Genomic DNA, 144179 nt, shown 5'->3' on the forward strand with positions numbered 1-144179 from the left:
CAGTTTGTGCCCCCAAATGCAACCAGTTTGTGCCCCCAAATGCAGCCAGTTTGTGCTCCCAAATGCAACCAGTTTGTGCCCCCAAATGCAGCCAGTTTGTGCTCCCAAATGCAACCAGTTAGTGCCCCCAAATGCAGCCAGTTTCCCCCCAGCACTTACCTTCCTCGGGTCAGCGCCGTCCTCTCCTCTTCACGCTCCCTCGATATAGCTTCACCTGCCCTTGATGTAGCTTCAGCCAATCAGGTGACCGGTAACCAGACCTGGTGCACCCGATTGGCTGAGAGGCGGGGAAGTGTTAGGGAAGCGATTCCCTACCACGGCACTGTTTAACCAGGGAACGCCCAGCCTGTGCGCCCTCTGGTTAACCGTTTGGAAGCCGATCAGAGCCCACCCACCGCTGTTATTCGGATGGCCGGCGCTCAACAGGGGGCCGGACATCTGAATAGTGGGTGGCAGCAGGAACAATACATAGCTTCATGCAATGCATGAAGCTATGTATTGCTGATTGATGGGCGCAGGAGGAGAGAGGGGGCGGCGCTCCTGCGCCCACTATGGACGCACCACCACTGCTCGATTTACAGACTAAACAGTCCAGAGGTCATGGTAAAAGACAGCATATGGTCTCCTTCTACATATTCTGCTTTAAAATATTTCTAGGGCTTTTTTTTTCAGCTGGAATTTGGTGTAACTGAGTTCTACCACCTCTGGCCTATGCCCACTGCTGTCTGCCTACCGCTATCACTGGTAAACACAGAAGTCCGACTTCTGTGTTTACAAGTGACAGCTTGTCTCCCAGTGGCTCCCACAGATCTGATCTCCTGAGCGGCTCCCACTGAGAGCAGGACGGGGACAAAGGAGATGCAGGTGCCCAGGATGCAGTTCAGATATCAACAAGACCCCCCTGGGACAACCTACAGTGTGCGGGGTGGTATTAGAGCCGGGCTGGGTGCTTCAGCTTAATACAGCAATAACAAAAAAGACATGAGAAAGGTGGTGGAGCTTATAAGGAGGGGTGGAAAAGATGGAGACAGCGGAGGGGAGGTTGCATGGGGAGGTCAGAGCGGAAGAGGGGTGGAAGTGAGATGTGGATGGAAGATGCAGAGATAAGCAGCTGTGGAAGAAATCTGAACTCTGCACTCTGTAGCGCACCCCTGAAATCTGCACTGTGTATATAGAGCACCCCCAAACTCTGCACTCTGTTTGTAGCGCACCCCTGAAATCTGCACTATGTATATAGAGCACCCCCAAACTCTGCACTCTGTTTGTAGCGCACCCCTGAAATCTGCACTATGTATATAGAGCACCCCCAAACTCTGCACTCTGTTTGTAGCGCACCCCTGAAATCTGCACTATGTATATAGAGCACCCCCAAACTCTGCACTCTGTTTGTAGCGCACCCCTGAAATCTGTACTATGTATATAGAGCACCCCCAAACTCTGCACTCTGTTTGTAGCGCACCCCTGAAATCTGCACTATGTATATAGAGCACCCCCAAACTCTGCACTCTGTTTGTAGCGCACCCCTGAAATCTGCACTATGTATATAGAGCACCCCCAAACTCTGCACTCGGTATATAATACACTCCTGGTATATTAAAGTTGTATGTCCGTGTAAAGGCAGGTGACCCAATACTTTTGGCAATATAGGGCCAGATTCAGATACATCATCGTATCTATTGGCGGGCGTAGCGTATCTCAGATACTCTACGCCGCCGTAACTTAGGGCGCAAGTTCCGTATTCAGAAAGAACTTGCGCCCTAAGTTACGGCGGCGTAGTGTAAATGTGTCGGCGTAAGCCCGCCTAATTCAAATTTGGCTGGTAGTGGGCGTGTTTTATGTTAAACTATCATGACCCCACGTAATTGACGCTGTTTTCGAACGGCGCATGCGCCATCTGTGGACGTATCCCAGTGCGCATGCTTCTAATTACGCCACAAATAGTCAATGCTATCGACGGGAACGTAACTTACGTACAGCCCTATTCGCGAACGACTTACGCAAACAACCTAAAATATGACGCTGTTCGTACATTTCCGACGTCCATACCTAACATGACTTACCCCTGCTTTATGAGGGGTAACTTTACGCTGGAAAAAGCCTTATGTAAACGACGTAAAAAAATGCGCCGGCATATGTACGTTTCTGAATCGGCGTATCTATCTAATTTGCATATTCAACGCGTAAATATACGGAAGTGCCACCTAGCGGTCAGCGTAAATTTGCACCCTATACGACGGTGTAAGAGACTTACGCCGGCCGTATCTTAGTAAAATTCTGGCGTATCTTGTTTTCTGAATACAGAAAAAAGATACGCCGGAGCATCCTAGAAGTTACGCAGCGTATCAATAGATACGCCAGCGTAACTTCTTTCTGAATCTGGGCCATAGTGTAGGTGCATCCTGTACACAAGGATGTGGTCATTTACAGCTTCAAGAATTAGAATCACCTTTGGCACAAGATCTTTGAAGGCAACATAAAGTACCCAACGCTATTTCTTCTAGAGCCATCGCTTTTTCCCCCAGGAGGGCAATTTTTGCTTTCTTTCAGGGGCAGCCAGACTAACAACTTATTAAAAGGATATGTTTGTATACACATTGCAAGTAAAGTGTCAGCAAGCCCTAAAAAATTATTAAAGTCTTCCTATTAAATTTTTTTAATTTCCGCATGCCCTTTGTTTATTTGAAAAACAGTTTCATTATTAAGAAAATACTTGTTGATCGCGTCAGTGACTATAACTTCTCGGTTTACTATGGCAATGATCTACTGGTTCATCTAGCCTCGGCAGCATTGCCCCCGCAGTTCGAGTGGTCTGTTGTAGTGCTAAAGCTGGAGAGGCTATATACTGTACAGTGCCTTGAAAAAGTATTCATACCCCTTGAAATTTTCCACATGTTGTCATGTTACAACCAAAAACGTAAATGGATTTTATGTCAGCCCTCAAAATTTCCACTGGCCTACTAGCATTTGGCGAGTGGATATAAGCTGGGGGCGAGTGATGACAGGGCTGCATGACCAATCTCCCTCCAATCTGTGCCTACACTTAGAGTCCCGATGAGATTGGCGGCCGAAGAGGAAAGGTGCATGCTCAGGAAAAGTAGTCTGGTGATCCGCGCACAGGCAGAGTAGTACACAGGTGCTCTCCTTACAATTCTCATTAAGCCATGGGACCTAACAGTATGACCTCTCTGAGCCTTCCCCCCTCCCCCGGGCCCCGACCAATGTAGCTGGAGAGCAGAAAGTAATGAGTGAGGTGGAGGATTGCAAAAATTACCACTCCAGTGCAGCGCTCACTGAAAGTTGCCCTGACATGAGAGCGGCAGCCTTCTAGTTTGTGCAGTTTTCTTCTCCTTGTGCTCTATGTAAGTGTCCAACAGTTTAGCCTGAGCACTGTGAACAGACTGGTCTCAATGTGTGCTGTGCGCTGTCAGTGTGCGCTGTGCTATGGTGTCAATGGCTGTGCAGTTGTGTGGATCTCAGCGCTGGATTGTACTCCCTCCCGCTGTGCTGCAGCTCCTCTCCTCTCTGCCAGCCTGAATAAAAGGGGGAAGTGGGGACATGCAAGCGTGAAGCCGCACACACAGGCTCCTGATGATGAGATGAATAGGAGAGAGAGAGGATGGATGGATGGGAGTTGCAGAGGAGACAGCAAGAGAATGGGGAAGAGACACAGTTCTAGTAGTTTTGTAACTTGATTCTGCATAAAACATTGTCATTCCATGAGATAATCTACAAGGGCGTGTTTACGGGTGCAATTAGACGCAGGGCAGTGTATGAATTAGGTGGGGTAACTGGTGGCGAGTAACTCTTGAGGCCTGGCTAGTAGCTCAGGACTTGAAATTTTGAGCCCTGTTTTATGTAATAGACCAACACAAAGTGGCACATAATTGTGAAGTGGAAGGAAAATGATAAATGGTTTTCAATTTTTTTTTACAAATAAATACGTGAAAAGTGTGGGGGGCATTTGTATGGCGCCCCCCGGAGTCAATACTTTGTAGAACCCCTTTCACTGCAACTACAGCTGCAAGTCTTTTTGGGGATGTCTCTACCAGCTTTGCACATCTAGAAAGGACATTTCTGCCCATTCTTCTTTGTAAAATATCTAAAATAAATATCTAAAGCTCTGTCAGATTGGATGGAGAGCGTCTGTGATCAGCAATTTTCAAGACTTGCCACAGATTCTCAATGTGATTTAGGTCTGGACTGTGACTGGACCATTCTAACACATGAATATGCTTTGATCTAAACCATTCCATTGTAGCTCTGGCTGTATGTTTAGGGTTATTGTCCTGCTGGAAGGTGAACCTCCCCCCAGTCTCAAGTCTTTTGCAGACCCTAACAGGTTTTCTTTTAAGATTGTCCTGTATTTGGCTCCATCCATCTTCCCATCAACTCTGACCAGCTTCCCTGCCCCGGCTGAAGAAAAGCATCCCCACACCATGATACTGCCACCACCATATTTTACGGTGGGGATGGTGTGTTCTAGGGTGATGTCTAACACATAAAATCCCAATAAAATACATTTACCGTATATACTCGAGTATAAGCCGAGTTTTTCAGCACATTTTTTTGTGCTGAAAATGCCCCCCTTGGCTTATATTCGAGTTACCTTTTTGCACCTGATCTCATGGAATTTGGGACCCGGTACCGGAACTTGGTACACATGTAGCCCCACTCTTCCTTTATAAGTGTGCAAAGTTTGTTATCCGGGGGACCTACGGCCGGGGAGCACCGATTATTTTTATTTTTTTTTCAAAGCCAGGCACCCCTTCCATAGACTCCCATGTTAAACGGTAATTTCTCTGGTGAATTTGGGGACCCGGTACCGGCCGGTTGTAGGTTCCCTAGACCACATACTTGGCACACATGTACCCCTATTTCTCCTCTACAAGTGTGCAAAGTTTGTTGTCTGGAGGACCTACGACCGGGGAGCACTGATTTTTCAAAATCGGTCACCCCTTTCATAGACTCCGATGTTAAACATCAGTCTAGTCATGGACAAAGTGAGGCATTTGCACCTTTTTGCGGATGGCTCTAGAGATACTGGGCCGGATTCAGAAAGAGATACGACGGCGTTTCTCCTGATACGCCGTCGTATCTCTGAGTCCGGCGGGTCGTATCTATGCGACTGATTCAGAGAATCAGTTACGCATAGATATCCCTAAGATCCGACAGGTGTAAGTGACTTACACCGTCGGATCTTAGGCTGCAATTTCAGGCTGGCCGATAGGTGGCGCTTCCGTATGTTTTACGCAAGGAATATGCAAATTAGGATTTCCGCCCGATTCAGAAACGAACGACCGCCTGGCGCTTTTTTTTTTTACGTCGTTTGCGTTCGGCTTTTTCCAGGGTATAGTTACCCCTGCTATATGAGGCGTAGCTAATGTTAAGTATGGCCGTCGTTCCCGCGCCGAGTTTTGAAATTTTACGTCGTTTGCGTAAGTCGTTCGCGAATGCGGCTGGACGTCATTTACGTTCACGTCGAAACCAATGACGTCCTTTAGAGCAATGCACACTGTTTTTTTTTACGGACGGCCCATGCGCCGTTCAAACAAAACGTCAAATACGCGGGGTCAACCCAAATTTAAATAAAACACGCCCCCTACATCCCCATTTGAATTACGCGGCCTTACGCCGCAACACATACGTTACGCCGCCGTAACTAAGGGCGCAAGTTTTTTCTGAATAAAGAACTCGCGCCCAAAGTTAGAGCGGCGTAACGTATCGGAGATACGTTACGCCGGCCGGACAGATACACTTAGGTATCTGAATCCGGCCCTTTTTCTTTAGTGGGGGAGACTAGATTTTTATTTTTGGCTGGGTGCTTGTTGCAGATTTTTCTTTACTTCTTGTAGTCTGTGGGATCCGAAGAGAGGATAAAACTGACAATAAGGTTTATAATATAGTCTTGTATTCATATGTACAGTATATTTATTTGTTCTTGGGGTAGTGCTGAAGGTTCCTTGTTCTGTTACAGGTCATTACAGCCTATCCATGAAGCTTCACCAGAAGACAAGAATCCTTTTCAGGCTGGGGACCTCACATGACTACAAAGCCAATGAGCGGAGTCTTACCTTAGGATCTTGTCTTGTGGCATAAAAGCCTATCAAGAGCCCAGTTTAGGTTCCTTTATCCTAAAATATGGTATTATGTGAGTTCCAGTTGTAGGACTCGCGGGCATTGTTTTGGCTTTTTTTCGTTGTTTTGTTTTTGGGTTTTTCCTCTATTGTTGTTTTTATTCTTCAGGACTACTTGCCGTCGTTTCGTTAGATTAGGCGACCCATCAGATTTTGTAATGGAAGTGACGTTCCGTCGCCGCCATCTTGCTGCACCCCACACTCCTCCACAGTAAGTATACATTGAGAAGGCAGCAAGCTGACATCTTGTTACACCCACCAGAGTCTTGCATTTCACACTTATTTTTAACAGTTAACTAGGGTTGTCCCGATACCACTTTTTTAGGACCGAGTACAAGTACCGATACCTTTTTTCAAGTACTCGCCGATACCGAATACCGATACTTTTTTTTAAATGTGTCCCCAAATGCAGCCATGTCCCCCCACATATGCAGCCATGTCCCCCCCCCATATGCAGCCATGTCCCCCCCCCCATATGCAGCCATGTCCCCCCCATATCCAGCCATGTCCCCCCCATATGCAGCCATGTCCCCCCATATGCAGCCATGTCCCCCCCATATGCAGCCATGTCCCCCCCATATGCAGCCATGTCCCCCCATATGCAGCCATGTCCCCCCCATATCCAGCCATGTCCCCCCCATATCCAGCCATGTCCCCCCATATGCAGCCATGTCCCCCCATATGCAGCCATGTCCCCCCCTATGCAGCCATGCCCCCCCCTATGCAGCCATGTCCCCCCCATATGCAGCCATGTCCCCCCCATATGCAGCCATGTCCCCCCCATATGCAGCCATGTCCCCCCCATATGCAGCCAAGTCCCCCCCATATCCGCAGCCATGTCCCCCCCATATGCAGCCATGTCCCCCCCATATCCAGCCAAGTCCCCCCATATCCAGCCATGTCCCCCCCATATAGGCATCCATGTCCCCCTTACCGACATGCTGCCTCATCCCCGCTGCCGCCGACGCTTGGGTAATACGGGCGGCGAACATTACAGCTCTCATTTGAATAGCTGTAGTCTTTCGTGCCGCGCTGCGTATAGACACTCCCCCTTGCTCGGGATTGGACAGTTCACCCGAGCAAGGGGGAGTGTCTATACGTGGCGTGGCGGGAAACACTACAGCTATTCAAATGAAAGCTGTAATGTTCCCCACCCGTATTAACCAAGTGGCGGCGGCAGCGGGGATGCGGCGTAGCGTTGGCGGCGGGGGGGGAGTATTCTATTTAGGTATCGGGGGCATTTGCGGGAGTACAAGTACTCCCGCAACTACTCGGAATCGGTCCCGATACTAGTATCGGGACAACCCTACAGTTAACAGTAAGTTTATATAGTGAAATTCAGTATTTTTTACGTCTCTGACAATTTGGATGTTGAATTTTAAAAGCAGCAGCCAGCCTGCTGATCTCACAGGTTTGCTAATATGACAGAACACCGCTGCTTTTAAAATTCAACATCTGAACAGTCAGACGGATTTTGAAATATTGAATTTCACTGTATAAGCTCCGTTTACTGTAAAAAAAATATGTGTAAAATGTAAGATGAGTGTGACAGACTCACCCGGGACAGAGGCTTTTGGAGGGGACTGAATGCTTGCCTCTTGCCTTGCGATCATGGGCCCTGGCATTTGGGAGAACGGTCCTCGTTGTGAGCTGTATGCCTGGGGAACCTGTATATGCCATATTAGAGTGACTGATTCATACTGTTGGGACATACAGTGTAAGGAGATGCTAATGCCCTCACCTCCAGCCATCTGTCTGTTATCTGTGCTAATTGACCCTGCTAGTGTGTGAAGATGTCCTGTGTTTACACTTATGATAACGTGTATTGTATAGCAGGTGAGCGAGGAGACGTGACGTCTACCCTGAAAGGTCACATCTATGAGTCACCTAGTCTGGGTAAATGATTAGTTAATTAGCTCATGTTAATTTATGTTCTGGTTACCTCCTCTTTCAACTGTATAAAAGGTTGTATTCTTGGTTCTATTAAACACTCCGGGCCGGATTCAGATACGAGATACGATGGAGTATCTCCGGATACGCCGTCGTATCTCTGAGTGCGGGCCATCGTATCTATGCGCCTGATTCAGAGAATCAGTTACGCATAGATTTCCCTAAGATCCGACCGGTGTAAGTGTCTTACACCGTCGTATCTTAGGCTGCATATTTACGCTGGCCGCTAGGTGGCGCTTCCGTATAGTTACCCGAGGAATATGCTAATTAGGTATTTACGCCGATTCAGAAACGTACGTCCGACCGGCGCATTTTTTTACGTCGTTTACGTTAGGCTTTTTCCGGCGTAAAGTTACCCCTGCTATATGAGGCGTAGCTAATGTTAAGTATGGACGTCGTTCCCGCGCCGAGTTTTGAAAATGTTACATCGTTTGCGTAAGTCGTTCGCAAATAGGGCTGTGCGTAAGTTACGTTCACGTCTAAAGCAATGACGACTTGCGGCGTAATTTCGAGCATGCGCACTGGGATTTTTTCACGATACGCGGGGTCATCTGAAATTTTAATAAAACACGCCCACAACATCCCCATTTGAATTAGGCGGGGCTTACGCCGGCCCACATACGTTACGCCGCCGTAACTTAGGGCGCAAGTTCTTTCTGAATACGGAACTTGCGCCCAAATTTATGGCGGCGTAACGTATCTGAGATACGTTACGCCCACAGAAAGATCCGCTCATCTTTCTGAATCCGGGCCTCCATGTTCAGTCTCGTTGTGTGCTTGAGAGCAGCTGGAATATCTGATATCTATATCCACACTGATAGGAAGCGGTATATGACGGAAGCACTTAAGCAGAGTGTGGGACGTTCCGTTACATTTGAGTATAACCAGATGTCCGCTTGCCGCCTTCTCACTGTATCCTTACTGTGGACGAGTCCGGGGTAGAAGGTAGATGGCGGCGATGGAAAGTCACTTCTGTTACAAAACCTGACGGGTCGCCGAATATGATGAAACACCGTAATTATGGTCTCGCAGTCCTGGCTCTCTATTTTGTATTGTGATGTTATTGAAATTGAATAAAGAGAATAATAAAAAAAAGAACCCAGTTTAGACAGTGTTTAACTCATCGTCCCAGTAGTAAAATCTGTGTCATTTACTATTCACCTTCATCATACTAAAATAAAAAAATATTTATTCATAGTGTATGTAAACTCAAAGGGCCAGATTCACAAAGAGATACGACGGTGTATCTCCAGATACGCCGTCGTATCTCTGACTTACACTGGTCCTATCTATGCGCCTGATTCATAGAATCAGATACGCATAGATAGGGCTAAGATCCGACAGGTGTAACTGTGTTACACTCTCGGATCTTATTTTCAATTTAAAAATGGCGCCGGGGGCGTTCCCGCTGATTTACGTCGAATAATATGTAAATCAGCGAGATACGCAAATTCACGAACGTACGCGGACCCGACGCAGTCTTCTTACCACGTTTCCGTAGCGGCGTATACTTACCCCTGCTTCTATGAGGCGCAGCCAATGTTAAGTATAGCCGTCGTTCCCGCGTCGAATTTGAATTTTTTTTTACGTCGTTTGCGTAAGTCGTTCTCGAATACGGATGTACGTCGTTTACGTAAGCGTCGAAACCACTGACGTCCTAGCGACGTCAGTGGGAGCAATGCACGCCGGGAAATTCCCCGGACGGCGCATGCGCATTTAAATCGGCGCGGGAACGCGCCTGATTTAAATAGTACACTCCCCCTAGCCGCGGAATTTGCATTCTGCCGGGGGAGTTACGATCCGCCGCCGCCGCAAGTTTGGAGGTAAGTGGTTTGTGAATTACCCACTTGCCTCCCAAACTTGCGGGAGCGGATCTTAAATCACGTAGATCGAGCGGATCTATAGATCCGCTGATCTACGTGAATCTGGCCCAAAATCTGCTTTTTAGTAGAGTTGGCATCATCCTTACAGACCACTTTTTTCTACAGGTAAACCTATAATAAGGCTTACCTTTAGCTATCCTGGATATCTCCTAAACCTCTACGGTCCGGGAGACATCCCCTGTATCTGCATGTGCTGACATCATCGGCACATGCGCAGTGAAGAAATGGACAGAGCGTGCCATTTCTTCAGCTGATGTGCCGTTAGCAGCGGCTCCCACGCGCATGCGTGGGAGTGACATCATTGCGGCTCCGGCCAATCACAGCCCCAGAGCACGCGATACCCGGAATTAACTCCGGGAGACATGTCGCCGGCTAGAACAGTGTGTCAGGATGGCTATGGGGGCTTCGTTCTTAGGTAAGTAAGCTATACAGCCAGCAACATCTGAACCCGTGGGAGCGGTTCCTACCCCCAGAGCTATTCCAGGTGTGTTGCAGGTAGGCAACTCCAGACGTTGACTTCCTGGCCTCCAGGTCAAACTGCAGACAAGGCAGTTATGTTTAACCACTTAAAGGAGTTGTAAAAGAAAAAACAATTGCCTAAAATGAATGGGCCGGATTCAGGTAGAATTGCCCATTATTTACGGAGGCGCAGGGCAACGTTTTTGCCCTGCGCCCCCGCAAATTTGCTCTGCTGCCCTTGATTCACGGAGCAGAAGCTCCGTGAATTGCGCGGGCGCGCAGGCAAAATGCCCAGCGCTAGAGCACGTAATTTAAAATGATCACGTAGGGGGCGGGAATCATTTAAATTAGGCGCGTTCCCGCGCCGATCGTAGCCCGCATGCTCCGTCGGGAAATCTTTCCCGACGTGCATTGCGGCAAATGACGTCGCAAGGACGTCATTTGCTTCAAAGTGAACGTGAATGGCGTCCAGCGGCATTCACGATTCACTTACGCAAAGTACGTAAAATTCGAATTTCGCGACGCGGGAACGACGGGTATACGTAACATGGGCTGCCCCTGCTAATAGCAGGGGCAGCCTTGCGCGAAAACCGCCGTACGTAAACGACGTAAATTGCGTACGCAGGGCTCGCACAACGTTGTGAATCGGTGTTAGTATGCAATTTGCGTAATATACACTGAGCACAACGGGAACGCCACCTAGCGTCCACCGCAAGAATGCAGCCTAAGATATGCGGGCATAAGAGCCTTATGCCGCGCAGATCTTAGGCTGCAGTCGGAGTAACGAGGTTCTTGAATCAGGAGCACTCGTTACGCCGGGGCAAGTAAGCAATTGCGCTGTGTAACCTATGGTTACACAGGCGCAATTGCTTCTTGAATCCGGCCCAATGTCTGCTAGGTAGACAGACAGAATAGTGTAATGATTCTGTTAAAAAACGAATAAATACCTATTAAATTCCTTCATCTATATCACCTCCGGCGTTCTAGTTTCTGTTCTCTCATTCACCTCCTGGTTTGCTGCGCTCGTTCATGCAAGAACTACATTTCCCAGTATGAATTGCGGCACGCCCAGTAATTCACACCTCCTTGAAGTCTCTAAGGCCGGGTACACACGGACAAACATGTATGGTGAAAGCGGTCCGTCGGACCGTTTTCACCATACATGTCTGCCAGAGGGCTTCTGTACGATGGTTGTACACACCATCGTACAGAAGTCCGCGCGTAAACAATACGCGGGGCGTGTCCGCGGTGTCGCCGCGTCGATGACGCGGTGTCGCCGCGACAATGACGCGGCGACGTGGGCGGCCCGCCTTTAAAATGCTTCCACGCATGCGTCGAAGTCATTCGACGCATGCGAGGCACGGCGGGCGGCTGGACATGTACGGTAGGTCTGTACTGACGACCGTACATGTCCGAGCGGGCTGAATTCCAGCGGGCTGTTTTAAAACAAGTCCAGGAATATTTGTCTGCTGGGAAAAGGCCCGGCGGGCAAATGTTTGCTGGAATTCGGCCCGCTCGCGCCCACACACGACCAAACATGTCTGCTGAAACTGGCCTGCGGGCCAGTTTCAGCAGACATGTTTGCTCGTGAGTATGGGGCCTAACACGTAGAGAGCGTCCTGCCACACAGATGTAGTTCCCAGGAGGGGGCGAGCACGTTACTGACCACTGCAGTAAAGCCTCCCTTCACGGTGGTCAGTAAAATCAGACAAGCAGGAAGTGAACAGAACAGAGAAGAAATAGAGCAAGTTCTGAGCAAAAACGAACAATGAGGAAGTGAAAAGAGGAATGTCTGCAGGTAAAGGATGCTTATTATGAAAAAAAAATGTTAAAGGATGTTAAAGAATGTTAAATGTAGGCAGCTAAAGGACCCGGACAGTTTTTGCGATTCTGCACTGCGTAGAATTAACCGACAATTGCGCGGTCGTGCGACGTGGCTCCCAAACAAAATTGGCGTCCTTTTTTTACCCACAAATAGAGCTTTCTTTTGGTGGTATTTGATCACCTCTGCGGTTTTTATTTTTTTCGATATAAAAAAAAGAGTAGAGCGACAATTTTGAAAAAAATGCAATATTTTTTACTTTTTGCTATAATAAATATCACCCAAAATATATAAAAAACATATTTTTTTCCTCAGTTTAGGCCGATACGTATTCTTCTACCTATTTTTGGTATAAAAAAAAAAATCGCAATAAGCGTTTATCGATTGGTTTGCACAAAATGTATAGCATTTACAAAATAGGGGATAGTTTTATTGCATTTTTATTATTATTATTTTTTTTTTACTACTAATGGCGGCGATCATCGATTTTTTTCGTGACTGCGACATTATGGCGGACACTTCGGACAATTTTGACACATTTTTGGGACCATTGTCATTTTCACAGCAAAAAATGCATTAAAAATGCATTGTTTACTGTTAAAATGACATTTTTGTCCGTGTATAATGCTCAGACGGCAGTCATCCAGTGTACAAAAGCCGCGCCTCCTCGTCTGTGATAGGGGAACTCAGGGCCAGATTCACAGAAGAGATACGACGGCGTATCTCTGGGAGTATCTATGCGACTGATTCATAGAATCAGTTACGCATAGATAGCCCTAAGATCCGACAGGTGTAATTGACTTACACCGTCGGATCTTAGGATGCAATTCTAGGCCGGCCGCTGGGTGGAGTTCGCGTCGTTTTCCAGCGTCGGGTATGCAAATTAGCTTTTACGGCGATCCACGACGGTTTTCGCGTTCGTTACGTCGTCGCTAGTAATTTTTTCCCATCGCAAAGTTAAGCCTGCGTTAACATGGCTTAACTTTAGATGAGCCATGTTAAAGTATGGCCGTCGTTCCCGGGTCGAATTTCGATTATTTATTTTTTTGGCGTAAGACGTCAGGGAATACGAAAGTACGTTACGCACGTCGCTGTTCAAAAAAATGACGTCACTTTGCGCAAAGCACGACGGGAATTTCAAAACGGAGCATGCGCAGTACGTCCGGTGCGGGAGCGCGCTTAATTTAAATGGTACACGCCCCATTTAAATTAGGCGGGCTTGCGCCAGACGCCTTTACGTTACACCGGCGTAAGTTTACACGCAAGTGCTTGGTGAATCAGGCACTTGCGCGGAAAACTTGCGGCGGTGTAACGAATAGATGATACGTTACGCCGCCGCAAGTATATGTGAATCTGGCCCTCAGTTTCCTTGCAGTGAGTTAGTGTTCCGCCTATCACAGACATCCTCTCATCCTCGTCCATGGGATGAGGATGAGAGGGTGTCCGTGATAGGCAGAACACTGACTCACTTGCTGGGAGTGTTCCCCTATCACAGACGAGGAGGAGGCGCAGCTTTTATACACTGGATGGCTGCCGTCTGAGCATTATACACTGACACAGGCATTACATGCTGCCTCTCTCCCCCAGGTATCGGATCAGGCATCGGGAGGATTTGCGCGAGTACAAGTACTCGCGCAAATGCTCTGTATCGGTCCTGGGACAACCGTAATTCGCGGGCCACATGGCAAGGTCTGGCGGGCCAGATTCGGCCCGCGGGCCTTGTGTTTGCCACCCCAGCTCTATAGCTATAGTCCTGTGGACGGAGCTACTTGCACACTGCTATGGATTGGCACCAGGAAAGGACAATCACAGCATTCATACAATTTTACTGAGGACTCTTGTAGATCAATTCACTTTGCTGTATGAGTTATGTTTATCAGAGCAGGAGCCGTGGGCTGGTTTGTGTAGGTATGAGGCCCAGTGTGAAAATTGCAGCTGGCCAGCATTTTATCTCCTACTTTAAAAATCAAAAACCTCCCCAACCCTTAACCACATTGTCATATGACGTCCACAAAGGATCTCTACCGTTCCGGGTGGACGTCATATGACGTCCTGGGCTTTGCGGGGGGATATCTGAATGATGCCTGCAGCTAGAGGCATCATTCAGATATCCTTCTCTTCTGCCGGCGATTCTGTGCAACATAAGAATGATCATAGCGGCGGTTCCGCCGCTAGATCGTTCTTACAGGCGGCGGGAGGGGACATCCCCCCCCCTCCCGCCGCCATCCGGTGCTTCTCCGGGCTCTCCCGTGCCATCGAGGGCCAGGAGAACGAATCGTCCGGCGCTGGCAGGAAGCATAGAGATGACTGGTGACCAGATGGTCACCAGTCATCTCTATGACTGTCGGAGGACCCGAGCGCGATGTGATGACGTCACGCCCGGGTCCCCGTAAGTAAACAAAGCCGCGATTGCGGCTGCTAAGCAACAGTAATCATGAGATCGGTGAATTTTTTTCACCGATTTCATGCTTTCCAGCCTGGAGGAGAGATATGGGGTCTTATTGACCCCGCATCTCTCCATAAAGAGGACCTGTCACACACTATTCCTATTACAAGGGATGTTTACATTCCTTGTAATAGGAATAAAAGTGATAATAAAAAAAAAAAAAAAAAAAAAAAAAAGTGTAACAAAAATAAATTAATATGTAAAAGAAAAAAAAGAAAGATTTTTTTTTTTTTTTAACGCCCCTGTCCCCAGTAGCTCGCGCGCAGAAGCGAACGCACACGCAAGTCCCGCCGACTATGTGAGGTATCGCCGCGTGCGTTAGAGTGCCAGCAACAATTCTAGCACTAGATCTCCTCTGTAAATCTAAACTGGTAACCTGTAAAAAATTTCAGTGTTGCCTATGGAGATTTTTAAGTACCGAAGTTTGGCGCCATTCCATGAGTGTTTTTTTTTTAAAGCGTGACATGTTAGGTATCTATTTACTCAGTGTAACATCATCTTTCATATTTTACAAAAAAATTGGGCTAACTTTACTGTTTTGTTATTTTTTTAATTCATGAAACAATTTTTTTCCCAAAAAAAAGGCGTTTGAAAAATTATTGCGCAAATACCGTGCAAGATAAAACGTTTCAATGACCGTCGTTTTATTCCCTAGGGTGTCTGCTAAAAAAACATATATAATGTATGGGGGTTCTGCGTAATTTTCTAGCAAAAAAATTATGATTTGTACATGTAGGAGAGAAGTGCCAGAATAGGCCTGGTATGGAGGTGGTATAAAAGCCTGGTATGGAAGCGGTTAAAGCAGTACTCCAGTCAAAAAATAAGATAAGAATGAGTAGTCCATAAAAGATAAAACCTCAAATCCAGCTTTTGCCTTTATATGTGGCTTTAAAAGCGGAGTTTCATTTTTTTTCTTGTGCCTGGAACATCCAAACCACCAACAGAACCTAAGATTGGGATAGCAGACTTCTGTCACCCCAGCGAAGATATGGATCTGGCATCAGAGTTCCCAGGGCTGCTGAAGATCGTCCTTTTAGCATACACCAGGACTGTCTGCAGATGAATACCTGGAGCTCAGGCAGCAGATTCGGTTAGGACTCTGGCTTAGAGCACTCTAGGTCGCTGGTGAACAACAGGGCAAGGGCTTTCCAACCCAGAGCATTGGGTCAGTGACCAATGGGAGTTGCAGATGGCATTCCCGGGAAAGCAGCCGCCGGGAGCAATGGGTGACTGAGTTGGACAAGCTGGCCCAGCAGGAGATAGAGCTGGAGTACAACAGGGCAAGGGCTTTCCAACCCCAGAGCAACAGGTAAGTGACCAACGGGAGTTGCAGATTGCATTCCTGGGTAAGCGGCCCCAGGAGCAATGGGTGACTGAGTTGGACAGGCTGTTTCTGCAAGAGATAGAGCTGGACAATCCTTATCCGCTCTGCAATGGCACATTGAGAAGGGATATTTAGGGGCGACAACAGAATGCTCTCCGAAGGGATATAACTTTGGCAGCCCTGGATTGCCGTGGAAGAGCCTTACAGATCATTTTGTGTTTGGCGATGAAGGGGAACCTACCCTTGAGGACCCTTCGAGATTTTTTAGAGAGGCTATGCTCAGTCTTGCAGGGGTCTCAGAGCTTTAACCGGACCTGGAATATTTGCTAAGAAAGGAACAGCATCTGGAAAGGGCATACAAGGAACTGCTAGAACATGTTCGGCAGAATGCCCTAGAATTAGCAGTGGAAACTCTGGAGATTGCCATCCCCAAAGCTAAAGTGCTGACAACAGGGCAGAACCCTGCTATCCTCTGCCCAGCACCAATAACATCTTCTGGGGTTCACGGACAGGAGACGGTGAACTTCTATCCCCAGACACCAGTTCCAGAGACTGGGGATTTAATAGCCTTGTCTGCTGAAGAACAACCTGGTGAGTCTATCAGTGACAAAAAAAAAAAAAAAGGATATCCAAATACAAAGGGGGTGAGGGTGCTGTATTGTTTAAAACCTTGTTGCTTATTAGCCTTGAATGCCGCTTTAATCCAAACATTTTCTCAGCACCCTTTAAAAAATCACAAAGTTAAAATACTTTGTTTTTGCTACATGATTAAAGTATGAGATGGTCACAGCAAAAATAGGATTTTTATAACAGCTTACCTGTAAAATCCTTTTCTTGAAGTACATCACGGGACACAGAGAAGCATAGTAATTTCTATGTGGGTTATAGAGAGTACCTTCAGGTGTGGACACTGGCACGCCCTTAAGGCAAGAAGTTCCCTCCCCTATATAACCCCTCCCATACCGGGAGTACCTCAGTTTTGTAGCAAGCAATAAGTGTCCCAAATACCCCAAAAAAGAGGGGCGGGTGCTCTGTGTCCCGTGATGTACTTCAAGAAAAGGATTTTACAGGTAAGCTGTTATAAAAATCCTATTTTCTTTATCGTACATCACGGGACACAGAGAAGCATAGTAATTACTATGTGGGACGTCCTAAAGCAATGCTATGAGGGGAGGGAGACCCCAAGAAATAAGCCGGGCGCCATCAGACATGAGGAATCAAACTGCAGCCTGCAGCACACTGCGCCCAAAGGCGCTCTCCTCATTCTTTCTTATGTCCAATTGATAAAATGTAGTGAAAGTATGGACAGACGACCATGTCGCGGCCTTGCAGACTTGAGCCATGGAGGCTTGATGATGCACTGCCCAGGAAGTACCCACCACTCTAGTGGAATGTGCTTTAACCTTAAAACGGGGGAACCTTTCCCCTCAAGCCATAGGCTTGAGTAATGACCTGCCGAATCCATTTGGAGATAGTGGACTTCGACGCTGCCTGCCCACATCTGGGACCTTCTGGCAGGATAAACAATGTATCAGTTTTCCGGACCTGAGCAGTAGCCTTAAGATAGATCTTAACTGCTCTTAATACGTCTAGCGTATGCAAAGACTTCTCCCTTGCAGAACTAGGTTCTGAGAAAAAAGAAGGGAGAACAAGATCCTGATTCAAATGAAATTTTGAAACAACTTTAGGTAGGAAAGCCGGGTGGGGCCGTAGGACCACTCTATCCTTATGGAATATAAGGTACGGTTCCTTACAAGATAAGGCCGCCAACTCCGAAACCCTCCCAGCGGAGGTTATGGCTACCAAAAATATCACCTTCCTGGTCAGAAGGACCAAAGGAATATGAGCCAAGGGCTCAAATGGTTGTTTCTGTAAGACAGAAAGGACCAGATTCAAATCCCATGGACACAAGGGAATCTTGACTGGTGGACTAAGCCGGATCACACCTTGCAAAAAGGTTTTGATCAGGGAATGTGTAGCTAGTGGCCTTTGGAAAAAAATCGATAAGGCCGAGATCTGGCCCTTAATGGTGCTTAGGGCCAACTTCATGTCTGCCCCTAACTGCAGAAACTCCAGAATTCTGCCAATGAGATACCTCCGGGGATGCCAACCCCTGGTCTCGCACCAGGCCACATAAGATTTCCAGACTCTGTAATAAATGAGTCTGGATGCCGGTTTTCTGGCATTAATCAAAGTAGATGCCACCGCATTAGAGAGACCCCTTTTCTTTAAGATATGGGACTCAATAGCCAAACCGTCAAATTGAGAGACGGTAAGGAAGGATGGAATATTGGCCCCTGGGACAATAGGTCCGGCCGAAGCGGAAGGGACCACGGTTGCCCCACGGACATCCTTACAATGTCCACGAACCAGGCCCTTCTGGGCCACGCTGGAGCCACCAGAATCACTGGTCTTCCTTCCGACTTTACCCTGCGAAGAATACGGGGTAATAATTGCAGCGGAGGAAACGCATACATTAGGGAGAACTGGTCCCATGGGAACACCAGTGCATCCGTGCCGTAAGCAAGTGGATCCCTTGTCCGGGACAGAAAGTTGCCCACCCTTGCATTGAACCTCGATGCAAAGAGATCGACATCTGGTGTTCCCCACCTCTGACAAATGCTCTGGAAGATGTCGGGGTGAAGAGTCCATTCCCCCGGAAGCACCTGTTGGCGGCTTAGGTAGTCTGCTCGCCAATTGTCTATTCCCGGAATGAACACTGCAGATATGCATGGGACATATTTCTCTGCCCAGGTCAGGATTCGATTCACCTCTCTTTGGGCTGCACGACTTCTTGTGTCCCCCTGGTGATTTATGTATGCCACGGCAGTGACATTGTCTGATTGAACCCTGACCGGAAGACCCTTCAACCTGTCTGACCAAGCTGACAGGGCTAGATAGACTGCTCGAATTTCCAGCAGATTTATGGGTAGAGACCTCTCGGAGGCTGACCATTTCCCCTGGAGAGACAAACCTCCCAGGACTGCACCCCAGCCTAGCAGACTGGCGTCCGTGGTCACAACCTGCCATGTTACGGGAACAAAGGACTTCCCCTTTAGCAGGTTCCGGGGAACCAGCCACCAACAAAGGCTCTGCCGGACTGACCGGGAGAGAGACATAGGGAGATCCAAGGCTTGAACCTTTTTGTTCCAAGCGGACAGAATGGCATGTTGAAGCTCCCTTGAGTGGAACTGCGCAAATGGAACGGCCTCGAACGAGGCTACCATCTTTCCCAGTAACCTCATACAGAGGCGAATGGGAGGCTGACGCTTTGCTTTGACTAGTTGAACTAGTTCTCTTAAAGCCTCGAACTTCCTTTGGGGCAGGAAGACCCTTTTTAGCTTTGTGTCTATGAGTAGACCCAAATATTCGAGCCTTTGCACAGGCATTAAGGCTGACTTGTCCAGGTTGAGAACCCAACCCATGGATTCCAGAAATTTTACGGTTCCGTGTACCGCTGAGTTTAGATCGGCCACTGACCGGTCTACCACCAATAGGTCGTCTAGATAGGCTACTATGGATATGCCTTGAGACCTTAGATAGGCTAACAGTGGAGCCAATACTTTCGTGAAAACACGAGGAGCGGTGGCCAGACCAAAAGGTAAGGCCACAAATTGGAAGTGGCGCTGATTTACCGCGAAGCGAAGCAGCTTCTGATGGTCGAGAAAGATAGGAACGTGCAAGTATGCGTCCTTTATATCGATGGACGCTAGTAGTTCCCCTCCTTGCAGGGAGGCCACCACTGACCTGATCGATTCCATCTGGAATGATTGGACCTTTAGGAACTTGTTTAAGGCCTTGAGGTCCAGGATGGGTCTTACATCCCCGTTTGGTTTGGGGACGGTGAAGAGATTGGAATAAAACCCCAAACCTTGTTCTTCCACTAGCAGTTCTCTGATTACCCCTTGGGATAACAGATGATCTAAGGCCAATACTAAGGACCTTCTTTTGCCGAGGTCCTTTGGGACGTTCGAGGTTAAGAAGCGCGGTGGAGGAAATTCGCTCAACTCCAGCTTGTAGCCCCCGGAGACCGTAGAGAGGACCCACCTGTCTTGGATCCTGTCTAGCCAAGCCTCCGCAAACAGCTGAAGCCTTCCCCCCACCCGGCTGAGTGGGGGAGAACCTTCATAATGCTGACTTAGATGCTGGCTTGGCCTGTGGCTTACGGTTCCAAGGCTTTTTGGAAGCCTGAGGCTGGCCCTGTGGCTTCCCACCTGCATTGAATCGTCCAGGAGGCCGTCGGAACTGCCTGGTACCGGAAGTACTAGGGATAGGAGAGGAGGATCTCTTAAAGGAGGGGGAACACCTAAACCTTTTCTTTACTGGCAACAGTGTACTTTTGCCACTGGAAATTTTCTGAATATAAGCATCCAGATCTTCCCCAAACAAACGCTCTCCATGAAAGGGAAACCCCGCCAGTAATTTTTTACACGGGGCTTCAGCAGACCAGTTCTTCAGCCAGAGTAACCTGCGCATATGAACTAGCGAGAGAGTGAGACGTGAGGACTGCTGAATGGAGTCCTTGATAGCATCTATGGCAAAACATAATGCTCTGGGAAACTCAGCCAAATTCTGGGCCTGTTATGCCGGCAATTCCTTTAAGACCCCCTTAAACTGGTCTTTCAAGGCCTGGCAAATCCCAATAGCCGCAATTGCAGGCTGGGTTATTCCTCTCGCCGAAGCAAAAGAGGTTTTTAATAAAGTCTCTAATCTCTTGTCTGTCGGATCTTTGAATACCAGAACGTTGTCTACTGGACAGGTCAAAGATTTGTTTACGCAGGACACAGCTGCGTCAACCTTGGGGATGCCCCATTTTTTAGTGAATTGTTCCTCCATGGGGTATAAAACCGAAAACTTCTTAGGAGGAAGAAAATATCTATCTGGATGTTCCCAATCCTTGTAGATAAGCCCTTCCAGCAGGGGGTGAACCGGGAAGGAATAATTAGCTTGAGGAGCTTTTAAGGAGCCTAAAGATGAGACTGCACTTGAAGCTGGCTCTGAAAGTGGCAACTTGAAGGCCGAACGGACCATCTCAGTGAGGGACTGGACCAACAATTTTTCGGATTGTGACGCCGAAAAGGGTTCTCCCAAAGTGGAATCCTCAGAGTCCACTACTTCCAACTGACCTTCTGCCAGATCTCCAGAGGGTAAATCAACCTCTTCTGAGGATGCATGCCCCAAATCGAGGGACTCCTTAGAGGGAGAGGGGGACCTTGTGCGTTTTTCCCTTGAGAGAGAGGATGCAATCAAGGTCGCTAATCTCTGCTCCAGACCCCCCATAGCTGAGACCAGAGCCTCCTGTGTCACAAAAACTGGAGCAGGTGGGACAAGGGCAGAACAGGCATCTGACAGCCCTGATGGTTCACCCTGGGCCTCCTTCAATTTATCAGGAGAGGAAGCAGCCGCAGGAGCATGCCCGAGATCCTCTGAGCCAGATGGCGATCCCTTTGCTTTTTTGCTTCTAGTCCCTGAGCCTTTAGCCATGATAAAGCTGAGGTACTCACAATAGTTGCAACTACTTGCGAACCTATAGACCAGCACCCACGCTGGTTGGCAAGGTGCAGAGCCCACTATGCGCCTTAAGCAGATGTCACTGTCCACCACCAGTACCAAATACTGAAAGTATGTGCACAAGATCTCTGTGTCCACCGTCAGCCAGAACCAGTTAGGTGGACTGGAGCATATAAGGACTAGGTGTAAATCACCTGACCTGCTCTGTCCTGTAATCTCAAGTCTCATAGAGAACAGCTGAGATAGACCCCCTGCGCGCATGCGCACGCCGCTGTTAGGCGTGCACCACGAGGCTACGCGCGCACATGTCGTCACACGCATCTCACGGATCACGCCGCGCACATTCGTGCGCACCGAACAAAAAAGTTCATTTGCGCGCGCCTAAGACACATCAATGTCGCGCGCGCATGACGCTACGCGCTCATGCATGAGGATGGAACACCGCAGCTCCATGTGAGGACCAGGTAAGCCAAGTGAAGCCAAACATTTTGGACAACTTTTTCTGCTTTTAACCTGCACAGGAGGGGCTAACTACCTGACTAGAGATACCCCTCCTCCCCACAACACACAGGACCATATAGGAGAAGCACAGACAGATAGCTTAGGCAAACATAATGGCTCAAATAAAGGAAGGTTACTCCTAGGACCAAGTCCTGAAGCACCTTCACTTACCTTATCCAACGCTGCAGGACTCTGCATAAACAGACAGTCCAATCTTCACCCATCACGGAGAGCAGCGTCTGTAGACCTTCAGGGACCGGGGTCCATGGACAGGAACACCACACCCCTGGACCCATATCGCACCCTGTCAGTAGACTTTTGGTATTAGGAAATTGACCAAAGTACTGAATAACCAGGATCCAGCTCTCAAAGAGAAGCATTACAGGCCAAACCCCGTTCTTCTTAACCGGGGCCCGGGTACCGTCCACTTTGGCTCAGAAGCACTTTGGACGGATCCGGATTTCATGGAGGCTTTTTACATCCAATATGGATCCCTCCAGTGGAGCTCCTTGGAGCACATGTTCACTCGTGACCAACACCTTAGACACTGGCAAAAAACTGAGGTACTCCCGGTATGGGAGGGGTTATATAGGGGAGGGAACTTCTTGCCTTAAGGGCGTGCCAGTGTCCACACCTGAAGGTACTCTCTATAACCCACATAGAAATTACTATGCTTCTCTGTGTCCCGTGATGTACGATAAAGAAATAAAGTTTTAAAAACACGTTAAATTAAGAGAGACCCTTTTTTTTAAATGCGTCTTTTGCTGCAGGTCTACCGATTTGGTTTGCGTAGAAGCGTCAGAAGCACAGGGCACATCAATGGGCAATGCTGTGGCCATCAACACATCAGCTGAGCTGGAACATTAGTTTGTATTGTACTGAGGGGGCGGTGCGTGTGCCCTAAAATGAGAACAACGCACCTGCATAGACTAATACGATGGTAGAAGTGACACCAAGGAAACCGAGGTTCCAGTGAAGCTTGGTATTGACTAGACATGTGCATTAGTTTTCGTCCGAATTTCAGGTATTTTCGTTTTAACAAACGATAACAAAAGCACAGAAAACCAAAAGATCCGACATAAACAAATGCTTTATTTTCGTTGCGGTCGAATGTGCCTAACCTTAACTCTATTAGTCCAATATTATTCTACATAAGGAGAAAAGATTCGACATTGAGAGAAAAGATTCAACATTATGGAGACATGAAGAAGAGTCGACATAAGAGAAAAGATTCGACATTATAGACATGAAGAAGAGTCGACATAGAAAAAAGATTTGACATTATAGAGAGAAAAGATTTGACGAAGTAGCTAAAAACATACGATCGCAGCGAGCGGACATTTATGGTGAAATGCTCAGCCCATAGGCTATAGAAGAATTCTAATGTTGGTTGACTAGTAATAATAATAAATATATATAATTATTACTAACTAGTCATATAACATTAGAATTCTTTTATAGCTTGTAGGATATATATATATATAAAAAAAAAAAAGTGCAGCGCTATTAACCACTTGCCGCCCGACAATGACAGATTGACGTTGGCAAAGTGGTTGCCTAATCCTGACTGGACGTCATATGACGTCCTCAGGATATTGAGCCGCTGCGCGCCCTGCGGCGATCGTTGTTGCGGGGTGTCAGTCTGACACCCCGCAACACCGATCTAGGTAAAGTTTCTCTCACGGAGACACTTTACCACGTGATCAGCCGTGTCCAATCACGGCTGATCACGAAGTAAACAGGAAGAGCCGTTGATGGCTCTTCCTCACTCGCGTCTGACAGACGCGAGTAGAAGAGAGCCGATCGGCGGCTCTCCTGACAGAGCCCCCCCTCGGATCGCCACACTGGACCACCAGGGAATTTAAAAAAAAAAAGGGCAAAAAAAAAAATATACAAATAAAAAAAGACAGAAAAAAAAAATGCCAGTGCCCGCAAATGGGCACTGATTGGCAACATGGATCCATCAGGGCCACCCCTCAGTGTCCATCAGTGCCACCCCACAGTGTCCATCAGTGCCACCCCACAGTGCCCATCCGTGCCCACCTATCAGTGCCCTTCTGTGCCACCTATCAGTGCCCATCTGTGCCACCCATAAGTACCCATCAGTGCCACCCATATGTGCCGCCCATGAGTGCCCATATGTGCCGCCTATGAGTGCCCTTCAGTGCCGCCTATGAGTGCCCATCAGTGCCGCATACCAGCGCCGCCCATCAGTGCCACCTCATTGGTGCCCATCAGTACTACCTTATAGGTGCCCATCAGTGCCACCTCATCGGTGCCCATCAGTGCCGCCATATCAGTGCCCGTAATTGAAAGAGAAAACTTACTTATTTACAAAAAAAATTACAGAAAAAAATAAAAACTTTATTTTTTTTCAAAATTTTCAGTCTTTTTTTAGTTGTTGCGAAAAAAAAAAAAAAAAAAAAAAATCGCAGAGGTGATCAAATACCACCAAAAGAAAGCTCTATTTGTGGGGGAAAAGGATGCCAATTTTGTTTGGGTACAGTGTAGCATGACCGCGCACTTGTCATTCAAAGTGCGACATGGCTGAAAGCTAAAAATTGGCTTGGGCGGGAAGGTGCGTAAGTGCCCCCCGGTATGGAAGTGGTTAATCTATCATATAAAATATCCAGTGATAGATCAAATTATATACAAACAAATAAATAAATCAATATAATAATCTGTTCAATTAAAGTTCACATGCTGAAACTTTTCTGCGTTGAATTATTGTGATTTCTCAATTCATAGATCATCCACCACTGTGCAGATTATGTGTACACCTTCACCAGCCGTTCTACAGTTCACTGCCCACAACATTCCACATTTTCTTCGGATCCTACATGAAAAATCGATTTTTTGTTCAGGCTTACTGGAAATTTCAAGACACTGTAGAAGTATAATGAAATAAAACCAACGATCACAGTTGATAACCTGATTTCTTTGTGGTCCAGGCTTATAAACCATCACAACCAAAACTATTTTTTGGTAAAGGCAGAATTATCCTTTTAGCCTAGGTTCACACTGCTGCGAATTCAAAATCGCGGTAAAATGCGCGATTTTACCGCAATTTCGCGCGCAATTTGTTGTAAATCGCGGCCCGAAATCGCAAAAAGTAGTACAGGAACTACTTTTTGAAATCGCAGATGCGGCGTCGCACTGATTAGGACAGTGCCATTGCCGACAATTGCCGCCGATTTGAGATGCGATTTGACATGTCAAATCGCATCTCAAATCGTTCCAAATCGTACCCAGTGTGAACCAGGGCTCAACATGTTTTGTCATCTGGGAAAAGATTTCTTGGTGCCCTGTTGTTTCTTGCTGAGTCACGTTTATTTCTTTTCTTTAATGAACTATTCATGGATTCCTAGAACAAAAAAAAAAAAAATTGAAATAAATAATTTGAATTAGAAATACACATTGGTGTCAGTGGATGCAATAATAACCCCTAGCACTAGTATCGGTACTACATTTTTTAAATAACAGACCCCCTAACCACTTAAGCCCCGGACCATTTTGTTGCTAAATGCCCAGGCCAGGTTTTGCGATTCTGCACTGCGTCGCTTTAACTGACAATTGCGCAGTCGTGCGACGTGGCTCCCGAACAAAATTGGCGTCCTTTTTTTCCCACAAATAGAGCTTTCTTTTGGTAGTATTTGATCACCTCTGCGGTTTTTATTTTTTGCGCTATAAACAAAAGTAGAGCGACAATTTTGAGAAAAATGCAATATTTTTTACTTTTTGCTGTAATAAATATCCCCCAAAAACATATATAAATTTTTTTTTTTTCCTCAGTTTAGGCCGATACGTATTCTTCTACCTATTTTTGGTAAAAAAATCGCAATAAGCGTTTATCGATTGGTTTGCGCAAAATTAATAGCGTTTACAAAATCGGGGATTATTTTATTTGCATTTTCATTAATTATTTTTTTTTACTACTAATGGCGGCGATCAGCAATTTTTTTCGTGACTGCGACATTATGGTGGACACTTCGGACAATTTTGACAAATTTTTGGGACCATTGTCATTTTCACAGCAAAAAATGCTATAAAAATGCATTGTTTATTGTGAAAATGACAGTTGCAGTTTGGGAGTTAACCACAGGGGGCGCTGTAGGAGTTAGGGTTCACCTAGTGTGTGTTTACAACTGTAGGGGGGTGTGGCTGTAGGTCTGACGTCATCGATCGAGTCTCCCTATAAAAGGGATCACTCGATTGATGCAGCCGCCACAGTGAAGCACGGGGAAGCCGTGTTTACATACGGCTCTCCCCGTTCTTCAGCTCCGGGGAGCGATCGCGACGGAGCGGCTATAAACGAATAGCCGCGCTGTCGTCCCGGATCGCACCCCGCGGGAATCCGATCGCCGCATGTAGCGGGGGGGGGGTCCCGATCGGACCCCCCACCCGCGGAAAGGCAAGGAACGTACGGGCACGTCCTTCTGCCTGTATGTGCCATTCTGTGGACGTACATATACATGCGGTGGTCGGCAAGTGGTTAATTGTGCAGTGTTAATAAAATATAGACATGTAAAATGATAAGGGGAAAATTATGCAAAAAAAAAATAAAAAATTTGCAAAAAAGTACTGCAGCAACATGTGTCCAAAAGCAAATGGCCACTGTGAGACGCAACAATCCATGTTGGCTGTGTCAGAGAACAAACTAAAAATTGGAGCATGTGCATGATTATGGGACATGTATAAATCCTTAAGTACAAATTGTATTGATGTCACTATAGGTCCTTAAAGGGGTTGTAAAAAGGTAAAAAAAAAAAATCCCTAAATATCTTCCTTTACCTTAGTGCAGTCCTCCTTCACTTACCTCATCCTTCCAATTTTGCTTTTAAATGTCCTTATTTCCTCTGAGAAATCCTCACTTCCTGTTCTTCAGTCTGTAACTCCACACATTATTGCAAGGCTTTTTCCATGGTGTGGAGAAAGCCTCTTGAGGGGGGAGGGGGCGAGCAGGAGTGTCAGGACACTCTCTACTTTGCAGATAGAGAAAGGAGCTGTGTGTTAGTGGGCGTCCTGACACTCCTGCTCGCCCCCTCAAGAGGCTTTCTCCACACCAGGGAGAAAGCCTTGCATTACGGTGTGGAGTTACAGACAGAAGAACAGGAAGTGAGGATTTCTCAGAAGAAATAAGGACATTCTAAAGCAAAATGGAAGGATGAGGTAAGTGAAGGAGGACTGCACTAAGGTAAAGGAAGCTATTTATGGAAGAAAAAAATAAATTGTACCTTTACAACTCCTTTAACCACTTAAGACCCGGACCTTTAGGCAGCTAAAGGACCCGGACAGTTTTTGCGATTCGGCACCGCGATGCTTTAACTGACAATTGCGCGGTCGTGCGACGTGGCTCCCAAACAAAATTGGCGTCCTTTTTTTCCCACAAATAGAGCTTTCCTTTGGTGGTATTTGATCACCTCTGCGGTTTTTATTTTTTGCGCTATAAACAAAAATAGAGCAATATTTTTTTACTTTTTACTATAATAAATATCCCCCAAAAATATATATAACATTTTTTTTCCCCTCAGTTTAGGCCGACACGTATTCTTCTACCTATTTTCGGTAAAAAAAAAATCGCAATAAGCGTTTATCGGTTAGTTTGCTCAAAATTTATAGCGTTTACAAAATAGGGGATAGTTTTATTGCATTTTTATAAATTTTTTTTTTTTTTTACTAATGGCGGCGATCAGCGTTTTTTTTCCGTGACTGCGACATTATGGGGGACACTTCGGACAATTTTGACACATTTTTGCCACCATTGTCATTTTCACAGCAAAAAATGCATTAAAAATGCACTGTTTACTGTGAAAATGACAATTGCAGTTTGAGGGGGCGCTGAAGGGGTTATGCGTGACCTCATATGTTTTTCTAGGTGTGACGTCATTGATTGGGGGTTCCCTATATTAGGGAACACACGATCAATGACGGCGCCACAGTGAAGAACGGGGAAGCCGTGTTTACACACAGCTCTCCCCGTTCTTGAGCTCCGGGGACCGATCGCGGGACTCCAGCGGCGATCGGGTCCGCGAGTCCCGCGGTCCCGGAGCTTCGGACTGGGTCGCGGGTGCACGCTGGGCACTAACAGAGGACGTACCTGTACATGCATGTGCCCAGCCGTGCCATTCTGCTGACGTAAATGTGCAGGTCCTTAAGCGGTTAATGTTGGTTGGTTTTGTAAGTTTATTATGCAAAAGTTGTGCACGAGTGAAAAAAATAAAAAATAAATAAAACACACACACACACACACACAAAAAAAAGATACGATTTAGAAAAAAAAAAAAAAAATTGGAGCATGTACCATATCAGATTAAAAAGTGAAAATAGTAAAAAAAAAAAAAAAAAAAATACACAGGGATTGCTGCAGGCCTGCAGACCAACATGTGCAAAGTATAGATTTTTTAGCAATTTTTTTTGTGCTGAAAATGCCCCCCCTCGGCTTATACTTGTCACCTTTTTGCGCCTGATCCTCCCCCCCCCCCATGGCACACATGTAGCTCCATTTCTCCTCTACGAGTGTGCAAAGTTTGTTGTCTGGGGGACCTACGGCCGGGGAGCGCCAATTTTTCAAAGTCAGGCACCCCTTCCATAGACTCCCATGTTAAACGCAAGTCTAGGCATGGGCACAGTGAGGCATGCAGATGGACACCCTAGGCTTATACGCGCGTCAATAAGTTTTCCCATTTTTTTGGGGTAAAATTAGGTGCCTCTGCTTATATTGGCACACATATAGCCCCACTCTTCCTTTACAAGTGTGCAAGGTTTGTTGTCCGGGGGACCTACGGCCGGGGAGCACCGATTTTTCAAAGTGGGGCACCCCCCTTCCATGTTAAACGTAAGTCTAGGCATGGGCACAGTGAGGCATGCACATGGGCACAGTGAGGCATGCAGATGGACACCCTAGGCTTATACTCAAGTCAATAAGTTTTCCCAGTTTTTTTTGTGGGTAAAATAAGGTGCCTCGGCTTATATTTGGGTATATACGGTATGTAGTAATGTACCCTGGTATTTCTCTTGTCGCTATCGGAAGGTGTTGCGTCATTCATACGTGATGCTGGTCCAGGTTCATACTCAGTTGACAGCTTTGGAGAATCCCGTCCATTGGCCCCCTCAAATAATTTCTTAACGCAGGACATTGGTGTTACTTGTCCATTTTCAACCTTCGCCAGTTTCTTTGGCGTTTTGGCTTCTGTCCTGTATTTATATAAAACCACATTTATATACAGTACTTTGAGTGATGGGGTCAAGCTATTGGTGGTCACACATATAAAACTTGAAGATAAAAGGTGTGCCCACCGGCATTTATTTTTATTTCACCTTCTAATTGCCTGGAATAAGACAGTTGAAAAGCTGGACTCTGATTGGTTGCTATGTGCAATACAAGTGTACGTGTGTCATATATACACATACCCCATGACCCCTGGACATCCCAGAATTTTGCTCTAAAAGCCAAAGGAGAGTCCCATCACGGATAATTTCTGTTAAAGCTATAGGACTTTCAAAACTTTTTTTTTGCTGGTAAATGGGAGATTGCTAACCTGTATGCTTCTATCGCCTTACTCCAGAATACTCAAATGGTTAAAGTGTTTGTTACCCTTAAAAAAATAAAAAATAAAAATCCTATTCCTTTACAGCATGTTATACAGACAAGTGTTTGTGCTGTGTAATTTGGCCCTCTGTAACACCTGAAATACCTGGTTGATCCTGCCTGGTTCTGCCCTCCCCCCTGAAAACTGACCACAGTGTATCCTGGCTGCTGAGCCCTGACATTGTAGTCAGTTTACATGCCTCTCATCTGCAGCTCTCCTCTGTTCTCCCTCCCCTACTACCTCCCTACCCGTCAGCTCCGTGTCTGTGCCCACCCCCTCTGCGCCTGCTGCTAAAATTACAGTTTGCGAGTCACACTATCCTCTGTTTAATAATGTAATCTGCCTTGTGTTTATGTTTTAAAACAATAATGCAGCTATATACCTCATTTCAGAGCGCCGCTCATATGACTGGCCGCCACTCTCTTGCTCCCGCCTAAAGTCAGCATGGGAATCAAGGCCCCGCTCCGCTGCAGCTGTCAGACGAGGAGAAGAGAGAGGCAGCGGGTCACGGGAGTGGCGCTCTGAAATTAGGTATAAAGCTGCATTTTATTTTATAACACACAGACACAGGGCAGATTTCATTATTAACCAACTTGCTGACTGGCTCAATTGTAAACACAGGCAGAGGAAGCTTTTTTTTTTTACTAGTAATGGCGGTGATTTGCGATTTTTAGCAGTACTGCGACATTATAGCGGACAGATCGGAAACTTTTGACACATTTTTGGGACCATTGACATTTATACAGCGATCAGTGCTATAAAAAATAGGATTTTTGTACAATCAATTTCTCTGAGTTCATGGACAGACACCACAGCAATTGACCTTAGGGTATTATGCTTCCTTTTAGGAGATTGACTAGGCAGAAATCAGCACTTTAAGTGTTAAAACACTTCACACAGCACAGTACCTCCCAGGGGGTGGATCCCCCGGGTACATCCCTCACTCTGCCTCATGCAGCCCCAGTTCGTAACAAGCAGTACAAACAAAGGAGGGGAGGGTGCTGTGTCCGTCCATGAACTCAGAGAAATGGATTTTACGGTGAGTGCAAAAATCCTATTTTCTCTTCCGTTCATGGACGGACACAGCAGCAATTGACCTTAGGGACGTCCCCAAGCAGTGTCAAAAAATTTCGAGGGGTGGGAAAAACACAGCAAACCAAACTTCACCCCAAACAAACCAGAGTTCCTCAACAGGGGAACTTCAACCTTAAACTGCCGCATGTAAAACCTTGCGGCCAAAGGAGGCATCCGAAGATGCACTCACATCCACCTTGTAAAACTTTGAGAAGGTGTGGACTGATGACCAGGTCGCTGCCTTACACACCTGTAAAACAGACGCTTGATGGCGGAAAGCCCAAGGGGCACCAATCGCCCTGGTCGAATGCGCCGTAAATTAAAGGGGGCGCCCGCCCCTTTAGGGCATAGGCCTGAAGCACGACCTGTCGGATCCACCTAGAAATGGTGGCCGACGAGACCGCCAGACCCTTCACCGACACGAACAGTGAATCTGACCTCCGAAACTGAGCCATAGCAGACAAGTACACCCGTAGGGCCCGAACCACGTCCAAGGAATGTAACGTGGCTTCCTTCGGGTTCTTCGGCCGAGGACATAAGGATGGAAGAACAAGGTCCTCATTAATGTGAAAATCTGAAACAACCTTTGGAAGGAATGACGGCTGCGGCCGCAGCACCACCTTATCCTTATGGATGACCAAGAAAGGAGCCATGCAAGACAAGGCCGCTAGTTCAGAGACTCGTCTTACCAAAGTAATTGCCACCAGAAAAACCACCTTCTGGGACAGAGTCAACAAAGGAATTTTCCGAATGTCCTCAAACGGAGACTCTTGAAGCACCGAGAATACTAAATTCAAGTCCCATGGAGGCAGTGAAGGATGCACAGGAGGGGCCACATGCCGAACCCCCTGCACAAATGTACGCACCAGAGAGTGCGCCGCCAAGGGTCGCTGAAAGTAAACAGCCAAGGCTGAAATCTGACCCCTAACCGTACTTAAGGCGAGAGCCTGATTCACTACACGCTGTAAGAACAGCAGAATCCGGGACATCACCTATGTACGGGGGGTGCCAATTCATCTCCTCACACATAGAGATGTAAGCCTTCCAAGTACGATGGTAAATCCTCCATGAAGTAGACTTCCGTGCTCGTAGCATGGTAGAAATCACCGAGTCCGGCAGGCCTCGGTCCTTCAGCACCTGGCTCTCAACAGCCATGCCGTTAAAGCCAGGGACTGTAAAGCAGGGTGAAAGATAGGACCCTGCGACAGAAGATCTTCTCTCAGGGGTAGACGCCAAGGGACGTCTGCCTCCAGAAGCACCAGGTTCTGCGTACCAGGGACGGCGCGGCCAATCCGGGGCGATCAGGATTGTTGGTATCCCCTTGGCTTCCACTCTGCGCAGCAGGCAAGGAAGAAGCTTCAGAGGAGGGAAGACGTAGATTAGGCGATAGTGACCCCATGGTGCCACCAACGCGTCTGACGCATCCGCCCACGGGTCTCTTGACCTGGCCACGAACCGTGACACCTTCCGATTGAGACGGGACGAAAGAAGATCCACGTCCGGAGTGCCCCATCTTTGGCACAGACCCTGAAACACTTCCGGGTGTAGCGACCATTCTCCTTGGTCTAGCATTTGGGGACTTAGGTAGTCGGCCTGCCAGTTCTGCACCCCCGGAATGAACACGGCCGACAGAGCTGGAACGTACCTTTCGGCCCACCGGAGGATGTACGCGACTTCCGACGCTGCAGCCGAGCTCCGCGTGCCCCCTTGATGATTGACATACGCCACGGCCGTGGCGTTGTCGGACTGGATCCTGACCGGACGGTCCTGCAGACCCAGAGACCATGTGGAGAGGCACAGCTTAATCGCCGGGAGCTCCAGGACATTGATCGGCACCCCTGGGCTGACTGGACACCCCAGACACCCCCCCAGCTGGAGAGGCTGGCATCCGTCGTGACCACTATCCAATGGCACGGCAGCAGCGATTTCCCGGTCTGAAGCACCGGAGATGTCAGCCACCACACTAGGGAGGACCTGACCAGACGGCTCACCCGGATCTGGTAATCCAGAGACGAAGGGAGCTTGTCCCAAGGCGACAGAATCTCTTTCTGTAACACTCGAGTGTGGAATTGAGCATACAGAACCGCTTCGAAAGACGCCACCATCAGACCCAGGAACCTCATGCAAAAGCGAAGCGTCGACCACTTCTGGGTCGCCAACCGCTGCACCGCAGATTGCAGTGTCTGTAGTTTTTCCGCTGGAAGGAAAACTCTCGCCTCCGAGGAACCCAGGACCAACCCCAGATATTCCAACCGTTGAGACGGTACCAACACTGACTTTTGGACATTCAGTAGCCAACCGAATTCCCGGAGGGTCTGGCAGGTGATAGACATGTCCTCTTCTAACTCTGAGCTTGAGGAAGCTTTTAGAAGAAGGACGTCCAGGTATCCTACAATAGCGATTCCGCGCTGCCTCAGCAGGGCCAGAATCGGAGCGAGCACCTTGGTGAAAACCCGTGGTGCCGAGGCCAGGCCGAAATGGAGGGCCACAAATTGAAAGTGGTCCTCCCCGACCGCAAAAATCTCTGGTGATTTGCGCACACAGGGATATGCAGGTACGCGTCCTTGATATCCAAGGATGCCAGAAAATCCCCCTGATGGAGTGCCGTCACTACCGAGCGAACCGACTCCATCTTGAACTTTGGCACCTTGACATAGCAGTTGAGGGCCTTGACATCCAGGATTGGACGGACTCCTTCCTTCTTGGGTACTACAAACGGATTGGAGTAAAACCCCTGAAACCGTTCCACTGAGGGAACCGGCACAATCACTCCCCTGACCAGCAACTCCTGAACAGCCCCTGACAGTGCCTCCCGGCGTCCTGGAGGAAGCTGGAGGTTGGAAGGAAAAAATCTGTTTGGTGGACAAGAGAGAAACTCTATCTTGTACCCCGAGGACACTACTTCGCAAACCCATCGGTCGGAAAGAAGAGACCTCCACCGAGCTACGAATTCGCGAAGTCGACCCCCCACCCGAGATACAGGCGGGGCAGACCTTCATGCGGAAGCAGGCTTGTGGTACCAGGGGCGCTTCTGCCCTTCAGCGGGCACCTTGGCACCCTGGAAACGTTTTCCTGCCGCACCGGGCGGGCGAAAAAACAAAACGATTGGGGGCGGTAAAGGAGGGCCCCTGCTTATGGCGAGGCTCCTTACCTTTACCTGACTGTGGAAGCAGAGTGCTCTTACCTCCCGTGGCATGTTTTATGATGTCATCCAGAGACGCCCCAAAAAGCCGTTCACCCTTAAAGGGTAAGTCCACCAAGGCCTTTTTAGAGGACTGGTCCGCAGACCAACACTTCAGCCACACAAGGCGGCGTAACACCACCGCGTAGACGGAGGCCCTGGAAAGTAGGGGAAGCGTGTCCAAGGCCGACTCGCAGACAAATTTGAGGCCCTGCACCAACTGGTCGGCCAGGTCCACACAGAGCTCAGAAGCATTCCGAGCCTCCAGCTCCTGCAGCAGCGACTTTGCCCGTTCGGTAAGTGTCTGCGACACAAGAGCCCCGGCCAAGACCGGTCTCATCGCCGACCCCACCACTGTGAACATGGAGCAGGCCTCAGCTCTCCTATCTGCAGGGTCCTTAAAGGCAGGAGCCCCTTCCACAGGCAACGTGGTAGCCTTGTTCAGTCTGGACACAGGGGGGTCCACTGACGGAGGAGAGACCCACTTTTTAGGAAATCCTCCTCAAAAGGGTAATCCTCCTCAAAAGTATTTTGGGACAGAGAAAACTTTCTGCGGCCGATCCCATTTTTTGTACAATATTTTGTCCAGATATGGAACACAAGGAAACACTTTCGCGTTGCGGGGCGGCTTGCGGAACCCAAAAGGGACCGGCATCTCTGATGTCTCTGCCGAATCCTCAAGTTTTTGAGTATCCCGCACCGCAGTGATAAGAGCTCCAATAAACGCCTTATCATGCGCTGACCCTGAAGCAGAGTCAGCCTCACTGTCCGTGTGGGCTAGGCCTGCATCTTCTGACATAACGGAACCAGGGCCGGACGCAGTAGCAGGGTCCGATTCCGTGTCAGAGACATCCTCAGAAGAAGGCGGAGGGAGGGAGGGGGCGCTTTTTACCCCCCTTCTGGCCACTCGCCGCTTCAATCCTGGCAACAAACGCCTCAAGGACTGCCGTCATAGCATCCATGGAGGCCGCAGGAACAGGGGCACCAAGGGTTAAATCCGGCATGTCTGGGGGAGAAGCCTCCGGTTCGGACGCCATGCTGAACCACTGCCACCCTTGTACTGCAAGGCAAGACCCACAGGCCACCCTCCCGGCCGCAACAGAGAGCAGGGAAACCCCCAGAGGACTCACCACCCGACCAGGCTGTACTGCCGCTTTGACTGCCCAGAGCGCTGTCCATGCTGTGCCGTCCCTAAGGAAGTGTGCTGCAGCCGTTCGCACCGTTATTCTGGCCGCTAGAGGCAAAACTCTCATCCAAAATGGGCTTCGACATGCAAAAATTAGCATGCGGGCTACAAGAAAATGGGCGCAGAACGTTGTTAAAGCAGCCGTCACCAGTAAAATGGTGGCCGAGCACATTGTAAAACACAAAAACGGCGCCAAACACACTGTAAACAACAGACAACATGCAAGACCCCTATAGGTCCCCCCCCCCAGACACACGACAGCAATAAAAAAAGCACACAGCACCCCCAACAGAGCCCCCCACCTCACGGCTGACCACCCAAAATATGGGGAAGGAGGGAGAGGAAGGGAGAGAGGAAAGTAGGGCGGACCCCCGATCGACCTCCCCAGGAATGCACCAGCATGCCACGGCAAGGGGAATGCTACTTACCCGTCCTGTGACCACCGGCTGGAGGTATTTCAGACAGAACCATCGTCCGCGCAGTTACGGCATGGCTGTCGGCCTGGCACACTGTGACACGGCCATAGAGACCGGTCATATGTGTGCCCTGGAGCATATAGCTCACCGGCCACCCCTGGAGCAACGGGGCATGTCGTGGACGGCCCAGCGCGTAGCTAAAGGCCGGCACACGCTCCATGGCCGAACACGGGGGGAATACAAGGATCGAGGATCCAGCCTGTCACCCAGTCGGCAGTTGATTGTAGATCCCAAGATCCAAAAATGCAGGACAAAATAAAATAAAAGCGAGAAAATCACAAAAAATCCTCTAGAGCACATGGGCCCAGAAGAGCCATGTCATCTCCTGTCACTAGGCAGAAAAAAAACTGGGGCTGCATGAGCAGAGTGAGGGATGTACCCGGGGGATCCGCCCCCTGGGAGGTACTGTGCTGTGTGAAGTGTTTTAACACTTAAAGTGCTGATTTCTGCCTAGTCAATCTCCTAAAAGGAATACAGAGATACAGATTGTCTGTTCCTATTAACTAGGAACAATGATATGGCTCCTCCTCTAGTCAGTGCCATCCCCCCACAGTTAGAAACACCACCCTGGCATGAAAGAATGATATCTGAATGATGCCTCTAGCTGCAGGCATCATTCAGATATCCCCCCACAAAGTCAAGGACGTCATATGACGCCCACCCAGGATGGGCGATCCCATCTGTGGACGTCATATGACTATGGCTGGGTAATGAAGTGGTTAAAAAGCGCAATGCAAATGACCTTAAAAGCGCCTGAAAAGTGCTGCAAAAGCACTCAGCGTTTTATGGACAGTTTAGAAGCGCCTCAGTTATATATTGTATGTATTATGTATTCAGTATATAATCAAACACTCCCACCCAATACAGTATGTTTATAACTTACTTTTTGCGTGCTTTGCAATAGAACAGGAACAAAATCAGTACCACCAGGAATACAACTCCTAAAGGGATCATCAGAGACCTAACCCATGGACTCTGCTGCTGTGCCTCATATATTTCTCTGTCATCTGCAAGAAAATGAACATATAGAAGGCGGCTATAATCATGAATCAAACCAGTCAGCCTACATGGACAGGATTATTCAAATGTTCTTAGGCAATAGTTCAGCACATGCTGCAGTTAGTAAAGGCCCGCTGTATGGCGCAATGAACTTAACAGTAAATCATACTGAGCGGTCCGAACTCTGAAGCGTGGGAGCTGCAGTCATTGAGTTGAGTTCCTATACAGCTAAAGCCAGTGTGGAGCTGAGCCAATGTCGGTTAAATACATTGAGCCATACAGCGGGCCTTCACTAACTGTGCATGAGCTGACCTACACTGCCGGAGCGGAACTGAGCAATGCCGGCTGCACCGTGGTACAGTATATGCTGAGACTTGCCGTTCCACGCTGCTGGGACCAGGGGAATTTTTTATTCCTGGCCGGAGGGCCCGGTCATTGTGTAACACAATGACCACTTCTTTCGCTCTCCTCTCCACTATCCCTTTCCCCCACTTTAATTAATTAGCCTATGTTTGTCACGTTTTTGTCTTTTTTTGTTTGTGCACGTTATTTGTTCACTGTGTGATTAGTAGGGTGCCGGTCCTCGGGCCAGCCCTAAATGTCTTGGGAGTGGGTGGACATTGCCTTCTGGCTTAGTTCACCTGCTCTCATGAGGTCTCCCTTCGGCGGAGCCCCACCTAGTACTGGGAGGGTTCTGTTTAGGCAGACCCTCCAAGGAAGTTGGGTCCGTGTCGGCTTCGGTTGCTCGAACCACAGTACCTCAGTCCCCGTCTGGAGCCTAACGCCCCGGGGGATCAGGGTTTGGGTCCTTTTTCACAGGAGGACCACTTGACGTTGCACCCGTCTGCACATTTTTGTGACCACTCTTGTGTGCACATTTTTTCAGCACCGGGTGAAGTTTTTGGGTGTGTTAGGCCCGGTACACACGAGCAAACATGTACGGTGAAAGCGGTCCGTCGGACCATTTTCACCGTACATGCCTGCCAGAGGGCTTCTGTACGATGGTTGTACTAACCATCGTACAGAAGTCCGCGCGTAAACACTACACGGGGCGTGTCCGCGTCGTCGCCGCGACGATGACGCGGCGACGTGGGCGGGCCTGCCATTTAAAGGCTTCCACGCATGCGTCGAAGTCATTCGACGCATGCGAGGGACGGCGGGCGCTCGGACATGTACGGTAGGTCTGTACTGACGACCGTACATGTCCGAGCGGGCAGGATTCCAGCGGACGGTTTTAAAACACGTCCAGGAATATTTGCCTGCTGGGAAAAGGCCCGGCGGGCAAATGTTTGCTGGAATTCGGCCCGCTCGCGCCTACACACGACCGAACATGTATGCTGAAACTGGCCCGCAGACCAGTTTCAGCATACATGTTTGGTCGTGTGTACGGGGCCTTACACACACCATAGGCTTAAAAAAAAAAAAAAAAAAAAAAAGCGGTCCCTGGGCAGAAGAAGGAAGTGGGACAGGAAGGCCAACTCCTACTGAAGCCCCCCCAAAATGACATGCCAAATGTGGCATGTAAGAGGGCAAGGAGGCGTTAAAGCGGAAGTTCCACTTTTGGGTGGAACTCCGCTTTAAGTATCGATTGTACTGTGCATAATTTTCAATTTTTGAAGTCTATAATAAAGAATATTTTACAACATTACCCATAAAGTACCTGCTTTCTGTGGGGATCCTTTCCTAATTTTTGTTTTATATTGCAGGTATGGGGAACGCTGACCTACACCAGATATGGTGTAATGGAAAAAATAAAATCTCCCCATTTGGGTGCCACTAATTGTTGTGATCCTCTTTCTGGTTAATGCCTACATATTACCTTGAAATTAAATACCTGCGTAGTCTAGGTTAGAGTTATTGTTAACCAGGGCTTTTTTTCCAGCAGGAACGCAGTTCTGGCACCTCCAGGACTGAATGTGTGCAAGGGGTGCGCCGAAGGGTCTGCTGATGCTGGCTGCTGGAGGATCTATTGTAGCTGGGGGGGTCTATTTTAGCATGGGGGGTGTCTATTGTTGCTGAGGAAGTCTGTTACTGGTGGGAGATCTACTGTTGGTGGGGGAGGGTTAGTTGTCGCTGGGAGAGATCTACTGTTGTCTATAGTTGCTGGCTGGCTACTGTTGTCTATAGTTGCCGGGGAGTCTATTGTTACTGGGGGTCCATTTTTGCTGGGGGATATAGTGCTGGCGGTGGTCCATTATTGTTGTAGGGATATCTATTGTTGCTGGAGGTTCTATTGGTGTTGCTGGCTGCAAGGGATCTGTAACGGAATGACCCGGGACACCCAGAGACTTTGTGAGGATGGGGGATACTCCTGTGTCAGCGTCACTGATAACTCTTGGGTCTGAGTCCACCCTGTGCCCTTTGGGCATGGGGTGGCAAGTGAATCATAATTCATGTATTACATGAGATGGGACATCACTGATAGTTCGTATTACAGGATTTTGAGATACTGCAAGATGTTGGCCCAACCAGTCAATAGTGACTCATTCTATGATTAGCCCTGACCAGTGACATGCTAATTGAGTCAGGGCCTGGAAGACATTTCATTGTCCTTGTGTAAAGGTGTTGTAACGGACAGGTGTTAATCCAGGTCTGCTCCCAGACCTCTAATTATATATGCTAAATACTGTTTATGTGTGGAATATACTTGTTGGAGACAGAGCGTCTGTCTGGGGATTGGAAAGAGAGCATTGTGTGATGGTGTTTTGTTTGTTATGCTGTTAATGAAGGAATGTTTAGTAATTAGCTCAAAGAATGTGATTGAAGCCCCAAGGTGTGATGTGTGGGTGGGGAGTTGATTGTTCCTTTCATGCCCTGTACTGTATATAAGACTGAGAAGAAACCATTAAAGTTGCATTACATTTGGAACAAATACAGAGCTGCGTGTCTCGTCTTGATTCTGGGAAAATGGGATGCCTGCTGATTTGTCTGTGTGTCAGATGAGCTGTCGTGGATGGGATGGAAGGTCGTAAACGGTGGTGACCGTTACAGGATCTGTTTTTCTTGTTATTATTAACAAATTCCATACAAATGACTTGGCACCAAAAAAAAGGGCAGTACCAGAAGGTGGGCAGGGGGTTGGAGCCAAGGGACGGTCCTCGGAGGTGGGTAGGGGAGGAGAAATGGGGTGACTCGGGGGGGGGGGGGGGGGTTCCTGCACCTATACTCTGAGAAAAAAAAAGCCCTGTTAACTATCAAGAGCCTAGTGGCGTTGGGGTAATGCACATTATGTGGTTTAGACTTCTGCAGTGCCATTCCTTTTGAATGGTACCCAAGCACATCTTTTCCAGTGCACAGGCATGGCAGCGCAACACAGTGCAATGTTGGGTAAAAAAAAAAAAAATAGTACATGCAACTCTTTTGGTGGATTTTGGCATTGTAATCAGCTCACTCAAATAAATGGGTTTCACACTCACCTTTATCAACATTCCCCAAGGTGGGCTCCTTCGCACTTAGTGCAGCTTTCTCAGGATCTGCCTCCACACCTACAAAGATTAAAAAACCTTCTATAAGACTACTGGGTCGAATCTTATATAAGAATTTTCATTCGTATTTCGCACCATTAGTGCGTGGGCTGCAGCAACAGCCGATTTTCGTGCGGCTGTTGAATTTTAATAATCGGACACGTTGGATTTTTTTTGAAAACCTAACGATTTTCTAATCAATGGGCTGGTTTCAGGTAGAATTGCGCTTTTTTTACGGAGGCGCAGGGCAACGATTTTGCCCTGCGTCCCCGCAAAATTACTGCGCTGCCCTTGATTCACGGAGCAGCAGCTCCGTAAATTGCGTGGGCGCGCCGGCAAAATGCCCGGCGTAAGCGCGCGCAATTTAAATGATCCTGTAGGGGGCGGGAATCATTTAAATTAGGCGCGTTCCCGCGCCGATCGTAGAGCACATGCTCCGTCGGGAAACTTTCCCAACGTGCATTGCGGCAAATGACGTCGCAAGGACGTCATTTGCTTCAAAGTGAACGTGAATGGCGTCCAGCGCCATTCACGAATCATATACGCAAAGTACATAAATTTAAAATTTCGCGACGCGGCAACGACGGGTATACGTAACATTGGCTGCCCCTAATAGCAGGGGCAGCCTTACGCGAAAGACGCCATACGGAGACGCCATACGGAAACGATGTAAACTGCGTACGCAGGGCTCGCGCAACGTTGTGAATCGGCGTTAGTATGCAATTTGCATACTATACGCTGAGCACAACGGGAACGCCACCTAGCGGCCATCGCAAGAATGCAGCCTAAGATATGCGGGCATAAGAGCCTTATGCCGCGCATATCTTAGGCTGCAGTCGGCGTAACGAGGTTCCTGAATCAGGAGCATTCGTTACGCCGGGGCAAGTAAGGAATTGCGCCTGTGTAACTATGGTTACACAGGCGCAATTGCTTCTTGAATCCAGTGAGAAATGTACAGTAAAACCTTGGATTGCGAGAATAATTTGTTCCAGAAACATGCTTGTAATCCAAAGCACTCGTCTATCAAAAGCATTTTTTTTTTTTTTTTTTACAGGGTATAAAAGAGAAGAGAGGAGCCTCTAAAGCCCTGTACACACGATCGGTTTGTCCGATGAAAATGGACTGTTTTCATCGGACAAACCGATCGTGCGTGGGCCCCATCGGTTTGTTTTCCATCGGTGAAAAAAAAGAACATTTTTTAAATTTTTCTTATGGATAAAAAAAAAAACGATAGAAAAAAAAAAAAAAACGATCGTCTGTGTGAAAGTCCATTGGTCAAAAATCCATGCATGCTCAGAATCAAGTCGATGCATGCTCGGAAGCATTGAACTTCATTTTCTAAGCACGTCGTAGTGTTTTACGCCACCGCGTTTTGGCACGGTCGGATTTTTGACTGATGGTGTGTAGGCAAGACTGATGAAAGTCAGCTTCATCGGATAGCTGACGAATACAATCCACCGGATTAGATTCCATCAGATATGGAATGTGTACGAGGCATCAGTGTAGCAATATGTGGCTAAATGTTGTACCTTCATTAAATGTAACCATATTGCTACACTTAGAGGCTCCTCTCTTCTCTTTTATACTCAGTTGTGACATGACGCTACTCTTATATCAAGACATCGCTTGTATATCAAGGCAAAATGTAATAAAACATTTTTCTTGTCTTGCAAAACGCTCTCAAACCAAGTTACTCTCAAACCAAGGTTTTACTGTAATTGAAAAAGAAATGCGCATGTGCAAGAAAAGAAAATTCCCGGAAAGAAAAGAAGATTCCCAGACACGAAAATAATTTTCTGTAGTAACAGGAGGTGAAATTGAAGGTTTGGTTGGTCGAATTTTTGAAATCAATGGCGGCGCCATTGGATTACAAAACGTATAAATTTTCTGAATTTCAAAAGAAAATTCTTTCGAAATACGACCCATGTATGGCCCTTAGGGCTCTTTCACACGTCCGTTTCGTTCGTCCGTTTTTTGGACGTCCGTTAACGGACCGCAATGATTCCATATGGGCTAGCGTCCGTTAGCGGATGAGCATCCGCTAACGTCCGTTAGCATCCGTCTGCATTAAGTTCCGTTTTTTTGGACGGAAGAAAACCCTATTTTTCTTCCGTCTAAAAAACGGAACGGACGAAAAACGGACGTTAACGGATGATCCGTTTATCATCCGTTCCGCTAACATCCGTTTTTCTATGTAAAAAGCCCCAAAAAAAAAAAAAAAAAAAAAGGATGAAAAAACGGATGGAAAAACTGACGAAAAACTGATGGAAAAACGGATCAACTGATGAAAAAAAAACTGATCTGAAAAACTGAACGGACGTGTGAAAGAGCCCTCAGTCATCTATATTAGTAGCTGCAACCTTCAAAGTCTTCCCCATCACCCGTATAAATAAAAGACTCGTTGTACGACCTGCAATTAGGCTGCATTCACACCTGAGCGTATCAATTTCAGGTGGAAATTTGCGCGGATTTTGATTTTTACAGGTCAAAAGGTCACCAATGTAAAAAGCAGAAAAACGCCTGTAATCTGCCCAAAAAGAAGCTCATGTACTTTTTTGAGCTTCCGGCAACAGAACACTCAGGCCTCGTACACACGGGCAAGAATCTCGTCAGGAAAAAAAAACATTTAGCTAGATTCAGGTAGAGTTAGGTCGGCGTATCAGTAGATACGCCGACCTAACTCAGAATCTGCGCCGACCTATGTTTAAGTGTATTCTCAAACAGAGATACACTTAAACATATCTAAGATACGACGGCTTGCGCCGTCGTATCTTAGGTTGCAATATTTTGGCTGGCCGCTAGGTGGAGCTTCCATTGCGGTCGGCGTAGAATATGTAAATCAGTAGATACGCCTATTCACGAAAGTACGCCCGGCCGCCGCAGTACATTTACGCCGTTTACCTAACGCATTAGCAGGCCTAAAGTTATTCCATCAAATAGTTGGAATAGTAATGTTAAAGTATGGCTGCCGTTCCCGCTTCGAAATTCGGAAATGTTACGTTGTTTGCGTAAGTCGTCCGTGAATAGGAATTTACGCCGTTTACATCCACGTCGAAATCAATAGGCCCGTGCGAATCTATGTGAATCTAGCCAATTTTTTTTCCCGTTGAGATTCTTGGCAAGAATCTCTTGCCGCCCGAGTGTACAGACAGACCTTTCAAAAGAACCGCGGTTCTCTTGAAAGGCAAGAACGCAATGACGTCATTGCGAATGGCGAGCGTGCGCTCGTCACATTCGATGCCGTCGCCGCCATCTTGCCATGGAAGCTACCGCACATGTGTCAAAGTCATTTCGAGCATGCGCGTTTCCACAGCGACGGGCAAGTATACACACTCTTGGGTTTCTCGTCGGGAAACAGGCCGACAAGAATCTCAACGAGAAAATAGAGTGCAGGATCTCTATTTTTCTCGTCGAGATTCTGTGCAGTTTTCTTGACGAGAAACCTGAAAGCTTCGTACACACGAACGGTTTACTCGGCAAGAAAGCTCTGCCAGAAAACCGAGCGTGTGTACGAGGCTATAGATGTGAACAAGGTCCATTTAAATGAATGGGATTTTGCTTGTTGGGCGTTTAATTTTTGAAATGAGCGTTTTACGAGCTGAGAAAACGCTCAGGTGTGAATCCAGCCTTATGTGGAATATGTGTTTCTTGGTGGGGTGGGAGGGTTTGAGCCCCATCCCATCCGAGATCATACCTGTCCTACACATTAGGGCTGCTATTCCAATGTGCAGATCCATTGTCATACTGATATCAGCATGTTGTCAAGAAATCACTTCTTAAAGGATAAGTTCACCTTTTGTAACAAGTTACACCCATATCAGATGTACCGGCCCCGGTGTTCCCAGATTCCCCATTTTGACTTGCTGTCACAAACTAAAGAAAATGCGGCCGTGTTGGGCTCCGCCCACTCAGTCACATCATTCATTCACAGTGTTCTGTGAATAAATGAACTACAACTACCAACAGCCTTTGTGGCTGTCGGCTTGTAGTTCTTAACCACTTCAGCCCCGGACCCCGTGGCTTAGCGTGTGACGTCACTGATCATCATTCCCTATGACAGGGAACAGACGATAAGTGTCAATCTCACTAAGAAGCACGGGGAGAGGTTTGTTTACACTTACCTCCCCCCGTTCTTCCTCTCTGTGACCCGATCGCGGGACACCGGTGGCGATCAGGTCCGTGGATCCCGCGGTTCCGGTCGCGGAGCAAAGGGCCAGGTCGCAAGAGTGACGCCGGCGGCGCGCTACACGATCCATGGCTGGGCTCTTAAAGGGGACGTACATGTCCGCCCTTGTGCCCTTCTGTCGACATATATCGTCGTGCGGCGGTCCTTAAGCGGTTTAAGAGCTACGAGAGCGCTGTTGAGTGCTCTCGTATGTCATTGAGTCTTCCTGTCAGTGTGTAACTGCCTGCCTGTATCAGAGGTACAGGCAGACAGCTACACAGACAGTCTGCAGGACTGTGGCATTACACCCCTGCATTTTACTTGAAAAAATGCGAGGCTTTCTTCCTGGTGTGGAGAAAGCCTCTTGAGGGGGGAGGGGACGCGCAGGAGAGTCAGGACACTCTCTAATTTGCAGATAGAGAAAATAGCTGTGTGTTAGTGGGTGTCCCGACACTCCTGCTCGCCCCCTCCCTCCTCAAGAGGCTTTCTCCACACCAGGGAGAAAGCCTCGCATTACTGTGTGGAGTTACAGACAGAAGAACAGGAAGTGAGGATTTCTCAGAAGAAATAAGGACATTTAAAAGCAAAATGGAAGGATGAGGTAAGTGAAGGAGGACTGCACTAAGGTAAAGGAAGCTATTTAGGGAATTTTTTTACCTTTACAACCCCTTCCCTCTCCTGGCACACCAGAGTGTTTCCCTGATGCCTGTGAAGTCTCCGATGCTGTGAGTGACATCAGGAAAGGCTGGGAGTTGCTCTGTCTGTGCGAATCATCAAACTCACTGCAGTCACTGATAATGTTCAAGCGCTCTCCCATGCACAGCTGCAGCTTTGGAAGCTTTACAGACAGCAGCCTTGGGCAAGTCAGGGACAGTACAGGACCCATTAGGGCAGCACAGTGGTGCAGTGAGTAGCACTTTCGCCTAGCAGCAAAAGGTTCGCTGGTTCGAATCCCAACCACGACGCCATCTGCCTGGAGTTTGCATGTTCTCCCTGTGTCTGCGTGGGTTTCCTCCGGGTACTCCGGTTTCCTCCTACACTCCAAAGACATGCTGGTAGGTAAATTGGATCTCGTCCAAATTGGCCCAGTATATATGTGTGTATGACTGTGTGTCCCTAGTGTGTCATGATCCTACGGGGTAAAAATGACGGCACCAGCCAAGCAGATACTGGCTGGAAAAAGCGCCCAGAGGCGATTCAGCTCGCATGCGTTGCGCTATACAAGTCATTCATTCATTCATTACAGAAACCCTCCGACACTCAAAGTGTGGAAAGGTGAAGAAAACGTCAGGGCTATTACTGAAAAAGCCACAATGAGTTGCTATAACAAGGACATCCTCAGCAAGTTATTCATTTAAATAATTGTATGTTATGTCAGCAGCCTGAAAAGTGCTACCTGGTGACAGGGTCTCTTAGCAGCTCTTACAAATCTAGGGGTCCTATCCCTGGCCACAAAGCAATTGCTTGTAGTGCCACCTATAGGGTTTATAGGTCTATAGGTGCATGGCTCCCAAGTGTCCCGGGTTTTTAAGGGACTGTCCCTGATTCAGAACAAATTCCCCCTGCCCTCATCCTGGTCTGATCTATATAGTTTTATATAAAATGCACTATTTATCTTTCAAAAAGTGTTTCCCAGTGGCAAACCTTTCACCCAATTCTACATTGCTGTATTTGTAAATTTCAATAGAATATAAAGGAATAGTAGTAGTAAAAAAAAAAAAATAAAAAAAAAAAGCACTTGTGGGTTTAACTAAAGTTTTTTTTGTTTAACCGCTTGTCAACCACCCACTGTAGTTTTACGGTGGCAGGTCGGCTCGGCTGCGCAAAATCACGTAATATAACGTGATTTTGCTTTGCGGCCACTAGGGGAGCACCCCCCCCTGCTCGCCCCTGGTGCTGATGCGAGTGCCCGGCGGGTTGCAATCACCGCCTGGCACCAGCAATTGCTCGTGACCGAGCGAGAACCGGGAGCGGTGTGTGTAAAGGGGGAGAAATGACTTATCGTCTGTTCATACAATGTATGTCATTTCCCCTAGTCAGTCCCACCCCCCCCCTTCAGTTAGAACACAATGAGGGATCATAATTAACCCCTTCCCCGCCCCCTAGTGTTAACCCCTTCCCTGCCAGTGACATTCTTACAGCAATCAATGCATTCTTATAGCAATGGTCACTATAAAAATGCCAATGGTCCCAAAAATGTGTCAAAAGTGTCCGATAAAAAAAAAAAAAAAAAATCGCAGATCGCCGCCATTACTAGTAAAAGAAAAATGATTAAATAAATGCCATTAAACTATCCCCTATTTTGTAGACACTATGGGCCAGATTCAGGTAGATCGGCGCATCTTTGTGCCGGCGTAGCGCATTTCATATGCGCTACGCTGACGTAACTGAGAAGTAAGAACAGTATTCACAAAGCACTCACTCCCTACGTTGCACCAGCGTAACGTAAATTGGCCGGCGTAAGCCCGCCTAATTCAAAGTAGGTGGAAGGTGGGCGTGATACATTTAAATTAACCATGACCCCATGCAAATGAAGGGCCGAACGAACGGCGCATGCGCCGTCCCGTGGACGCTTCCCAGTGCACATGCTCAGAATCACGTCAGATTGAACGCCTAATTTACGTCGAATCACTGAACGTAACCTACGCTCAGCCCTATTCACGTAGTCCTACGTAAATGATGTAAAATACGACGGCTGTTCCGTCGTCCATACCTTTGCATGGGATGCGCCTCCTATAGGAGGAATAACTTTACGCTGGACGTACGCCTTACGCAAACGGCGTATACTACTGCGACGGGTGCAAGTACGTTTGTGAATTGGCGTATCTCGGTCATTTGCATATTCGACGAGTAAATCAATGGAAGCACCCCTTGCGGCCAGCGTAAATATGTGCCCAGGCTCCGACGGCGTAGGAAACTTACATCGGTCGGATGAAGCCACATTTTTAGGTGTATCTTGCATTGAGACTCAGACGCATAGATACGACGGCGCATCTGTGCACTTACATGGCGTATCTACACATACGTCGGCGTAAGTGTTACCTGAATCTGGCCCTATAACTTTTGCGCAAACCAAAAAAATATGTAGAAGAATACGTATTGAGCTAAACTGAGGAAAAAAAAAACGTATTATATATTTTTGGGGGATATTTATTATAGCAAAAAGTAAAAAATATTATTTTTTTTCAAAAAATTGTCGTGGTTTATAGCGCAAAAAATAAAAACCGCAGAGGTGATCAAATACCACTAAAAGAAAAACACGGAAATTTTGTTTGGGAGCCACGTCGCACGACCGCGCAATTGTCAGTTAAAGCGACGTAGTGCAGAATCGCAAAAAGTGGCCCGGTCATTGATCAGCAAAATGGTCAGGGGCTGAAGTGGTTAATTCTCCTTTAACGGAGCGTGGCAAGGGTTGTGTCCTATACCTACATACTTTTGCTAATAGATGTCCCTCATTCCCATCTCAAAAAAATGGGAAGTATGCAGGTGTTGCATAGGAACTGGCAGACAAGGAGACAGGAACTATAATACCATCTGAATACTGAAAAAAATGATGATTCAAAGCGGGGGTTCACCCGTACATAACATTTTTTCCCCTGCATTTTTCCATGCTCGTTTTGTCTAGGGGAATCGACTAGTTGTTTTAAAATATGATCCGTACTTACCGTTTTAGAGATAGATCTTCTCCGCCGCTTCCGGGTATGGGCTGCGGGACTGGGCGTTCCTATTTTGATTGACAGTCTTCCGAGAGGCTTCCGACGGTCGCATCCATCGCGTCACAATTTTCCGAAAGAAGCCGAACGTCGGTGCGCAGGCGCAGTATAGAGCCGCACCGACGTTCGGCTTCTTTCGGCTACGAGTGATGCGATGGATGCGACCGTCGGAAGCCTCTCGGAAGACTGTCAATCAAGAAGGAACGCCCGCTCCCGCAGCCCATACCCGGAAGCGGCGGAGAAGATGCATCTCGAAAACGGTAAGTACAGCTCATATTTTAAAACAAATAGCCGATTCCCCTAGATAAAACGAGAATCCATCTAAGGGAAAAAGAGAAAAAAAAAACATCATTGGGTGAACTCCCTCTTTAAGGTTTGAAAACTGAGCAAGAAATTGGTAGTACACATAGTTTAAAGTGATACTAAAGGTTCCCGTTTTATTTTTTTAAATAACAAGCACATCATAATTACCTCCACTGTGCAGTTCGTTTTGCACAGAGTGGCCCCAAACATTCTCTTCTGGGGTCCCACGGCGGCTCCTCCCCGCATTAGATAACCCCCTCTGGGAAGCTCTCTCCCGAGGGGGTTACCTTGCGGGCGCACTCCTGTGTCATACAGTCGGCGTTTATAGGCCCTTCCCCATTGCATTTGATTGACAGCAGCGGGAGCCAATGACTGCACTGCTATAAATCTCTCCAATTAAAGCCGGGACTCCAAGGAGAGAAGGATGGCGGGACAAGCCCACAGAAATTCAGGGCTCAAGTAAGTAAAACGGGGGGGCGGGTTGGCCAGACACTGCAAGGTGTTTTTTACCTAATGCATTTAGGTGAAAAAACACGTAGGTTTACAACCCCTTTAAAGTGGATGTAAAGTCACTCTAATCCTTTCTAAACTACTGCCATAGTGCTGATCTATAAGGATATAGATGCCTCCTGCATGTATCCTTACCTGTCACATGTCTCCCCTCTGTCTGTTATACGAACTGAAAAACTGCAGATTCTATGGGTGGGTCTGTTGTCTGGAGCTCTGTGGGTGGAGTCGTGATGTCAGTAGACTCCCCGCCCTCCTCTACACTCCCCTTACACTAAATTCGGCTATGATCACCAACATCCAGTCAAAATCCAGAAAAGTAACCACATGACTTCAGAAAAGGAGTGAAAAGGAAAATTCAAATAATAATGGAAAGGAAAAGGAGTGGGGGGGTGGGAATTAAAAAAATAATGCCTGTCTCCAGGCTAGTGCGTGAGATATGTAAATAATCTCACTGAACAATAAAAGAGCTGGATGAACTCTGTGTGGCAAGACTGGGCACAGATGATAGGAAGTCTAAGGCCCCGTACACACGAGAGGATATCCGCTGGAAACGGTCCGGCGGACCGTTTCCAGCGGATAAATCCTCTGGCGGATTTGGATCTGATGGCTGTACACACCATCAGATCGAAATCCGCACGGAATACATCCGCAGTGACGTGTCGCCACTACGACGATGACGCGGCAACGTGTGCGACGCTGGAAGGTAAATACTTCCACGCATGCGTCGAATCATTACGACGCATGCGAGGGAGGGGAGCGGACGGACTGATCCCGTGAGTCTGTACAGACGAGTCCATAGGGGTTGCTTCACTAAAACTGGAAAGTGAAAAACCTGTTGCAGCTATGCATAGAAATCTGCTTCCAGGTTTTATTTTCAAAGCTTAATGGAACAAGCTGAAGTTAGAAGCTGATTGGCTCCCATGCACAGCTGCACCAGATTCTTCACTCTCCAGTTTTAGTAAATCAACCCCTATTTGTCACTAGTGGAACTATTCTACTGCATGTAGTAATTTGGCTGTGCTCTACAAACTTGGCAGTAAGATCTGAATAAAGAATGATGAGCGCAAACTGAAAATCTAAAAGTGAATATAAAGACTGTCCATAGGGCAGGGGTTGACAAATTTGCCTGGAATCTAGGAGCCAGGTAAAAAAGTTAGGAGCCAGAAAACGCGCCCCGTCCCGACGAGCTTGCACGCAGAAGCGAACACACACGTGAGCAGCGCCCGCATATGTAAACGGTGTTTAAACCACACGTGAGGTATCGCCGCGATCGTTAGAGCGAGAGCAATAATTCTAGCCCTAGACCTCCTCTGTATCTCAAAACATGCAACCTGTAGATTTTTTTTAAACGTCGCCTATGAAGATTTTAGAGGGTAAAAGTTTGTCGGCATTCCACGAGCGGACGCAATTTTGAAGCGTGACATGTTGGGTATGAATTTACTCGGCGTAACATTATCTTTCATAATATAAAAAAAAATGGGGATAACTTTACTGTTGTCTTATTTTTTAATTTAAAAAAGTGCGCTTGTAAGACCGCTGCGCAAATACGGCGTGACAGAAAGTATTGCAACGATCGCCATTTTATTCTCTAGGGTGTTAGGATAAAAAATATATATAATGTTTGGGGGTTCTAATTAGAGGGAAGAAGATGCCAGTGAAAATAGTGAAAAATGACATTAGAATTGCTGTTTAACTTGTAATGCTTAACTTGTAATACCAACGGCCACCACCAGATGGAGCCAGCTCACATCTGGTGGTAATAACTTGTAATACCAACGGCTCACCACTAGATGGCCCCAGCTCACAAAAAAAAAAAAAAAAAAAATGTTTTTTTTTTTTGCCCCCCCTTCCAATTCAAGTCGCCAGGACCCTATTTCTAGTCGCCATGGCGACCTGGCGCCCGGGATTTGTCGAGCCCTGCCATAGGGGACTGATAACAATCAATAAAGATATGCAGTGAATTCAAAATTAGTGAAATAACCCAAAACTGATAATAAATCCAAAAATAAAAGTCCAAATATATAAATCAAAGTTTGGATAAATCTCTGATGAAGTCACGTGTCGTGACGTAATGCATAAGGTTAGACGTGACCGGAAGTGAGGCGACACCCTGACCGTCCATCGGAAGTGCCGCTGTTTGGCGTTTTATTCGTTTTTTCAATGTAAGCACATTTTTACTTTTATTAAAATTTAAAGTGCTTGCATACTTCACAATGAGAGCTTTTTATTTCTACATTTGCTCCCGATACACCTTGTGGCTATCCTGTGGAGTCGACTTCGCTGCGCCTGGACCGATACTGGTATTGGATACAGAGAACGCCCCTCGACTCTATCTCAGCACTGGGAAGATTCCGTGCAACACGTGTTACCCACTGTTTGGATTCTGTTCCAGTTTTGGGAGGATTTCGTTGACACGCATGACCTAGTGTCTGGAGGTAAGCGCTCTGTGAGCCCAGGCTAAGCAAAGAGTTATCAAGATTGTCCACATTGATGCCCGAAGTGCAGAAGTTTTGTCTATCACTGGCACACTAGATTGATTTATCCAAACTTTGATTTATATATTTGGACTTTTATTTTTGGATTTATTATCAGTTTTGGGTTATTTCACTAATTTTGAATTCACTGCATATCTTTATTGATTGTTATCAGTCCCCTATGGACTGTCTTTATATTCACTTTTATATTTTCAGTTTGCCCTCATCATTCTTTATTCAGACCTTTATTTGTTGTTAGCACATTTTAGATTTGAGCAGCATTTTGTTTTTCACTGGTCACTTTTAATTTTCACTGTTGGCTAGCGCTTTAGTCACCCACTTGTTTATTCCACTAAACTTGGCAGTAAACTGCAGTGGTGGGTGTTGTCTTCTGTACTGATCTTTACCTTGAGGTGAAAATGCAGACATCACAACACCACGACGGCCATCTTGCTACACCCCGTGCTCGGCCACAGTAATGCCCCGTACACACGAACGGAATTTCCGCTGGCCTAAAATCCGATGGAATTTTTCGTCGGAATTCCGTTCAAGCTGTCTTGCATGCACACTGTCAGACCAAATTCCGACCGTCCAAAACACGGTGACGTCAAACACTACGGCGAGCCGAGAAAAATTAAGTTTAATGCTTCCAAGCATGCGTCGACTTGATTCTGAGCATGCGTGGATTTTTTCTCCGTCGGAGTTGAACACAGACCATGGGAATTTCCTATCGTTTCCACCCCCACCCCCCCCCCCCCCATCGAAAAAACAAAACAAAAAAAAACATGTTCTATTTCTAAACACAGATAGAAAAAAGTCCTTCTGACTTTTTTCATCGAAAATTCCGATCGCGTGTACAGGGCAGAAGTCTGCAATCAGAAGGCAGCAGCGGACATCTTTTTGCACCCAGCCAAGTCTTGCATTTCACACTTATTTTTACCAGGAAACTCGGCTTATATAGTGAAATACAGTATTTTCAAATCCGTTGCACGGTTTTGATGTTGAATTTAACCACTTCCAGACCGCCGCATGTATATGTACGTCAGCAGAATGGCACGTACAGGCACATTGGCGTACCTGAACATCCCTGCCTAGACGTGAGTCGGGGGTCCGATCGGGACCCCCCCCCCCCCGCTACATGCGGCGGTCGGATTCCCGCGGGGAGCGATCCGGGACGACGGCGCGGCTATTCGTTTATAGCCGCTCCGTCGCGATCGCTCCCCGGAGCTGAAGAATGGGGAGAGCCGAATGTAAACACGGCTTCCCCGTGCTTCACTGTGGCGGCGGCATCGATCGAGTGATCCCTTTTATAGGGAGACTCGATCGATGACATCAGTCCTACAGCCACACCCCCCTGCAGTTGTAAACACACACTAGGTGAATCCTAACTCCTACAGCGCCCCCTGTGGTTAACTCCCAAACTGCAACTGTCATTTTCACAATAAACAATGCAATTTAAATGCATTTTTGCTGTGAAAATGACAATGGTCCCAAAAATGTGTCAAAATTGTCCGAAGTTTCCGCCATAATGTCGCAGTCACGAAAAAAAAAACGCTGATCGCCGCCATTAGTAGTAAAAAAAAAAGAATTTATAAAAATGCAATAAAAATATCCCCTATTGTGTAAACGCTATACATTTTGCGCAAACCAAATCGATAAACGCTTATTGCGATTTTTTTTACCAAAAATATGTAGAAGAATACGTATCGGCCTAAACTGAGGAAAAAAAATGTTTTATATATATTTTTGGGGGATATTTATTATAGCAAAAAGTAAAAAATATTGAATTTTTTTCAAAATTGGCACTTTATTTTTGTTTATAGCGCAAAAAATAAAAACTGAGGTGATCAAATACCACCAAAAGAAAGCTCTATTTGTGGGGAAAAAAGGACGCCAATTTTGTTTGAGAGCCACGTCGCACGACCGCGCAATTGTCTGTTAAAGCGACGCAGTGCCGAATTGTAAAAACCCCTTGGGTCATTTAGCAGCATATTGGTCCGGTCCTTAAGTGGTTAAAAAGGAGCAGCAAGCCTGCCGATCACCCTAGTTTGCTAATCTGACAGAACACCGCTGCTTTTAAAATTTAACATCAAAATACTTTATTTCACTTTATAAGTGGATTTACCTAGTAAAAATAAGTGTCAAAGGCAAGACTTGGCTGGGTGCAAAAAGATGTCCGCTGCTGCCTTCTGACTGTAGCCTTACTGCGGCAAAGTGTACCAAGATGGCCGTTGAGGCGTACTAACAGAACATCCCTTTCGTTACCTAATACCGATTCTGACGGAGCACAGGCACGAACTCACCAAGTGCACGAATAAAAAGCTACAATGAAAATTTCTAACTTTCCTGTTATGTGCATAACTGACTAGGACAGTGATGGAGAACCTCGGCACCCCAGATGTTTTGGAACTATATTTCCCACAATGCTCAACTACACTGCAGAGTGCATGAGCATCATGAGGAATATAGTTCCAAAACATCTGGGATGCCAAGGTTCGCCATCACTGAACTAGGACATGGGGGAAAAAAAACAGCATTTTTACCCCTGGTAATCCCCTACCGAGTGTTACGGTGCAAATTATTCTGTGGTCAGCAGGTAATGAAGACACGGCGTGTTTCAATGTACTTGTCACCGTGATGAGGTTTCCAGTCGTGTTCTCTTTGTCTTCCTGACTTACAGGTTCTCCTTTATTCTTCCAGGTGATCACAAATTTCTTATTGCCAGAGGCACTGCATTGGGTGAAAACAAACTCATCTGTGTCTTCCGGCGGATTGTTTTGATCCCCTGATATGAAGATAATAAAAAAGAATACAAAATGTATCAAAAATGGAATAAATACATTGTACAAAGGATCAGTGGGCCATATTCTCAAATAATTTACGCCGGCGTATCAGCAGATACGCCAACGTAAATCCGATCCTATGTTTAAGTGTATTCTCAAACTGAGATACACTTAAACATGCCTAAGATACGACGGCCTGCGCCGTTGTATCTTAGGGTGCAATATTTACGCTGACCGCTAGGTGGCGGTCAGCGTAGAATATGCAAATGACTAGTCACGCCGATTCTCTAACGTACGCTTGCCCGCCGTAGTGTTTTAACGTAGTTTCCGTAAGCGATATGCGGCGTAAAGATAAACATGCCCCCTAGGTGGCGTACTCAATGTTAAGTATGGCCGTCGATCCCGCGTCGAAATTTTAAAATTTAACGTCGTTAGCGTAAGTCGTCCGTGAATGGTGCTGGACGCCATTTACGTTACAGTCAAAACAAATGACGTCCGTGAGACGTCATTTAGCGCAATGCACGTCGGTTAATTTACCCGACGGAGCATGCGCATTACGATCGGCGCGGGAGCGCGCCTAATTTAAATGATCCACGCCCCCTACCAGGATCATTTGAATTAGGAGGGCTTGCGCGGGTGGACTTTACGCGACGCCGCCGCAAGTTTACAGGTAAGTGGTTTGGGAATCAGGCACTTGCCACTTAAACTTGCGGCGGCGTAACGTAAAGGACATACGTTCCGCCGCCTCAGATCTTTAACCACTTCCATACCAGGTACTTACGCAGCTTCCCGCCCAAGCCAATTTTCAGCTTTCAGCACTGTCGCACTTTGAATGGCAATTGCGCGGTCATGCTACACTGTACCCAAACAAAATTGGCGTCCTTTTTTCCCCACAAATAGAGCTTTCTTTTGGTGGTATTCGATCACCTCTGCGATTTTTTTTTTTTTGCGCAACAACTAAAAAAAGGCTGAAAATTTGGAAAAAAAAATACGTTTTTATTTTTTTCTGTTAATTTTTTTGTAAATAAGTTTTCTCTTTCAATTACGGGCACTGATATGGCGGCACTAATGGGCACCGATGAGATGGCACTGATGGACATCGATGAGGTAGTACTGACGGGCACAGATGAGGTGGCACTGATTGGCGGCACTGGTATGCGACACTGATGGGCACACATAGGCGGCACTGATGGGCACACATAGGCGGCACTGATGGGCACACATAGGCGGCACTGATGGGCACACATAGGCACACATAGGCGGCACTGATGGGCACACATAGGCGGCACTGGGCACTCATGGGCGGCACTCATAAGCGGCACAGATGGGCGGCACTGATGGATACTTATGGGTGGCACAGATGGGCACTGATAGGTGGGCACTGGGCATGGATGGGCACTGTGGGGTGGCACTGATGGACACTGGGGTGGCGCTGATGGACACTGGGGTGGCGCTGATGGACACTGGGGTGGCAGCACTTATTTTTGCCAGGTTGCCAGTCAGTGCCCATTTGTGGGCACTGACTGGCATCTTTTTTCTTTATGCTTTTTTTTTTACTTTTTTTTTAGACTTTTTTTTTTTTTCCATTTTTTTTTTTTTTTTTTCCCACCCTGGTGCTCCAGGGTGGGCATCCCTGGTGCTCCAGGGTGGCGATCCGAGGGGGGGCTGCGCTGATAAACAATCAGCGCTAACCCCCCCTGTCAGGAGAGCCGCCGATCGGCTATCCTCTACTCGCGTCTGTCAGACGCGAGTGAGGAAGAGCCATCGACGGCTCTTCCTGTTTACATCGTGATCAGCCGTGGTTGGACACGGCTGATCACGTGGTAAAGAGTCTCCGCCGGAGGCTCTTTACCGAGATCGGAGATGCAGGGTGTCAGACTGACACCCCGCATCACCGATCGCCGCGATGTGCGCCCCCACGGGCGCGCGCGGCATGAAATCCTGCAGGACGTTCTAGAACGTCCTGTCAGGATTTCATAACCACTTCCCGGACGTAAATCGGCCATAGGCCGGGCGGGAAGTGGTTAAGAATATGCCCCAATATACATAAGCATCACTTTAAGAATAATGAAAAAAAAAAAACTGTGTTGTATAGTACATTAATCATGCAGCATTAAAGTGATAATAAAGGCACTGGCCCGGATTCAGAAAGGAGATACGCCGCCGTATCTCTGGATGTGCGTGGTCGTATCTATGCGACTAATTCATAGAATCAGTTACGCATAGATTTCCCTAAGATCCGACCGGCGTAAGTGTCTTAGGCTGCATATTTATGCTGGCCGCTAGGTGGCGCTTCCGTATATTTACGCGAGGAATATGCTAATTAGGTAGATACGCCGATTCAGAAACGTACGTCCGGCGCATTTTTTTTACGTCGTTTACGTTAGGCTTTTTCCGCCGTAAAGTTACCCCTGCTATATGAGGCGTATCCTATGTTAAGTATGGACGTCGTTCCCGCGTCGAGTTTTGGAAATTTCACGTCGTTTGCGTTAGTCGTTCGCGAATAGGGCTGTACGTAAGTTACGTTCACGTCTAAAGCAATGATGATCTGCGGCATAATTTCGAGCATGCGCACTGGGATTCTTTCACGAACGGCGCATGCAGCGTTCGTAAAAATCGTAAAATACGCGGGGTCACCATTCATTTAAATAAAACACGACCACATCATCCACATTTGAATTAGGCGGGCTTACGCTGACACACATACGTTACGCCGCCGTAACATAGGGCGCAAGTCCTTTCTGAATACGGAACTTGCGCCCTAATTTACGGTGGCCTAACGTATCTGAAATACGTTATGCCACCCGGAAAGATACACCAATGTATCTGAATCCGGCCCACTGTATTTATTTACTTAAATAACAAACATGTTATACTTACCTGCTCTAGGCAGCGGTTTTGCACAGAGCAGCCCCAATCTTCGTCTTCTTGGGTCCCGTGCCCCTGGAGCTCCTGACCCCTCCCTCCTTGCAAGTGCCCCCAGAGCAAGCAGCTTGCAATGGGGCACCCAAGCATGCACGCCCCCGAGCCACTGCTCTGCATGTCCATTCAGACATTGAGCCGTGGCTCAGCCCCGCGCCCCCCTCTCCTCGTCGGCTCACTGGCTGTGATTGAGCCAATGAGGAGGGAGAGTCCCAGGAGAGCCGATGCTCTCATGCACATCAAAATCTGTTTTTTTTATCTAATGAACTACCACGGTGTTGTGGGGCATCATGGTAGTTCATTCATGCTTCCTGTCAGATTGTACCTGCTTATCCGTTCGGGCACACAGATGCAGTTGCAGGCCTGCTGGAGACCTGCATGGCACCAGTGATCTCATGATCACCGGTGCAATGCTTTACAGGCTCCAAAATATAGGCACTTTTTCTTACCCCAGAAAAAAAAAAAAAAAAAAAAAAAAAAAAACGCTGATTGCCGCCATTACTATTAAAAAATATATATATTTTTTTTATATAAAAATGGCATAAAACTATCCTCTATTTTGTAAACGCTATAACTTTTGCGCAAACCAATCAAACGCTTATTGCGATTTTTTTTACCAAAAATATGTAAAAGAATACATATACCTGGGAGATATTTTATTATAGCAAAAAATATTGATTTTTTTTTTTTAAACTGTCGCTCTATTTTTGTTTATAGTGCAAAAAATAAAAACCAGAGGTGATCAAATACCACCAAAAGAAAGCTCTATTTTTGAAAAAAAAAAAAAAAAAAGGACGTCCACGTCGCACGACCGCGCAATTGTCAGTTAAAACGACGCAGTGCCGAATCGCAAAAAGGGGCCAGGTCCTTAACCTGCATATTGGTCCGGGGCTAAACTGGTTAAAAGGCAGCAGCTACAAAAACTGTAGCTGCTGATTTAATAAACACACACTTACCTGTCCCAGGATCCAGCAATGCACTCACCCCAGCAGTTTTCTTCCTCTCGCCTCCCTCGGCAGCACTGGCTTAATTACTATGGGCACTCGGCTGCGACAGCTTGCTGCTTCACAACTGGTTGCTCACTGCGCATGCGTGAGCGGCGCTGCACACGGTGATTGGTCCCCAAGTCTTCTGGGCCCTGTCCTGTCCCAGAAGACTTCAGGAGGGAGGGGGAAGGATGACTTCCACTTCTAATCACCTAAGGCGACCGGAACGGTAGTGGCTGTGGGTACCTGTTAAAATGGGGTACTCGTGCCCCCCCTTTCTCCCCAAAAAATCAGTTTCATCATCAGGAGCTGGGGAGGAGGCCTTAAAAGCGTAAGTTTCACTTTTGGATCTTGTTCCAATGCTGAAATAAAACCCTTCATATAAAAAAAAAAAAAAAAAAAAAAAAAAAAAAAGCCACCTTGGCTCAGTTCATTCACACTTTACCAATGTCCTTTGTACCTGATAACCGGATCTTCTAAAGCCAAGTAAACAAAAAGATACATTTAAAGCGGTGGTTCCCCCTTAAAAACAACTTTTTTTTATTCCACTGGCCCCCCACATTACAATCGAATTAAGGCTCTTATTTTTTTTTTGCTGCTGTACATACCTTAGTACAGCATCTTCACCCGTGCATCCGGGTTGCGAGTCCCGCGGGAGTGGGCGTTCCTCACAGGCTGTTGATTGACGTTTTCCCCAAAAACGAGCTCTCCCCCCGTCGCGTAAGCCGCGTCACGATTGGCGAAAGGAGCCGAACGGCGATGCGCATGCGCAGTATAGCGCCGACTCGCCGTTCGGCTCCTTTCGCCAACCGTGACGCGGCTTACGCGACGAGGGGGGAGCTCGTTTTTGGGAAAAATGTCAATCAAACACATGTGAGGAACGCCCACTCCCGCGGGACTCGCAACCCGGATGCACGGGTGAAGATGCTGTATCAAGGTATGTACAGCAGCAAAAAAAAAATAAGAGCCTTAATTCGATTGTAATGTGGGGGGGCAGTGGAATAAAAAAAAGTTGTTTTTAAGGGGGAACCACCGCTTTAAGTAGAATTCCATCTAAAGCTCAACTGGTCCTAAAAATGCTCCCCCTTCCTAACACCTCTAATAACTAACCTGTGTACAAAAGATTTATATACTTACCTATTTTCAGTCCCTGTGTCAGACAGCAGCAGCTGCAGGGGAGAGGAGGGACCGCCAAAAACAGCTGCACCATTGAATCTTATGAGCGAGGTCATGCTCCTGGGATCGGATGCCCTCTTCTCCCCCTGCAGCCACCTCTGGCTGACACAGGGATCAAGTGACTACACCGGAGCAGGCCAACTTTCAAGTAGAGATCTGTTTGGCTGGCTTCTTTACTAGCCAGGATCGGCTAGTAAACAAACAAACCGAAACGGGAAGTGCCAAAATCTTTGTTGCTTTTGGTTTCATACACCATAGAGATGAATAGGGAAAAGGATGTTCCTCCTCCTCCTCTATGATAAGCATGCCCAAAGTGGTCTCAGTGAAATTATAGGGCCAGATCCACAGCCAGCCGCCGTAACTTAAATATTCCCATTTAAGTTACACTGCCGCAAAATTTCTACCTAAGTGCCCGATCCACAAAGCACTTACCTAGAAATTTTCGGCTGTGTAACTTAAATCCGGCCGGCGCAAGGCGTTCCTATTCAAATGGGGCGAGTCCCATTTAAATTAGGCACGCTCCCGTGCCGGACGTACTGCGCATGCTCACGACGTCATTTTCCCGACGTGCTTTGCGCGGTTTTACGTTGCGCCGGGTTTTGAGAATCGCGACGGGCGTAAAAAAAAAAAAAATTGAAAAAAAAAAGACGGCGACGCGGGATAGAAGGGTCTACTTTTACAAGGCCTAAACAGTTTAGGCCTTGTAAAAGCAGCCCTAATTTTGCGTTTGCAAACTAATACTTACGGAGAAAAAACGAAGCGTAAAAGCTTTGTGGATCTCCGTAAGTGCTAATTTGCATACCCGAAGCGGCATTTCGACGAGAAATGCCCCCAGCGGCGGCTGCGGTACTGCATCCTAAGATCCGACAGTGTAAGTCCCTTACACATGTTGGATCTTCTGCCTATCTATGTGAAACTGATTCTGTGGATCAGTTCCATAGATAGAAACAGGGATACGCCGGCGTATCAGTAGATATGCCGTCGTATCCCTTTTGTGGATCTGGCCCATAGAGCCCAGAAAGGAAGGCGGAGGCGGAAGCACTGCTGCTCTGATCACTTTCATTTTAAAGGAAATCACTGGTACTAAAGAATGATACCAGGGTCATGGCAGCAACTATGAACCTGGTATCACTGCTTCCTGTCCAGAACATACATACACACACACACACACACATACAGAGGAACTTTGGATTGCAAGTAACGCGGTTAACGAGCGTTTCTCAATGCGAGAACTGTATTTTTAAAAATCATAACTCGGTTTGCAAGTGTTGTCTGGCAAAACAAGCATGATTCAGGCCAAAGCGGTGTGCAGTACTGCGTATGGCCCGAGGTGGTGGGGCGCCTGAGTCGAGCGTCACCGATCGCAGCCGATCAGCGCAGTTCGGAAATGCACGGAAAGGCCCGAGGACAGCTCGGCTGACCTCTGCAAATCTCGGGAACAAAGTCTTTCCGAGGTTTGCCAAGGACAGCCGAGGTGTCCTCGGGCCTTTTTGGCTGTTTCAGAGGCTCTCCGCCCCCCCCCTCCCGCCTCTGGCTGCATGCAGTATTGCATGCCATTGAAGTCAAAGCGGAATTATTTTCGTTTCCACCGACTTCAATGGGGAAACTCGCTTTGATTCTCCTGGAACTAATTATGCTCGTAATCCAAGGTTCTACTAAATATATAGATATAGAGAGAGAGAGAGTTCAGCAGAAAATGCCAGTTAAGTGAGTGGATTAAAGTGGAGGTTCACCCAAACAAAATCTATTTTTAACATTAGATTGAGGCTAATTGTGCGAAGCAGAATCGGGTGTTTTTTTTTAAATCAATGCAGTACTTACCTTTTTACAGATAGATGTTCTCCGCGGCTTCCGGGTATGGGCTGCGGGACTGGGCGTTCCTATTTGATTGACAGCCTTCCGACGGTCGCATACATCGCGTTACGAGTTCCCGAAAGTAGCCGAATGTCGGTGCGCAGGCGCCGTATAGAGCCGCACCGACGTTTGGCAACTCACACAGGACAGACTCTGCTAGGAGTCGGTGTGCTCTCAGCAGAAAATCTGTCTGCGGATCTCTGCTGAGCAGGTGGATGACTGGTCCATGTCCGCTCAACTTATGCAGAGGGGACACACACACAGCCCGTTCTTCTCTATGGGCAGTGAGATGTAAAACGGACCGCCTGTCTGTTTACACCCGACTGCCATCCAATTAGCTAGGCAGATGGGGAACAGATCCCTATTTGTTTGTTTCAAACGGATCGGATGCCAGTGGGTGTAAACGGACACATGTCTGTTTACATCTGCCGCTCCATAGAGGATAATGGAGGGTCCGACTGGATCAGCCTGAAAGGGGCCTAACACAAATAATATAGTTTGCAGAGGTACTGTAAAGTAGTAAAATATCTGAGACTGTAAATTTGTTATTAATCTACCCACTGGGATATTCGCAACACATAGGGATGAAATGTTGAAGCACTGAACTTATGGGTATGTCAGCATCCGGAGAAAGCAGAGCATTTCACATCTGGTAGGCATCCATTCGTTTTTTTTTATGTTTGCATGTGCTAACATATTTGATGATTAACCAACCACTTTTTGCCTGTGCTATAGCCAAAATACGGCTACTGCATGGGCTTCCAGTGCTGGGAGGGCATCCATAGACGTCCTCCAGTGATCGCGCTACTTGTGCGGGCGGCGCGCTCTGTGATTGTCGAGTCCTTCGGAGTCAGCTGATCGCAGATAGGGGCAAAGGGCCAATCACATCGGCCATTTACCACATGATCGGCTGTCAGCCAATGACAGCTGATCACTGAAGTAAACAGAAGCTGGTTATTGGCTTTTTTTTCCCCCTTACGCTGATAACAAAGAAAGAAAAAAAAAAAAGAAAGCCGGTAACTGTTACAGGGACATCGGTCCCAACATTGCCCACCAGTGCTGCTAATTAGTGCCGCCAATTAGTGCCACCCATCAGTACTGCTAATTAATGCCCACTAATGCCGCCAATCAGTCCCCACCAGTGCCACCTATTAGTACACATAAGTGCCGCCTTGTCAGTGCAGCATAAAAAAATATATATCTGTTTGCTAAATTTTATAACAAATTATGAAAATTGTATTTATTTATTTTTTTCAAAATGTTGTCTTTTTTGTTTCTTTAGCAAAAAAAAAAAAAAAACAGCAGCACTTTCTTACTGGGCACTTAAACCCCCTTCCTGCCCAGAGGACTTTTTGCGATTCGGCACTGCGTCGCTTTAACCGACAATTGCGCGGTCGTGCGACGTGACTCCCAAACAAAATTGATGTCCTTTTTTTCCCACAAATAGAGCTTTCTTTTGGTGGTATTTGATCACCTCTGCGGTTTTTATTTTTTGCGCTATAAACAAAAATAGAGCGACAATTTTGAAAAAAATGCAATATTTTTTACTTTTTGCTATAATAAATATCCCCCAAAAACATATATAAAACTATTTGTTTTCCTCAGTTTAGGCCGATACGTATTCTTCTACCTGCGCTATAAACAAAAATAGAGCGACAATTTAAAAAAAAAAAAAAAAAAAAAAGTTTACTTGTTGCTATAATAAATAGCTCAATTTTTTTTATCCTCAGTCTAGGCCGATACGTATTCTACATTTTTTTTTACTAGTAATGGCGGCGATTTGCGATTTTTATTGCGACAATATGGCGGACACATTGGACACTTTTGACACATTGTTGGCACCATTCACATTTATACTGCAATCAGTGCTATAAATATGCATCAATTACTGTATAAATGTGACTGGCAGGGAAGGGGTTAACACTAGGGGGTGAGGAAGGGGTTAAATGTATTCCCTATATAGTGTTCTAACTGTGGGGGGAGGGGGGTGACTGGGGGAGGTGACCGATCTGTGTCCCTATGTACAAGAGACACAGATCGGTCTACTCTCTCCCCTGACAGCACCGCTGTCTGTGAGAGCCGGCAATGAGAAATGATCTCATATGTAAACATATGAGATCATCTCTCATTGGCCGCACAGATCGCCTAGCAAACGGCCACTCCGATTGGCCGTTCACGGCGATCTGTGATTGGCTGTGTCCAAGGGACACGGCCAGCACAGAAGTTCCCCGCTGCGTGCTCGGGAGCGCGCGTGGGGAACGCGGAAAGGGGCGGACGTTAAATGACAGCGCCCCAGAGAAGTAGAACCACCCTGCGGCCGTATATAGTCGTACGGCCGTCGGGAAGTGGTTAAATACCACCAAAAGAAAGCTCTATTTGTGTGAAAAAAAAAATGATAAAAATTTTGTATGGATGTGACAGCGCTGAAAGTTGAAAATTTACCTGGGCAGGAAGGGGGTGAAAGTGCTCAGTAAGCAAGTGGTTAATAATTAAATTGCAACAAACATCTGTATTGATGGATTTAGAAAATCATGGAACGGATGATTTTTAATGTTTGAACTGTGTATTTTATTGGTAAATATGAAAGTTAGCAAATTAACCACAGACACAAAAGGCCCAGATTCTCAAAGGGCTTACGACGGCGCAACGCAATGTACGCAGTCGCAAGTCCTAATTTGGGCCGTCATATCTATGCGACTGATTCTTAGAATCAGTTACGCATAGATATCTATTAGATCCGACAGGCGTAAGGCTCTTACGCTGTCGGATCTTAAATGCAATTTTTTTTTTTAGCCGCTAGGTGTCGCCTTCGTCGTTTTCCCCGTCGAGTATGCAAATTAGCTAAATACGCGAATTCCCGAACGTACGCGCGGTCGACGCAGTGAAGTTACGACGTTTACATTAGTTTTGCGCAGCTTAAAGTTGCCCCTGCTATATGAGGGGCAACCAATGTTAAGTATGGCCGTCGTTCCCGCGTCGAAATTTTTAAATTTACGTAGTTTGCGTAAGTCGTCCGTGAATGGGGCTGGATGCCATTTACGTTCACGTCGAAACCAATGACGTCATTTGGAGCAATGCACCCTGGGATATTTTCCGGACGGCGCATTCGCAGTACGTTTGGCGCGGGAACGCGCCTAATTTAAATGCTACACGCCCCCTACCCGGCTAATTTGAATTAGGCGGGCTTGCGCCGGGTGATTTAAGCTACGCCGCCGCAACTTTACAGGCAAGTTCTTTGTGAATAAAGCACTTGCCTGTAAAACATGCGGCGGCTTAACGTAAATCAGATACGTTACGCCCGCACAGTTTTACGCCCATATACGAGAATCTGGGCCATAAAGATTAAAATATGCAGATCAACCTAGACTCATTTCATATAAATGCACACTTACTACCCACCTTGAACGCTCTCTTTCTCCAACCAGAATTCACATGTTGGGTGGATATTCGGGTCCAAGTATTGACCTTTCACAGTGAAAAAATTTGGCGCACCAATTTTCTTCTCGATAAGCTGGACAGACTGGCGCGTCCGTATTTCCAGAGGATTCAAGTCTATTCTGCGGTAATTTCCTTGGCCAATACAGAACACTTCATTTACTGACTCTGTAAAAAATGACATACAATATACAATATTTTAAAGGATCAATAAAACGTTCAGCCACTATAGAAATGTACCTGCATGCTCAAAAGTCACAAGTCTACATGTCCATAGCTGTTGCTTACTACGAAATGTTTAGAAACGTAAAATTGCTGGATGGCTTGCCTTGGCAGCTTACAATGTTCATCAGTGAAGCCTCATCAGCGCCCATCAGTGAAGAAAAATTAGTAATTACAAAATCGCATTAACCACTTAAGCCCCGAACCTTTAGGCAGCTAAATGCCCAGGCCAGGTTTTGCGATTCGGCACTGCGTCGCTTTAACAGACAATTGCGCGGTCGTGCGACGTGGCTCCCAAACAAAATTGGCGTCCTTTTTCCCCCACAAATAGAGATTTCTTTTGGTGGTATTTGATCACCTCTGCGGTTTTTATTTTTTTGCGCTATAAACAAAAATAGAGCGACAATTTTGAAAAAAATTCAATATTTTTTACTTTTTGCTATAATAAATATCCCCCAAAAACATACATAAAAATGTTTTTTCCCCTCAGTTTAGGCCGATACATATTCTTCTACCTATTTTTGGTAAAAAATCGCAATAAGCGTTTATCGATTGGTTTGCGCAAAATTTATAGCGTTTACAAAATAGGGGATAGTTTTATTGCATTTTTATTAATTATTTTTTTTTTTACTACTAATGGCGGCGATCAACGATTTTTTTCGTGACTGCGACATTATGGCGGACGCTTCGGACAATTTTGACACATTTTTGGGACCATTGTAATTTTCACCGCAAAAAAATGCATTTAAATTGCATTGTTTATTGTGAAAATGACAGTTGCAGTTTGGGAGTTAACCACAGGGGGCGCTGAAGGAGTTAGGGTTCACCTAATGTGTGTTTACAACTGTAGGGGGGTGTGGCTGTAGGACTGACGTCATCGATTGTGTCTCCCTATAAAAGGGATCACTCGATCGATGCAGCCGCCACAGTGAAGCACGGGGAAGACGTGTTTACATACGGCTCTCCCCGTTCTTCAGCTCCGGGGACCGATCGCGAGGGGACGGCTATAAACGAATAGCCGCGCCGTCGTCCTGGATCGCTCCCCGCGGGTATCCGACCGCCGCATGTAGCGGGGGGGGGGGGGGGGGGGGTCCCCGATCGGACCCCTGACCCGCGGAAAGGCGGGGACATACATGTACGCCCATATGCCTGTACGTGCCATTCTGCCGACGTATATCTACATGCGGCGGTCGGCAACCGGTTAACAAAAGTTAAACAATTTCAGGCTCTTTTAATTTATTTAGAAAAAAATAACCCCAGCGGGGATTAAATACCACCAAAAGAATGCCCTATTTGTGTGAAAAACAAAATGATAAAAATGGAATTTGGGTACAGTGTAGCATGACCGTGTAATTGTCATTCAAAGTGTGACAGCGCTGAAAGCTGAAAATTGGCCTGGGCAGGGAGGGGGTAAAAGTGCCCAGTGTTGAAGTGGATAATGTACTCAAGTTTTAGACACTAGGCTTCATGTTGAAGGAAAAGCCCTTCAAAGTCACATTGTCTTGAGAATTGCTTGTGCCACACAGAAAAGGCTTATGCCGCGTACACACGATCGGACATCCCGACGGAATGTTGGCTCAAACTGGTTTTGCATACACACGATCACATAAATGTCAGTAATTACGATCGCCAAGAACGCGGTGACGTACAACGAGCCGAGAAAAAATTAAGTTCAATGATTCCGAGCATGCGCTGAATTGTTTCCGAGCATGTGCAGGATTTTTGTGCGTCGGAATTGGATGCACATGAGAACTTTTGTTGTTGGAAAAATTGAGAACCAGCTCTCAATCATTTGTCGGAAATTCCGACAGCAAATGTCTGATGGAGCCTACACACGGTCGGAATATCTGACCAAAAGCTCACATCGAACATTTGTTGTCGGAAAATCCGATCGTGTGTATGCGGCATTAGGCTTCATGTACACTGGCCTACATTTACCATGACCAAAAAAAGAAAAAAAAAAAGGGGAAAAAAAAAAATGCTGCAAAATTGGGCTGCGATTTTCCTGCGATTTGTGTTTTACCTGCAGGCAGTGGTCAAAACGTTCCTATCCTAAACAGGAGGAGGGAGGGAGGGAGGGAGTTAAAATGCACAAAATAGAACTATACATTCACATCTATAAGTAATAACACCAGAGATTGTCAATTCAGGGAAAATCCAGTTGCCCATTGGGGAAGACTGAACCATGCGTTTTTTTTTGTCTTCCTCTAGATCAGTGGTCTCCAAACTGCGAGTCAGGGGCCAGATGCCTCTCGGGGGATCAGGAAGGAATTTTTTCCCCTGCTGTAGCAAATTTGATCATGCGCTGCTGTTTTTTTTTTGCCTTCCTCTGGATCAACTGTGGGTATATAATTGTGTATATGGGATTGTATGATATATATATATTTTTTTTAATGGTTGAACTTGATGGACTTGTGTCTTTTTTCAACCTGACTAAACATGTAAACTATGGGCCAGATTCAGGTACAATTGCGCCCGTGTAACGTAAGCCGTTTACGTTACACCGCCGCAAGTTTTCAGTTTTAGTGCCCGATCCACAAAGCACTTACCTGGAAACTTGCGGCGGTGTATCGTAAATACGTCCGGCGCAAGGCGGTCCAAATCGAATGGGCGGGTACAATTTAAATTAGGCGCGCTCCCGCGCCGGACCTACTGCGCATGCTCAGTTTCTAAATTCCCGCCGTGCTTTGCACGAACTGACGTCATTTTTTCGATCGGCGACGTGCGTATCGTACTTCCGTATTCCCGGACGTGTTACGCAAACGACGTGAAATTTTAAATTTCGACGCGGGAACGACGGCCATACTTTAGACAGCAATACGTTTGCTGTCTAAAGTGAAGGCACCCAAAACGACGACTAACTTTGCGACGGGAAACTAGACTAGCGGCGACGTAGCGAACGCGAAAAACTGTTGTGGATCGCCGTAACTCCTAATTTGCATACCCGACGCTGGTTTACGACGCGAACTCCCCACAGCGGCGGCCGCGGTACTGCATGCTAAGATCCGACAGTGTAAAACAATTACACCTGCCGGATCTTAGGGATATCTATGCGTAACTGATTCTATGAATCAGTCGCATAGATACTCTGAGAGACACGACGGAGTATCTCCTTTGTGAATCTGGGCCAATGTAAATAAATATTAGCCCATTCATCGAAATTGATGTTTTCATAATTATATATATGGAAAAAACATCTTATATTAAATCTAAGAATTTACAGAGACATATCTGTTTAAAAACATTGCCGAAACAGGAAAATATGTATGGTAAACCAATGTTTGTATGAGCCAGAAAATAATGGACATTCAGAATATGTCTTGGATTGCTTTAAAATGGGTCTGTAATTCACAATATCTCCCAGGATATATGCCATATTAGAATAGTGACTCATCCTAGTGTCGCTGCTCTGCATGTAATTGTGGCTTGTACTAATTGACCCTGTAATTGTGTGAAGGTGTATTGATGATAATATGTATTGTAAGTTAGCAGACAGCCAGACTAGGAAGCCTAAAGGTCATGTGTCTGAGTCATCAGCTGTAGTTAATTAGCTCATGTAAATTAGCTCAGGTCCCGGAGTCAGTGTGTCTGCTAAGAGATGTATTGAGGATGATGTGTATTGGGGGGCTCGTTATGTAACCATCGTGTGATGTTGTGGGTGGAGTTTGGTCATTGTTCATGTGAATACTGCAGTATTCTTTTGGTGTATATAAGAACCTGCTTTCTCAATAAAGATTGTCAGACCTGCTGGAAACCTACAAACAGAGCCGTGTCTCACTGTGGCGGCGTATCGATCGAGTGATCCCTTTTATAAGGGAGACTCGATCAATGACGTCAGTCCTACAGCCACACCCCCCCTACAGTTGTAAACACACACTAGGTGAACACTAACTCCTACAGCGCCCCCTGTGGTTAACTCCCAAACTGCAACTGTCATTTTCACAATAAACAATGCAATTTAAATGCATTTTTTGCTGTGAAAATGACAATGGTCCCCAAAATGTGTCAAAATTGTCCGAAGTGTCCGCCATAATGTCGCAGTCACGAAAAAAATCACTGATCGCCGCCATAAGTAGTAAAAAAAAAAAAAATTAATAAAAATGCAATAAAACTATCCCCTATTTTATAAACGCTATACATTTTGCGCAAACCAACCGATAAACGATTATTGCGATTTTTTTTTACCAAAAATAGGTAGAAGAATACGTATCGGCCTAAACTGAGGAAAACATTTCTTTTTATATATGTTTTTGGGGGATATTTATTATAGCAAAATGTAAAAAATATTGAATTTTTTTCAAAATTGTCGCTCTATTTTTGTTTATAGCGCAAAAAATAAAAACCGCAGAGGTGATCAAATACCACCAAAAGAAAGCTCTATTTGTGGGGAAAAAAAGACGCCAATTTTGTTTGGGAGCCACGTCGCACGACCGCGCAATTGTCTGTTAAAGCGACACAGTGCCGAATCGCAAAACCTGGCCTGGGCATTTAGCTGCAAAATGGTCCGGGGCTTAAGCGGTTAAAGAAAAAAATTCCCTTTAAGCCGTCCTAAGGCTGCATTCACACCTGAACGCGGCGTATTGTACTGCGATTTGTCGCATCAAATTGCAGCGTTTTGTCCCGCGATTTTCTGCGACAAAACGCGGCGTTTTTTAGCCTACAATGCGCCGGAGGGGTGATTTAACATTGTCGGCTATGCCGAACGCCGCCTGAAAAAAGGGTCCGGGACTTGTTTTGAGCTTCAGGCGTACAGCGTTTCGGCGTGGAGATGTGAACCATCTCCATAGCCGACAATGTTAAATCACCCCTCCAGCGTATTGCAGGCTGCAAAAGCGTGGGGCGTCGGGCGTAAAAACGCCTAGGTGTGAATGCAGCCTAATACAAACACATGTGTTCTTCATATCTGCATTCCCACACCACTTACAGCGGACCTCTGTTGTCTGTGATGGAGGTTTACTCAAACTAAATGGATTTTGGAGGCAGATCACAACAGCAAACGCAAAATGCAACTACACGCCAAATGTGACTTACTGAGATCCGTCAGGCAAACCTCTCCAGTGAAGGCACCATTGGGATATGCATTAAACAAGCAGTTGTAGCAACCTTCATCTTCCCTTTCCAGCTTTGTAATCAATATCGAGGATTCTGTTGAATTGGCATACAGAACGGTGATGTGTTTCTTGAACCGATCGGTGATGTGTGTGCCGTACTTCTCACTGCAGGTCACCATGTTCTGACTTTCCTTCCCCCTCTTCTTCTGCCAGGTGATTTGTAGAACCTCCAGATTAGCCTGGAACTCACAGGTCAGAGTGACATTTCCCGACAGCTCTGCAGAGTTTGAGCTTCTACATATCACCCGAGGTGGTGATGCTGGAAAGAAGAAAAAGTGGTTATAGAAACATAAAAGGCACATAAAAAAAAAAAAAACAACATAGCATGAAGGAAATACAATAAAAAAAGTTGGGACGCACCGAAATTTCGGCTGCCGAAACATAACGGCCGAAGATGGCGTTTTCGGCACATTGCCGAAAGGAAAAAAATGCCTATAATGGAGGGGGGCCTGCCCCTGGTGCCGCCCATTACGGGGGGGGGTCGTTCTGGAGTGCCCCAGTCCTCTCCTCCTCGCCGCAATCTCCATGTGTCAGGGAGCTTAACTGCACAGACCGCAGTAACAATGTCCCGCCTCCTGTGACAGACGGCCCACTGATCCAATGGTGGGACATTGAATCAGTGTGACGCGATTACAGGAGGCGGGACATTACTACAGCGACCCGGGCACATAAAATACAGCCACATGACACACGGAGATCGCTGCTGATCCAGGCACAGGCAGGCTGCATGACGGGCACTGGTAGGCTTCTGGGCACTGGTGAGGCACAGGCAGGCTGCAAATGATGGGCACTGGTGAGGCTGAATTGATCTCCTGCACCATGTTCACAGTCTCTGACCATCTCCTGCACCATGTCCCCAGTCTCTGACCATCTCCGGCACCGTGTCCCCAGTCTCTGACCATCTCCGGCACCGTGTCCCCAGTCTCTGACCATCTCCGGCACCGTGTCCCCAGTCTCTGACCATCTCCGGCACCGTGTCCCCAGTCTCTGACCATCTCCGGCACCGTGTCCCCAGTCTCTGACCATCTCCGGCACCGTGTCCCCAGTCTCTGACCATCTCCGGCACCGTGTCCCCAGTCTCTGACCATCTCCGGCACCGTGTCCCCAGTCCCTGACCATCTCCGGCACCGTGTCCCCAGTCCCTGACCATCTCCGGCACCGTGTCCCCAGTCTCTGACCATCTCCGGCACCGTGTCCCCAGTCTCTGACCATCTCCGGCACCGTGTCCCCAGTCTCTGACCATCTCCGGCACCGTGTCCCCAGTCTCTGACCATCTCCGGCACCGTGTCCCCAGTCTCTGACCATCTCCGGCACCGTGTCCCCAGTCTCTGACCATGTCCTGCACCATGTCCACAGTCTCTGACCATCTCCTGCACCATGTCCACAGTCTCTGACCATCTCCGGCACCGTGTCCACAGTCTCTGACCATCTCTGGCACCGTGTCCCCAGTCTCTGACCATCTCCGGCACCGTGTCCCCAGTCTCTGACCATCTCCGGCACCGTGTCCCCAGTCTCTGACCATCTCCGGCACCGTGTCCCCAGTCTCTGACCATCTCCGGCACCGTGTCCCCAGTCTCTGACCATCTCCGGCACCGTGTCCCCAGTCCCTGACCATCTCCGGCACCTTGTCCCCAGTCTCTGACCATCTCCGGCACTGTGTCCCCAGTCTCTGACCATCTCCGGCACCGTGTCCCCAGTCCCTGACCATCTCCGGCACCGTGTCCCCAGTCTCTGACCATCTCCGGCACCGTGTCCCCAGTCCCTGACCATCTCCGGCACCGTGTCCCCAGTCTCTGACCATCTCCTGCACCATGTCCCCTGTCTCTGACCATCTCCGGCACCATGTCCCCAGTCTCTGACCATCTCCTGCACCATGTCCCCAGTCTCTGACCATCTCCTGCACCGTGTCCCCAGTCTCTGACCATCTCCTGCACCATGCCCCCAGTCTCTGACCATCTCCTGCACCATGTCCCCAGTCTCTGACCATCTCCGGCACCGTGTCCCCAGTCTCTGACCATCTCCGTCACCATGTCCCCAGTCTCTGACCATCTCCTGCATCATATCTGCTAGAGGTGCACCACATGGAAATGTTGCTAATACTATTAGCAATGTGTTATATAAAAATATATAAATTGTATTTAAAATATAAATATGTTTTTTAAAACAGTCATTTTCGATATCGGTTTTCGGCGTAGTGTATTCTTCATTTTCGGTATCGGTTTCAGCACCAAAATTTCCATTCGGTGCACCCCTATAAAAAAAATATATGTCATTTCCAGCAAAACAGCAAAATTAACCACTTGCCGCCCGCCAATGACAGATTGACGGCGGCAAAGTGGTTGTAGAATCCTGACTGGACGTCAAATGACGTCCTCAGAATTCTGAGCCGCTGCGCGCCCCCGATCGTTGTTGCGGTGTGTCAGTCTGACACCCCGCAACACCGATCTCGGTAAAGAGTCTCTCACGGAGACTCTTTACCACGTGTCTTCAACCACGGCTGATCACGATGTAAACAGGAAGAGCCGTTGATGGCTCTTCCTCACTCGCGTCTGACAGACGTGAGTAGAGGAGAGCCGATCGGCGGCTCTCCTGACAGGGGGGGTTTGCGCTGATTATTTATCAGCGCAGCCCCCCTCGGATCGCCACACTGGACCACCAGGGATGGAAAAAAAAAAAAAGGGGGCCAAAAAAAGTAAAAAATAAATAAATAAAAAAGTCACAAAAATAAAAATAAAAGGCTGGAAAAAAAAAAAAGATGCCAATCAGTGCCCACAAATGGGCACTGACTGGCAACATAAGTAAATTAGTGCTGCCCCACAGTGTCCATCAGTGCCGCCCCACAATGTCCATCAGTGCCCATCTGTGCCACCCCACAGTGCCCATCTGTGCCACCCATAAGTGCCGCCCATGAGTGCCCATCTGTGCCGCCTATGAGTGCCCATCAGTGCCGCACATACCAGCGCCGCTAATCAGTGCCACCTCATCTGTGCCCGTCAGTACTACCTCATCGATGTCCATCAGTGCCATTTCATCTGTGCCCATCAGTGCCGCCATATCAGTGCCCGTAATTGAAAGAGAAAACTTACTTATTTACAAAAAAAATTACAGAAAAAAATAAAAACCTAATTTTTTTTTCAACATTTTCAGTCTTTTTTTAGTTGTTGCGCAAAAAAAAAAAAAAAAAAAAAAAAAAAATAAAAAGAAGAGGTGATCAAATACCACCAAAAGAAAGCTCTATTTGTGGGGGAAAAAGGACGCCAATTTTGTTTGGGTACAGTGTAGCACGACCGCGCAATTGCCATTCAAAGTGCCACAGCGCTGAAAGCTGAAAATTGGCTTGGGCGGGAAGGTGCGTAAGTGCCCTGTATGGAAGTGGTTAAGCTCTATTCCTTCACAAGCTTTTTATCAGGACAGGGGTGGCGAGATCTCCGTATCCAAGTACCAGATGTGGTCCAACCATTGCTGTTGCCCGTTTCATTTCTTTGATATTACAGAGAATGAAGTAAGAGGAGTGAGACATCATGCTCTCGCAAAGTTAGAACAACAATAACTGATGGTTGAAATGCCGAGGATAGTGAATTAGACTATACCCCATCCAACAACTTGGTCCCCTGCTGACTTGGCACCATCCACAGGCTGCTTAACGTGGTTGTATACCCTCTGCTAGTACTTGCACCTACAGATAAACCTACATTAAGGCTTACCTGTAGGTGCTTGCAATATCTCCCTAACCTACAAGGTGTGCCAGTAAAAAAAAATATTAAAAGCCAGCAGCTACAAATACTGCAGCTGCTGACTTTTAATATTAGGACACTTACCTGTCCTGGAGTCCAGCGCCGTCCGCAGCAGAGGATGAGCGATCGCTCGTCACCCTGCTGCTCCCCCCGCCATCCTCGGTGAGGGAACCAGGAAGTGAAGCGCTCCGGCTTCACTACCCGGTTCCCTACGGCGCATGCGCGAGTCGCGCTACGCCTGCCGATTGGCTCACACGCTGTGTGCTGGGAGCCGAGTGTTCCCAGCATACAACAGGCGACAGACGGGAAGCAAGGAAAAACCCGTCTTTTGCCCGTGACGTGTGGCCGGAAGTGGGTGCAAATACCTGTCTTTAGACAGGTATCTGCACCCCCCTCCCCCCTGAAAGGTGTCAAATGTGACACCGGAGGGGGGGAGGGTTCCGATCAGCGTGAGTTCCACTTTAGGGTGGAGCTCCGCTTTAAGGAGATATTTGTAGAAAAGCGGGCGCCGATGTCTACGGCACATGCGCCGTAGACAACGGCGCAGGCGCACTGAGCGCGGCAGGTCTTGAATGGGAGCCTGCCGGAAAGTTCCCCCGAAATGTGCACATGCGCGGGGATCGTGCGGTTCCGTGCGCATGCGCGGGAGTGACATCATCGCCGCTCCGGCCAGTCACAGCCCCGGAGCGGAGATACCCGCAAGTCACTCCGGGTATCATGGCGGCGACAGAGGACGTGTCCGAGAACCGCTGGGGGGGGCTTTGATCGAAGGTAAGTAATTGATAATGAGCTAGTATGCTAGTCACACTAGCTCATTATGCCTTTGCCTTACAGGTTTTTTTTTTTAATAATTGGGAGTAAACAACTGCTTTAAAGCGAAGTTCCACCCAAAAGTGGAACTTCCGCTTATCCGATTCCTCCCCCTCCCCCCTGGTACCACCCTTTGGGTGATCGCCTCTCCCTGTCGGCTTGACCACGTCAGAGGCTCCATACCACGATCGGAATTGCACAGCACCTCTGATCACTGCGCGCCCCCTCGCTAGCTTGTTATCTTGAACACGTCATATGATGTCCAATCAGGATAACTAAACCACTTTGCCGACGTTGTATTGCTATATGGCGGGCGGCAAGTGGTTATACAGCGGTAAAGCGCTGCTAAAACGAGCGGTGCTTTACTGCTATCGCAGCCCCAGTGTGAAAGGGCTCTTAAAGAGCACCTGTCATTTCAGATCCATCCTGGCAGCGCCTGTTAGCGGGCTTCCACTCACCTGCTGCCGCCACGTCCCTCACCTTTGTGTCACTGCTGCAATCCCCAGACGTCCCATTAAAGTGAATGGGACTGTCGGCGGTGAGCCAATAGCGGGTCGGAGGAGGAGTCGCTACGGGGGAGAGATGACAGTTGCTCTTCAAAAATTATAACGTTCGGCTTCTGTCGGAAAGTCGTGACGCGCAGTATACGCCGGTCGGGGGAACGTCAATCAACTAGGTCCAGCAAGACTCATACCCGGAAGCCGAGGGATGAAACGGCGATATCGAGGTATGTACGAAAAAAAAATAAAAAAGCCAGCCTACCCGCAGTGTAAGCAGTCTTCCGAATGTATTGTTAGAATTTTTTTTTAGGGGGAACCACCCCTTTAAGACCCGGACCATATTGCTGGTCAATGACCGGGCCACTTTTTGCGATTCGGCACTGCGTCGCTTTAACTGACAATTGCGCGGTCGTGTGACGTGGCTCCCAAACAAAATTGGCGTCCTTTTTTTTCCCACAAATAGAGCTTTCTTTTGGTGGTATTTGATCACCTCTGCGTTTTTTAGTTTTTGCGCTATAAACAAAAATAGAGCGACAAGTTTGAAAAAAATTAATATTTTTTACTTTTTGCTATAATAAATATCCCCAATAAAATACATAAAAAAAAAATAATTTCCTCAGTTTAGGGCGATACGTATTCTTCTACCTATTTTTCGTAAAAAAAAACGCAATAAACGTTTATTGATCGGTTTGCGCAAAAGTTATAGCTTTTACAAAATAGGGGATAGTTTTATGGCATTTTTATTAATATTTTTTTTACTAGTAATGGAGGCGATCAGCGATTTTTTTTCGGTACTGCGACATTATGGCGGGCACCTGACACATTTTTAGGACCATTGCCATTTTTATAGCGATCAGTGCTATAAAAATGAATTGATTACTATAAAAATGCCACTGGCAGTGATGGGGTTAACACTAGGGGGCGGGGAAGGGGTTAAGTATGTTACCTGGGTGTGTTCTAACTGTAGGGGGGGGGCCTCACTAGGGGGAATTACTGATTGCTGTTCATACATTGTATGAACAGACAGTCAGGCATTTCCCCCCTGACAGGACCGGGAGCTGTGTGTTTACATGCACACAGCTCCCGGTCCTCGCTCTGTAACGAGTGATCGCGGGTGCCCGGCGGCGATCGCGCTCGCCGGGCACACGCACAGGAGTCGGCCCCTATTGGCTGATGGGCGAGGTGACGTAGAGCTATGTGCTCTCGCCCAGCAGAGCTGACCTGCCGCCGTAAAACTGCGGCGGCTGGTCGGCAAGTGTGATGCATACTATCCCTTTATGCTTTACCTTTGCAGGGAAACAAAGAGGACCCATCAGTGTTTACTTCCTCTTTAACCGCTTGCGGACCAGCGCACAATGAAATACGTCGGCACAATGGCAAGGCTGCGCAAATGGGCATACAGGTACGTCCCCTTTAAATCGTGGCATAGTGGGCGCGCACCCGTCGTGTGCTCCGTGACCGTGGACTCGATGTCTGCCGGTGTCCCCGCGATCGCGTCACGAAGAGGCAGAACGGGGAGATGCCTATGTAAACAAGTCACTGCCTAGTGACATGACAGTGATCTACTGCTCCCTGTCATCGGGAGCAGTGATCACTGTCGTGTCACAGTAAGCCCCGCCCCCACACAGTTAGAATCACTCCCTAGGACACATTTAACCCCTTCCTCACCCTCTAGTGTTAACCCATTCACTACCAGTGTCATTTACACAATAATCAGTGCATTTTTATAGCTCTGATAGCTGTATAAATGTGAATGGTCCCAAAATAGTGTCAAAGGTGTCTGATATGTCCGCCATAATGTCGCAGTCATGATAAAAATCGCTGATCGCCGCCATTACTAATAATAAAAAAAAATTATAATAAAAATACCATAAAACTTTCCCCTATTTTGTAGACTCTATGGCCCAGATTCTCGTAGAATGGAGTAAATGTGGGCGGGCGTAACGTATCTCATTTACGTTACGCCGCCGCAAGTTTTTCATGCAAGTGCTTTATTCACAAGGCACTTGCGTGTAAAGTTGCGGCGGCGTAGCGTAAATCACCCGGCGCAAGCCCGCCTAATTCAAATCAGGCGGGTAGGGGGCGTGTAGCATTTAAATTAAGCGCGTTCCCGCGCCGAACATACTGCGCATGCGCCGTCCGTAAAATATCCCAGGGTGCATTGCTCCAAATGACGTCGCAAGGACCTCATTGGTTTCGATGTGAACGTAAATGGCGTCCAGCCCCATTCACGGACGACTTATGCAAACAACGTAAATTTAGAAATTTCGACGCGGGAACGACGGCCATACTTAACATTGGTTGCGCCTCATATACCCAGGGGCAACTTTACGCCGGGAAAAGTCTAACGTAAACATCGTAACTTTACTGCGTCGGCCGCGCGTACGTCGTACCGGAATTCGCGTATCTAGCTAATTTGCATACTCGACGGGGAAAACGACGGCGGCGACACCTAGCGGGCAAAAAAAATTAATTTAAGATCCGACGGCATAAGAGACTTACGCCTGTCGGATCTAATGGCGTAACTGATTCTAAGAGTCAGTCGCATAGATACGACGGGCCAGATTAGGACTTACGACGGCGTACATGGCGCTGCGCCGTCGTAAGCCCTTTGAGAATCTTGGCCTATAACTTTTGCGTAAACCAATCAAACACTTATTGCGATTTTTTTATTTTTTTTAACGAAAAATAGGTAGAAGAATACGTATCGGCCTAAACTGAGGGGAAAAAAATATATATATTTTTATATATATTTTTTTAGGGATATTTATTATAGCAAAAAGTAAAAAATATTGAATTGTTTTAAAAATAGTCGCTTTTTTTTTGTTTATAGCACAAAAAAAAAAAAAACGCAGAGGTGATCAATTACCACCAAAAGAAAGCTCTATTTGTGGGGGAAAAGGGACGCCAATTTTGTTTGGGTGCCACGTCGCACGACCGCGCAATTGTCAGTTAACCACTTAGGCCCCTTGCACACTGGGGCGTTTTTCATGCGGTACAGCGCTAAAAATAGCGCTGCTATACCGCATGAAAAATCATGCCCTGTAGTGTTCAATGTGAAAGCCCGAAGGCTTTCACATTGAAGCGGTGCGCTAGCAGGAGCGCACCAAAAGTCCTGCTAGCCGCATCTTTACCGCGGTATGTTCACCGCTCCTATACCGCGCCTTTCCATTGAAATCAATGGGAAAGCGCGGTAATACCGCCCGCAACGCGGGGGTTAAAACCTCACCGCTAGCGCCCGAATATCGCGGTAAATACGACGGTATAGCCGCGCTACAAATAGCGCGGCTATACCGTCACCGCGGCTGCACGCCTCAATGTGAAAGCAGCCTTAAGGACCCCTTCACGCCGATATACGTCGGCAGAAGGGCACAAGCACGTACCTGTACGTCCTATTTAAGAGGCCAGCCGTGGGGTCGCCGGCGCGCTCGCGACACAGTCTGAAGCTCCGTGACCGCTCCCGCGGACCCGATCGCCGCCGGTGTCCCGCGATCGGTCATAGAAGCTGAAGAACGGGGAGAGGTGAGTGTAAACACACCTTCCCCGTTCTTCTCTGTGGCGGTGACACTGATCGTCTGTTGCCTGATATAGGGAATGACGATCAGTGACATCACACGTCCAGCCACGCCCCCCTACAGTCAGAAACACACACGTAACCCCTACAGCGCCCCCTAGTGGTTAACTCCTAAACTGCAATTGTCATTTTCACAGTAAACAATGCATTTTTATAGCACTTTTTGCTGTGAAAATGACAATGGTCCCAAAAATGTGTCAAAATTGTCCGAAGTGTCCGCCATAATGTCGCAGTCACTAAAAAAAAAAAAAATTATAAAAATGCCATAAAACTATCCCCTATTTTGTAAACTCTATAAATTCTGCGCAAACCAATCGATAAACGCTTATTGCAATTTTTTTTACCAAAAATAGGTAGAAGAATACGTATCGGCCTAAACTGAGGAAAAAATAAATGTTATATATTTTTTTGGGGGATATTTATTTATTATAGTAAAAAATATTGCATTTTTTTCAAAATTGTCGCTCTATTTTTGTTTATAGCGCAAAAAAAATAAAAACCGCAGAGGTGATCAAATATCACCAAAAGAAAGCTTGTAGGGGAAAAAAAGGACGCCAATTTTGTTTGGGAGCCACGTCGCACGACTGCGCAATTGTCAGTTAAAGCGACGCAGTGCCGAATCGCAAAAAGGGGCCAGGTCCTTAACCTGCATAATGGTCCGGGGGCTTAAGTGGTTAAAGCGACGCAGTGCCGAATCGCAAAAAAATGCTCTGGTCAGGAAGGGGGGTAAAATTATTAAAGTAAAGCAGCGGCGTATTCCAATGGCCTGGTCAGGAAGGGGGATAATCTTCTGGAGGTGAAGTGGTTAACCCCCCCCATTTTTATGTATTTTTTGTTTAGATATATAAAGGGGGCGGGGTCAGGCGCTGCTTTTAGCGCTTTTCTCAGACGCAGGACTAAATCAAGGGAAATGATTGGTGCTCAGAATGAAGCGCACGCTCTGTCGCTCCTTCACATCCAGCTGACCCACAAATAAGCCTCTGACTGGTCCACAGACATGACAAGAAGGGACATGAGAGCAGTACAGAGATCACACCCGCCATAGACAGAAGTGAAAGTCACCCACCCACAATAAACAGCTTTCCCTCACAGCACATGTAGAAGTGTCACTGTGACCGGAAATAGTCCACACCTCCCCCCCGGGGGGTCCCTACTTACCTACAGCGGCCGACACCGCCCCTAACAGGACGATCAGCAGACCCCTCATTCCCGAACACCTGACTGACTGATTCTGGCGGGCAAATCAGAGGAGCGGGGCTGTGTTTGAATTCGCCCGCTCTAGGGATCATGACATGGGATTTCACGGCTTCTGCCCAATGGCAAGCCAGGGATCCGCCCCCCCTCACTGCCTTCTGTCCTCAGGGTCAGACTCAGCATGTATTTCTATCAGATAGAGTGCATGTGTGTGATTTCTTGTCTGTATAGATGACAGCATGCTGATCTACAGAGATTGTGCCGAGTTACAGTATTGGGTGAGGAGTCCCCCGTATGGTCAGGGTGGGATGAGGTGTCCCCGTATGGTCAGGGTGGGATGAGGTGACCCCGTATGGTCAGGGTGGGGTGAGGTGTCACTGTATGGTCAGGGTGGGGTGAGGTGTCACTGTATGGTCAGGGTGGGGTGAGGTGTCCCTGTATGGTCAGGGTGGGATGAGGCGTCACTGTATGGTCAGGGTGGCATGAGGTGTCCCTGTATGGTCAGGGTGGGATGAGGCGTCACTGTATGGTCAGGGTGGGATGAGGTGTCCCTGTATGGTCAGGGTGGGATGAGGTGTCCCCGTATGGTCAGGGTGGGATGAGGTGTCCCCGTATGGTCAGGGTGGGATGAGGTGTCCCCGTATGGTCAGGGTGGGATGAGGTGTCCCCGTATGGTCAGGGTGGGATGAGGTGTCCCCGTATGGTCAGGGTGGGATGAGGTGTGCCTGTATGGTCAGGGTGGGATGAGGTGTCCCTGTATGGTCAGGGTGGGATGAGGTGTCCCCGTATGGTCAGGGTGGGGTGAGGTGTCCCCGTATGGTCAGGGTGGGGTGAGGCGTCCCCGTATGGTCAGGGTGGGATGAGGCGACCCCGTATGGTCAGGGTGGGATGAGGCGACCCCGTATGGTCAGGGTGGGATGAGGCGACCCTGTATGGTCAGGGTGGGGTGGGATGAGGTGTCCCCGTATGGTCAGGGTGGGGTGTCCCCGTATGGTCAGGGTGGGGTGTCCCCGTATGGTCAGGGTGGGATGAGGTGTCCCTGTATGGTCAGGGTGGGATGAGGTGTCCCCGTATGGTCAGGGTGGGATGAGGCGTCCCCGTATGGTCAGGGTGGGATGAGGCGTCCCCGTATGGTCAGGGTGGGATGAGGCGTCCCCGTATGGTCAGGGTGGGATGAGGTGACCCTGTATGGTCAGGGTGAGGTGTCCCTGTATGGTCAGGGTGGGATGAGGTGTCCCTGTATGGTCAGGGTGGGATGAGGTGTCCCCGTATGGTCAGGGTGGGATGAGGTGACCCCGTATGGTCAGGGTGGGATGCGGTGTCCCTGTATGGTCAGGGTGGGATGAGGTGACCCCGTATGGTCAGGGTGGGATGAGGTGACCCTCTATGGTCAGGGTGGGATGAGGTGTCCCTGTATGGTCAGGGTGGGATGAGGTGTCCCCGTATGGTCAGGGTGGGATGAGGTGTCCCCGTATGGTCAGGGTGGGATGAGGTGACCCCGTATGGTCAGGGTGGGATGAGGTGTCCCTGTATGGTCAGGGTGGGATGAGGTGTCCCCGTATGGTCAGGGTGGGATGAGGTGTCCCCGTACGGTCAGGGTGGGATGAGGTGTCCCCGTATGGTCAGGGTGGGATGAGGTGACCCTGTATGGTCAGGGTGGGCTGTAAGGTCCACACATCACACATGAGGAGTACAGAGATCACACCCGCCATATACAGAAGTGAAAGTCACCCCCCCCCCCACAATAAACAGCTTTCCCTCACAACCAGGGATGTCTGGTCACCCTACCCTAAAGAGCCGACCGCCCGCTCTAAAAAAAACGGCTGCAGGCATCACCCAGGTATAACCCCTGAAGCCGTGAACACAAATGTGCGTGTGGTTGGCGCTAAAGGGTTAAGATTCGGCCACTTCAACCTCTTCACGCCGACCATATGGGAAAAATGCGGCCCCACTTGACTGGGAATCTTCCATGGGGCTGCATGTTTCCATATCTCCCTTTGTGCTGTGCGTTCCCAGCACAGAGACTGGGGTTTTGCATGAGCCTGGGGCCCCCTACTAACGTTCGTGACCCCGGAACTCCAGAGTCTGGGTCACCTGATTGCTGTGGTAGCCTCTGATTGGCTATCGGTGATCAGCCACTGTGAAGCCCACCCCCGTGTCTTCTTTCTCTGTGAGTGGAGGAGAGAAATACTTAGGGCCACACTCACAGTGAGAGTACGCCGGCGTACTTTCAAATTTGCCACGTCGTATCTTTAGTTTGAATCCTCAAACCAAGATAAGATACGACGGCTTCTAAACGACAAGCGTACGCCTTCGGATCGTAGGTGCAATACTTCGGCGCCCGCTGGGTGGAGTTCGCGTTGTTTTCGCGTTGTTTTCCGCGTCGGGTATGCTAATTAGCTTTTTCCGTCGATCCACGAAGGTACGCGCGGCCGTTGCATTCTCTTACGTCGTCTCTAGTCGGCTTTTCCCGGCGTATAGTTAAAGCTGCTATTTCGTGGCGTATAGATAGACTTGCGATGTTAAAGTATGGCCGTCGTTACCGCGTCAAATTTTAATTTTTTTTTTTTTCGTCCGTGAATGGGGATGGACGTAACTCATGTCTACGTTCAAAAAATGACGTCGGTGCGACGTCATTTCGCGCAAAGCACGGCGGGAAATTTCGAAACGGAGCATGCGCATTTCAATCGGCGCGGGGACGCGCTTCATTTAAATGAATCACGCCCCCTACCCGCCCCAATTTGAAATACGCGCCGAGAAATGCACTACGCCGCCGTAACTTACGGCGCAAAATCTTCCTGGATTCGAAATTCCTCCAGGTAAGATACGGCGGCGTAGCGTATCTCTGATACGCTGCGCCAGGGCAATTCTTTGAGAGTCTGGCCCTTAGTCTCTTTCTCTCATTGCTGAAAAATAATAATCATAATGGATGACCTGTCCTTGGTCCTGCCGCCTCTTGGGATACTTGCATGATATTTCCCAGGAGGCTACAGAAGGCGGCACACAAAGGAAGTGGACTTTGAACGCCATTGGCAGCTGGTTGCCTGGACCTGGAAGATGCAGCATGCTGAAGAGGACCAGGATGGCGGCGTGAGACCAAGGCCTTGTCACCTAAACTGTGGGACACGCTGGATTTGCTCTGCAGGTAAGTATGCAATTTGAAAATAATCTGGTAATACAGGTAAGAGGTGAAAAAAAAGCTTTAAAGCGGAGTTCAACCCAAAAATTGAACTTCCTCTTTAAGGGAAGGTGGCCCCCTGACATGCCACATTTGGCATGTCATATTTTTTGGGGGGGGGGGGGGGGGGAGCGGAAACCCTCTTTTTAGATGGTTCCAACTCCCACTTCCTCTTGGGGCGATGGAAGGAAGTTCACCTCTCCCCCCTCCCTCTCGGCAATCATCTGGGACACATCACAGGTCCCAGATGATTGCTCAGCCAATAACGGTGCGCAGCACGGCTCGCGCATGTGCAGTGCGTGCCCGGCTGCGAAGCCAGGCGCCCACAGTGACAATGCCAGCGCCGCTGAGAGGAGGAGGAGACGAGCGGGGGCTTCCTTCTTCTGCATCACTGGACAGGTAAGAGTCTGATTATTAAAAGCCAGCAGCTGCAGTTTTTGTAGCTGCTGACCTTTTAATATATATATATATATATATTAGTGCTGTCAAGCGATTAAAATTTTTAATCGCGATTAATCGCATTAATGTCATAGTTAACTCACGATTAATCGCGCCATTAAGGAGGTTCACCCTTTAAAATTTTTTTTTTTTTTTTCTTATTTTTTTTTTTTTTTTTTATAATATTAAATTGTGTTTTTTTAATTTTTTTACATTTTGATCACTTTTATTGCTGTCACAAGGAATGTAAACATCCCTTGTGACAGCAATAGGTGGTGACAGAGGTACTCTTTATGGAGGGATCGGGGGTCTAAAAGACCTCCGAGCCCTCCTTTGCACTTCAAAGTATTCAGATCGCCGAAAACGGCGATTCTGAATACTGTGTACTTTTTTAAATCCGGCGCCATTGGCAGCCGAGAAACCCGGAAGTGACGTCATGACGTCGCTTCCGTGGTTTCAATGCGGAGACTGAATCAAAGCCGTTTACGGCTTAGTGTCAGTCTCCAACCTGGACACAGAAGGCGGCGGATCGAGGATCGGGTCTCCCGGTGGGACGGGAGGCCCGGTCAGAGCGGCGAAAGGCGGCGGGAGGGGGGGATGTCCCCTCCCGCTCCTCCGGCATAACAACCGAGCGGCTTTTAGCCGCATCGGTTGTTATGTTTGGATAGCCGATCGCCCGCTCTAAACAACGGTACCGGGATGATGCCTGCGGCTGCAGGCATCATCCCGGTATAACCCCCGAACGCTGCCTCGTTAATCGCGCGATAAAAAAATTTACGGCGTTAACGTGGGTTTGCGTTAACGCTGTTAATAGCGCGTTTAACTGACAGCACTAATATATATATATATATATATATATATATATAAATATTTAAATATTTTTTTTAGTAGGAACTCCAGACTGCAGTAAAAGTAGTGCATGGACTACTATACAAAACGACTAAACCATGTGATCCGTTGCAGGCAATTGCACTGATTTTGCGACCTGTGTTTGGGGTGTCATTAAAGCGGTTGTAAACCCGCATGAAAAAAAAAAAAAAATTTTTCCTCCTGTAAGGGAAAAGTCATAATGAGCACCGCATATTAGCTCATTATGAAATACTTACCTCGGAACGAGGTGCGTATCACTTACCTGGTTCACGCCGAGCGAGATTTCATCTTGCCTCGGCGTGTATTCCGGGTATCGCCGCTCCAGCACTGTGATTGGCTGGAGCGGCGATGACGTGCGCGCGGGAGATTTAAGACTCGGCAAGGTCCGGCGGCTGCCGGTCCTTTCGCCGTAGATCCCCCCCAGCGCATGCGCAGCGGCGCATTGCGAGGGGAATATCTCCTAAACCGTGCAGGTTTAGGAGATATTCTCCTTACCTACAGGTAAGCCTTGTTATAGGCTTACCTGTAGGTAAAAGTACAAAAAGTGGGTTTACAACCACTTTAAGTTAGCACTCTAGTCAATATTCCAATCGCACACGTTCACGTAGCTATACATCATCTCACCATTCAGCCACGTGCCCCCCGCTTGCCCCTGATGCCGACGCGCATGCCCAGCGGGCGTGATCACCGTCAGGCACCTGCGATTGCTTGTTACAGAGCGAGAACCGGGAGCTGTGTGTGTAAACACACAGCTCCCTGTCCTGTCAGGGGGAGAAATGCCTGATCGTCTGTTCATACAATGTATGAACAGCGATCTGTCATTTCCCCATGTCAGTCCCACCCCCCCTTCAGTTAGAACACACCCAGGGAACATAATTAACCCCTTCCTCGCCCCTGGTGTTAACCCCTTCCCTGCCAGTGGCATTTTTATAGCACTGATCGCTGTGGATAGGCACTACAAGTCCCAGCATTGCACCACAGGTTGCTCTGGATAGGCACTACAAGTCCCAGCATTGCACCACAGGTTGCTCTGGATAGGCACTACAAGTCCCAGCATTGCACCACAGGTTGCTCTGGATAGGCACTACAAGTCCCAGCATTGCACCACAGGTTGCTCTGGATATTTTGGCACTTCTCTCCTTCATGTAAAAAATGTTTTTGCTAGAAAATGAATCAGAACCCACCAAACATTATATATATTTTTTTAGCAGACATCCTAGGGAATAAAATGGCGGTCATTGCAACTTTTTTTCTCGCAAGGTATTTGCGCAATAATTTTTCAAACACCTTTTTTGGGGGAAAAAAACAGTTTCATGAATTAAAAAATAACAAAACAGTAAAGTAAGCCCAATTTTTTTGTATAATGTGAAAGATGATGTTACGCCGAGTAAATAGATACCTAACATGTCACGCTTTAAAATTGCGCACACTCATGGAATGGCGCCAAACTTCTGTACTTCAAAATCACCATAGGCGACGCTTTAATTTTTTTTACAGGTTACTATTTTCGAGTTACAGAGGAGGTCTTGTGCTAGAATTGTTGCACACGCTGTAACGCACGCGACGATACCTCATATGTGGGGTTTGAACGGCGTTTACATATGTGGGCAGGACTTGCATGCGTGTTCGCTTCTGCGTGCGAGCTACCGGGGATAGTGGCGCTTTAAAAAAAAAACATTTTTCATTTTTTTTTTTTTTACTTAAAGGGGTGGTTCCCCCTAAAACAAATTTCTAACAATACATTCGGACGACTGCTTACACTGCGGGTAGGCTGGCTTTTTTTTTTTTTCGTACATACCTCGATCATATCGCATATCGCCGTTTCATCCCTCGGCTTCCGGGTATGAGTCTTGCTGGACCTAGTTGATTGACGTTCCTCCGACCGGCGCATACTGCGCGTCACGACTTTCCGACAGAAGCCGAACGTCATTGCGCAGGCGCCGTATAGAGTCGGCTCTATACGGCGCCTGCGCAGCAACGTTCGGCTTCTTTCGGAAAGTCGCAACGTCAAGTATGCGTCGGTCGGAGGAACGTCAATCAACTAGGAACGCCCACCGCCACAAAACTCATACCCGGAAGTCGAGGGATGAAACGGCGATATCGAGGTATGTACGAAAAAAAAAAAAAGCCAGCCTACCCGCAGTGTAAGCAGTCTTCCAAATGTATAGTTAGACATTTGTTTTAAGGGGGAACCACCGCTTTAATTTCTTTATTTTTACACTTTTATTTTTTATTTTTATTTTTTTTGATCACTTTTATTCCTATTCCAAGGAATGTAAACATCCCATGTAATAGGAATCAGTGTGCCAGGTCCTCTTTATGGGTCAATAAGACCCCACATCTCTCCTCCAGGCTTACAAGCATGAAATCGGTGAAAAAACATTCACCGATCTCACACCGCCAGCCGCGATTGCGGCTTTGTTTACTTCCGGGTACCGGGCGTGACGTCATAACGTCGCGCCCGGACCTCCGACGGTCATAGAGATGACTGGTGACCATCTGGTCACCAGTCACCTCTATGCTTCCCCAGCCAGCGGCTGAAGACGGTGATATCTGAATGATGCCTCCAGCTGCCCCCATCATTCAGATATCACCGCACAAACAGAGGACATATTTTCTCGTACTGCGATGGGCAAGTGGTTACCCAATACCACACTATTGCATCTTTATTTATTCACCACATTAGTGCATCATTAATTTATACTTTGTATATTAGTAGGCGCCAACACCTACTATTCCCTTCTTTTCATTTCTTATCCCACTCCGGTGGGGTACACATGTAGGGGCAGCCACTTTAGGTATACTTTAGGTATACATCTCTTTTCCTTTTTATTTATTTCTTATCGGAACCTCTAGCAGCACACACCTACATCACCTCTCCTGCAGCACATTTTAAAGTTATTTCCGTAGCGCGGATTCATTTTTACTCTTTCAGAGGTGATCAAATACCACCAAAAGAAAGCTCTATTTGTGGGGGGAAAAGGGACGCCAATTTTGTTTGGGAGCCACGTCGCACGACGGCGCAATTGTCAGTTAAAGCGACGCAGTGCCGAATCGCAAAAGTGGCTTGGTCATTGGGCAGCCAATTTTTCCGGGGCTGAAGTGGTTAAGTACATTAGGGGAATTTTAAATGGTAGACACCACAAACCTTTTACTTAAATAATTATAATAATAAAAATTCAGTTCACACAAATCATTTTCTAAATAAATATTTTTATTGTTTAAAAAAATATAAAATTGAAAACACACGGTAAAATAAAACATATGACTCAAAATATTGACAGAATTTTTGCAACTTTTTTTTATGAAAGAAAGTGCTGGAAAAATATGAAATCAACGGCATCATCCCTTTATTCTGCAGGTCCAGCACTGTTATTACTGTTACCAATGACACCAATGCTGGGGATTATTACTGTTACCAATGATACCACTGCTGGGGGTTATTACTGCTGCCAATGACACCACTGCTGGGGGTTATTACTGCTGCCAATGACACCACTGCTGGGGGTTATTACTGCTGCCAATGACACCACTGCTGGGGGTTATTACTGCTGCCAATGACACAACTGCCAAGGTTTATTACTGCTGCCAATGACACCAATGCTGGGCATTATTACTGTTGCCAATGATACCACTGCTGGGGGTAATTACTACTGACAATGACATCACTGCTGGGGGTAATTACTACTGACAATGACATCACTGCTGGGGGTTATTACTGCTGCCAATGATACAACTGCCGAGGGTTATTATTGCTGGCAATGACACCAATGCTGGGCATTATTACTGTTGCCAATGATACCACTGCTGGGGGTAATTACTACTGACAATGACATCACTGCTGGGGGTAATTACTACTGACAATGACATCACTGCTGGGGGTTATTACTGCTGCCAATGATACAACTGCCGAGGGTTATTATTGCTGCCAATGACACCAATGCTGGGGATTATTACTGTTACCAATGATACCACTGCTAGGGGTTATTACTACTGACAATGACACCACTGCTGGGGGTTATTACTGCTGCCAATGACGCCACTGCTGGGGGTTATTACTGCTGCCAATGACACAACTGCCAAGGTTTATTACTGCTGCCAATGACACCAATGCTGGGGGTAATTACTACTGACAATGACATCACTGCTGGGGGTTATTACTGATGCCAATGACACTACTAGGGGGTTATTACTGCAAAGAATCCTGGGGGTACTATTACTACCAATTATCCAATTCTGGGACCCTCTTTGCTCCCACACAACAAGGCATACACCATAAAGAGCCACCCACTTTATTGGACATGCCTCCAGGTGTTTTTTCTTTATACTTCCAGGTGTGTCCCTCCTATCTATACACACATATCTTATATACCTAAATCTACATACAGTAACAGCATAAACAGCAATAACAATACACCGAAGAAGAGGTATGGACAGGTCCTGGGTTTGCCATGTTTCATTTAAAATGCCCTTTTGGAATTTTCCATGGGGAATACCCACCATAAACCTCTTTAAAGTACAAAGTGGTTGCCATATACAGTGGGCCAGCCATCGTCTTTCATAGCACAGCCATATAATTATTCTACCAGTGCATCAGTTTCACAGCATAATACATTTCATTTCAACAGCAACACACAAGAGCCCTATTAGTCCCCATTCACACTTGAGCACAGTGTCTGTAAATGTTTTTATTGTTTGCATGGCTTTTCCATGTTTTAAAGTGCAAAGTGCCATACAGGAGCTTCTTTGGGTCAGATTGTGCGTTTTTGGACCCATAGACATATTTATAGGGGGAAAACGCACGCAAATTGTGTTTTTTTTTTTCCTGCACAATACTAATAAAGTCAATGAGGCCAAAAACACCTCATTCTGCTTCAAAAGGAGCTCCTGTACCTTATCGAGCTTCAGGCGTCTTAATGCTCAAATGTGAACAGGGACAATTTAAAGGCATGGGGGTTTGGTTGAGTGTTTTGGAGCTCTGAACTTCGAGGTACGAAACGCTCAGGTGCAAATGGGGGCACCATAATAGATTCTGGTCTGACGCTGCATCTGTCCCCTGCCGGTGTATTGTCACAGTTTGCTGCCTATCCTAGAATGCTCCGGAAGTCACGTGGCGGCCAACTGCGCATGAGCGATGCGTTCCAAACGCAAATGCGATGCGTTCCAATGGATTCACGACAGTGCACACCAGTGAAACCTCGGTCGGCATCCAGGCTCTTTCCTTAACATCCCCGTGGATTGGAGGATGTTAAAAAAAGAGCCAGGAGGCCGAGCGAGCGGAGCGAGCCGTCCGAGCGAATCGAGGACCTGAGGCCGACTGCCCACTTTCCTCTAAATCCACGTCGCCGTGAATGCCGGGTTCGCTGGTGTGTACTGTCGAAAATCCATTGGAACGCATCGCACTTGCGTTTGGAACGCATAGCGCATGCGCAGTTGGCCGCCACGTGACTTCCGCAGCATTCTAGGATATGCAGCAAACTGTGACACTACACCGGCTCTAACACTGAGAACCGAACGATCAAACACCGCAGATCGCTCGGTTCTCAGAGCTCCGTGAACAGAGAGCCGGTGACTGTTAGTCACCGGCTCTCTGCTCTTCCCCCTCCTCGCTCACTAGAGCCCTGGGCTGTGGAGGGGCGGAAGAGGCCAGCTCAGGCTTTCAGAGAGGCTGAGCCAGGTGCTGGTCCAGGCATGTGGGTGGACCATATGGTCACGATCTTTCCCGAGCCTGGACTGGCTCTGTGACATCAGCAGACAGTGGACTTCAGCTCGTTGTCTGCTGAAAACGGGTCACAGGAGTGCAGAACGGACTGCACTCCTGTTATCCATAGGAGAAATACAGCCATGTAAGCTTTGGCTGTAGTTCTCTTTTAAATGATATCTGATGCCAAAGACAAGCCGTACCAGTCCTTTATTGTGGTGGCTGCATTTGTTTCCTGTTTTCAGGCCAAGAACATTTTCAGCAAGTACAGATAATGGCCACAGATCCTGCCAGAAATTCTGTGTACTTGCCACTAACTGTGAGCGGAACTGGGAACAAAAAATAATATATTTTTTCTGTAAACTAATTTCTACATTCCCAATGAAAATGAGATGAACAAAGGCAGGCATGTTTGAAGTCTAGTCTGTATGACAACTGTGGTACCCTCCGTAGATACAGTGGAGGAGTAAGTGTAGCCCCACAGGGACAAGAAGTATGTTGCTGGCATGAATAAGAGGTAAAAAATATAGGGGAAAGAAGCTTTAAAAGAGAAAACCAATGCAGTTACTACTTTTAAGGACTGGTGAGCTGCAATATATTATATTATTGTTTTTTGGGGTTTTCATAGACTTTAAGAAATAGTGTTTAATCGATTGATTTGCAAAAAATAAATAAAATGAAAACTGTAAACTAAAACTATATTGGTCTGAGACTAGAGCTGCACGATTCTGGGCAAAATGAGAATCGCGATTTTCTTTGCTTTGAATAAAGATCACAATTCTCTTTCGATTATCATCTTTCACATTATACAAAAAAAAATTATATATAAAATGTTTTGGGGTTCTAAGTCATTTTCTAGCAAAAAATAATGGGCCAGATCCACATAGGAATAGATCGGCGCAGCGTATCAGAGATACGCTACGCCGCCGTACCTTACCTGGCGTAATTTCGAATCCTTAAAGATTTCGCGCCGTAAGTTACGGCGGCGTAGTCTATCTTTGGCGGCGGAATTTAAATCGCGATTAAGGGGCGTGTTTCATTTAAATGAAGCGCGTCCCCGTGCCGAATGAACTGCGCATGCTCCGTTTCTAAATTTCCCGCCGTGCATTGCGCTAAATGACGTCGCAACGACGTCATTTTTTTTAACTTAGACGTGAATTACGTCCATCCCGATTCACGGACGACTTACGCAAAAATTTCTAATTTCGACGCGGGAACGACGGCCATACTTAACATGGCAAGTCTAACTATACGCCGCAAAATACCAGCTTTAACTATATGCGGGAAAAAGCCAACTAGAGACGCCGTAAAAAAATGCCCTGGCCGCTCGTACGTTCGTGGATCGACGGAAATAGCTAATTTGCATACCCGACGCGGAAAACGACGTGAACGCCACCCAGCGGACGCCGAAGTATTGCATCTTAGATCCGAAAGGCGTACGAGGACGTATACCTGTCGGATCAAACCCAGATGCCGTCGTATCTTGGTTTGAGGATTCAAACCAAAGATACGACGCGGGTAATTTGAAAGTACGCCGGCGTATCAGTAGATACGCCGGCGTACTCTGTCTGTGGATCTGCCCCATGGATTTTAACTTGTAAGCAACAAGTGTCAGAAAAAAAATTTGTCTTTAGGTGGTTAAACTGACCTCATTTACAGACTGTAGTTCATTCCTTCAATCTAAAAGAAAGTATTACAATGTTTCTCTTTATCTCTACCTGATGTTGTGATAAACTTGGCAGACTGCCTGTTTTTTATTTTTTACAGCTGTCAGCAGAGAACTCTCTGCACTGAATCTGGATTACGAGGGGGGGAGGGGGGCATGGTTAGAATTGCAATCTCAATTCTTTAATGACTAATCGCGCAGCTCTATCTGAGACCTAGCAACGTTAAATAAAATAAATAACACTGACCCAAAACTATCGGGCTGAACCCTGGAACAAGCAAATATTTTCTAAATCCATTCATCATGTGTGTTCTTCCTTAAGGCCGGGTTCACACCTTCATGCGTTTCCCCGCATTCAATTCGCATAGCAGGAGAATGTGACTGGCTCTCTATTGAGCCGGTTCACTCATCTCCGCACCGGCTCGGTGCAGTGTGCCGGAAAAACACGTGCTTTTTTTGGTGCGTTTCAGGTTCTATTTCAGCCCAAAATTCGGTCCGAAATCGGACCTGAACCGGTGAACCAGCACGCACCGGACCCCTGCTGAGAGCCGCATGCGGAGACGGTGTGAACCCGGCCTGAATCTTTGTGTGCTTTGTGTATTTCTTCCAGATCTGTGCAGTAATTCAGTGCTCTGTGCAGGAGCTTCCTATAATAATGACCAGTCACCCCTACTCTCCACTATTGCAATATGACTGGTCTTGTTTCCGCCCCCTCCTGTCATTTTCTGCAGGAGGCCTATAGTGGGTGGGGCCTGTTGAACTCCTCCCACAGCTCTGCTCTCTGCTCAGTGTTGAGGTCACTACTACTTCTATGAGGTCATATCTGGGTTTGGCGCACACAAAGTAGGGAATATATTTGAATGAAAACGTTTTTGTGTCCCCGGATTTCAGCAATTTTGTAAACAAGTGACTGAAAGCCTCTTCCTTAGCCTATTAGATTGGCAGCTCGCCGTACTTTTGACATTGACTTCCATTTGGCAATAAAGCCTTCTCAGAGTCAGAACTGCTTGTAGAGGACGTGTTGTCTTGTAAATGAGGATCCTGGAAAGAAAAAAAAGGAAACATTTAAAGAAAACCAATCAGGATTGGGCTTATACAAAAATCGTACATACCGTGTTCCCCTGAAAATAAGACCTACCCCGAAAATAAGACCTAGTTTTAAATGCTTGTAAAATCCTATAATCCACTCTATTACAGTATTATATAATGTACAATGTGTGTGTTTCTGTAATATAATTGCGGAGAAGAGAGCTCTGGTGGGTCACAGAAGTGCAGATCGGCGATATAACGAAGGTATTTGGCACAGAACCACACCAATTGTACATTGTATAATACTGTAATAAAGTGGATTATAGGATTTTACAAGCATTATAACTCAGTTAACACTGGGGATTCCTGACAGGCAGGGAGAGGGGGAGAGAAGACATCACATTACATGGTAAGACCTACCCCGAAAATAAGACCTAAACCCAAAAATAAGACCTAGTTTAAAATGCTTGTCAAATCCTATAATCCACTCTATTACAGTAGTATATAATGTACAATGTGTGTGTTTCTGTAATATAATTGCGGGGAAGAGAGCTCTGGCGGGTCACAGAAGCGCAGATCTGCGCTATTATGAAGGTATTTGGCACAATTATATTACAGAAATACACACATTGTACATTATATAATACTGTAATAGAGTGGATTATAGGATTTTACAAGCATTATAACTCAGTTCACACTGTGGATTCCTGACAGGGAGGGAGAGGGGGAGAGAAGACATCACATTACATGGTAAGACCTACACCGAAAATAAGACCTACCCTGAAAATAAGACCTAAACCCGAAAATAAGACCTAGTTTTAAATGCTTGTAAAATCCTATAATCCACTCTATTACAGTAGTATATAATGTACAATATGTGTGTTTCTGTAATATAATTGCGGGGAAGAGAGCTTTGGTGGGTCACAGAAGTGCAGATTGGCGATATAACGAAGGTATTTGGCACAATTATATTACAGAACCACACCCATTGTACATGATATAATACTGTAATAGAGTGGATTATAGGAGTTTACAAGCATTATAACTCAGTTCACACTGTGGATTCCTGACAGGGAGGGAGAGGGGGAGAGAAGACATCACATTACATGGTAAGACCTACCCCGAAAATAAGACCTACCCCAAAAATAAGACCTAAACCCAAAAATAAGACCTAGTTTTAAATGCTTGTAAAATCCTATAATCCACTCTATTACAGTAGTATATAATGTACAATGTGTGTGTTTCTGTAATATAATTGTGGGGAAGAGAGCTCTGGCGGGTCACAGAAGCGCAGATCGGCGCTATAACGAAGGTATTTGGCACAATTATATTACAGAAACACAAACATCGTACATTATATAATACTGTAATAAAGTGGATTATAGGATTTTACAAGCATTATAACTCGGTTCACACTGGGGATTCCTGGCAGGGAGGGGGAGAGAAGACGGCACATTACATGGTAAGACCTACACCAAAAATAAGACCTACCCTGAAAATAAGCCCTACTGTGTCTTATGTTGCCAAAATTAATTTAGGACCTGGGGCTTATTTTTGGGGAAATAAGAAAGAACTGGTGGAGAGACACCACTTTGAGCTACTTGTCGGTATAGATCAATAAAGCATTATTCATGAAACAAATAACCAATAAACAAACACGTATGAAAAAACGCTGTATATCCCCTATGTGCCCCCCCCCCCCCCTACTCTATAAAATAGAACATATTTCTTGTACGGGTGTCACAGGTGCAATGAAGTCAAGGAAAACCTCCCCAATGGAGTCACAGACTGGGAATAAAAACCTAATAGAATTTTAAACTCTTCTTCACTTTATCCAAAACTATAAAACATTGGTTGAAGTGACCCTGTCCTGTCTGGATGGTCTGTGGAGCATGGGAACATGGTTGGACAAAGATATAATGGGGCTATGGGAATGGGGGGGCTCTTCATTTTGTCACAATTACACTATATTACCAAAAGTATTGGGAAGCCTGCCTTTACACGCACATGAACTTTAATGGCATCCCAGTCTCAGGCTGGGTTCACACTACTACACTACTTTCATCCTACTTTGCTCTGCTACATTGGTCCTACATTGGTCCTACATCCATCCTACTTTCATGAACAGGATACTACTTTGGTCCGACTTCAATGATATTCAATGGGCCTGAAGTAGGATCAATGTAGGACCAAAAGTAGTACAGGGAGCATTTTCAAAGTCGGACCGACTTGTGTAGGACGCTACAAGACGCTCTCATAGGGAAACATTGAACACAGAGCAAAGTAGGATGAAAGTAGTGTAGTAGTGTGAACCCAGCCTGAGTCCGGAGGGTTCAATATTGAGTTGGCCCCGCCCTTTCCAGCTATAACAGCTTCAACTCTTCTGGGCAAACATATGAAATAAAAAAACCCAATATAAGAATTCTGAATACTCACCAAATAGTTTTTTCCCATGAATGCATGCTTGTGACACTTTTTTCTCCAAACACATATAAGTGATAAAACGAGGAAAACAATAGTGACAATGATGACAATGATACCGGGCTTAGGATCCCCAACAGAATCTTCAGTTGCTGTTGAATAAAAGAATGCTATTAGTAACAAGATTAAAAAAATGACATAGATCAATGACTGAAAGTCAATGTACTCTTTTTTTAAAGGCTTTTTTTAAAGGATAATTAAACCCTAGAACAAAAAATCTAATATATCACAATACCGGTCCTTATGCCGCGTACAGACGGTCGTTCTTTGTGATGTAAAAAAACGACGTTTTAAAAAACGTCATTTAAAATGATCGTGTGTGGGCAAAACGTTGTTTTATGTCTTCAAAAAAACGACAAAAAAAAAATTCGAACATGCTTGAATTTTTTGTCGTTCTTCAAAACGTCGTTTTTTGTGTCATAAAAAATCACCGTGTGTAGCTAAAACGACGTTTAAAACAACGTTTTTGAACCCGCGCATGCTCAGAAGCAAGTTAGGACGCGAGTTTGAATGGAACAGAGTGCCGTCGTACGTACTGAACGTAACCGCGCTTTGCTAGAGCTTTTGGAAAAAACGATGGTGTGTATGCTACGTCGTTTTTGAAAATGAAGTTTGAAAAACTTTGTTTTGTTTCATGATTTAAAACGTCGTTTTATTTCATCACAAAAAACGACTGTCTGTACGTGGCATTAGATGTGGTGGCTGCATTATTTATTTTTTATTTTTTTCAAGTGAAGAAGATTTTCAGCACAATACCTGCTGATCCTGCCAGAAATGCTGGGCCAGATTCATGAAAAATTGCGGCAGCGTAACGTATCCCCTTTACGTTACTCCGCCGCAAGTTTTCATCGTAAGTGGTAACGTAAATCTGTCCGGCACAAGCCCGCCTAATTCAAATGGGGCGTGTGTCATTTAAATTAGGCGCGCTCCCGCGCCGAACGTTCTACGCATGCTCCGTGTGAAAATTTCCCGCCGTGCTTTTTTTTTTTGAACGGCGATGTGCGTTACGTCGTTTCGTATTCCCGGACGTCTTAGGAAAAAAAAAAAAATGTGAAATTCGACGGGAACGACGACCATACTTTAACATGGCTGGTCTAAATGTAAGCCATGAAAAAGCAGGCTTATGTTTGCGACGGGAAAAACCGACTAGCGACGACGTAATAGAATGCGACGAACGCGCGTACCTTTGTGGATTGCCGTAAACAGCTAATTAGCATACCCGACGCGGAAAACGACGCAATCTCCACCCAGCGGCGGCCGAAGTATTGCATCCTAAGATCCGAAGGCGTACGAAGCCGTACGCCTGTCGGATCTTAGCCAAATGCCGTCGTATCTTGGTTTGTGAATTATAAATTAAGATACGACGCGGCAAATTTGAAAGTATGCCGGAGTATCAGCAGATACTCCGGCGTACTTATTCTGTGAATCTGGCCCGCTGTGTCTATACACTTTGCTGCAATGTAAAGTAGTGAGTGTACAGCTTGTATAACAGTGTAAATTTGCTGTCCCCTCAAAATAACTCAACACACAGCCATTCATTTCTAAACTGGCAACAAAAGTGGGTACACCCCTAAGTGAAAATGTCCAAATTGGGCCCAATTAGCCATTTTTCCTTTCCGGCGCCCTGTGACTCATTAGTGTTACAAGGTCTCAGGTGTGTTAAATTTGGTGTTATCACTCTCACTCTCTCATACTGGTCACTGGAAGTTCAACATGGCACCTCATGGCAAAAAACTCTCTGAGGATCTGAAAAAAAGAATTGTTGCTCTACATAAAGATGGCCTAGGAGAAGAAGATTGCCAAGACCCTGAAACTGAGCTGCAGCACTGTGGCCAAGACCATACCGCGGTATAACAGGACAAAGAAGTTGAGTGCACGTGCTCAGCGTCATATCTAGAGGTTGTCTTTGGGAAATAGACGTATGAGTGCTGCCAGCATTGCTGCAGAGGTTGAAGGGGTGGGGGGTCAGCCTGTCAGTGCTCAGACCATACGCCACACACTGCATCAAATTGGTCTGCATGGCTGTAATCCCAGAAGGAAGACTCTTTTAAAGATGATGCACAAGAAAGCTGCAAACAGTTTGCTGAAGACAAGCAGACTAAGGACATGGATTACTGGAACCATGTCCTGTGGTCTGATGAAACCAAGATAAACTTATTTGGTGTCAGATGGTGTCAGGCGTGTGTGGCGGCAACCAGGTGAGGAGAACAAAGACAAGTGTGTCTTGCCTACAGTCAAGCATGGTGGTGGGAGTGTCATGGTCTGGGGCTGCATGAGTGCTGCCGGCACTGGGGAGCTACAGATCATTGAGGGACCCATGAATGCCAACATGTACTGTGACATACTGAAGCAGAGCATGATCCCCTCCCTTCAGAGACTGGGCTGAAGAAGCTGAGGGTAAAGATGATGGACTGGCCAAGCATGTCTCCAGAACTAAACCCTATTGAGCATCTGTGGGGGGGCACAGATAGCTATAAAAGCCTAAAGGCAGTTGTAATATATCAGCACTCTATCCAAAACTGGAAAAAAAAGTGATATTAACCTCCCTGGCGGTATGATTCTGTCTGGAATTACGTACCAAAAGCGGTACAATTATTTTGCAAGGAAATTTGGCATTTTATACTGTAGGTCTGTAATTTTTAGAAATAACTCACTTAAATCTGACCAAGCAAGAGTCTTGTAGGCATCCCGGGTATGATTTTTTTTTTTAAAACAAAATTATAATATAATAAATAATTATAACAAATAATAATATAATTATAATAAAAATTATTCAATAATGTAATCAACTCAAAATCACTGAAAGTTGCAGAATTGTCGCTGTCATTATTTAATTTTTTTTATGACGAATTTCTCCGCAAATCGCTATCGCACATTTCTGCAAGTGATTATAATTTATTATCGCTGTTTTCTAGCTGATCTAAAACCATTTTTGACATAAAGGGACACTTTTGGACAATCTACAGTTTTTAGGCAGAAATGACATTTTTTATTATATAAAAGTACATGCAGGGCACTGGGCAGACCACTAGGGACAAGGGGGTGTGTATTTTTTACATACAGTATACTGTAATCTTATAGATTACAGTACTGTATGTAAAGTGTTTGTTTACTTTTTTGAATTTGGCGCCGTTCTCCGGCCCCGTGCGTCGTAACGTCGCAGGGAACGGAGATCGGCGTCACACGGGGACTGTGAATCGAGCGAGGAGGACCCGCTCGCTCACACAGCGGGTGGCATCGCTGGATCCAGGGACAAGGTAAGTAAACCAAGCCTGTGGATCCAGCGAAAGGTAAGCCCGTCCAGCCCGAGCGTGACTCGGGTTTACCGATCCTAACATGAAAAACCAACCCCGAGTCACGCTCGGGTTTACCGTCAGGGGGGTTAAAGGCTCACGTTTTTTAAACATGTCATACGTAACTTTTCTGTTCAGTGGACTTTCACAGAGCAGCTCTAATCCTCTTCTTCTTGGGTCCCCTGTTGGCGCTCCTGGCACTTCCATCCTGCCATGTACCCCCACAGCAAGAAGCTTGCTATGGGGGCACCCGAGCAGACTCGCTCCTGAGTATTCACACACAGAGCCATGGCTTGGCCCCCTCTCTCCTCCTTCTCTCACTGGCTGTGATTGACAGCAGCAGGAGCCAATGAGGAGGTAGAGCCCCCGGAGAGCCAAGGCTCTTTTGCACATTGTTGGATCGCAAAGGAGCTCAAGTAAGTATTGGGGGGGGGGGGAGCTGCTGAACACAGAAGTTTTTTTTTCTTTACCTTCATGAATAGAATGCATGAAGGTAAAAAACCTTGATACTTTACAACCACTTTAATTCTCATAAATAATAATGGAAGTAAGGGGAATCCCTACCACAATGGGTACACAGGTAGCAATAAAAGCACATTTTACAGTAGAGTACAGAAGGGTTAGAACCCCCAACAGAATGAATGGTATTGCCATCACCTTTTGCCTCTGGTTACGTTTTTTTTTTTTTTTTTTCCTTCCTCTGTACCATCTGTGGATTTAGAGTTCTGATAATGCAGCAAATAAAAAAAATGGGTTTTTTGTTTTTTTATTTTTTTTAATTCAATGTGCACAAATGGTAGTTCAACCTATGGAATGCGTAAGTGAACTTAAAGTGGAGGTTCACCCTAAAAACAAGTATATACCATTCAATCCAGCATACTGCCGACATGTACAGTATGCCGTTTTTTTTATTTCTTTTCGGTTTACATACCGTAGTATAGGTATTTCCCCCCCGGCTTCCGGGTAGTGAATCCCGCGGGAGTGGGCGTTCCTATTCAGAGACTAAGTGATTGACGTATGACAAAAGCTTCACCCCCGGCGCATAATGCACGTCACCAGTTTCCGAAAGAAGCCAAACGTCGAGTCGGCTCTATACGGCGCCTGCGCACCGACGTTCGGCTTTTTTCGGAAACTGGTGACGCACCTTTTGCGCCGGGGGTGAGCCTTTTGTCATACGTCAATCACTTAGTCTCTGAATAGGAACGCCCACTCCCGCGGGATTCACTACCCGGAAGCAGGGGGGGAAAATACCTATACTACGGTATGTAAACCGAAAAAAAAAAAAACGGCATACTGTACATGTCGGCAGTATGCTGGATTGAATGGTATATACTTGTTTTTAGGGTGAACCTCCGCTTTAACAGTGTTTTGTTTTTGGAGCGCAATTCAAGGGGAACAAAACGATAACACTATGCGGGTAGGTAGGTAAATTGATAAAGTGCAACAGTCGGTGTGACAACTTACTTGTATCCTTTAGAAATCCGGAGAGATATTTGTCGGAGGGGAGTGCCGGATGGCTCACCACACAGACCACCTTTTCTTCCATTCCCCGAGGGACTCTGAGAGTGAAGTTACTTATGGTGGTCACTGCTCCATTTGGGTAGTCAATGGTGTACACCTGAGGCGTTGATGCCAAACTACCCGTAGCGTTCCATGAGATCTCCGGGGCTGGCTTGCCGGTGGCTGAACAGGTGACAACATGCATCTTCTCTGAGCTGTCCGGAGATTTGGCCGGATGTATTTCCAGAATAGGGTCCGATATATTTCTTTCTAGATATAAAAGAAAACCAAACAACCCATTAGATCAGTGATTCTCAACTCCAGTCCTCAAGGCACACCAACAGATCATGTTTTCAGGCTTTCCATTATTTTGCACAGGTGATTTTATCAGTTTCACTGCCTTAGTAATTACCACAGCAGTTTCATCTGAGGGAAATCCTGAAAACATGACCTGTTGGTGCGCCCTGAGGACTGGAGTTGAGAAACACTGCATTAGATGACCATTACAGGAGAAAAACACTGGGGGGGTAATAATGAAGCTACTACACTTCTGGCTGTACGGCCCCTTTAACATGGACTGTTCTGAATTCAGCAAAGCTTTGAAACAGTTTTGGAAGAACATCCAACACACGTGTGCCAGATCCAGGTATTTCTTACTTTTGGGACTTAACGAATCTGTGCGAGCCTATGGCGTGCAAAACACACCCAAAAAAAACTTCCACCCGGTGCATAAAAAATGTGCACACACATAAAGAGGTGCGACAAAAAAGTGCAAACGGGTGCTTACGTCAATTGGTCCTCCGTAAGAAGGACCCAACCCTGATCCCCCGGGGCGTTAGGCTCCTGACGGGAACTGAGGTACTCACATGATCTGTGCAACCGAAGCCGACACAGACCCCATTCCTTAGAGGGTCTGCCGAAACAGAACCCTCCCAGTACTAGGTGGGGCTCCCCCGAAGGGAGACCCCATGAGAGCAGGCGAACTATGCCAGAAGGTCCACCCACTCCCAAGACATTCAGGGCTGGCCCGAGGACCCGCACCCTACTAATCAAACGTGAACACCAAACAAAAAAATACATAAAAGTGACAAACAAAGGGGAAACAAAAACTTAACGAATCTGTTGCTATGGTTGCAAAAGATTTAAAAAGCATCACCGCACATCACACGTAAGAAAACTGGAGGTAATTAAAACCAAGTCTAGGTTGTCATACAGAGATACACCAGTGCTCATAATGGGGTATTTTATGCCGGGAAGCTGTCATGGATGTGGGCTCCTGGTTGCTAGGAAGCCATGGCTCACTGGCTTCCTAGAAACCAACAATCCCCAGCCTGATTCAGCTGATGAGATTATCCAGCTCACAGCTGAATGTAAACACATGGGCAGGGGATACTTGCTGGCATAATTACCCAAATTTAGAAATGCCCATATTTAAGAAATCACAGGAATCTTCCAGATGGTTGCTGAATGGTTGCTACGACGCAGCTGGCTTCTTAACAAGCAATGACAAGTGTGTCCTCAGTTCTAATGGCCATAATAAATGAATATTCTAGCCAATAGAATGCATCAAAGTGATTTTAAAGTAAGTGTCCTCAGTTCCACACCATGCCACTGATACATTTATGTACCTGTCTCCAACAGGTACATGAATTTGTTGCGGGTACCGTCATTTGTTGCGTGGAGGCACAACATTATTCTAAAAAGTGTGGTAGTACTTTTTGAGTATGGTATTTTGGTTAGAGTAAGGGAGGTTAATATACCCCTGTCAGTATTTTGGATAGAGTAAGGGAGGTTAATACCCCTGTCAGTTTTATTTTATTTTTTTGCCCACATGCTTCGTACACACGACCGTTTTTCTCGGCAGGAAAACTGCCATGAGAGCTTTTGGCCGGGAATGCTCCATCGCAGTTTTCCCAACAGGAAAACCGCCGGGAATCCCGGCAGGAAAAATGAGAACATGGTTTATTTTTTCCCGGCGGTTTTTAACCCGACAGTTTTCCTATGGGAAACACTGCAATGGAGCATACACACAGCCGGGATTCCCGACCAAAGCTCTCATGGCAGTTTTCCTGTCGGGAAACCCGGTCGTGTGTAGGGAGGGGGGGAAAAGTTACTGAGCAGGTTCTCAGTTTTCCTGGCGGACTTTTTACCGCCGGGAAAACTGATTGTGTGTACAAGGCATTACATTGGTAGCCAAAAGGAAGAATGCTCCTTACATTGGTGGTTAGTGGAAAGAATGTCCCTTACATTGTGTCAGGGTCGGCAGCAAGAGAGACAGGAGCAAGATATTGGCTGGTGAAGGCACAATATTCTGCCAACCAGGAAGTGCAGGGACATGGCCTAAGTCAGGAAGTTCATGGGAGGAGCAAAGGGTTCAAGGTTCAAGGCAAACAAGATCATTCAAGGGAACTATCCAAGGAACTGTCCAATGAGCTGTCCAGCATTCCAGGTGAGCAGAGTCACCACCAGACACACCAGAGGTCCTAGGTTCAAGCCCAGGTCCAAACACATTGGTGATCAGTGAGAAGAATGTTCCTTACATTGGTGATCAGTGGGAAGAATTCTCCTTACATTGAGGGTGAGTGAAAAGAATGCTCCTTACATTGGTGATCAGTGGGAATAATGCTCTTTAAATTGGTGGTTAGTGGGAAGAATGCTCCTTGTGTTGGAGGTCAGTGAGAAGAATGTTCCTTACATTGGTGATCAGTAAGCAGAATGCTCTTTGCATTGATGGCTAGTGAGAAGAATACAGTTTACATTGGTCATCAATGGAGAAAAATGTCTCCTTGCAGGGGTGGTCGGAATGTTACCCTTACAGCCAACTATGATGATGTCATGCAGCAGGCTCTGCCAAGTGGCAGGACTATGCAGGCACCATCAGATGGGAGGTCAACCAGACACAGCTGACAGAACCCTGAGGAACCCTGGAGTTCCATGCACCCCTTATTGAGAATAGCTGCACTAGAGGTTATATTCAGGAACTACTGAATAGATTTAATTCTACCAGAAGAAGTAAAAACAGGGATGACTCTTGGGATGGGATGACACTTTATTTTATCAGGAGAGTAGAATGGAAACCCCCCTTCAATAACCATTAACTACTTGCCGACCAGCCACCGTCATTTTACGGCGGCAGGTCGGCTCCCCTGCGCAAGAGCCCGTAGCTATACGTCGGCTCTCGCGCAGGCCCCGACTCCCGTGCACGTGCCCGGCGGGCGCGATCGCCGCCGGCCCACGCGATCACTCGTTACAGAGAGGAGAAACACACAGCTCCCGGTCCTGTCAGGGGGGGAAATGCTGATCTTCTGTTCATACAATGTATGAACGGAAGATCAGTCATTTCCCCTAGTGAGGCCACCCCCCTACAGTTAGAACACACCCAGGGACATACTTAACCCCTTCCCCGCCCCCTAGTGTTAACCCCTTCCCTGCCAGTGGCATTTTTATAGTAATCCAATGCATTTTTATAGCACTGATCGCTATATAAAAATGCCAATGGTCTCAAAAATGTGTCCGAAGTGTCCGCCATAATGTCGCAGTACTGAAAAAAAAAAACGCTGATCGCCGCCATTACTAGTAAAAAAAAAATATTAATAAAAATGCTATAAAAATACCCCCTATTTTGCAAACGCTATAACTTTTGCGCAAACCAATCAATAAACGCTTATTGCGATTTTTTTTTTACGAAAAATATTTTGAAGAATACGTATCGGCCTAAACTGAGGAAAAAAAAATTATTTTCGATATTTTTGGGGGATATTTATTATAGCAAAAAGTAAAAAATATTCATTGTTTTCAAAATTGTCGCTCTATTTTTGTTTATAGCGCAAAAACTAAAAACCGCAGAGGTGATCAAATACCACCAAAAGAAAGCTCTATTTGTGGGGGAAAAAAGGACGCCAATTTTGTTTGGGAGCCACATCGCACAACCGCGCAATTGTCAGTTAAAGCGATGCAGTGCCGAATCGCAAAAAGTGCTCTGGTCTTTGACCAGCAATATGGTCCGGGGGTTAAGTGGTTAATAGATATTGACTTTGACATAAGTCCTTGCACAGGCAAAGTGACTTTTTGTTGTTGAAAGTCCCTTTAGGAAATCCCGTCTACAAGTGAAAATGAAAGTAAAGCTGAGGACACACATCGTGTCTCGCACTATTTCTTGTTCTGTGCTTCTTTCTGGGAAACTGCCTGTCTGGGCAGTTCCAAAGTAAACCACGCTCTCATATTTCCCTTATATGATGAAACTGCCCAGCTGTCTAGTTTCTCGTACAACGACCTCATTTATCTTTGGCGTAGAGATCTGTGTAAATGCATCTACTGTTTAACATTTCCTGCGTCCTTCATATTATTGCACTGATTATTTTTCAACTAGTTCTATAAAGGAAAAGTGACGGTGGAAAAAATCCCCAATACATTTAGATCATTATCACGTTTTAAAATATGTAGGAAACTAAACTTTATTTATTTTTTTATCTGTCAAAATCAGGAAGTGATAGAAAATGATTACAAAAGAAAGAGGAAATTCCGTCTTAGCTGTCAGCTGATCTGGTGTCACCCTGGAATGTTTCTTCTCACTTCCTGCTCATGTGACAACGCTAAAATGCAGTTTTTTCCCCCCATGCTGACATACTTTCCGGGACCAGGAAAAGGAAAGAATAAATCTCACCAGTGGGGACACAGTAATAAAAACCTTGAAGAGGTTTTACAACTACTTTCTCATTCTATCCAAACGTAATAAAATATTTGGCTTTACACTTTGGGGTCTGTTTATAAAAAATGCACCGTGCCATGCAGGGGCGGACTGACAACTCATGGGGCCCCCGGGCAATAGGAGATTATGAGGCTCCCAGGCAAAAGATTATTGGGCTACACAGTATACACGCATAGGGGCAGATCCTCAAAGAAATTATCTCTTGATACGCCGCGTAATTTCAAATTTTGCGCGTCGTATCTTTGTTTTGGTATCCACAAAACAAGATACGACGGCATCTGGGTTAGATCCGACAGGCGTACGCCTTAGTACGCCGTCGGATCTTAGATGCAGTTTTTCAGCGGCCGCTAGGTGGCGTTTCCGTCGTATTCCGCGTCGAGTATGCAAATTAGCTAGTTCCGACGATCCACGAACGTACGAGCGGCCGTCGCATTTTTTTTACGTCGTTTCCGTTCGCGTTCGGCTTTTTCCGGCGTATAGTTAAAGCTGCTATCTGGTGGCGTACTCAATGTTAAGTATGGCCGTCGTTCCCGCGTATAATTTTGAAAATTTTACGGCGTTTTGCCTAAGTCGTCCGTGAATGGGGCTGGACGCCATTTACGTTCACGTCGAAAACAATGACGTCCTTGCGACGTCATTTGGAGCAATGCACCCTGGGAGTTTTTACGGACAGTTTGTTCGGCGTGGGGACACGCTTCATTTAAATGAAACACGCCCCCTACCCGCCGAATTTGAATTCCGCGCCCTTACGCCACCAAAGATACACTACGCCGCCGTAACTAACGGCGCAAATTCGTTGAGGATTCAAACCAAAGCCAAGTATGTTACAGCGGCGTAGCGTATCTTACATACGCTGCGCCCGGCGCAGATGTATGTGGATCTGCCCCATACAGTATACATACACAATATACACACAGTGGGCCATATTCTGAGTATAGTTACGATGGAGTATCTCAGGATACTCCATCGTATCTCTCTTTTTTGGCCCGCGTATCTATGCGAGTGATTCTTAGAATCATTTTCGCATAGATACGCTTAAGATACGACATGTGTAAGTCGCTTACACTGTCGGATCTTAAATGTAATTACTCCGTCAGCCGCTAGGTGGCGTTTACGTTCAGGTCTCATTTGTTTATGCAAATGAGCCTGATACGCCGATTCCCGAACGTAACCGTCGCTTACGTAGTTTGCGTAGGCGTAAGGTTACCCCTGCTATATGAGGGGTAACCTTACGCCAGTCCCACGTAGGCCATGTTAAGTATGGCGTCGGGTCCGCGTCGTGTTTTCCCGTCGGGTACGTCGTTTTACTAAGTCGTTCTCGAATACGACTTTACGTCAATGACGCACACGTCGGCGTCATTGACGTTTTACGCCGAGAACTGGAGCATGCGCACTGGGCTATTTTAAGCCCGGCGCATGCGCAGTTCGTTAGAATCGGGGGCGCGCTTAATTTAAATAGAAGCCGCCCCCTTGGATTTACGCGGGGATACGCCGGGCCGAATACACTACGCCGCCTCAAACTACGGAGCAAGTGTTTGGGGAATACAGCACTTGCTCCTGTAGGTTGGGGCGGCGGAGTGTAAATGGCTTACGCGCCGCCCGCCCAAAAACTACGGGAATATGGCCCAGGCCAGTATACATAAACACAGAATACACATACAGATACACAGTATATACATACAGCACATATACACACTGTACACACACACTGTATACACATACATATTATTTCAGGGACAGATTTAAAAAAAAAAAAAAAAAACACAGATTTTTAGATACTGTGCCTGGTTTTACTGAGGCTGGCAACCCTGATGGCCCCCCCCCCTAGTGCCCGAATGGTCAGTCTGCCCCTGGTGGCATGTTGATGATAATGTTTATCATTGATATCCAGGCAACTGGTGAGGCATTGCTTCATCTAAATCTGGATGGGCTTACTGAGTGTCAGTTGGTAGTGCATCATAGGTGAAACACCGTCTATTTTGGATTAGGGTGTGAGGGGGCTTAGACACTCGTGGACATCACTAGAGAGAGATGAGGCTCAGGTAGGTAATTAGGGGGGGGGGAGGCTGGGTTCACACTTGTGCGATGCGATTATGTCCTATGATCGTCGGCTCTATCTAGTGCAGTGGTTCTCAACCCCTGTCTTAACCACTTAAGGACCGCCTCCTGCACATATACGTCTGCAGAATGGCACGGCTGGGCACAAGCACGTGTATATATACGTCCTGTACTTGTACCCAGCCGTGGGTCGCGGGCGCGCGCCCACTGCGCGCTCCCGCGACTCGGTCCGAAGCACCGGGACCGCGGGTCCCGCGGACCCGATCGCCGCTCGAGTGCGGCGATCGGTCCCCGGAGCTGAAGAACGGGGAGAGCCGTATGTAAACACGGCTTCCCCGTGCTTCACTGTGGCGGCGTATCGATCGCTTCATCCCCTTTATAGGGGAGACACGATCGATGACGTCACACCTACAGCCACACCCCCCTACAGTTGTAAACACACACTAGGTGAACCCTAACTCCTACAGCGCCCCCTGTGGTTAACTCCCAAACTGCAACTGTCATTTTCACAATAAAGAATGCAATTTAAATGCATTTTTTGCTGTAAAAATGACAATGGTCCCAAAAATGTGTCAAAATTGTCCGAAGTGTCCGCCATAATGTCGCAGTCACGAAAAAAATCGCTGATCGCCGCCATTAGTTGTAAAAAAAAAAAAAAATGCAATAAAACTATCCCCTATTTTGTAAACGCTATAAATTTTGCGCAAACCAATCGATAAACGATTATTGCGATTTTTTTTACCAAAAATAGGTAGAAGAATACGTATCGGCCTAAACTGAGGAAAAAAAAATGATATATGTTTTTGGGGGATATTTATTATAGCAAAAAGTAAAAAATATTGCATTTTTTTCAAAATTGTCGCTCTATTTTTGTTTATAGCGCAAAAAATAAAAACCGCAGATGTGATCAAATACCACCAAAAGAAAGCTCTATTTGTGGGGAAAAAAGGACGCCAATTTTGTTTGGGAGCTACGTCGCACGACCGCGCAATTGTCTGTTAAATCGACGCAGTCCCGAACTGTAAAAACACCTTGGGTCTTTAGCCAGCATATTGGTCCGGGGCTTAAGTGGTTAAGGGTCCACTAACAGGCCAGGTTTTATGTATTACCTTGGGGAGATGCTGACTAGAATACTGCAATCACTGAGCAGCAAATGATATCTCCTGTGATGTATTTCAGTTATCTTGAAAACCTGGCCTGTTAGTGGGCCCTGAGGACAGGAGTTGAGAACCACTGATCTAGTGGACATAATGTGGTGTTTTTTTTTTTATTGATGCATTTCAGGAAAATACCACATTATGGCCTTTAGATGGAACTGACAATCATAGGAAATAAACACATCAGAAATCATATCATTACAGGGGTTATTTCTGAGGGCTGAAGCATTCACACAGCTATTTATTTGTATTTTTTAATAGAACATAAATATTTAAAAAATATATACAGTGGAACCTCAAATTGCGAGTAACGAGATTAACGAGCGTTTCGCAAAACGAGCACTGTATATAAAAAAATCCAAACTCGGTTTGCGAGTGTTGTCTCACAACACAAGCAGGATTCAGGCCAAAGCGGTGTGCAGTATCGTGTTTGGCCTGAGATGGGGGGGGGCGCCGGAGCCGAGTGGAGTCGAACGGCGCCGGTCGGTGCCGCTGGGAAATGCACGGAAAGGCCGGCTGACCTTGGCAAACCGCATGCGGTATTGCATGCGATTGAAGTCAATGCGGAACAAATTATTTTAGTTTCCATTGACTTCAATGGGGAAACTCGCTTTGATATGCGAGTACTTTGGATTACGAGCATTCTCCTGGAACGGATTAGGCTCATAATCCGAGGCTCCATTGTATTTTCATTTGACCCGGTCTACATGATTAGGGTTGTGACCTCATTGTCATTTGCCTAACAAATATGCTCTAAAATATTTTGCCAGTGAGTGATGCCTTGTTTGCTTCTTTTGACCCATAATATGCCGAGGCCGAGTAATTTAGTATGCATGAACCAACCAACATTTGTTCAAGGATGTTATCTGCAGCTGTTTGATATTCTGCAGCTGCTCAACAGATTGCATCTTCTTTTCTTGTTCCATGACCCACCCTTAACCACTTGAGACCCGCGCTATTGACAAAAGACGTCAACAGCGCGGCTCTCAGGTGCCAACTGCACGTCTTTGGACGTCTTTTTAAAAGACGCCTCTGGGGGGCGCGCAGCGGGTAAACACTGTGCCGCCGCATCGCTGGGGAGCCGATGCGTGTACCTGGCGGCCGCGATGTCCGCCGGGTACACGCGATCGTCGGTGACACAGCCGGTAACAGCAGGGACGTGGAGCTCTGTGTGTAATGATGAGGTGTAAACACAGAGCTCCACGTGCTGTCAGAGGAGAGGAGACCGATCTGTGTCTCTTGTACATAGGGACACAGCATCGGTCACCTCCCCCAGTCACCCCCCTCCCCCCACACAGTTAGAACACACCCAGGCTACACATTTAACCCCTTCCTCACCCCCTAGTCACATTTATACAGTAATTAGTGCATTTTTATAGCACTGATCGCTGTAAAAATGTGAATGGTCTCAAATTTGTGTCGAAAGTGTCCGATACGTCCGCCGCAATATCTCAGTCCCAATAAAAATCGCAGATCGCCGCCATTACTAGTAAAAAAAAAAATAATGAAAAAAATCATAATTCTGTTCCCCATTTTGTAGGCGCTATAACTTTTGCGCAAACCAGTCGCTTATTGCGATTTTTTTATTTTTTTTACAAAAATACGTCGAAAAATACGTATCGGCCTTAACTGAGAAAAAAAATAGTTTTTAAAAAAAAAATTGGGATATTTATTATAGCAACAAGTAAAAAAAATATATATTTTTTTTTTAATTGTCGCTCTTTTTTTGTTTATAGCGCAAAAAATAAAAACCGCAGAGGTGATCAAATACCACCAAAAGAAAGCTCTATTTGTGGGGAAAAAAGGACGTCAATTTTGTTTGGGAGCCACGTCACACAACCGCGCAAATGTCAGTTAAAGCGACGCAGTGCCGGAAGCTGAAATTTCGCCTGGGAACGAAGGGGGTTTATGTGCCCAGTAAGCAAGTGGTTAATATTAAAACTGCCATGGCTCTTCAGATTAGTATCACAAACATACTGCATGGAGATAAAATGCATTACCGGCTGTGACCACTAGTGGGAGGGGCCTAGTCGTTCAATTTAGGAAAACCCCAGAATTGTACAGAACTGATCACTGGAATTTTTTTGTTTTGTAATCAGGAAAGTTTAAGAAAAACTCTGCACTTTTGACCTTTCTCCCTGAAATAGAGGAAATGAACAGCCCCTAAAGTCTTACAGCAATTTGCTTACTGTAAAACCAGCAAAGAAAAAACATGGCCAGAGATTAAAACCCCTACCCACTCTACACAAACCAAAAACATAATAAAAGCAAGTAGGGCTGTGGAAATTAATGATTAATTCCTTGATTAACCACTTAAGCCCCGGACCTTTAGGCAGCTAAATGCCCAGGCCAGGTTTTGCCTGGCCTGGGCAAAACCTGCGGTCGTGCAACGTGGCTCCCAAACAAAATTGGCGTCCTTTTTTCCCCACAAATAGAGCTTTCTTTTGGTGGTATTTGATCACCTCTGCGGTTTTTATTTTTTGCGCTATAAACAAAAATAGAGCGACAATTTTGAAAAAAATTCAATATTTTTTACTTTTTGGTATAATAAATATCCCCCAAAAACATATATACATTTTTTTTTTCCTCAGTTTAGGCCGATACGTATTCTTCTACCTATTTTTGGTAAAAAAAAAATCGCAATAGGCGTTTATCGATTGGTTTGCGCAAAATTTATAGCGTTTACAAAATAGGGGATAGTTTTATTGCATTTTTATAATTTTTTTTTTTTTTTACTACTAATGGCGGCGATCAGCGATTTTTTTCGTGACTGCGACATTATGGCGGACACTTCGGACAATTTTGACACATTTTTGGGGCCATTGTCATTTTCACAGCAAAAAATGCATTTAAATTGCATTGTTTATTGTGAAAATGACAGTTGCAGTTTGGGAGTTAACCACAGGGGGCGCTGTAGGAGTTATGTGTTCACCTAGTGTGTGTTTACAACTGTAGGGGGGTGTGGCTGTAGGACTGACGCCATCGATCGAGTCTCCCTATAAAAGGGATCACACGATCGATGCAGCCGCCACAGTGAAGCACAGGGAAGCCGTGTTTACATACGGCTCTCCCCGTTCTTCAGCTCCGGGGAGTGATCGCGACGGAGCGGCTATAAACGAATAGCCGCGCCGTCATCCCGGATCGCTCCCCGCGGGAATCCGACCGCCGCATGTAGCCTGGGGGGGGTCCTGATCGGACCCCCCACCCGCTAGAAGGCAAGGACGTACCTGTACGCCCATTTGCCTGTACGTGCCATTCTGTGGACGTACATATACATGCGGCGGTCGGGAAGTGGTTATGTGACGTAGTGCATATTCTACGCTGAAATCGACGGCAGCGCCACCTAGCGGCCAGCGTAAATATGCACCCTAAGATACGACGGCGTAAGAGACTTACGCCAGTCGGATCTTAGCCTAATTTCGGCATATCTTGCTTTCTGAATACAGAAAGAAGATACGCCGGCGCAGATTTGAATTTACGCGGCATTTCAATAGATACGCCGGCGTAAATTCTTTCTGAATCTAGCCCATAAACTTTAAAGCTTGGGTTCACCCTAAAAACTATTTTATAACATTACATTGACATGACTCTCGACAATGACAGTATGCCGTTTTTTTTTTTTTTTCTGTACATACCTCGTACAGCTATTTTCTTCCCTGGCTTCCGGGTAGGGCCTCCCGCGGGATTGGGCGTTCCTATCCGGCAGGTGATTGACGTGATGACAAAAACTACCTCCCCCCGTCACATAAGGAGCATCACGAGTTGCCGAAAGAAACCGAACGGCGAGTCGACGATATACGGCGCCTGCGCACCGCCGTTTGGCTTCTTTCGGCAACTCGTGACGCTCCTTATGCGACGGGGGGAGGTAGTTTTTGTCATTACGTCAATCACCTGCTGGATAGGAACGCTCACTCCCGCGGGAGGCCCTACCTGGAAGCCGGGGAAGAAAATAGCTGTACGAGGTATGTACAGCAAAAAAAACGGCATACTGTCATTGTCGAGAGTCATGTCAATGTAATGTTAGAAAATTGTTTTTAGGGTGAACCCAAGCTTTAATGGCATCCCAGTCTTAGTCCGTAGGGCTCACTATTGATTTGTCCCACCCTTTGCAGCTATAACAGCTTCATCTCTTCTGGGAAGTCTGTCCACTAAGTTTAGGAGTGTGTCTATGGGAATGTTTGACTATTCTTCCAGAAACATATGTGTGAGGTCAGGCACTAATGTTGGACGAGAAGGCCTGGCCCACAGTCTCATCTCAAGTTCATCCCTAAGGTGGTCTATCAGGTTAAGGTCAGGACTCTGTGCAGGCCAGTCAAGTTCCTCCACCCCCATCCATGTCTTTATGGACCTTGCACTGGTCCAAATCATTTAGTGAGAGGGGGAGTGGGGAATATGGTGTGGGGAGAGGGGGGATTATGGTGTGGGGTTGTGCTTGGCCCCTTAGTTCCAGTGAAGAGAACCTTTTAGGCATCAGCATACCAACACCTTTCGGACAATTCCATGCTCCCAACTTTGTGGGAACAGTTTGGGGACGGCCCCTTCCTGTTCCAACATGACTGCGCACAGGGCTTTTTTTCTCAGACAATGGGTGCAGGAACTCGCCTTTTCCGAGTCACTTGTTTTCTCTGCTCCTACCCACCTCCGAGCAACGTCCCTTGGTTCTATCCCCTACCCTCCTCCCAGTACCACCCCTTTTAGACAATACAGAACCAAGTATATTTTGTTGTGCTAAGTCAATTGTATGGAATTTGGTTTCCCCTTCAGCCCGCAACAATAGATCCCCCTAACAATGTACCACCCACAACAAAATTCCCCATCAACAGATCTCTGCACAGCCAGCATTAATAGACTCTCTGGCAGCCATCAACAATAGACCCCTCTCCCAACAGTAGATTTCCTTCAGAAACAACTGACCCCCCAGCAACAATAGGTCCCCCACCAGCAACACTAGACCTCCTCAGCAACAATAGACCCCCCCCTGCAAAAATAGATGCCCTCCAGCTAGAAAAGATCTGTCAGCAGTGAGCATCAATACCCTGCAGCACATCCCAGCACCCCTTGACATTACATACAGTCAGTCCAGAAGGTGCCGGAACTGCGTTCCCCCGCGTTCCCGCTGAAAAAAAAAGCCCTGACTGCGCACCAATGCACAAAGCGAGGTCCATAAAGACATAGATAAGCGAGTTTGGGGTGGGGGAACTTGACTGGCCTGCATAGAGTCCTGACCTCAACCTGATAAAACACGTTTGGGATGAATTAGAGCGGATACTGTGAGCCAAGCCTTCTGTCCAATATCAGTGCCTGACCTCACAAATGCGCTTCTGGCAGAATGGTCAAATATTCCCATAGACACACTCCTAAACCTTGTGGACGGCCTTCCCAGAAGAGGTGAAGCTGTTATAGCTGCAAAGGGCAGGGCCAACTCAATATTGAACCCTACGGACTAATAGGTGGATTCAGAAAGACTTAGGCCGGCGTATCAGTAGATACGCCGGCCTAAGTCTGAATTTGCGCCGGCGCTAATTTAAGCGTATTCTGGAAACCAGATACGCTTAAATTAGGCTCAGATACGAGCGGCGTAAGTGTCTTACACCATCGTATCCTAAAGTGTAATTTTAAGGCTGACCGCTAGGTGGCGCTTCCATTGCGGTCCACGTAGAATATGTAAATCACTAGATACGCTTATTCACGAAGGTACGCCCGACCGACGCAGTACAGATACGCCGTTTACGTAATGCATTATCAGGCCTAATGTTATTCCATCAAATAGCTGGAATAGTAATGTTAAGTATTGCCATCGTTCCCGCATCGAAATTTGGAAATTTTACGTTGTTTGCGTAAGTCGTCCGTGAATAGGGATTTACGTCATTTACGTCCACGTTGAAAACCAATAGGACCGTGCGGCGTACTTTGCCGCAATGCACACTGGGATATGTAGGCGGACGGCGCATGCGCCGTTCGTAAAAAAAATACGTCAATCGCGTAAGGTCACCCCCCATTACCATAAAACAAGCCCCCTCAGCTAAATTTGAATTAGGCGCCATTACGCCCGCCCGATTTACGCTACACCACCGTAACTTAGCAGGCAAGTACTTTGTGAATCATGTACTTGCCTCGCTAACTTACGGCGGCGTAGTATAAACACTATACACTACGCCGCCTCAACGATACGCCTGCCTACCTGAATCTAGCTATAAGACTGGGATGCCAATAAAGTTCATATGCGTGTAAAGGTAGGGGTCGCAATACTTTTGACAATATAGTGTGGATCATATGTATTATAATATAAAAATAATAAAACACAGCTGGCACAGAGCTTTGGAGAGTACCCTCAGTCACATATTGCAGTTCTTACCATGGACCTCCAGGCAGGCTGTTCCAAAATTTGCTCCAAATGGATAAACATTAAAGATGCATTTGAAGCACCCTTGATCTTCCAGGGTCACTGGGCTGATGGTGATGGCGGACACATTGAGCGTGTCCACTGTACGTTGTTCCGTCCGATTCGATAAGTGTCCCATTATCCTCTCTCCATACATTTTGCTGCAGGTAGCTACCGGTCCGGTGAAGTTGCCCGTCTCCTTTTGCCATGTAACTTGGAAGATGTTTGGTTGGCTGGCCTGTAGCCTGCACTGAAGGGTCACATTGCCACCAACCGTCGCTGCCTGCTTTTCCGTGCTTATTATAATGACCGAACCTGAAGTAAAAAGACAAATTAAGCAATAAATAATGTCATCATCAACATCCACAACGTGGAAGGATCAAATGTTGCAAAATCTACTTATATCGCTCCCGGCCACTCATGTAACCGGATGATGGGAACCCGGAAGGAAGACCGGGGGGGGAAGATGAAAGCCCTCTCAGCGGTGGCAGCGCGGCGCTGAAGGGCTTCGTTCTAAGGTAAGTTTCTCATAATGTGCTAGAATGCGAAGCATCATAGGGGTTAATTATTTATTATTACTTCTTATTAATTTATTGAGTTTATTTTATTAATAATTATAATTTTTTGTGTATTTATTTTACATTTATTTATTTTTTATTATTATTATTAGTAGTAGCAGTGGCAGCCCATCTATTGGGGGCACAGCCTCCCTAATCCATGCACCCAGCCCCTAAGCCCCAGACGCATGGGTTCCAATGTTTTTTTTTGTAAAGGACATGATTAGAGCCAGAGGCTCGGGGTGCCCTGTGACAATAGTGATTTAATTATCGCTTTTGTCTTCATGATTCTCCTCCCGGCCAATCAGGAAGCGGGTTCTGACACCTGGCCAATCGGGTCTCAGGACCCACTTCCTGTTCAGCCAGATTTTTTTTTATAATAAATGAATAATAATAATAATAATTAAAAAAAAAGCTAATGGAAAAGCTAAAAAAGCTGAAATACCTAGCAACAAATGATGCAACAGATGATCGTTTTCTCTATTGGCTAATAAAAAAATGCCAAAGCTTAAACACGCTGTATGAAAAGGCACTGACCTGGAACAAGCAGGCACATCAGGAAAAATCAGAGGTCACTGACAACTTTGTTTACAACAAAGTCAGCGAGATACCCGGCATCAAGCATTTTTAGGGGACATAAGCAATGGCAAGCTCCATCACAAGGACCCTTTAGGTTTCAGTAGCTGCATTGCATGACTGCCTAACTGTCACTGAACTGACACCGAACAATACACAAAGTGTACGAAGGGCAATACTCACTGTGTGCTGAGCAGCAGAGAGAGAGGAGGAGGAGGAGAATGAGCCCGGTCATGTTCACAGCGAACAGCAGAGTGATGTACGAGGAAGTCCATGTGCTTTCATATTCTAGGTCTCCAGGAAATTCCCATCTAATCGTCATTGCGCGTTCATGCAACACTGTACCCAAACCAAATTTTTATCATGTATATAATTTTTTTCCCCACAAATAGAGCTTTATGTTGGTGATATTTAACCCTTTCATGCCTAAGCCTTTTTCTGGCACGTGTTGCTTGCAGGTAAAAATGCTTTTTTTTGTTGCTTGAAAATTACTTAGAACCCCCAAGCATTATATATATATATTTTAGCAGACACCCAGGAGAATAAAATGGTGATTGTTGCAATATTTTATATCACACTGTATTTGCACAGCGGTCTTTCAAATGCAAATAATTTTTTTTTAGGAAGAAATATATTTTCATAAATTAAAAAACCCCAGTTAGCCCAATTGTGTTGTATAATGTGAAAGATGTGGTATGGTGCGTCTGACACACCGCATCTCTGATCCCGGTAAAGAGCCTATGACGTACACAGCTGGTCACAGTGTAAACAGGAAGAACCAACAGGCAAGAGTAGAGGAGAGACGATCGGCTGCTCTCCTGACAGGAGGGGTCTGTGCTGATAACCAGTGGACACCCAACAGGGATGCCCATCCGTGACCACCAGGGATTCCCACTTCAGACAACCAGGTGAGCCCACCAGGGGTGACAATCAGTGGCAATAAGTGCCCATTAGGATGGCACTCTGTGCCAATCAGTGAGGCCTGTCAGAGCCTCCTGATCAGTTCTGCCTATCAGTGCCATCTATCAGTGCCGCCCATCAGTGACCATCAATGCCACCCATCAGTGCCCATCGGTGCTGCCTATAAGTGTCCACCAGTGCTGCCTATGAGTGCCCATCAGTGCCACCTATGAGTGCCCATCACTGCTGCATATCAGTGCCACCTATCAGTGTCCAAGGAATGCTCTACCCACTACCATCCGCTTGGAGGAAAACCTTTGGGCATTTAGGAAAAAACTAAAGACCCACCTCTTCTGAAAGACCGGTACGACGCTGGATGCCAAGCGCCTTGAGGCGATTAAGTTCGCATTTGCTGCGCTATACAAGTTACTCACTCACTCACTCACCCATCACTGCTGCATATCAGTACCACCTATCAGTGCTGCATATAAGTGCCTCATCATCAGTGCCACCTTATTAGTGCCAACCAGTATTGCCTCATCAGTGCTTCTCAGTGAAGGAGAAAAATTACTTATTTACAAAGTTTTGGAACAGAAACAAAGAAAAACTTAAATTTTTTTCAAAATTTCAGTCTTTTTTTTACTTTGGAGCGCAAAAAATAAAAACCCCAGTGGTGATCAAATACCACCAAAAGAAAGCTGTATTTGTGGGGAAAGCAAATGATAAAAATGTTGTTTGGGTACAGTGTTGCATGACTGCGCAATTGTCATTCAAAATGCAACAGCGCTGAAAGCTGAAAATCAGAATGGGCAGGAAGGTCTTGTGCTAGAATTATTGATCTCGCCCTACTGATTGTGGCGATACCTCACATGTGTGGTTTGAACACCGTTTCCATTTGCCAAAGCTACTTATGCATTTGCTTCTACACACAAGCACACAGGGATGGGGCACTCTTATTTATTTTAATATTTTTTTTTATTTTTACACTGTCTGTTTAAAAAAAAAATCTGATCACTTTTATTGCTGTCACAAAGAAGGTAAACATCTCTGGTGACAGTAAGAGGCAGTGACAGGTACTTTTTATGAAGATATCTGGGGTCTAAAAGCATTCAAAATGCCAAGTTTGGCTGTTTTGAATGCTGTAATATTTTTATATAATTTGGTGCCTTTTGAAGGGGTTGTAAGGTTTCATTTTTTTTTAAATAACAAACATGTTATACTCATGTAGTGCTACCCCCTCAGGACCCGCCGGTTAGATTTGGGATCTACTCTCCTCAATTTAGTTACCCTCTTTAACCACTTAACGACCGCCGCACGACGATACACGTCGGCAGAATGGCACGGCTGGGCAGATGGACGTACCGGTACGTCCTTTACATCTACCCAGCCAGGGCCGTCTTTACCGCAGGGCAAATGGGGCAGGTGCCCTGGGCCCTGTCACTGTTGGGGGCCCAAAGCAACCCCCTTTGAAAAAAAAAATGTTTAGAAGGCCCCCAGGGCCCCAGATGGCAACCCCCCCCTTTTTTTATTTATTTTTAAATAAAAACATTTTTTTTTATATATTTTTATTTTTTATTAAAGGGACAATTTTTTTTTAGGACACCCCCAGGGCCCCAGATGGCAACCCCCCTTTTTTTATTTATTATAAAATGTTTTAATATATTTTTATTTTATTTTTTATTAAAGGGACAATTTTTTTTTAGAGGTCTGGGGGTCCCCAGGGGCCCGTAGTTCCCCAGGGCCCCGGATGACAACCCCCCTTTTTTTATATACAATTTATTTTTTTTATATATTATTTTATTTCTCTTTTTTCTTTTTATTTCTTATATATATATATATATATATATATATATATATATATATATATATATATATATATATATATATATATATAATTATTATTATTATTAAAGGGCTCAGAGGTCCCCATGTGGCAAACACCCTTTATTTTTTTTATAAATGTTTATTTTTTTATTTTTGTTTATATATTTTTTTTTATTTTGGCAACCCCCCCTTTTTTTTATAAATGTTTCTTTTTTATATATATTTTTTTTATTTTTTATTAAAGGGCCCAGAGGTCCCGGATGGCAACCCCCTTTTTTTTGTAATTTATTTTTATTAAAAAAAAATATTAAAGGGCCCAGAGGTCCCCAGGGCCCCAGATGGCAACCCCCTTTTTAAAATATATTTTTTATATATATTTTTTATTTCTTGTTTTTCTTTTTATTAAAGGGCCCAGTAGTCCCCAGGGCCCCGGATGGCTACACCCCTTTTTTTATATATATTTTTCTTTATTTCTTTATTTCTTTTTTTGTAAAGGGCCCCCCGCTTCTAAATTCGCGGCAGCCCCCCCCTGCTTCTCAATTTCAGGCGGCAGCACCCCCCCATCCCGGTTCTCTGCTCCAGGGGGCCCATGCCTGAAGCTGTGTAAGTGGCCCCATAATTCCTGATGGCGGCCCTGCCTCCCGTTAAGCCCCTGTGCTGCCCACAAATCAGGCTGAAAATCATCAGCGGCACACAGCCAGTGACAATGTACAGCACCCCTGGCTTCCCTTTAGACATGCCCTTCTCCCTTCCTGCCACTGGGTGCTGCTTGTATATAAAAGTGAATTAGAATGTGATTTTATAACATCCCCAGTTTGCTCTTCCCGAGGCTGACTTCTTCATGTCCTGCTCCTCAAGGTATGTCACTGTTTGCTAATCTATATTGTAAATAGAAGTTTTCTGTAGAGTGTGCCCAAAGTCTTTATAATATTTGATGATTCACTGCAGGTCTGGTCAGTGTTTTAAAAAGTTCCTCTATTTTACACATTGCATGGCATGGGGGTCACAGCACCGTCTGTCCATTCTGCTTTAGCACCATGGGACCCCATGCCATGCCATGTGTAAAATAGAGGAACTCTTTAAATCACAGACCAGACCTGCAGTCCAGGCTGAGTAAGGCCTCAGAGCACATGGCATTACTGTCTGTATTTAACTGCTTGATGGGCTTATTTTGGGCCTGGCTGGTTCACATGTATGTGTTTTGGAGGCCCACATTTGCGCAGGCACAGCAGCCCATTCATTTGAATGGGCCGCCATGCCTGTGTTTCCTGCAAAGAAAAGCGCATGCCTCATGTAATAGGCTGCGCACACGGCACACCTATGCCCATCAAGCACTGAAATACAGCACTGTCTGTCCATTCTGCTGTCTGCTGTGACTTATCTGCAGTTCCCGCACTGTCAAACTTGCTGCATTTTTAGATGTTTAGGTCATGCTTTGAAAAACACAGTGCGTTTGTGTGTGCAAGAACTGCAGGTAAGTAGCATGGTGCAAAAGCAGAATGGATTTCAAGGCAACTGTATTTTTAAAATGCTGAATGCACCTTTTTTCTGCAGGAAACAAAGACATGGCAGCCCATTCAAATCAATGAGCTGCTGTACCTGCACAAATACGGACCGCCAAAACATACATGTGAACCAGCCAGGCCCAAAATAAGCTGGAGGGGGGCCCAAAAAAAATGTTTGCCCAGGGACAAACCATATTAAAGACGGCCCTGTACCCAGCCGCGGGTCGCGGGCGAGCGCCCGCGACCCGGTCCGAAGCACCGGGACCGTGAGACACGCGGACCCGATTGCCGCTGGGGTCCCGCGATCGGTCCCCGGAACTGAAGAATGGGGAGAGTCGTATGTAAACACGGCTTCCCTGTGCTTCACTGTGGCGGCTGCATCGATCGTGTCATCCCCTTTATAGGGAGACAAAATCGATGACATCACTCCTACAGCCACACCCCCCTACAGTTGTAAATACACACTAGGTGAAACATAACCCCTTCAGCGCCCCCTGTGGTTAACTCCCAAACTGCTACTGTCATTTCCACAATAAAGAATGCATTTTAAATGCATTTTTTGCTGTATAAATGACAATGGTCCCAAAAATGTGTCAAAATTGTGCAAAGTGTCCGCCATAATGTCGCAGTCATGAAAAAAATCGCTGATCGCCGCCATTAGTAGTAAAAAAATTTGCGCAAACCAACCGATAAACGCTTATTGCGATTTTTTTTTACCAGAAATATGTAGGAGAATACGTATCGGCCTAAACTGAGGAAAAAAAGTTTTTTATATATATTTTTGGGGGATATTTATTATAGCAACAAGTAAAAAATATTGCATTTTTTTCTAAATTGTCGCTTTATTTTTGTTTATAGCACAAAAAATAAAAACCGCAGAGGTGATCAAATACCACCAAAAGAAAGCTCTATTTGTGGGAAAAAAGGACGCCAATTTTGTTTGGGAGCCACGTCACACGATCACGCAATTGTCAGTTAAAGCGACGCAGTCCCGAATCGCAAAAAGGGGCCTGGTCCTTTACCTGCATTTTGGTCCTGGGGCTTAAGTGGTTAACTGGCTCGAACCCTCCCTTGGCACACCAGATGAATGCAATAGTATTGTGACCCCTACTTGGCTGGGGCCACAATAGCATACATTAAACATATAATGGTGATACAATAATTTTGTTACCTTTTTCCAGTTGGCGGCTCCCAAGAGTAAACACACCTCACACAATAAATATATTCAAACCAAAAGAATAACTTCATTTTGCGTATGGTAAAGAGGATAAAGAGGTTTGAATAACAAATTAATTATACACAGATATTAACATACAATGACTCTGCAAGGGCTTTTGACAAGAGTCAACCAATAAAGAAAGGAAAACCCAAACTAAAAGGGTAATATGGCTAAGTATAAGTTATTTTAGGCAATCTATGCTCGCGAGCTCCCCCTAGCGGGCATGACTAAGGTATAACAGATGGACTTGTTCTATAACCCAAATACAACCCCCATTAACCTTACTATAGTAACTGAGACCACACCAGTGTTGGAGTTAAAACAAGGCCGTAGCAGCCTAATTTATTAAACAAAATATATATATAACAATATATATATAAATAACATAACACTATAAATACCATAATAACATAAACTCTGTTAATAAACCATAATTTAACTATTGTTGGTCTCGGCAGGCCCTCAGTACCCATATCAGGGAAAAAACCCATGAAGCACTGCGCCTTTCCCCTTTGCCCTATTCATTCTACTCACTCTCACTCTGGGTGTTTCACCACGACCTCCAGGCACAAACATATGCACTTCTTTGTAGGTTTTTACATGGATTTGGTTCCTTTTTATTTTATTTTTTCCCCCCTTTTTCTTTCCCTCCTTCCCCCCTTTTTTCCCCCTCCCCCTCCCCCCTTTCCCCCCCCTTTCCTCTTTTCTCCCCCCCCCTCCCCCTTTTTCCCCCCCCCCTCCCATTCTTTGGGACTCACATCACTGCACATGACACTCTGCACCTTTTAGAGCTCTTTTCTCTATTAGATTTATTCACGTGACACTCTTTACTGCACGTGACACTCGGCACCTTTCAGAGCTCCTTTCTCTATTAGATTTACTCACGTAATCAACTCATTAGTTACCGTTTTATTATCCAGGTCTGTTTCATTAGACTTGGTCTTGGTGCACTTGTGACCCATTGACTTACCGTCCATCTGGGACCCCCCCCTTCTGGGAACAAGGGACCTCTGTGCCTACAGGTAGGAGACATGATTTGACAAAAAATTCCCCTTACGTATTACAATACCTTTCGGGTAGTCTTTCTACACAAAAGACCCCCATTATGAATAACATTTGTGTTGTTTTTAATGCTTGATATTTGTTTTATGTTATGTTTTTAGACCGTCTCCTGACGAAGGCGAAAGCGAAACTAGTCGAGACTCGAGACTATTGGTCTCATGATTTCAATTCTCTCACCGATATTTTACCCCGTCTGTTAAATGGGGATTGCACAACCGGTGACCTGATTGTGGTCAAGTTTGTATACTTGTAATGTTTTTAATGTGATGTAATTTTATTTATTTTTGTCTTCAATGTGTATATGTGAATAAACATTTTCTTAAACATGAACTACTCAGGCTTTTGAAGCTAATTATCAAGTACCGGTATAGTCCTCCCTGCCCACATTTATTCACTGGAGTCCCAGGGTTCATTGGGGAATCCTTGAGACCCCTCAATTTATCTCATATATATAACAATATATATATAAATAACATAACACTATAAATACCATAATAACATAAACTCTGTTAATAAACCATAATTTAACTATTGTTGGTCTCGGCAGGCCCTCAGTACCCATATCAGGGAAAAAACCCATAAAGCACTGCGGTACCAAACAGTGTATAGATAGGCCTCCTGCTGAAAAACTGGCCCAGAGACAGCCACTGACCGCAGTGCCCCATTCCCACTTTCCAGCTAACCTCCGTTAGCTGGAAACCATTATCGGGACCCATAACAACGATGGGTCCCCAAGACTCCTCCTTCTACCATATCTTCCCTCTCCTGCCAAGACCAACACCCGCCACTGCCACGACATCCATGAACACGATCCTGTAAAGACAAAGCAAAGAAACACACAAAACCAAAACAAGCCATTGGAAAACACAAGCCTATCAAACCATAAAATTAGGGAGGGTGGGTGGGAACTTTCCCCCGCGCTGTGCTTGCCTATGATGGGATGGGCCAACCTTTTATATGCCTCTCACCCCTCCCCTAGGCAACTCCCCCTTTAAACTCCTGACCATTTTACTTCCCCTGTTAACTCTGTCATGTCCGCCCTGTGCATATGCCATTGCATTCTATTGCTCGGGGCTTCTCTGTCCTGCAGAACAGTTAATGTAGAGAAACTTCGCCAGGCCTGGCTCAAACAGCTCCCGAATGTCTCCTAAGGACAAAGTCTATGTTGCAACTGTTGGTGCACTTTTAAATCGTAATTCAAAAGGGTAAAAGAGGGAATAAACTCAGTCAAACAGGGTATGACGGACACCAGTGCTGATGAACTGATCTCCAGTCAGCGTCAGTCAACTCTGCTGGTATAACTCTCAACTTGTTAGGCCTCTCTGATTCAGTCAGTGTCAGGAGAGTTTAGTAGACCAGTACTGTGTGCCTACACAGAGGAGACCAAGACTGTATGCAGTGAAATAAAAGGTGTTTATTTACAAATAAGTGAACAAAACATGTGAAGATAACCAGTGCACAAATAAACCACAAACGTATATACAATCCAAGGGGGAATGCCGTAATCATAAACAAAAGCCAAGCCAAGGTCAAATACCAGGAGATCGCAGAAGATGGGTAAGCACGGGACACAACGGAGCAGGGAGCAGATAGATGGCCAAGGATCGGGTCGGATAGGGATCGGGTCCAGAAAGCAGGCTCAGGGTCAACGTAACAAGCTCAGGATCAAGGTAAGTAGACCGATACCAGGGCGAGGACTGATTGCACACGCCGGGTATATATATGCTTGCTAATTGCGTTCAGGTCACACCTGAACGCAGGAAGGGCTTTATGCTCCACACTGCCAAGAATCCCCGGCTGGTGGACGCCAGTACTGCAACCCAAGGATAACATAACACCACCAGGGAAGAACTCCCCCGACAGTCCAAGACTGTCGGGAGACACCTGGTGGTGGGCCACAGTACTGCACGCCAAATACCAGGCAGTAACACCAGCAGGGGGAACCTTCCCTGACAGTCAGAGATCAACACGTGGCTCCGGTCTATGGAGTAACACTAAGTTATAAGCTGAAGTGGGGTTGCAAGCTTGGGCATGTGCCCTCTCACCCGAGCAGGCCCGATCCGCCTGAGTCCTTCACAAAGACACGCCGATCAGTCACTGCTCCGTAACACGCAATCTCCGGTATCAGACTCTCCACTGCTACGATCGTCAGCTGGTGAGCTTCTCCGGTCTCCTGGAACACAAGCTGGACACCCTTGGTCTTGCTTCCCTCCGGATGGTTGGTCTTCCGGTGGATCCAGGCCCAGGCTTCAGGCCTAGCAGCTCGGCTGTGGTGCTCTCCACAGCTCCGCAGAGGAGAAGATGCAGGTCCCGAGAGAGCGAAGTCAGCTCCTCCTTCCCTTTAAGTAACCTCCCCCATAAGTCTGTGCGGAGGTGTCATGTGCTCCAAGAAGGCAGGGCATTGTGGGAAATGTAGTCTGTTCCTACTTAATGTCAATGGAGTCCATATCTCCCGCTACTTCTGATCCCACAATGCATTGCTTTTAAAAAGATATCAACATGTATGTACAAATGTAACTGGAGCTCAGGTGGGGATTCAGGCTATCAGTAGTCCATGATAGTGTGACCCCGCTACACTTATCTCCACTGTGCAGTTAGTTTTGCACAGAGTGGCCCCCGATCCACGTCTTCTGGGGTCCTTCGGCGGCTGTCTCGGCTCCTCCCTGCAAGAGCTAACCCCCTTCATGGGAAGCTCTCTCCCAAGGGGGTTAGCTTGCGGGCTAGGGTTGCCACCTGTATGGTTTTCTCCCGGACAGTCCGGTTTTTGAATGATGTGTTCGGGTTTACTACTGCATCAGACCCGAACACATCTTTCACATGGACTGAATGAATGAATGAATGAAAAACTTATAAAGCGCGGCGCATGCGAACTGAATCGCTTCTGGGCGCTAGTTGTTCGTGTCTCATGACATCAAAAGAGCAGAGTTTTGATCTGTCTTCTGAAAGTCAGGTGGTTTTCCTCCAACCGAATGCTGGTTGGTAAAGCGTTCCATAGTCTAGGACCCTGAAAAGCAAACCTTCTCTCTCCTTTGGACTTGTATTTGGTTTTTGGTACCCTGACCAGATTTTGGTCGGTGGATCGCAGAACGCGATTCGAATTGTGAGGTTCTATCTTGTCGCAAAGATATTGCGGAGCCTTCCCATGGATGCACTTATGTGTCAGGCAGAGTGCTTTAAATGCAATTCTGTATTTTACTGGCAGCCAGTGAAGGGTTCTCAACAAAGATGAGATTGATTCCCATTTTTTTTTCCCAGTCACCAGTCTGGCGGCCGTATTCTGAACGACTTGCAGACGGGAGATTTGGTACTTTGGGAGTCCGAGGTACAGGGCGTTAGCATAGTCCAGTCTGGAATTCACGATTGTTCCCACCACGACTGCTACGTCTTCTTTGGGGATAAATGGAATAAGTCTGCGTAGTAGGCGCAACAGATGGTGCGCTCCGCTGACTACTGACCCTATTTGTGCGTCCATTGTCATGAAGGTGTCGAAGATGACCCCGAGACTTTTGACTTTGGAGCTAGGGGTGATGATTTGGCCCAGAATGGGCGGGGGTGTCCAGGTTGTTGCCAGTTGACTCTTTCGGCTGGCGTGAAACATAAGGAGTTCTGTTTTTGAACTGTTGAGTTTAAGATAACTCTTTGTCATCCAGTTTTCTATCAAAGAGAGACATTTCTCTAAACTGGGATGATGATCCTTTTTGTTGCAGATGCGAAAATACAGTTGCGTATCGTCTGCATAAGAGTGATAGAGTAGTTCTTGGCTACTGATAATATCAAAGAGAGGGCGAAGATAGATGTTGAAAAGCACCGGTGACAGGGGGGATCCTTGGGGGACTCCACATGACACCGTGTGCTTTTCCGACGTGAAAGAACCCAATTTAACTGTTTGTGATGGGTTTTCAAGAAAGGAAGAAAACCATGGTAAATCACCTTCTGCGACTTCTGCTACCTTTGCTAGTCGCATCAGTAACAGTTTGTGGTCTACCGTGTCAAAGGCTGCGCTTAGGTCCAGCAGAGCCAGGAGACAAGATTCTCCTTCGTCTGCGGCCTCGAGGGCATCGTCCCATATTTTGAGTAAGGCCGTTTCTGTCCCGTGTCTGGGACGGAAGCCTGATTGTAATGGATCCAGTAGATTGTGGGTATCTAGATGCTGTTGCAGCTGTTGTACCACTACTTTCTCCATTATCTTGGAGAGAACATTTAGGCCTGTTATGGGACGGCGGTGAGTTGGGTCCCTGGGATCCAGGTTAGGTTTTTTCAAGATGGGCTGGATTGTGCCCTCTTTCAACAGGGATGGCACTGTGCCTTCCTTAAATGACTGGTTTATAAGCTGTGTGATGGGTGGTGCCAGGATGTCGGCACATTCCTTCAGCAGTTTGGTGGGGATGATATCATTGGGCGATGTGCTGTTCCGCAAAGCACCAATGATATTTTTTGTGGTATCGAAACTGCACCAGGAGTGACGAGTCTCCCCTCTGCCTGACACTGATAGCAGCTTGGTTCAGCAGAGCAGAGTGTCAGTGTATCAAAGCTCCTCCCCTCCTTCTCCTTCTCCGTTCTGTACACACACAAGGAGGAGGGGGGAGCAGGGACGTTCTGATCTCAGGTCTGCACTAAGCTTTTATTATGTTCTGTAGATGGAGGAGGGAGGGGGAGAGAGTGTCTGGAAAGGAGGACAAGGTAGAAAATATGAGTGATCATGGCTGTATATGATGGGCACAGTGGCTGTATATGATGGGCACAGAGGCTGTATATGATGGGCACAGAGGCTGTATATGATGGGCACAGAGGCTGTATATGATGGGAACAGTGTCTGCATATGATGGGCACAGAGGCTGTATATGATGGGCACAGTGGCTGCATATGATGGGCACAGTGGCTGCAATTGATGTTTTTTTTCAGAATCAGTTTGTTTGCGCCCCCCCCCCCCCCCAAAAAAAAAAAATATTTGCACACTGGCCGCCACTGCCCTCCAGCACATATCTATGTCTCCCCACCCCCCTGCTAGCGCTAGCCCTCTCCCTAGGACATATCTGACCCCTGCATTCTGTGCAGAACACTCACAATTCAGCCACACACTATTTGCTACGACAAGCTATGCACCACATTACTACTCTTTCAGGCCACCAAAAGTGTCCCAGGTCTTTTACAACTTGTAGCGTATACCTCCTCCCCCCCCAAAAAATGCAGCCACTAAAGTGTTCGGGTTTGGCTTGAAGAAAAGGTGGCAACCCTATTGCGGGCGCACTCCTGTGATATAGCCGGCGGCTATAGCCGCCGACTGTATAACTCGGCCCCGCCCCGGCACACCGCGTCATTGGATGTGATTGACAGCAGCGTGAGCCAATGGCTGCACTGCTATCAATACATCCAATCTAGCCAATCAACAGCCAGAATCCGTGAAGAAGAGGACACCAGACACGCGCATAGCAGGTGAATAGGCTCAGGTAAGTAAAACGGGGGGCAGTCATTGCCAGGTGTTTTTTCACCTTAGGATGCATTAAGGTGAAAAATCAGTTGCATGCATCACACCGGTACTACCTCTTCAAGCCGAAGGCTGCATATTTGCGTAAGATTGGGCATGAAGGGGTTAATTACTCACCACTAGGTTTTTTTATTTTTTGCTAAACAAACAAAAAAGACAGAAAATTCAGAAAAAAAAAACACTAAAACATTTTTTTTTTTCATAGTTTAAAGAATTACTGTGGTCTGTGGCACCAAAAGAGTGATGCCTCCATCCGTAAATCTATATATAAAAAAAAAAAAAAAACACATTGGTCATGGGACTTTGTATGGGGCAAATCACTTGTACAATAGTAATATAAGGTATACATGACTTCAAAATGTTCACCCCCTATTTGCTCAATGGGTTATTGTGGACTGTTTTCTCTACCATGTAATATAAGATACCAGTGGGCCAGATTCAGGTAGGGCCACGCACTGATACGGCGGCGCAGCGTATCGTTTTTACGCTACGCCGCCGTAAATTACAGGAGCAACGCTGTATTCGCGAAGCACTTGCTCCGTAATTTGCGGCGGCGTAGCGTAAAAGGGGGCGGCGTAAGCACGCGTAATTCAAATGATCCCGTAGGGGGGCGTGAATCATTTAAATTAGGCACGTTCCCGCACCGAATGTACCGCGCATGCGCTGTCCCTAAATTTTCCCGACGTGCATTGCGGTAAATGACGTCGCAAGGACGTCATTGGCTTCGACGTGAACGTAAATGGCGTCCAGCGCCATTCACGGACGACTTACGCAAACAACGTAAAATTTGAAAATCGCGACGCGGGAACGACGTCCATACTTACCATTGCCTCCTAATAGCAGGAGCAGCCTTACGACGAAACCGACTTACGCAAACTACGTAAAAAACTACCGTAGGGCGCGCGCATACTCTACGCTGACAACTACGGGAACGCCACCTAGCGGCCAGCGTCAGAATGCACCCTAAGATACGACGGCGTAAGAGACTTATGCCAGTCGTATCTTAGGCTAATGTCGGCGTATCTTGCTTTCTGAATACAGAAAATAGATACGCCGGCACAGCTTTTGAATTACGCGGCGTATCGATGGATACGCCGGCGTAATTCGTTCCTGAATCTACCCCAGTGTTGGCTGGGTGTGCCACCATTAATCCACATACCCCATGGATTTGCATTATTTGGAAGCTTGGCCTGTTCTCCTGCTTTTCCCATGGCTTGCATCAAGAAACTCCTGATGAAGCTGACAGGGATCCACAAAACGCGTAGAGTCTACGTTTGTCAAGAACTTCTGTCTGTTTCAAACTGTGTAATCATGTATCTCTATTTACATACATTATCATGTATATAACTACCAGGATTTTATGAATGTATATTGTCATCATGTATATACATCAGCTCATTTTATTATGTTTATGTATAATATTTGAAAATTTGCCATCATGTAATGTCACATTTTTTAAATAAAAATTTGAATTCATGTTTACCATATATTACTTTTTTTCATTCTTTGTTATAAAATTTTGCAAACAGTAATTTTTCTTCTTCACTGATGAGGTGGCACTGATGGGCACTGATAGGCTGCACCGATGGGCACTTATGAGGTGACACTGATGGGTACTGATAGTCAGTTCTGATGGGCACTGATGAGTTTATACTGATGGGCACTGATTGGCAGCACTGTTGGGACTGCACTGATAATCAGGACACTCATAATAGGTGCCCTAGTTATCAGTTTAGATGTCCCTTTACCAGAATCCGTTTATTGCTTTCTTTTCCTCTCCTCTCGCTGACATCACGAGGAGAGGAAAGATGATAACAGGCTTCTGTTTACATCATGATCAGCTGTCATTGGACACAGCTGATCACATGGTAAAGGGCTGCTGTGATTGACCCTTTACCCTGATCTGGACTCAGCCATCACAGAGAGCCCCGCCCTCGCGGGCAGCACACTCACAGGAGGACGTCACATAACGCCCTCCAGGTAAAGTAAGCCCCCTCTGTGGCCGCTTTTCGGCTATATCATGGGCAGGAAATGGTTAAAGTGAAATTTCACCCCTACAGGGAAGTTCTGCTTTTTGCCTCTTTCCTCTTGCCCTTGAACTTGTGGGCACTTTTTTCTCGGGAGCATGTACCTGGCTTTGCCTAGGTGATCAGAGCAGAAGTTTGGCTCCCCCTTATTCTGCCGGCAGCTTCTTAAGACACGTCACAGGTCCGGTCCCAGGAGTACCATAACAGATCGGCACAGCTCCAAGCCTGCAGTGCCAGTCTCCCAGGTGTACCCTCTGTGTTCAGGTGGTGGCAAAGATAGAGCACATCTCCCCCCAAAATATAACAGGTACCACCAGTGCCGGCCCAAGACATTGTGCTGCCTGGGACCAAGAATGAAATGCTGCCCCCCCCCCCCAGAACAAAAATCACGCCAACCAAAAGGCCCCCACATTCATTATTTTATATCATGATAACTAAAGGGGACCCGTCATGGCTATATACATGTATAAAGGAGTATAAAGAGGACCTGTCATTGCTCAATACATGTATAGGAGTATAAAGAGGACCTGTCATGGCTCTATACATGTATACAGGAGTATAAAGAGGACCTGTCATGGCTCTATACATGTATAAAGGAGTATAAAGAGGACCTGTCATTGCTCTATACGTGTATAGGAGTATAAAGAGGACCTGTCACGGCTCTATACATGTATATAGAGGACCTGTCATTACTCTTTACATGTAAAGGAATATCAAGAGGACCTGTCATGGCTCTATACATGTATAAAGGAGTATAATGAGGGCCTGTCATGGCTCTATACATGCATAAAGGAGTATAACGAGGGACTGTCATGGCTCTATACATGTATAAAGAGGGCCTGTCATGGCTCTATAGATGTATAAAGAGGGCCTGTCATGGCTCTATACATGCATATAGGCGTATAAAAGGACCTGTCATGGCTCTATACATGTATCCAGGAGTATAAAGGGACCTGTGAATTGCCGGCGGCCACAATGTCTTTTGCGCAAACTAATCAATGTACGCTAATTGTGTTTTTTTTTGGTACCAAAAATATGTAGAAGAATACATATTGGCCTAAACAGAAGAAAATAGTTTATTTTTCTAAATTTTGGGTATATTTATTATAGCAAAAAGTTAAATATATATATTTATAGCACAAAAACTAAAAACCGCAGAGGTGATCCAATATCACCAAAAGAAAGCTCTATTTGTGGGATAAAAGGACATAAATTTTATTTGGGTAGCGGAGCTGGCGGAACGGGCTGGCGGGGATCAGTATGCTGCCCCCCCTAAAAGTGCTGCCTGGTACCCATGGTACCACCCGGTCCCATCATAGGGCCGGCCCTGGGTACTACCGCACACTGTATTCAACTCCAGTGTAAGATGAATGAAAAACTGGCTTTAGCTCATGTCTCACCTTCATCGGGTTTAATCGCAGAGGTGAGCATGTCCTGCGGCAAAGGGATTATAGGCACACACATCGCAAGCCAAGTGATTGTAAACCTCAGACATGAAACATGAACAAAGCATACCCCTCTGTAGTGTGTACTCGTCTCAATCCAGAGCACTTGTCATTTCTGTCTGCTGCCTCCTTCCTCTGCTATCAGCGTGAATCATTTCTGATTAGTTTTCCTGACACAAGGTGACAGGGGAGAGACCTCCAGCACACAACCTGTGTAACGGAACTATGTATTCTGCCTGGACATCTATAATCATCATGCAGGCATACAAAGAGTTAATTGCAGAGTGACTCTTTCACTGCTAAATTCTAAACGTCCCCTATTTCAGCTAATTGACTCTCTTTTGTGTATTGTAATACAAGTTAGTCTCCTGTCAGGTGTATGCTGATGGGATTATCTGTGAGTGTGTATTGTTCTAAAGGTTAATTGAATTCTATTGATAAAGGAATGTGTCTGATCAGGTCATGTTCATTTCAATAGTTTTTTATTGAAGTTTTATGCAAACAGAGATACAAGAAACATAAAATAGAATAAAATAAAATAAAATAAAATACATAGACCATAAGCATATGAAATCTGTGAAAATCTGTATAGTTTCTCGGTAAGTATTCAAAACATATGAAAGAGTGATTGTCATACAACCATATTGCTCGGTTAACCTTGACACGGCCTCTTAGTAAAACCACTGGCGGTTCACCGCCCTCCCCCCCCACGCACCCCTTTGGGAGCACTCTGTGCGCCAGGGGAGGGCTGGCGGCGACCCACCCCCGTGTCCACCATGCATATATATCCATTGGCGCCAGAGACTCCAAAGATCAACAAGGACCCTCAGGCTGGACATCAGAGGCCCTCATCTTACGGCAACAGAGCCTATACATCACGAGCATCTCAAATATTCATCATATATAAACATTATGGTCCAGACTAATGAATACACTGAAGAAAACTGATAAAATAAAATAGAACATAAAATAAACTAAAATAGTAAAGTGTAAAGTGTTGTTCCTCCTTATATTAGAAAACAGAAGTGATCAGCATGAGTTGACTTCACCTCAATTTTTATACACCGAGTTATACCACCCATTCCACTTAAACCATTTACGTTCCATATTAGCAATTTTACCCTGAGATGCGGCAAACATTAATTCGTAGGAGGCGTGAGTATTAGTTGTTTCCACAATTTCACTCATTGAAGGTGGGTCTGTATCCCTCCAATGTCGTGCGATAGATAACCTGGTGCTAATGAGTAAATGAGTGATTATGGTTCTTGAAGAGAACGGGACACTATTTAGGCCCAGGGACAGAAGCGCCGCCCCCGCCGAGGGAATAATCCGGACACCAGCTATTTGGGACATTAAGTTAAATACATTCACCCATAGTCGCTTAAGTAAAGAGCAGGACCACAGAATATGGTGCAACGTCCCCACCTCACCACAGTTTCTCCAGCACAAAGATGAGATTTTGGGATCAAATTTAGACAAACGATACGGCGTTAAGTACCACCGCACCAGAATTTTGTGGGATAGTTCCCACAGATTTACGCTCTTAGTCGCAGAGAATGTACTGCGCAGAGCTGATTGCCACTGGTCATCTGAGAACGTTGCACCTATATCTCTCTCCCACGCCTCCATATTTGAGGTTTTGATAAAGATGTGTTTTTTGTTTAAGAGATTGTAGAATAGTGATATCCCCTTAATGTTAGTTGTGGGATTGGTAACATATAGCATAGCTCGCCAGGGGAGTGGAGTTGACGTTTTTGAGGTGACCCCCTGAGAAAGTGAGCTATTTGGAGATATCTGTACCTCTCAGTGTCCGCCAAGCTAAATTCAACCTGTAGGTCTTGGAATGTCTTAAGTGTGGGGCCTGACAATAAGTCTCCAACCGTTTTGATACCTTTGGTTAACCAGTGTGAAACTGATATGCCTGGGATGATTAAGGGTAGACTAGAGATGGGGAGGGGCATAAGTTTAATGTCCTGACCTATGAAGGCATGAGAGACAAACTTCTTCCATGTGCGGATAGTGGCCATCATTGTGGGAGAGAATTGAGTTAGGGCCGGCGGGATAATGTGACTGGATAATAGAATGTCGGATAAACTTTGACCTGGGACTTGCGATAGTTCTAATTCTAACCATCTAGGGGTGTGGGTCTGCACGAACCACATCCTAGCCTGCGAGAGTACCGAAGCTGAATGATAGTCCTTTAGAAAGACATGCCCGATACCTCCAACTTTCCTACTTGCTATTAGCTTTTTAAAGGAACACCTCGCTTTCTTACCCTGCCACAGAAATTTGTTCAGTTGTGATTGAAGTTTGGAAAAGAAGGAGGCAGGGACAGGGATTGGCAATGTTCTAAAGAGATACAATAATTGTGGTAGGACTATCATTTTGAATGCCGCTAAGCGACCAGTCCAGAGCAGTTCAATTTTAGATATATCCTGTAAAGTTTTATTCACAGAACAGAGAAACGGGGCATAGTTAGCTGCAAACAGCTCACCATTAGTCGCTGTTAAGGATATGCCCAGATATTTCAGACCACCATCTTTCCAGGTGTAAGGAAACCGAGCAGCAAGTCTTCTCCTCAGCGGAGGGGTTATACCCACCCCCATTAAGTAGGACTTACTTTCGTTGACCTTGTAGTAAGACAACTTATTAAACATCTCCAGAGCTGCATGTGCCGAAGCCAGGGAAGTCTCCACATCAGTAAGAATTAAAATGATATCATCTGCGAACAAACTGATGGTGTGGGTAGAGTTTTGGACAGGGAAACCTTTAATGTCAGGGTGAGAGCGAAAGTATATAGCGAGGGGTTCCAGTAGTAAGTTAAAAATTAGTGGGGATAGTGGGCATCCCTGCCTAGTGCCATTGGTAATTAAAAACGGACTAGACAAAACTCCTGAATTGAGTACTTGGGCTGATGGGTTGGAATATAGGGCCAGGATCGCGGACAGGATGGGGCCAATGAAGCCGAATTTCTGTAAAACTTGTGTCATATATGTCCAATGGATGCGATCAAAGGCCTTCTCTGCGTCTAAAGCTAAGAACAGAGAGGGCCTTTTGTGCAGGTTGGCCAGATGGATAATGTTAATCAGCCTACGAGTGGCGTCCGATGTCTGACGGCCCTTCGTGAATCCTGTCTGATCTGGGTGTATAAGCAGGGGGAGGATATCAAGTAAGCGTGTGGCAATGATTTTGGCGTAAATTTTCAAGTCTATATTAAGTAGGGATATTGGCCTAAAATTTGGAGGTGACGTAGGTTCTTTCCCCGGCTTCGGCAATGTCACAATAATAGCAGACAACATTTCAGCAGGGAAGGCGGCAGAGGCAGCAGCAGCATTGAACACACCTTCCAAATATGGGATCAAAATCGGGTTAAAGGCGTTATAGTAGTCTCCCGTGAACCCGTCGGGGCCAGGGGCTTTATTTTTAGGGAGGGACACGATTACCTTACGGATTTCTTCTCTGCTAAAGGGCAAGCTTAGTGATTGGAGTTGTTCAGAAGATATAGAGGGAATATTTAAGCCCTGTAGGAATTTCTCAATTGCCTCAGGGTCAGGTTGGGATGTGTCTGCATCATTTTTTAAGTTGTACAAGGAGCTATAGTAGAGGCTAAAAGCATCTGCCATATCCTGGGGATGGTATAGTTTACACTTACTAATAGGATGAATCATATAAGGTATTTTGGTTTTGTGTCTTATACCTTTCACTTTGTGAGCTAATAATTTACCTGCCTTATTGCCTGTCGCATAATACGTCATTTTCAATCTGCGGGACGATTTTTCAAATGCTTCTAGTAGCAGGAGTCTGAGGTCATGTCTCAGTGAATTTAATTTCTGGGAGATTGCCGGAGTAGGTTTTTGTTTGTTGGATGTTTCAAGCAGAAATATTTCTTTAGTTAGGTCCGTCAGTTTCTGCTGCCGCTGCCTTTTAGCCCTCGCCCCCAACTGGATGAGAATGCCTCTAATGTACGCCTTATGAGCGTTCCACAAGACAAACTGATCCTGAACAGAACCCACATTGTTACTGAAAAAATCAGTCAAGTGTCTTTCGATGTGGCTCCGTGCCTCGGCTTGCTGCAATAAAAAGGAGTTGACCCTCCATATAGACGGTGCTTTATCAGCCAATCCATCCTCTAGGGTTAGGGAGATGGATGCATGGTCCGACCAAGTTATTGAGTTAATGGCAGTGGCTGACACTTTAGAAAGGGTGATTTGATCAACTAGGAAGAGGTCAATTCTGGAGTAGGCCCCATGGGGCGATGAAAAAAATGTAAAGTCTCGTTCTCCCGCATGGAGGCACCTCCAGGCGTCAAATAAGTCATGGTTGTGAATTGAGGTCGACAATGACGGGCTCGAGCGCTTAGCGCCTGAAGAAGAGTCAATGCCCGGATCTGGGGTTGCATTGAAATCACCACACATGACCAATTTACCCTTTTGGTGCGCTGTGACCTTGGCCATCAACTTATTGAAGAAACGAATTTGGTGCTTGTTCGGGGAGTAGACATTCACGATAGTGAACATTGTGGTGTTAATATCACACACCAAGATAATGTAACGGCCCCCTGCATCTGGGATAACCTCGTGTAGCGTGAAGGCAACCGTGTCACTTATGGCTGTAAGGACCCCCCTTGTTTTGTTAGGCGAGTTGGCTTTGAAGACGTGTGGAAAACGTCCGTGAGAGCAGTGTGGAGGGGACAATGAGGAAAAGTGTGTTTCCTGAACACATAAAATGTCAGCTCGGTTAGTGATGGCTTCCTTCCACATTGACTTCCTTTTAACGGGATGGTTTAGACCATTAGAGTTAATAGAAAGAAATTTTATACCCATTGCAGCAGTAAAAGGATGTGTGGTGTTGGGTTGTTGCAAGGATTCATTTCCAAGAGAGGGTCTCCCTCCAGTGGCCATTCCGGGTATGGCATGCAGTAAGCCATGTGTACCAAAAAGAGGTCAGAAAAACACTCACGGTTAGTTGAGAGAGAAAAGGTATTCCACTTGGTGACAGGCGAGCTGAGGAGGCCATGTTCTTCTCTGTCTCTTCGTGGAGGGGAACTTTTCTTCCTTAGCCTGTGCTTGGAATGCTGAAGCAACACTTGAGGGTGAGGTGCAGAAAAAAAGGAGGAACACAAAAGAAAAGAAAACATGAAAACAAAAGTATAACAAAAACAATCAAACAGTTGGTACTTGACCAACATGAACCGGGTAAGGATCCTGTGATCCCTAGAAGGAATACCTGAAGGCAGCTGGAAGCTGCACAGGTTAAAATGGGGATGAGTCCAGGCCTAAAGGCTCTCCGAGACTCCCACCAGGAGAGAACAAGTAGGCGAGTATCCCCTCCGGATTTAGTTGTGTGACTTGGCGTTCTTGTTAGTAACTGTTTTCCATGTGGGATCAGACCGTGCCCTGGATCTGGAGGAGGGTGTTGGAACATCCTCCGGGAGAATCCCCCATTCCTCCAGCAGAGAGATGCCCTTTTCCATTGAATCTACAGTGTGTGTGTGGCCATCTTTGGTGACGGACAATTTAGCAGGATAGCCCCATCTATAAACTATCTTATGGTTTCTGAGCGCTTTGGTGATGGTATTTAAATTTCTTCTCTTTTGTAGAGTGTACTGGGATAGGTCTGCAAAAAATTGCAGATTCTGGTACTGCGAGGGAATCTTCTCTTTTTTGCGCATAACCGCCATCAGTTGCTCTTTGGCATGAAAGAAATGAAATCTCAGGATGACATCCCTGGGCACCTGATCAGGTAGGAAGGCTGGTTTGGGCAACCTATGTATTCTGTCCACTGTAAGCTCTAGGTCAGAAAGATCTGGGAGAAGTTCCTTGAATAGGGAGGAGGCGAAGGCGCGCAGTTCTGATTGCAGAACAGACTCAGGGACCCCTCGTACTTTCATATTGTTGCGTCTGTTTCTGTCTTCGATATCTGCGAGCTTAGCTTTAATCCATTCCGTGTCTCCCTCCCTCTCCTCATGCGAGTCGACCAGGTCATTAATAGTGACAGCGTATTCCCCCATTTTGTGCTCAATGTGCTCCACTCTAGTCTCCACTGCTTGTAAGTCTGAATGGAATCTATGCATACACTGCATCATGTCAGATTGCAGTGAACTCCTCAATGATAGCAGCATGTCCTTCATGACAGTGTCTATTACAGGTTGATGGGTGGTAGGGAAGGATTCGATGGAGTCTGGCAGCTCCCGGGTGTCGTCCCCTGAGTCATGCATAGGGCTGGCTGACTGCGTGGATCCCTCTCTATCTAGCCTGATTCTGGCTTTGGCCGGGCTGCCTGACGCTGAGGAGGGAGAGGAGGCCTGCATATTGTCAGGGGTGGATTTGACCTGAGGGCCGCAGGCTAATTCATGCCTGATTGCACGTGCTGAATGTGCTGGTGTGGACGCTGCTGCGGCGCCATCTTGCCTACCTCCACGCTGGCTAGGTGAGAAGAAGTCCGTCAGCCGCTGGGGCTTCCTCTGCTCCTTTCTTTTTCTGGACATGTTCCCTGGGGTCTCCAGAGCTAGAACGCCGGGTGTGGTATCCGAAAATCCGGTCCGGAGGGTCGGTATGAGCCGCTCTGTCTCTGCTGGGTACGGAGCTCCGGGTCTAAGCCGCCATTCAGCTCCGCCGCAGGCCACGCCCCCTGATCAGGTCATGTTAAACATAGCTCGGAGCCGAACTCGTCAGGCTAAATGATAGATAATTGGCTCATGTTAATTATTCTGGTGGCAAGGGGGTGGGATGTTCCAAATTCTGTATAAAAGTGTGCTGTGTACTTGAAAATAGAGTCTTTTTTTTGACCCTTCAAAACGCAGTCCCGTCTCGTTCTTGAAAGGGCATTCTATGGGACTATTATTCTGCTCCTTTCACAGCTGAGCCTGACCCCCTCTCTGGATCTCGTGGATGGGGATATACCGGCGGTACTTGCATATCGCAACTTGCCAGGGAAAAGGACGTCTCCAACGGCTGATACCCTCTCACTACTTGGGTAGCCGTTACAACCTGTGACTGACAGCCTCAGCTCTGTTCCTGTGTGCTGTATGAAAAGGGGGGGGGGGGGGTCTCTTCCATCAAATCATCTCTCAGAGCTCTCCTCACTGAGCTCTGCAGATATCAGCTCCCTGCCACCTGTTTTCTGACAACTCGGACAAGCTTTATAAATAATGGACTTTGAACGACTGTAGAGAATAGAAGACTGCAGCACAGCTTAGTCTTCCAGGTCCACCACACATGTGTGAGCGGACCCGGAAGAAAGCCGCTACGTACAGGTACGTTACCTGTACGAGCTGACCTGCTGCGGTAAATGTACTGCGGAGGGTCGACAAGCCGTTAATATTTAACCACTTCAGCCCCGGAATTTTTTTTACCCCCTTACTGACCAGGCCATTTTTGTGATACGGCACTGCGTCACTTTAACTGACAATTGAGCGGTCGTGCGATGTGGCACCCAAACAAAATTTACATCCTTTTTTCCCACAAATAGAGTTTTCTCTTGGTGGTATTTGATCTCCTGTGCGTTTTTTTTGCACTATAAACAAAAGAGCAAACATTTTGCTATAATAAATATCCCAAAATTAAAAAATAAAATAAAAAATTCTTCATCAGTTTAGGCCAATATATATTCTTCTACATATTTTTGTGGGACCCCCGCAATAAGCGTATATGTATTGGTTTGCTCAAAAAGTTATAGCGTCTACAAAATAGGGGATAGATTTGTGGACTTTTTATTACAAATTTGTATTTTATTAGTAATAGCGGCGATCAGTGATTTTTATCGGGACTGCGACATTGCGGCGGACAGATCGGACACTTTTTTGGGACCATTGACATTTATACAACATTCAGAGTAGAGCTGCACAATTCTGACCAAAATGAGAATCACGATTTTTTTGCTTAGAATGAAGATCACGATTCTCACGGCATAAAATCTTTTACATTTATACAAAAACAATAAAAAATGGGCTAACTTTACTGGCTAGTTTTTTTTTTAAATTCATTAAAGTAATTTTTTCCCAAAAAATTGCATTTAAAAAGACTGCTGCGCAAATACAGTGCAACATAAAATATTGCAACAACCGCCATGTTATTCTCTAGGGTCTCTATGATATAATGTTTGGGGGTTCTAAGTAATTTTCTATCAAAAAAACATAATGGCCCGGATTCTCGTACGAGTTACGCCAGCGTATCTCCAGATACGCCATCGTAACTCTGAGTCCGAGCCGTCGTATCTATGCACCTGATTCTTAGAATCAGTTACACATATATTTTTATTAGATCCGACCGGCGTAAGTCTCTTACGCCGTCGGATCTTAACTGCATATTTACGCTGGCCTCTAGGGGCGTGTACGCTGATTTACGCCTAGAAATATGTAAATCCGCTAGATACGCCAATTCACAAACGTACGCCTGGCCGACGCAGTACAGATACGCCGTTTACGTTAGGCTTTTCCAGACGTAAACTTACCCCTGCTATATGAGGCGTAGATGCGGCGTAACAATATTAAGTATGGACGTCGTTCCCGCGTCGAATTTTGAAAATTTAACGTTGTTTGCGTAAGTCTTTCGCGAATAGGGCTGGGCGTCATTTACGTTCACGTCGAAAGCATTGGCTTCTTGCGGGTTAATTTGGAGCATGCGTACTGGGATACTTTCACGGACCGCGCATGCGCCGTTCGTAAAAAGCGTCATTTACGTGGGGTCACAGTAAATTTACATAACACACGCCCACATCTACCACATTTGAATTAGGCGGGCTTACGCCGGCCTATTTACGCTATGCCGCCGCAACTTTGTTTTGAGAATACGGCACTTGCCTGTCAAAGTTGCGGAGGCGTAACGTAAATAGGATACGTTACGCCCGCACAAAGATACGCCATTCTACGTGAATCCGGGCCAATAATTTTAACTTGAAAAGAGCTGTCAGAAAAAGGTTTGGTGTTTAAGTGGTTAAACGTTTCTAATTTACTTACAGAAGTTTATTCCTTTGATGTAAAAGTCAATGTTATACAATGGGGTAGATTCAGGTAGCAATTACGCCTGCGTATCCATAGATACGCAGCTTAATTGCTCAGTAGCGCCGGCGTATCGACTTTCCTGATTCAGAAAGCTAGATACGCCGGCTTAAGCCTAAGATACGAATGGCATAAGTCTCTTATGCCTTCGTATCTTAGGCTGCATTCTTGCGGTGGCCGATAGGTGGCGCTCCGGTAGTTTTCAGCGTAGAGTATGCAAATTGCATACTTACGCTGATTCACAAATGTACGCGCGCCCGGCGTTCGCGTTTTACGTCGTTTGAGTACGGCGCTTCCGTCGTAAGGCTGCTCCTGCTATTAGGAGGCGCAGCCAATGCTAAGTATGGACGTCGTTCCCGCGTCGCGTTTTTTGGAAATTTGCGTCTCCTGAACCGCACCAGGCCACATGCCCTCAACATCGGGAGGGTGCTTTGGGGTGCCCCCCAAAGCACCTTGTCCCCATGTTGATGGGGACAAGGGTCTCATCCCCACAACCCTTGCCCGGTGGTTGTGGGGGTCTGCGGGCGGGGGGCTTATCAGAATCTGGAAGACCCCTTTAACAAAGGGGACCCCCAGATCCTGCCCCCCTCCCTGTGTGAAATGGTAATGGGGTACACTGTACCCCTACCATTTCACGAAGGAAGTGAAAAAAATTAGTTTCAGGAAAAAAAAAACACACACACCGTAGAACAAATTACTTTATTAATTAAACCAAATAAAAACCCAGCGGTGAAAATAGACGATCGGTGCTGCTCGCTGCTCCATCGTTGTCTATCCAGCGATGGGTGATGTGTCCAGCGACGGGTGATGTGTCCAGCGACGGGTGATGTGTCCAGCGATTGGTCCAGCGATGAGAACATCCATCCATTCAGAGCACAGCTCAGTGAATGACGCGCCGATGCTTTGACGTTTCTTTTATAGGGGAGGCGGCCACGTGTCATGTGACCCCGTCCCCCTCTGACGCACACTCTGCTACGTCACTGGACAAGGGGCTTGTCTGGGCTATCCGAGTGACGTAGCAGAGTGTGGATTTTAGGGGGAACTCCACGCCATTTTTTTTTTAAATTTGGGGTGGAGTTCCCCTTAAAATCCACAACAGACCTGAAGGGTCTGGTTATGGACATTTAGGGGGAACCCCACGTCATTTTTTTTTTAAATTGATGGCGGGGTCCCCCTTAATATCCACACCAGTACTAAAGAGTCTGGTTATTGAATTTGCGGGGACCTCCGCGCATTTGACTTCAATGGGGTTCGGAGTTCGGGTTCATTTTTTTTTTAAAGTTCAGGTTCGGGTCCGAACCCGAACATCCAGGTGTCCGCTCAACTCTACTTGTAATCCAAAGCACTCGCATATCAAAGCGAGTTTCCCATTAAAGTCAATGGAAACTAAGAGAATTTTTTTCAGCATTGACTTCTATTTCATGCAATACCACATGTGGCCAGAGGTGTGGTGGCGCCGGAGAGACTCAGGAAACTCGGAGACAGCTTGGCTGAACTTAGAAACCCTCGGAAAGGGAAAGTATTTCCGAGTATTTCCAAATGGCTCATTGGCACCTCTGGCCAAATGCCAAATGCGGTACTGCGCGCCGCAGAGGCTTGAAACCTTCTCGTTTTGCGACACAACACACCACAAAGCTACAGCAACAACAATGACAAAACCTGAAATCAAAGCTCATGCTGTACCCACTCTCCAAAAAATAAATAAATAATAGAATCTTCCTTTATTTGTTTTTGATTTGTCATTATAAACAATATTTATATAAATATTTATTAAGAGGATTCCCCATCCAGTGTTTTTGGGGACTTTCTGTTGTATTGTAGAAAAACCCTTTATCTCTGTGTCATCCTTTGTTTACAATCCTGGGAATACTTTGGTGTTTTTGATGCTTCACTCATTTTATTGGAACATAGGGGCCTGCGCTACACTATACACATATTCTATTCAGGCTCTTCCTCTACATCATTTACATGGATTAAACAATTACTTAAAGGGGTTGTAAAGGAAAAAAAATGTTTTCATAATAAGCATCCTTTACCTGCAGACATTCCTCTTTTCACTTCCTCGTTGTTCGTTTTTGCTCAGAAGTTGCTCTATTTCTTCTCTGTTCTGTTCACTTCCTGCTTGTCTGATTTTTATTGACCACCGTGATGGGAGGCTTTACTGCGGTGGTCAGTAACGTGCTCGCCCCCTCCTGGGAACTACATATGTGCGGCAGGACGCTTTCTACGTGTTAGAGACTTCAAGGAGGTGTGAATTACTGGGCGTGCCACAATGCATACTGGGAAATGTAGTTCTTACATGAACAAACGATGCAAACCAGGAAGTGAATGAGAGAACAGAAACTAGAACGCCGGAGGTGATATAGATGAAGGAATTTAATAGGTATTTACTCGTTTTTTAACAGAGGGGTGGATTCAGGGACTGCTGCGCACTTCTTACGGAGGCGCAGCGTTACGTTTTTACGCTACGCCTCCGTAAATTACTTGCGCTACGCTTGATTCAGGAAGCAGTAGCTCCGTAATTTGCGGAGGCGCTCCGTAAAAATGGCCGGCGTAAGCGTGCGTAATTTAAATGATCCCGTAGGGGGCGTGGATCATTTAAATTACGGATCATTTAAATTAGGCGCGTTCCCGCGCCGAATGTAGTGCGCATGCTCCGTCGGTAAACTTTCCCGACGTGCATTGCGGCAAATGACGTCGCAAGGACGTCATTTGCTTTAACGTGAACGTAAATGACGTCCAGCGCCATTCACGATTCACTTACGCAAAAAACAACGTAATTTTCAAACATCGCGACGCGGGAACGACGGGTATACTTAGCATTGGCTGCTCCTGCTAATAGCAGGAGCAGCCTTACGCGGAACCCGATGAACGCAAACGACGTAAAATGCGTACGCAGGGCGCTCGTAGGGTTGTGAATCGGCGTGAGTATGCAATTTGCATACTCTACGCTGACCACTACGGGAACGCCACCTTGCGGCCATCGTAAGAATGCAGCCTACGATACGACGGCATAAGAGCCTTCTGCCAGTCATATCTTAGGCTGCAGTCGGCGTAACGAGCTTTCTGAATACAGAAAAGTCGTTACGCCGGCGCAACTAAGCAATTGCGCTGCGTAACTATGGATACGCAGACGCAATTGCTTACTGAATCCACCCCATTAATTTTAGGCAAATTTTTTTTTTCCTTTACAACTCCTTTAAACAGAAGAAAATTTTGTGGGCATTAGTGTGATTTTCATGTAACGTAGCAGAATGGTAAAGCTCAAAGTAAACATTTGCATTAACCACTTCCATACCGGGCACTTATACACCTTCCCGCCCAGACCAATTTTTAGCTTTCAGCGCTGTTGCACTTTGAATGACAATTGCGCGGTCGTGCTACACTGTACCCAAACTACATTTTTATCATTTTGTACCCACAAATAGAGCTTTCTTTTGGTGGTATTTGATCACCTCTGGGATTTTTATTTTTGCAAAAAAAATAAAAAAAAATACCGAAAATCTCCTTCACTGATGGGCACTGATGGTACTGCACTGACGGGCACTGATAAGGTAGGCACTGATGTTCACTGATGAGGTGGCACTGATGTGGTGGCATTGATGGGCACTAATATGCGGCATGGATGGGCACTGATAGGCGGCATGGATGGGCACGGATAGGCGGCAGGGATATGCGGCATGGATGGGCACTGATAGGCAGTATGGATGGCCACTGATAGGTGGCACGGATGGGCATAGATGGGCACTGATAGGTGGCACTAACGTATGTGTTGTACTAATGGATGCCAATCAGTGCCAAACAATGCCTGCCAATCAGTGATGCCCATTGCGGGCACTGATTGGCATCCATTATTTCTGTCATCCCTGGTGGTCTAGTGTGTGTTTTGCATCCCTGGTGGTCTAGTGGCATCCCTGGTGGTCCAGTGTGGGCATCCTCGGGGGGGCTGTGCTGAAAATTGATCAGCACAAACCCCCCCTGTCAGAGGAGCAGCCGATCGGCTCTCCTCTACTCGCGTCTGACAGACGCGAGTGAGGAAAAGCCGATTACCGGCTTTTCCTGTTTACATCGTGATCAGCCGTGATTGGAAACGGCTGATCACATGGTAAAGAGTCTCCGTCGGAGACTCCTTACCTAGATCGGTGTTGCGGGGTGTCAGACTGACACCCTGCAACAACGATCGCCGCGATGCGCGCCCCCGGGGGCACACAGCGGCTCAATATCCTGAGGACGTCATATGACGTCCACTCAAGATATTGCAACCACTTTGCCGACGTCAATCTGCAATTGGGCGGCAAGTGGTTAAAGTGGATGTAAACCCGAAAAAAAATTGGATCTGGATGTTGGTGATCATAGCATAATTTAGTGTAAGGGGAGTGTAGAGGAGGGCAGGGAGTCTACTGACATCACGACTCCACCCACCGAGCTCCAGACAACAGACCCACCCACAGAATCTGCAGTTTTTCAGTTCTTATAACAGACAGAGGGGAGACATTTAACAGGTAAGGATACTTGCAGGAGGCATCTATATCCTTATAGATCAGCACTATGGCAGGAGTTTAGAAAGGATGAGAGTGGCTTTACATCCACTTTAAGGTATTTCGGATCTGGCAGAGAATGGTGGAGAAGCTACGCATACACGTGTGCTGCTACCT

At 46.5% G+C, this 144179-nt stretch overlaps 2 protein-coding genes across 2 annotated transcripts; both read right to left on the bottom strand.

Moving 5' to 3' along the window:
* Positions 1-25223: 25223 nt before the first annotated feature.
* On the bottom strand, positions 25224-79541 carry LOC120928007. Its single transcript, XM_040339065.1, has 8 exons — positions 79430-79541; positions 69574-69912; positions 64285-64488; positions 53725-53949; positions 39952-40020; positions 36420-36543; positions 29032-29224; positions 25224-25394 (listed from the first exon to the last, which is right to left on the bottom strand). Exons 1-8 carry the CDS (start codon positions 79476-79478, stop codon positions 25296-25298), a joined length of 1302 nt encoding a protein of 433 aa, XP_040194999.1. The 5' UTR covers positions 79479-79541; the 3' UTR covers positions 25224-25295.
* Positions 79542-92251: 12710 nt separating this feature from the next.
* Positions 92252-115349, bottom strand: LOC120928378 (OX-2 membrane glycoprotein-like). The gene is made up of 5 exons (XM_040339477.1): positions 115243-115349; positions 113900-114241; positions 99586-99891; positions 94784-94920; positions 92252-92359 (listed from the first exon to the last, which is right to left on the bottom strand). The coding sequence occupies exons 1-5, from the start codon at positions 115292-115294 to the stop codon at positions 92252-92254; spliced, it is 945 nt and encodes a 314-aa protein (XP_040195411.1). The 5' UTR covers positions 115295-115349.
* Positions 115350-144179: the final 28830 nt, after the last annotated feature.

Source organism: Rana temporaria, chromosome 2, assembly GCF_905171775.1.
Source record: "Rana temporaria chromosome 2, aRanTem1.1, whole genome shotgun sequence".
Classification (NCBI taxonomy): Eukaryota; Metazoa; Chordata; class Amphibia; order Anura; family Ranidae; genus Rana; species Rana temporaria.

Bases quoted from the DNA above. Each gene is read 5' to 3' on its own strand.
- LOC120928378 (XM_040339477.1), bottom strand. From the start codon at position 115,294: ATGACCGGGCTCATTCTCCTCCTCCTCCTCTCTCTCTGCTGCTCAGCA. The intron at 114,242-115,242 runs GTGAGTATTGCC...TTTTTACTTCAG, and splicing joins TCTCTGCTGCTCAGCACACA to GTTCGGTCATTATAATAAGC. The intron at 99,892-113,899 runs GTAAGAACTGCA...TTTTATATCTAG, and splicing joins AGCCTGCCTGGAGGTCCATG to AAAGAAATATATCGGACCCT.
- LOC120928007 (XM_040339065.1), bottom strand. From the start codon at position 79,478: ATGAGGGGTCTGCTGATCGTCCTGTTAGGGGCGGTGTCGGCCGCTGTA. The intron at 53,950-64,284 runs GTGGGTAGTAAG...TCTTCATATCAG, and splicing joins GGAGAAAGAGAGCGTTCAAG to GGGATCAAAACAATCCGCCG. The intron at 29,225-36,419 runs GTAAGTTATAAA...ATATAAATACAG, and splicing joins TATTGCAAAGCACGCAAAAA to GACAGAAGCCAAAACGCCAA.